A 125,081-nucleotide genomic window follows, 5' to 3' on the forward strand; every position below is an offset into this window, starting at 1 on the left:
GTGCACATGAAAACCCACATGCAACTGTCCAATCTCATCACCAAGTGTGGTTCTCCCTCAGCATGTGGGCCGGTATCATTGGTGATCGATTAGTTGCACCCCATGTACTTGTAAACAGACTTACGAAGCAGGCGTACACGAACTTCCTGGAAAACACCATACCTCATGTTTATGACGACACTCCACTGATCCGTCGTCCACACGCTCACTTCATGCTTTATGGTGCTCCTGCACAATTCAGTCATACGGCTCGCCGGTACTTGGATTAAATGACTCCTGATCGATGGATAGGTAGAAGTGGCCCGATTGCTTGGCCTCTACGCACACCTGATCTTAACCCTCTCGATTTCTACTTGTGGGGTTTTTAAAATCATTGGTGAATTCGTCTCCGGTGCCTGATGTGGAAAACTTTCGGAATCGAATTGTGGCATCGTGTGCGGACATACGCAATACTCCTCGAGTTTGGGGTCGTGTTCACAGATCAGTGAGACATCGATGTGAGGTCTGTATTCAACCAGGAGGTGGACACTTTCAACATATTCTGTAATGACAATGACCTGCGGAAGAGGAACGTTCCAGTGAAACTCAGTGTTGTGAAGGCCATAACTCGGGAATGAAGCATTTCCGGGCACATGCTGTAATGAACGTTTTTGATTGTCTACATGTAACAAATACACTGACTGACAGAGCAAATGCAACACCAAGAAGGAGTGGTCAGAACTTTATGCCAATTGCAGGGTAGACTGACGTCACTGAGGTATGCTCATGATGTGAAATGCGCCGCTGTGCTGCGCACGTAGCGAACGATAAATGAGACCCGGCGTTGGCGAATGGCCCACTTCGTACCGTGATTTCTCAGCCGACAGTCATTGTAGAACGTGTTGTCGTGTGCCACAGGACACGTGTATAGCTAAGAATGCCAGGCCGCCGTCAACGGAGGCATTTCCAGCAGACAGACGACTTTACGAGGGGTATGGTGATCGGGCTGAGAAGGGCAGGTTGGTCGCTTCGTCAAATCGCAGCCGATACCCATAGGGATGTGTCCACGGTGCAGCGCCTGTGGCGAAGATGGTTGGCGCAGGGACATGTGGCACGTGCGAGGGGTCCAGGCGCAGCCCGAGTGACGTCAGCACGCGAGGATCGGCGCATCCGCCGCCAAGCGGTGGCAGCCCCGCACGCCACGTCAACCGCCATTCTTCAGCATGTGCAAGACACCCTGGCTGTTCCAATATCGACCAGAACAATTTCCCGTCGATTGGTTGAAGGAGGCCTGCACTCCCGGCGTCCGCTCAGAAGACTACCATTGACTCCACAGCATAGACGTGCACGCCTGGCATGGTGCCGGGCTAGAGCGACTTGGATGAGGGAATGGCGGAACGTCGTGTTCTCCGATGAGTCACGCTTCTGTTCTGTCAGTGATAGTCACCGCAGACGAGTGTGGCGTCGGCGTGGAGAAAGGTCAAATCCGGCAGTAACTGTGGAGCGCCCTACCGCTAGACAACGCGGCATCATGGTTTGGGGCGCTATTGCGTATGATTCCACGTCACCTCTAGTGCGTATTCAAGGCACGTTAAATGCCCACCGCTACGTGCAGCATGTGCTGCGGCCGGTGGCACTCCCGTACTTTCAGGGGCTGCCCAATGCTCTGTTTCAGCTGGATAATGCCCGCCCACACACTGCTCGCATCTCCCAACAGGCTCTACGAGGTGTACAGATGCTTCCGTGGCCAGCGTACTCTCCGGATCTCTCACCAATCGAACACGTGTGGGATCTCATTGCACGCCGTTTGCAAACTCTGCCCCAGCCTCGTACGGACGACCAACTGTGGCAAATGGTTGACAGAGAATGGAGAACCATCCCTCAGGACACCATCCGCACTCTTATTGACTCTGTACCTCGACGTGTTTCTGCGTGCATCGCCGCTCGCGGTGGTCCTACATCCTACTGAGTCGATGCCGTGCGCATTGTGTAACCTGCATATCGGTTTGAAATAAACATCACTTGTTCATCCGTGCCGTCTCTGTTTTTTCCCCAACTTTCATCCCTTTCGAACCACTCCTCCTTGGTGTTGCATTGTCACTGTCACTCAGTGTACATACCTGAACTTATGCCCCCTATTTTTGAAACACTCTGTATAGATGCCATACAACATTATCTTTTTTTATTTTACAGCATAACCAGCGTTTGTACCCATCGTTCACTCGTTTATTACCTTCCTCGGGAGATCAGTAGTGGTGTCCGACCCATGATCACGGGTTCAAATCCAACCAACAAAAAGAACACTAAACGTGAAAGATTGCATTTCATATTAGCATATCTACCTATACCTATAAAAAGAAAACTACGTATGTTACTCCTGCTATAACATCGGCCCTGCAGTGTCTTCCTACAACGATGTAGAAGTAGATGGGAGTTAAATACCAGCCCTCTGTTATCTATGAGTATGAAGTTAGGAAGTATACACGATGAATAACGCATGTTTGTTTGTTTGTTTGTTAGCGGAGGTGATCCAACGGAACGAAGCCTAGCACACCTACTCCCTCGGTCCCCGCACCTACGGGACCTACAGCAGCAAGCCGCGCGATGTGGTTCCAGGGGAGAGGGACGCATGGCCTGGGCTGCAAGATCAGACTCCGATGCCTTGCTCTCAGAAATACCTGCGACGATTTTTCTCATTGTTTTTAATGTTTGTAAATGGAACAGTGTGTCAGATACGTACATTATAATGTGCTTTATATTTCCATCGTTCCCATCTGAGGTTTGGGCTTCACCGATAGCCTTGGTAGCCTTCAGTAGACGCCACTGCTGCGATGTATAGAATGGGAACGACAACAATTTCAGATGTTAAAAGAACAGGTCTTCAATTTGAAAGTGTGTGCCTGCCTTGAAGAATAATAATATCGTGTGACAATTTTTAGCTTTCTAAGGCAGACCATCCGGCGAGACTGGGCGGCATCTGCCATGTGTGTTATTGTAGTGGAGGATAGCGTTGTGTGTGTTGCAGGGATGTTGGGGACAGTACAAACACCCAGTTCACGAGCCAGGAAAAATAACTATTTAAGGTTACAAGTCTCCTACCCTACCGGGGATCGAATACGGGGAACTCTGAACCGAGGGCACTATGCCGACTATTCAGTCAGAGTCGGAGTGTCATTGAGAGTGAAGAAGGGAGTTGGTCGGAACGGGTTCTGACAGCGAAACAACTACCTTTGATCGATATATTCAAGTAGTGATGCAGTAATTTAATGCAATAGGGAAGTAAAGTACAATTTGTTTTTTACGTCGCAACGACACGGATAAGTATTATGGTGACGATGGGAGAGGAAGAGCCATGGCCTTAATTCAGGTACAGCCCCAGCATTTGCCTGGTGTGAAAATGGGAAACCATGGAAAACCGTCTTCAGGGCTGCCGACAGTGGGGTTCGAACCCACCATCTCCCGGATGCAAGCTCACAGCTGCGGGCCCCTAGCCGCACGGCCAACTCGCACGGTATAAGTAAAGTATAAAATATAAGGAACATGTTCCTTGTATAATACATTGTAAACAAATTTCGTTTTGTTTTTCTTTTAATAACCTTTTATTATTTTTTATTTTTTGCTATTTTGCTTAACGTCGCACCGACACAGATATGTCTTATGGCAACGATGGGATAGAAAAGGTCTAGGAAGTGGAAGGAAGCAGCCGTGGCCTTAATTAAGGTACAGCCCCGGCATTTGCCTGGTGTGAAAATGGGAAACCACGGAAAACCATCTTCAGGGCTGCCGACAGTAGGGCTCGAACCCACTATCTCCCGATTACTGGTTACTGGCCGCACTTAAGCGACTGCATCTATCGAGCTCGGTAATAACCTTTTTTACCCGTGAATTATTTGTTCGGATTAAGTCTGAATTGGTCTGGATAATTGGAGTTCTACTGTACACGAAAAAAGAAGAGCAATGCAGACTGAAGACGTACAAAGATATCGTCGGAAATTTAAAGGAGCTGCATGAATTCGCCGTACGGGTACGGCGGAACTATCCGGGTATGTTAGTCGAAAGCGGGAGTGATCAAATTAATTTGCGGCTGGGCCGAATGGCAGGCCTCTATATGAACGGCAGGCCAAATTATGCCCCTCCTCGATCCCCCTCCAGGCCGCCGTTCCGCGCTGAAAGAAAAATCATAAAATCTATTTCCGAACACGTTCTTCAATAAGTCAATCAACTTACATGAAAAGTGTGGGAACATGACCTTCTCTAATTATTGTTGTCGAAATAGTTTCCATTTTTTTTTTTAGCGATAACACATAACTATACATTGCACCCGCCCACCTCCTGAGTCCCAGACTAGCATTTATCTCAGGGGTGATCAGTTCGAAAACGAATAAAAATTTTATATCAAAAAAAAATTATATATATATTGGCGCATCAAATGAACACAGGGATGAACGGGGCATGAAAATTTAAGGTTACGGGGGACGACTCATTCATGGATACAAAATTCTGACTCCACAATAGGACTGGGAAGTGACAACTTAAATTCCATGGGCATACTGGACTAACTACAATGAAAAGATATGGAAGCTGTTTCCTATTGAAATTGCAATGAGGAGCAATTTATTCACTTATTTTGCATACTACACATGTTGACAAATTTACATTGGGACACTTTTAATCCTGAAAAATAAATGACATAATACTTGGATTTTACCTCACTACTCTGGTAGTGTAAAACATCTGGTGAATTCGTCCCAATTGGTTACTGGGGATCGAATTCACATCCGTATGATTGGACGTTTCACCGCTGGAGATATTCTTTCGGCGACGAAGGCACGACAGTAACTTTACTGTCGTCTCCTCGTTCCGTTTGGACATGAGACACTTCCGGTATGTACATTCTGGTGAGCCGGACACCCACCGTAGAAAATGTTATCGCCTTGAAAAAAACGGGAATTTATAATACGGACAAACTCTAGCCTATTATTTCCAGATTCACAAACACACCAGGTAGAGTTCATTAACTCAAAAGCTACTTTAATATTTACACTTGTCAATACGACAAGACGTACGGAAAGGTTCATTACTCTGCTCTGACCCTGCAAACAGGTGCCGTCCGTGGGTTATTTACGGATCTACCGCTATCTCCCCGTGAAAACCCAACATCTGGTTCAGAGCAATTCGACACAGGATGACTGTCCCTAGCATATCCTCCTATTATTATTAGATAATATCATTACCATTCTCTGTCTGATCATTAGCATATACTTTGACTACCATCAATTAATTTATTCTTATCATTAATTTCAATTATAATCCGGTATTTGATTATTATCATTTGTCATCCGGGATGATTATATGCCAACCCTTGCCGACGTTTCAAACGAAGGTTAGTTCTTCCTCCTAAATTATCCGCACAATATAATGATCAGCTTCCTCATAAATATTTTTATTATTATTATTATTATTATTATTATTATTATTATTATTATTATTATTATTATTAATAGTGGAAATCGTGATTATCGTAACCCGTAATCATCCTTTCTATAATACTTCAACTTCTCGCTCTTATTATTTTCATCAAAAAAAATAAAATAAAAAAGTACCTTCATTGGTTATTCTTCTTCTCCTTCTTCAAATATTTTATTTATTATTATTATTAGTTAAAAATCTCAAATCTTTCATTTCATCTCCCAACATCATTATTATGTCCAAAATATAAAAAAAAATTATTCTTAAAAAAAAGTACTTTTCTTAATATTTATTATTATTATTATTATTAAAAAAACTTAAATTCGCCTGTTACACGGTAGTCCACTCTTAATATGTTTAACGCATAACCCCTTTTACAATTCCGATTTATCTTGGCACTAAGCACTCGATTTAAGACAAGATTCACTTGGAGTATGATTATTGTTATTATTATTATTAAAAATGGAAAGATGATATTTTAATATCCACTCTTTAGAATTTAGTCACATATGTTAAATCCCGTTATGAACCACTAAGATCTGCTTTATATTAGTCGGGACAACATGGTATTCGGGACCGTACCTTCAACTTCGTACTGCCGTTAATTTTATATGGGGACACCTGTCCTCCCAAGACACATCTCACAACCTATGGCACATCGCGGCTGGGCAAATACCTCCAATGCCGGCGATTGCTAAACTATTCCTTCAAATTTGAAGTCCATTTCCTTTCATCGGAACTCTTCAAACATTTAATTCATAAAATAATCCTCGGTGCGTGGATTCTACCACTAAGAACACCGGCATATGCATTTATATCATCTTAGGCCTTGAGATTCATCTATTTCATCATTACAAACAATACGGCTCAATTTATTTCACGCCGGATATTCGTCCCTCATGACTTCCAACTCTAAATATGGGCTCAAATCATTCTGGGCTTTTAACATATCGTGACCATTCTAATTCACGTGCCTATATCGCTTTTAAACAAAATTTTAATGGTTAAATTAAAGTCCAAAAACGTAAAATCAAAAATTTACGTAAAATCAAACTGACTACGCGAATGAAAGTCTTTAACGGTACATGTCATCTCCACTTTGATTATTATATTTGCACTGGCTAACTCGCGAAGCACTGTCATTATTATTATTATACTTTAACTTGCACACGCCCAAATATTATTATTATTATTATTTTACTTTCCTTTGTCGACTCACAAACATGATTATTATTAGTATTTTAATGACCTTCCGTACGCAACACAAATCTTCCATACTCTGGCTTTTTCATAATCTGGCTGTCTAATAGAAATTATTCCTAATTAAAATACAAATGATCACCGCAGTGAATGAAATTCAAATAAATGGGTTAGCACAAAAAAAGAATTTAACACTTGAAATGAACTTAAGTCAAAGTATTACAAACAGCATGCATTAATTGAAAGAAATATATCCCATATTTACATTATATACAACAAACAAATGCTCAAATTAATTAATCTAACCCATTATTACGTTAATATAAATTAGTTCGTCCGTCTAACAAAAAAATAAAATCATGGACTCGGGAAGCGGACCATGTTAAGTAACCATAATTAATTTACACTGAACCCCGTTTAGTCGCGATAACATCCCCTAAATATCAAAATTGTGTACTCATTCCTGTGTAGAATTCCATTGTCTCGTAGCGGAGGAGATATAGGCTTTACGGCCCCATGGTGATTTACACGTCCATCATGTCGCACAATACAAATTTTACACAATAAAACACTTCTGGGTGACTACCCATGATTAATACCTTATTACACTATTTTACACAACAATACTAATAACAAAAAAAAACACTTATAGGTGCTCCTAGACCCATGACACTCGCACAATATACTCTTCATATACGCCCGAAACACACGTCGTCACACATTACGGCGAAATGTCGTTCATTTGAACCGGCGCGTATCGCGTCTTCAATCGGCACTTCCTGGTTTATTTTCAAGCCGTCTTGATCATCGCCTAGCTCCTATAATTCCCTGCTCGGATAGTTATTCACCGTCTATCTTGAGGTGTTTACTTCAGGCTCCGCACACTGCCTTCCAAAGGTACTGTCGGCGTTCCGTTAGTTATTTATTATTTAAACACATGACATTCATTAAATTCAACATACAATTGTGCTGATTATACACACTCGGTACTATGGATAATTTCACTGTTCGTATTCATTCTCCTAATAATTCACGTACTTTCAGCTCTAACTGACTTCGACTACGTCCCGAGGTACTGACTTACAGAGTCAACGTCTCAGAGTCTCAACTACTCCATTACGACGGTCACAACTGGTGACTTCCAACGACTGGGTACTGGTAAGAACTGAGTGCTGGTAAGAACTGAGTGAGTGAGGTTCGACCGGTCACAACTGGTGACTTCAAACGACTGAGTACTGGTAGGAACTGCTGTGATGTGAGGTCCGCTACTGGACTTTTATGGACGATCTGATTTCCCGCCGGGGTCATCCGCGGTCAACTTCTGGAGAGGGGGGTTGGTTATCCTAAATCGGCATATGCAGGCGGAGTTGGATCTCTTGCTTTATCCTACTTAATACACTGGTGATACACATGCATGTGTCGTATTCTGAACTCCTATCGTTCGGTGATCATGGAAATATCACTTAATTTCTGTCCTCCACCTTTCGCGCGCTAACTCGGCGTCCCTGATGGCGTGCCCATCTCGACCAATGGCGAGATAGCGTGGGTCATTTCCACGAATTCATTACTTTAATTTATTACGATTACCATTATTCAACATGGGAACGATATCACAAAAATCCCCTCTATTCAATCATGTGGTTGGAATAATTTAATTATTGTTATCGGAGAAGCTAACTGGAGTTCACTCTGAGTTTTTCTTATGTTGGTTCATCTGCGGCCTACGATAAATTTTCTCATTGGTCAACACCGCTTTGGTTAGTTTTAAATCTCTCCCTGTTAAACGTGGCCACACCAAATGCCTCGGGCGTGAAATTACCCGGTACGTCATATTCTCGGTATTGGCGATACACCTGCTCGGCCTTGGTCCGAAATATATACTCTTTCACTTCCTTGTAGTAATTATTCTGTTGTTGTGAGCTCTAGATTTTAATCCTCTTATCTTTTGACCAGGAAACCTTCTTCCCCTTAATGACAAGCTTACCGTGGCGCCGGACTGTCGCGATCATGTTGAAATTCTCCCGTCCACACAAAACTGACACTGTATTTATTTAATATTCCAATATATCTGTATTTCTCATATCAAAATCAAATCATGAAACTAGGGCCTATCTCATCCGGGTACATTTTCCTGTTGCTCGGTAAAAAAAATCTTGTGATAATCATGAGATTTTTTTATATATCCGCATCATACTTTCATCATGATTTGATTACTGCTTTCGTTCCTTTTTGATGGTGACTGATCTCGTCCCGCAGATTCTGGTTATTGAGTCTCAATTCTTCATTCTCTCGTTGAATCAGGTGGATCCTGTTAACGAAATCTTGGACATCACTGTCGATCTCTCCGCATTCTGGGCATGGTCTTGCTTCTATTTGCTTATGGATCAGCTGGACTTCTTCTTCTCTTCCGTCTCCTTCTTCATCATCCTCTCCTTCGTCCTCATCTTCTTCTTGGTCATCCTCTGTTTTATTGAAACTCTCTCGTTTTTCTCCTAGCTCCGAGTTGTCGTTCGTCCTCGAATCTAGGGGCGTTTGGATTTAGCCAGCTACTATATTGAGAATGTGACAACGGCGCGTTCCTGTCCCCGTTGCGACCACCATTTGCCTCCTTCTTCCATTTGTCTTCTAAATATTGCTTGGTCTCCTGATGTAGCTCCTCCATAGTTTGTATCGTCGCCTCTATGTATGGTTTCCCATCGTCTCGGTCCCAAACACTACATGGCTTGTCATCCTTTCGGTCATGATTTTGGATTGCCTCCTTCCATTTCCTCTTCTTCAGCTCATCGAGGTACTGCTGGGTTTCTGGGTGTCGATCGTCCCCATTTCTACGGTATTCCTCCGTGTAAGGCCTTCGGTTATTCTGATTTCTTCGGTGGTACGGCTGAGTTTCGCTCCTTCCATTCCGATGTCCACGGTATCCCCTTTCGTCATGGAATTTAACATGCTTCGTTTGCCAGTTGCCTTCCGCAAATCCTCCTCCGTGATTCCATTGTCGGGGTCTCCATCCTGGATCATACATCCTCTTGGGTTCCGGATCGGTACTCGTTCCTTGGCTTCTAGTACTGATGGTTCTAGTTTCCGTCTGCCTCTCGACGTTATTTATCTGTTGCTCTCTAGGCCTGGGTTGCCTCTGGTTAGAGTGATACGTGGTCTGATCTAATTGACGTAACAAAGCTTCCGCTTGCACTGCAGTCTGAATATTCGACGCAATCATCATCCGCTGGACCTCAAATGGTAACTGCTTCCCGATAGCGCTAATGAGTTCTGTTTCACTGACCGGATTGTCTAATTCCCGCATCTTATGAAATTGGGATACGAAATACTCTGAATATTTAGTTGGGGACGATGTTGAATAACGTCTAGAATACAACTCCAACCTAAGATCTTGCTGTTCTTGGATACTCCAGAATTTTTGTAAAAACGCCTGTCGGAATCCTATGAAATCCTCGAATGTGTATAAGAAAGCCCTGAACCACATTGCAGGTGCTCCGTCCAAAAACTTCTCTACAGTTCGTAATTGCCGCTCCGCCGGAATTTTATTTTCACTAATATAGTTAGTGATCTCGCGGATGAAGCCTTTAGGGGTTATATGTCCTCGAGCGTCGTATCTAGGTGGTTTGTCGTCTGACATTTTGATGACGTGGACCACAGATGTCGGAAGGGCATTTGATGATGATGACGATCCGTCTCCTACTTCAAACTTAAGTCCGGTCGTATCGGCTTGTGACATGCCTTCCTTTTTATGAAAGCCCTGATTGTCTGGGGTCTCGAACTCTCGGTACTGGAGATGGAAGTCCTGAAGTGACCCTGGCTGTTCTAACCTGGCCTTGACCTGTTCCAGATCCTTTCTAATTTCTTCCAGCCTTTCGGTATTACTGTCGGGCATTTGCTTGGACACTGAATTCTGCCCCGTGTGGACCTTAAATTGTTCCACTATTCTGACCTCTGTGTCAGCGATCGTCTGGCTTTGTTCCGCTAACCCATCAGTCTTTCTGAACAATGCTATATTTGCCTCCTCACACTGTGTGAGTCTACGGCTACGATCTTCCGAATTCGTCTTTATATCCTGAATTTCATTTCTGAGACCGGCTACTAGTACTAGGGTACGAACAGTTTCACCTCGTAACTCATCGATTCCCTTTTCGTGCCTGTCCAAAGTATTTGCAGTATATGCACCTTTACTTTCCACGTGGCTTCGGATGATATCGTTTTCCTTGCGACATTCACCCCTCACCTCTTCGATGTGCGCCTTTAAATCTTCGCGGTCGACCAACCTCTGAGCTGAAATCTCCTGAATACTGGCCTTTAATTTCTCCTTAATTTCGTTACGTTCTAGTAACGCCTCATCCCTGACTCGGTCAACCTTTTCATTGACACTAATAATACAAGAGTCGATATGCCCTTTCAATTCGTCCTTAGCGAAATGACACGCCTCCTGGACTTGGGTCATTCGGTCCCGTAATTCCTGTCCCAGTGAAATACTGGCGGCATGAACCTCAGCTATTTGTTCTGTGAGTTTTATTTTATTAAATTCACACGCGGCCTGTACCATATCGACTTTATTTTCTAACGAAACGTTAGCGGCATGTATTTGTTCCGTCAGTTCCTGTCTATTAGTCTCAATTTTACGCTCTAAAGAAACACTCGCAGCCTGAACCCTGTCCACTTTATTTTCTAGCGCACCACTAGCGGCATGAACTATAGATGTAAGTTCCTGTTTAGTAGAAACACTAGCGGCCTGCATCTGTTCCGTGAGTTCTTGTTTATTTAGAACCATAACTCGCATTAAGTCTTCCAAAGTGAGAGCTTTCACCTCTCCCTGTCCTTCTAACTGTTCACCTTGGGGACGCTCCCCACCTTCGTCTGACATTATATCAAATGAGAAAAGAGGGCCGATCAGCCTCTCATCCTATCGCACACGATTACGACACTTTTGGGTCTAGGCCCTATCATACGGTTATATCCTTGTTAATATTTTCTAGAATTTTTAAATTTCCAAATTCAAAACCAAACAATATTTTTCGCTTTCACATAGCGAATAATTTATATAACGTAATTCAAATTTGCATATTAATTGCCATCACGTGCTCATTATGAGTGAAATTCATATCATTAGTCACTCCAGACTATGACAACAACAACAACAATCGATAATACCATGACGAAAACCTTGAAGTCGCCTGTCTTGAAATAATTTAAATTTAACTTACACAGTTCCATTATCTTTTTATTAATACTTGAATCTGGTTCTCAGTCACATTTTTACCAAATACAGTATTCCTAATAAATTTTGCCTATATAAAATTCCTGCCCATGGATATTTACATTTATGTGGAGTCTCACTAAATCACAATAACTTTTAATTTTATAGAATAGGGAATTTTTAATTTAATGAGTCTTTATAGCAATAAACTACTCTTGTATAAATATCAAGTCTAGCCCCGTTCGAAACTAACCTTACTTTAACATGAAATACTACTTGACATATCAAAAACCACTATTCAACTTAACCGTGATGCGGTCAAAATTTAATTAAATATCCCGATTGGGTTTACATTTAAGTTAAACAACTGGGCCTATTTATAATGAAATCGGGCACTGAGCTGCTCGCTAATGATATCGTCGCTAATACAACAAAAAGTTCAGATTTTTTTTTTTTTTTGCGTAAAAAAATTATAAAGTCACCCGTTGCTCAAACATGATGCAATAGGCCCTTTTACGTTGGGCGCCATTATGCACCCGCCCACCTCCTGAGTCCCAGACTAGCATTTATCTCAGGGGTGATCAGTTCGAAAACGAATAAAAAAATTTTATATCAAAAAAAAATTATATATATATTGGCGCATCAAATGAACACAGGGATGAACGGGGCATGAAAATTTAAGGTTACGGGGGACGACTCATTCATGGATACAAAATTCTGACTCCACAATAGGACTGGGAAGTGACAACTTAAATTCCATGGGCATACTGGACTAACTACAATGAAAAGATATGGAAGCTGTTTCCTATTGAAATTGCAATGAGGAGCAATTTATTCACTTATTTTGCATACTACACATGTTGACAAATTTACATTGGGACACTTTTAATCCTGAAAAATAAATGACATAATACTTGGATTTTACCTCACTACTCTGGTAGTGTAAAACATCTGGTGAATTCGTCCCAATTGGTTACTGGGGATCGAATTCACATCCGTATGATTGGACGTTTCACCGCTGGAGATATTCTTTCGGCGACGAAGGCACGACAGTAACTTTACTGTCGTCTCCTCGTTCCGTTTGGACATGAGACACTTCCGGTATGTACATTCTGGTGAGCCGGACACCCACCGTAGAAAATGTTATCGCCTTGAAAAAAACGGGAATTTATAATACGGACAAACTCTAGCCTATTATTTCCAGATTCACAAACACACCAGGTAGAGTTCATTAACTCAAAAGCTACTTTGATATTTACACTTGTCAATACGACAAGACGTACGGAAAGGTTCATTACTCTGCTCTGACCCTGCAAACAGGTGCCGTCCGTGGGTTATTTACGGATCTACCGCTATCTCCCCGTGAAAACCCAACATCTGGTTCAGAGCAATTCGACACAGGATGACTGTCCCTAGCATATCCTCCTATTATTATTAGATAATATCATTACCATTCTCTGTCTGATCATTAGCATATACTTTGACTACCATCAATTAATTTATTCTTATCATTAATTTCAATTATAATCCGGTATTTGATTATTATCATTTGTCATCCGGGATGATTATATGCCAACCCTTGCCGACGTTTCAAACGAAGGTTAGTTCTTCCTCCTAAATTATCCGCACAATATAATGATCAGCTTCCTCATAAATATTTTTATTATTATTATTATTATTATTATTATTATTATTATTATTATTATTATTATTATTATTATTATTATTATTAATAGTGGAAATCGTGATTATCGTAACCCGTAATCATCCTTTCTATAATACTTCAACTTCTCGCTCTTATTATTTTCATCAAAAAAAATAAAATAAAAAAGTACCTTCATTGGTTATTCTTCTTCTCCTTCTTCAAATATTTTATTTATTATTATTATTAGTTAAAAATCTCAAATCTTTCATTTCATCTCCCAACATCATTATTATGTCCAAAATATAAAAAAAAATTATTCTTAAAAAAAAGTACTTTTCTTAATATTTATTATTATTATTATTATTAAAAAAACTTAAATTCGCCTGTTACACGGTAGTCCACTCTTAATATGTTTAACGCATAACCCCTTTTACAATTCCGATTTATCTTGGCACTAAGCACTCGATTTAAGACAAGATTCACTTGGAGTATGATTATTGTTATTATTATTATTAAAAATGGAAAGATGATATTTTAATATCCACTCTTTAGAATTTAGTCACATATGTTAAATCCCGTTATGAACCACTAAGATCTGCTTTATATTAGTCGGGACAACATGGTATTCGGGACCGTACCTTCAACTTCGTACTGCCGTTAATTTTATATGGGGACACCTGTCCTCCCAAGACACATCTCACAACCTATGGCACATCGCGGCTGGGCAAATACCTCCAATGCCGGCGATTGCTAAACTATTCCTTCAAATTTGAAGTCCATTTCCTTTCATCGGAACTCTTCAAACATTTAATTCATAAAATAATCCTCGGTGCGTGGATTCTACCACTAAGAACACCGGCATATGCATTTATATCATCTTAGGCCTTGAGATTCATCTATTTCATCATTACAAACAATACGGCTCAATTTATTTCACGCCGGATATTCGTCCCTCATGACTTCCAACTCTAAATATGGGCTCAAATCATTCTGGGCTTTTAACATATCGTGACCATTCTAATTCACGTGCCTATATCGCTTTTAAACAAAATTTTAATGGTTAAATTAAAGTCCAAAAACGTAAAATCAAAAATTTACGTAAAATCAAACTGACTACGCGAATGAAAGTCTTTAACGGTACATGTCATCTCCACTTTGATTATTATATTTGCACTGGCTAACTCGCGAAGCACTGTCATTATTATTATTATACTTTAACTTGCACACGCCCAAATATTATTATTATTATTATTTTACTTTCCTTTGTCGACTCACAAACATGATTATTATTAGTATTTTAATGACCTTCCGTACGCAACACAAATCTTCCATACTCTGGCTTTTTCATAATCTGGCTGTCTAATAGAAATTATTCCTAATTAAAATACAAATGATCACCGCAGTGAATGAAATTCAAATAAATGGGTTAGCACAAAAAAAGAATTTAACACTTGAAATGAACTTAAGTCAAAGTATTACAAACAGCATGCATTAATTGAAAGAAATATATCCCATATTTACATTATATACAACAAACAAATGCTCAAATTAATTAATCTAACCCATTATTACGTTAATATAAATTAGTTCGTCCGTCTAACAAAAAAATAAAATCATGGACTCGGGAAGCGGACCATGTTAAGTAACCATAATTAATTTACACTGAACCCCGTTTAGTCGCGATAACATCCCCTAAATATCAAAATTGTGTACTCATTCCTGTGTAGAATTCCATTGTCTCGTAGCGGAGGAGATATAGGCTTTACGGCCCCATGGTGATTTACACGTCCATCATGTCGCACAATACAAATTTTACACAATAAAACACTTCTGGGTGACTACCCATGATTAATACCTTATTACACTATTTTACACAACAATACTAATAACAAAAAAAAACACTTATAGGTGCTCCTAGACCCATGACACTCGCACAATATACTCTTCATATACGCCCGAAACACACGTCGTCACACATTACGGCGAAATGTCGTTCATTTGAACCGGCGCGTATCGCGTCTTCAATCGGCACTTCCTGGTTTATTTTCAAGCCGTCTTGATCATCGCCTAGCTCCTATAATTCCCTGCTCGGATAGTTATTCACCGTCTATCTTGAGGTGTTTACTTCAGGCTCCGCACACTGCCTTCCAAAGGTACTGTCGGCGTTCCGTTAGTTATTTATTATTTAAACACATGACATTCATTAAATTCAACATACAATTGTGCTGATTATACACACTCGGTACTATGGATAATTTCACTGTTCGTATTCATTCTCCTAATAATTCACGTACTTTCAGCTCTAACTGACTTCGACTACGTCCCGAGGTACTGACTTACAGAGTCAACGTCTCAGAGTCTCAACTACTCCATTACGACGGTCACAACTGGTGACTTCCAACGACTGGGTACTGGTAAGAACTGAGTGCTGGTAAGAACTGAGTGAGTGAGGTTCGACCGGTCACAACTGGTGACTTCAAACGACTGAGTACTGGTAGGAACTGCTGTGATGTGAGGTCCGCTACTGGACTTTTATGGACGATCTGATTTCCCGCCGGGGTCATCCGCGGTCAACTTCTGGAGAGGGGGGTTGGTTATCCTAAATCGGCATATGCAGGCGGAGTTGGATCTCTTGCTTTATCCTACTTAATACACTGGTGATACACATGCATGTGTCGTATTCTGAACTCCTATCGTTCGGTGATCATGGAAATATCACTTAATTTCTGTCCTCCACCTTTCGCGCGCTAACTCGGCGTCCCTGATGGCGTGCCCATCTCGACCAATGGCGAGATAGCGTGGGTCATTTCCACGAATTCATTACTTTAATTTATTACGATTACCATTATTCAACATGGGAACGATATCACAAAAATCCCCTCTATTCAATCATGTGGTTGGAATAATTTAATTATTGTTATCGGAGAAGCTAACTGGAGTTCACTCTGAGTTTTTCTTATGTTGGTTCATCTGCGGCCTACGATAAATTTTCTCATTGGTCAACACCGCTTTTGTTAGTTTTAAATCTCTCCCTGTTAAACGTGGCCACACCAAATGCCTCGGGCGTGAAATTACCCGGTACGTCATATTCTCGGTATTGGCGATACACCTGCTCGGCCTTGGTCCGAAATATATACTCTTTCACTTCCTTGTAGTAATTATTCTGTTGTTGTGAGCTCTAGATTTTAATCCTCTTATCTTTTGACCAGGAAACCTTCTTCCCCTTAATGACAAGCTTACCGTGGCGCCGGACTGTCGCGATCATGTTGAAATTCTCCCGTCCACACAAAACTGACACTGTATTTAATTAATATTCCAATATATCTGTATTTCTCATATCAAAATCAAATCATGAAACTAGGGCCTATCTCATCCGGGTACAACATTTCATTTAAAATCATGCATTTCTCTTGTACTCCCTTATTCAAAATATTTAAATGTTATAAGCATTAAGCACTTCAGGCTTTTTCAATGTGAAATTACCAGCGTTTCGCCCCAGTGTAGCAGTGGGTTCATCAGTTGTAATGCTACACCTTTCCAAGACGCCGGCAGCTAGTGCGCCGTTGAGACACTACTACAACCTTAGATGTGAAGCTTCCAGGGTGTGATGACTTGTTAGCTTCAGCCCGGAAGAAGAATGTGAAGAAAAAACTACGAATAATTCAGATATTTTTCTTGCGGTTTTATCTCCTTTCTCCGAAAATTACATCAAAGTTATGATGATGATGATGCTTGTTGTTTAGAGGGGCCTAACATCGAGGTCATAGGCCCCTAATGGTACGAAATGAGATAACAACAAAAAAATGAAAAGCATCCACTGACCAAAATTTTAAAAAATGTCATGAAGAATGAATGGATGGACATGAACATAACAAAAACAAAAAAACAGTGGATCAGACTCAAAAAAGATTGTAAATAATAGTATTAGTGACCAAGGGACCACTTATAAAGCACAATGATGCTAATGGCACTTATCGGTAGTAAAGGAGAACCATGATATTTCTCAAGCTGCGGTACTAATCAAAGGTAGCGTAAACTCACGGTGTTCCAAACATTAAGGTACTACTCACAAGTACTGTACGTCGTAAAGGTAACGCAGACCTATGGTGTTTCTCACACAATGGCGCCACTCATAGCCAACGCAAACCGATGAGGTTCCTCACCTAGGTGTACTAATCACGGGCGCCGGTATTCCCGTGGTGTTCCTACATAGTGGGTACTAATCACTGGCAACGCAGACCTACGGTGTCGCTCGTATAGTGGTACAACTCACAGGCTACGCCCAGACGCGTGGTGTCGCTCACACGGGTACAACTCACAGGCAACGCCCAGACCTGTGGTGTTGCACACACGGGTACGACTCACGAGTACTGGAAACCCCACTCGAGTGCTACGAATCACAAAACTATGGTGTACCTAACAGAGTGGTACTACCCGCAAGTAAAAGCGACCGATGGTGTTCCGCACGTGATGGTACTAATCACAAGTAGTTTCATGGTTCTAATACAATCATTCCTTGGTCGCCCCATTTAGTCGCCTCTCACGACAGGCAGGGGATACCGTGGGTGTATTATTCGTCAGCCTCCCCCACCCACAGGGGGTGTGTGTTTGGTCCACGAGAGGTATTTTATTTCCCTCAAGTCCGCCGGCAAGGCGATTAGGACCCCCCTATCCGCCACCTGGGACGCGCCACGTGGGAGTATCACCTCTCCCCCTGCTACGCAGGTTTGTGGAAAGTTATTATGAACTACGTTTTTCGGTATCTACGAAAAGCACAAACTGAAACTTAAAGCAAACTATGTAAACTCGGTCAGGGAACCACATAAAATGCCTGTGTCATCCGTGGTCTAAAGTGTCAGGGGAAAGCCGGGCAGTCGCTACATTTGAGAGAAAGCGATTTGACTGCTGGAGAATGCAGCATATGGCATTGGAGTTCTGCTGTACACGAAGAAGAAGAGGAGTGCAGATTGAAGAGGTACAAAGATGTCGTCGGAAATTTAAAGGGGCTACACCGTACGGTGATCACTTATCGGTTTAATGTATTCTGTTAATATCTGACGTTACAAGATATTAGAATCATTCCGGATTGATGGTTTTCACTTTACAAAGGTGAAAAATGTGAGGTTTCGGCTCGTTTAAGCCATGTTCAGTGAAAAATTAGGGGGGTGAAATAATTTATATAATATAAGTTGAAACAATGCTAAAAAACATAATGAAGGAGCAAATTAAAAAACCAACAAAAGAGAGCCTAGATGGAAACAAAATTAGCACAAATATACAATATTTACATCAATTGCGGAGCAAAAAACAACTTACTGCGACAAAATTCAGTGAAACAGGTGCGTTGGTTTCTCAAAAATGTTTGCTCCCGCTCCCCTCCTGTCCAATTTGATGTGATGTGTTTCTAGAAGGATGATTTTCGACAGTGATTTCAACCTGTTTTGTTATTGTTACTAAACCAATATTTTCTAAACTATGAGTCCCACAACCTCACCATGTGCTACTATTGTTCATTTCCATCTGCATCATTTGTTTTTTTTCATTCCTTTGTTTCTTAGGTTAACACAGTTTTTAGTTTCAATTATTATTTTAAATTAACACCTGTTTCACTGAATTTTGTCGCAGTAAGTTGTTTTTTGCTCCGCAATTAATGTAAATATTGTATATTTGTGCTAATTTTGTTTCCGTCTAGGCTCTCTTTTGTTTGTTTTTTTATTTGCTCCTTCATTATGTTTCTTAGCATTTTTTCAACTTATATTATGTAAATCATTTCAACCCCCCTAATTTTTCACTGAAGATGGCTCAAACGAGCCGAAACATGTTTGAATTTGTTTACTCCGTCTAATGACGGAATATATAATGTATTGAACTAGGAGGATACTCTCATTTTTCACCTTTGTAAAAAGAAAAAAATACCTGACGTGTTTTCAAGTATCTAGAGAATGTTCACTCTTTTCTAGTACACCTTCATAATCGGAAACTCTTCCTGGTCTTTCCCTTGAATGCCGGTATTGTATGGTTAGTACAACGTCTTTTTACAATTCTGAAATGTTCTTTGAAGTCCTCTTTACTTTTCATGAGAGTTGATACGGACCACGCCCACCGCTCGCCAGTCGGGTTTGTGTTATGTTACTGTCCCCACCTGGCTGCTGTCCTACATTCGTGGTGTGACCTTGACGGGCGCAGGTAACTTCCCAGCTGCTGGGTAAACATCAACATGGCATTCCCCCCTTGGTAGTCGTGGCTGCCCGGTCCAGTGCTCTGATACCGACATTTTCTCTTCATTAATCAAGTTTATTACAATGCAAACATATTTTATAAAAATATTGTTGAAATTAACAGAAAATGTAATTATGAATCTTGCTAATATACAAAATATACGATATGATTCTTGTTTAAATCCATAGTTTATTATTATTATTATTATTATTATTATTATTATTATTATTATTATTATTATTATTATTATTATTATTGAATATCCAAAGTAGTTTGGAACCCTATTTTACATGGTATACTAGGGTTATAGCTAAAATACATATTCAATTTTACAATGAAAATGAATTCATGTATCTAATCGGTGGAAAATGAAGTGGATAAAGTTAGTAAAGTATTTGTAACAATATGGCTTCTTAAACAAATGATACAGGGGTTTTGATAATGCAATGTTGCAATAATTTAAATGAGAGTTCAAGTCATGCCTTCTTCTTTCAAATGCAGCACATTCAAACAGTAGGTGGTCCACTGTTTGTGAGGATCCACAGACACACATGTACCCATCAGGACGATTGATTCCAAATCGATGAAAATAATAACCAAATTCGCCACGACCAGTCAAAAACAGAGTTATTTCAAAGCTTGGCACCAACACGTTACTTTGTAGGCGGTTGAAAACCTCAGGAAATAATATTTCTCTGTTGACTTGGCCTCTAGTGGAAGAAGTCCAAATGTTGTTCCATTGATGGATTACGTGCATCTTTATGGTGTTTTTAGCGTAGCTAGGTGACGTTTTGTCATAAGAAATTTCCAAATTAGATGTAGCTGCTGCTTTTGCCAGAAGATCAGCTTTCTCGTTTCCAGATAATCCATAGTTTAAAAACAAACATTATACGATGAAATAATGTACGCGTCTTGGAAATTTTGCCCCTAGAATAGCAAATCACGTACATCGAGTGTATATCTGTCCACACAAAACTGAATAAAATGCAAGCTATCTCCCGTTACGTATGAATATATCAACCAAAATCACTATGTTGTCATGAGTTAACTATATCACCAACCACGCACTATAAAAAACCACACTCAAACATAGCACTGAAATTAAGAGTGGCAATGAAAAATGAAAATCCACAGTCTGTCTCCAGTCATTGGACTGGGTCAGGAGTGGAATGAATGAAGCTCCCCTCCAGCGGCGAGGATGGGAAATTTGCCGGCTGCCGAAGACTGCCGCACTCCTCTGAGGCAATGATTAATGACTGACAGATGACATGAAGCAGATATAGGCTATTAGTACGATGGGGTCGCCACTCCCAAAGTGATTTATTAATGACTGATAGATGATATGAAATGAAAATGGAGAGTGTTGCTGGAATGAAAGATGACAGGGAAAACCGGAGTACCCAGAAAAAACCTGTTCCGCCTCCGCTTTGTCTAGCACAAATCTCTCATGGAGTGACCTGGGTTTAAACCACGGAACCCAGCGGTGAGAGGCCGGCGCGCTGCCGCCTAAGCCACGGGAGACTTCATAAGTGTCGCAATTTATTATTTTATTTTATGCAATGTTGCATTTCATCAGCCTCGATCTGCACAGTGACACTGCACGTCGCTTGACACGCGCACTGCTTTGTGACATGCAGTTAGTAAAGAAACTATGACACACACGAGACATCGTTGTAAAGTCTTGGCACGGCTAAGACCGCAACATCGAAAATATGGCAGTATACTTTGGAGTTCTTTTGTGAGTAGGGAGGTCCACCTCTAGCTCCGTTTACATTATTTTGGGTAGCTTTCTGAAAGATGTCCATTAACAACAGTGGCGGTGCGTAGATAAAACATCTGGAGATTCACTGCTTTCAAAAACAGCGTGTTCAAATTCATTGATAGGTACTTGATGTTTATATAAATTTAAAATATTGGAATTGCTTGATTAGCAACGCGACTTTCTTTTTTTTTTTTAAGGGAGCATGAATAAGTTACCAAAACAATGAGGAATGAAAGTGAGAATATGAGGTGTTACTACCTTACATCAACGTTACCTGCAATAAGCAACTTATCGGATGATGTCAAGGAAACCCTTACGCATCACAGAGGAAAATTCCACGTCATATTCATTGATTATAAGAAGACCTTTGACCTAGTAGACCGCCATATCATCATCAACAAGATGAAACGTGTAATCGGAGAAGACAACGATCATAGACAGACATTGCAAACTCATCATCAAAGACAACACCCAATCCTCGGACCCAATTCACAGACAAACGGGACTTTGCAGGGTGACCTAGCCAGCCCCCTTTTGTTCAACCTCGCAACACTAGACGGTACCAAGTGCTTTGGCAATCTAAAAGAGCAGGTAACATTCTACGCTTACGCAGACACATTGGCACTAGGTCCATCAAACCTAGAGGTCCTACAGGAGTGCATGTTTCGCCTAGCATCATGGGCAGGGAAGATTAAATTGGAGATAACAGAACAAAAGACAGTACGCATGACATTTAGAAAGGGGCGGGGGGGGGGATAACGAGAAAAGAACAGCTGTTTCTCTCATCTCGGAATAACACTACAGACGACTGGAACTACCTTCATCAAACACGTTGGAAATAGAATAATGGCAACTCTTGCGTACTCTCTCTGTATCTACTGCTATAAAGATTTTCAATACCAAGATAGTACCTATAGTGACATACGGTATAGAACTAATGTGGATGAACCTCGCCAAAACAAATCTTAAGGAGATCGAGCAGAGCAAAGCATCATATCTTAATAGACTACTGTGTGTTTCTAAATTCATCCCATCTAGGCTCGTCGAGGAGACTTTCTTCATAGAACTAAGGCAAAAAATGTTTCCTCCATGTACAAGGACATGTCAGACTTTATTAGAAGAGCTGCAGCGCAAGAGATATGTTTGGAATTCTATGTGACTGTTCTTCAGAACGGTAAGATGCTGACTCCATCGTCGTGTCTGCAGGACATCCCGGACGAAGCCACGTGTGAATGTGAACTGTGGGGAAGACGATACGCTATGGTGTAAACAGAGACGAGTAAATCTCACTAAATTCTGTAGTGACTAAGGCGATACAGGCTTATCATTCACGCACGATATCGTCGTTACCGGGACAAAACCTCCTATGTGATAATATTTTTGGAGACATACTGACCCGCAGCTCATATATTGTGAAGAGCAAGAATGCCTTTACAATAGTCACACAATATTGCACCTTAGATGACAGAACCTTACCGGCCAAAGTTCTATGCTAAAGTATTTCACATAGGAGGTTTTGTCCCGGCAGCGACGATATGCATTTTGTACTCATAATTAATACACTGACTGACAGAGCAAATGCAACACCAAGAAGGAGTGGTCAGAACTTTATGCCAATTGCAGGGTAGACTGACGTCACTGAGGTATGCTCATGATGTGAAATGCGCCGCTGTGCTGCGCATGTAGCGAACGATAAATGGGACATGGCGTTGGCGAATGGCCCACTTCGTACCGTGATTTCTCAGCCGACAGTCATTGTAGAACGTGTTGTCGTGTGCCACAGGACACGTGTATAGCTAAGAATGCCAGGCCGCCGTCAACGGAGGCATTTCCAGCAGACAGACGACTTTACGAGGGGTATGGTGATCGGGCTGAGAAGGGCAGGTTGGTCGCTTCGCCAAATCGCAGCCGATACCCATAGGGATGTGTCCACGGTGCAGCGCCTGTGGCGAAGATGGTTGGCGCAGGGACATGTGGCACGTGCGAGGGGTCCAGGCGCAGCCCGAGTGACGTCAGCACGCGAGGATCGGCGCATCCGCCGCCAAGCGGTGGCAGCCCCGCACGCCGCACGCCACGTCAACCGCCATTCTTCAGCATGTGCAAGACACCCTGGCTGTTCCAATATCGACCAGAACAATTTCCCGTCCCGTCGATTGGTTGAAGGAGGCCTGCACTCCCGGCGTCCGCTCAGAAGACTACCATTGACTCCACAGCATAGACGTGCACGCCTGGCATGGTGCCGGGCTAGAGCGACTTGGATGAGGGAATGGCGGAACGTCGTGTTCTCCGATGAGTCACGCTTCTGTTCTGTCAGTGATAGTCACCGCAGACGAGTGTGGCGTCGGCGTGGAGAAAGGTCAAATCCGGCAGTAACTGTGGAGCGCCCTACCGCTAGACAACGCGGCATCATGGTTTGGGGCGCTATTGCGTATGATTCCACGTCACCTCTAGTGCGTATTCAAGGCACGTTAAATGCCCACCGCTACGTGCAGCATGTGCTGCGGCCGGTGGCACTCCCGTACCTTCAGGGGCTGCCCAATGCTCTGTTTCAGCAGGATAATGCCCGCCCACACACTGCTCGCATCTCCCAACAGGCTCTACGAGGTGTACAGATGCTTCCGTGGCCAGCGTACTCTCCGGATCTCTCACCAATCGAACACGTGTGGGATCTCATTGGACGCCGTTTGCAAACTCTGCCTCAGCCTCGTACGGACGACCAACTGTGGCAAATGGTTGACAGAGAATGGAGAACCATCCCTCAGGACACCATCCGCACTCTTATTGACTCTGTACCTCGACGTGTTTCTGCGTGCATCGCCGCTCGCGGTGGTCCTACATCCTACTGAGTCGATGCCGTGCGCATTGTGTAACCTGCATATCGGTTTGAAATAAACATCAATTATTCGTCCGTGCCGTCTCTGTTTTTCCCCCAACTTTCATCCCTTTCGAACAACTCCTTCTTGGTGTTGCATTTGCTCTCTCAGTCAGTGTATGTAATTTAATTTTGGTGTATGCATTTCTTTTATGCAATAAATGTTTATTTAATTGCCTTAAGCTGATCCAGTTTCCTTCGGAATTATTGCTTCAAGAAAGCGTTTGGCACAGGACCATACAGTAAGGGCTGGTCCATTGCGGTTTGGACTGTATCGCCTCGCTGAAGCGACACGTGACGTCATGAACCAGACAGCACTGAGCAGCGCTTATGTAAGCAAGGTACATGCATGCATAGAAATGGTGTCTCGATATAAACAAAGCATGACGCATCCCCCCCCCCCCGCGAACTCGTACAGGTAGACAACCCACTACAAGACTGTTGTCATTGAAACAGGCATAGTGGAAGATGGATAGCAATACACACTGTGCCTTCAGCACTATCCGTTCACTTCCTTCCCCTACTTTTCAGTACTGTAGTGTAGCGATGAGTCGAACCAATTCATTCATACGAACTACTGCACTCATTTATACTCTTTACTGTGAAGCGTTCAAATAAAGTAGTTCGTTCATGAAGTAATGAAGCCTGACGGAGCTGCTCTCTGTGATGGTTAGTCCACGCCAAAATTAATAAACAATCGTCGCCTTAAGACCTATCTGTGTCGGTGCGACGCAAAGCAACTAGCAAGAAAAGTGTGGCAGAGAAAAATACTTGAAAGGCGAATAAAATGAAGTTTGGAAGGAACACGTTGGTCAGAACCCTTAATTCATGATGCAGCAGTCTTTCAAAATTCTCTTGAGAATGACCCCACATGACTTTCAGTTCTTGTTGAGCAATTGGGTCTGAAATTGCAAGTAATGATACAGATTATCGGATAGTCGGCTCCAATAATGACAGGCTATTTTTTTAATAGACAAGCTCCTAGCAACTGGTAGCATTTCTTTTATATACCTATTTGTCTAGAGTATCAAAACAAGTTATTTCAGTTATTGTGCCTGAGGTTTTTGTAGCTTTGTACCACAATATCAATCTTTCTTCTTTTCCTGCCGCTTTTCCCACACCTGTGGGGTCGCGGGTGCGAACTGTGTCGCACATGTGGATTAGGCCCTGTTTTACGGCCGGATGCCCTTCCTGACGCCAACCCTCTATGGAGGGATGTAAGCACTATTGCGCGTTTCTGTGGTGGTTGGTAGTGTAGTATGTTGTCTGAAGATGATGAGGAGAGTGTTGGGACGGACATATACACCCAGTCCCCGAGCCAGAAGAATTAATCAGAAGCGATTAAAATCCCCGACCCGGCCGGGAAACGAACCCGGGACCCTCTGAACCGAAGGCCAGGACGCTGACCATTCAGCCAACGAGTCGGACTTGTACCACAATATCAATACCTAGAAGAAATAAGAAACCATCGTATTCCGCGCTACAAATCTGCGTGCTCTAATTGCGTTCTTGCGCATGTGCGAACCGAAATGTTAACGAAAACAAGAAATGTTAATGAAAAGTTTCATTCACAAAAGTTAAAGAAATTGTGTTTATCAACATGCTCGAAAAGTTAATAAACACGCTATTTTCTTTATTAACGTACAAAAATATTCATGAACATTGTTCTTTAACAGCGTTTATTATATAGTTGGGCCCACGAGAGTTGAGTCTGGCGTTTAGAGACACCGGCGAGAAAAAATTGACTAACGCTGCTCGAAAATGGTCTGTTGCCATGGCAACGATAACAGAGATGCCACATTGCTATCGCCACGTGGGTTGGCTTTCTTCTCAGTCGCTTATGTGATATTATCCGAAGTAGTAGTGTGTTAGCTGTGTTAATTGTTGCTGGTTTATGTAACAATTGAAGTGTTTGTTTCCTGAATATTATTTTCGTTGTTAGTTTATTTTTTGTAAGTTAATCAGTGGCTAGTTTTACAGTTCTATTCTCTGTTTAACATGTGCATTTTTTGAGGTTATTGTCAGTTTAGTCAATATGAAATCTCATATTAATCGGCAATGACGTGTTCTGTCCTGAATGCCGGAATTATCAGCACGAGCTCAGAAACGGGTCAATGTTTATTGAATAGCATTAGGCCAACATAGTTGATTAAATATTCAGCCTGTATGAAAGGGCGATATGTTGCACACTGACGTAACTATCACCATAGAATTAGTAAATGATTTTCCTTCAGAGAAGTATATACTTCATTTTATCGGGAAACTCCAGCAGTGACAGTGCCAAACAATCCAGCTTTTGCCAAACAGCGCGCTCACTCAACTTCGCACGTGACTGCAGCATCAGTGCTACCTCTAGTGTATTATTTACTAACTCTATGACTATGACAACGCAGCGTACTTCGTAGGTACTGCTTTCGCCTCTCAAATTTCAACTTCAACTCTCGTGGGCCCAACTATAACAAAGTTAAAGAAAACACGTGGTGTGGAGGCACATTGATTCAGCAGCGACTTCGTTCACAGTGGCTCACTCACTCATTCAATAAAGCTTCATAAAACTTATTAATATTACCAACAGATGGCAGAGGTATTTAATTATGGACATCCAGTGGCTTATCCGCTTACAGCACCTAGGTGATGGTTGATAGGGACAAGGAAAGGATAAACAGATAGGCCTGCCTCATATTTAAGAAGGAAATACGTGTAAGAACACAGTTGACAAGCAGGATGGACCTGGGAGCGAAGAGGCAATGAATGACGCAGATAGTGGGAAAATTAGAGTAGGTGAAGCGTTGCCTGATCCTGTAATGATTAAGAGAAGCAAAGGTCTGCAAGACATTATTATTCGACCTCTATGTTTCCTTACACATATATACATCTATAATCTTCTTTCTTCGTTTCGGCCTGCTGTGGACCACGTTATTTCAACCGTTTGCATCCTTGAGCTTTAATTCTTCCCCAGTACTCACGCATTCTCGTTCTGTGAGCCTCCTTTCTTTCATCAGTCCACTTCTTGCCTGTTTTCAACTTTGGCCTTTCTTGGAACCTCTTGTATCCCTGGAGCTTTTTCTGGAGAGGAGCACGTTTCTGGATGTCTTCGAGTGTGATTCTTATTTCCTGAAGGTCTTTTCAACTTCGATAAACCAGGATCCCTTGGTTTTCTTGTTAAGAAAGTACGAAAAGATCCTATTGGTCTGTCTCTGTGTGCTCATGCGTGCTATATGGCCATAAAAATGAATCCTCCTTTTCCGAATCGTGTCCGTTATCCTCTCCATATGCTGGTACAGATCGCTGTTGTGTCGTCTCCTGTACTCACCACCATTTTCTTTGATTGGTCTTTCTCAGGATTTTTCTTTCTTTAGCTTCTATCTTCTCCATCAGACCTTTTCTGTTCATTGCAAGGCATTCTGCTGCGTACAGTGCTTCCGTGCGTACAACCGAACAATAATGCCTAAGCTTGGCGTTGATGGACACTGATCTTTTGTTGTAGACATTCCTAGTCAGCTGATATGCCATCTCCATCTTGTTGATTCTGTACATGATCGCTTCTTTCTCAGAGTTGTTAGGTACTATCCACTCACCTAAGTACTTAAACTTTTCCACCTGCTTGATTTTTCCCTGTTCCACAATGAGCTCTCTGGGAGCTGGCTTGATGTTGGTTATAAACTCTGTTTTTTGGAAAGAGATTTGGAGGCCAGCTTTTGCTGCTTGGATTCTCAGTTGGTTAATTTGTTTTTCAGCAGTATCCAGGGAATCAGAAAATATCGCTAGGTCATCTGCAAAAGCTAGGCTGTCTATGATAAGATCAACTTCTTATATCCTATTCTAAGGCCATTCTCAACCTCTTCCTTGCACATCTCCTTGCGCCATTCCCGAATGATTTTCTCCAGAACGCAGTTGAAGAGAAGGGGTGATAGTCCATCCCCTTGCCTAACACCAGTCTTGATTTCGAAGACGTTCGAAATTTCTCCCCTGAATTTCACCCTGGACGTAGTGCTGGTTAAGGTCTGTTGAATGATAGCTCTCGTTTTGTTGTCTAAGCCCTTTTCCTTCAGAATGCGGAGGAGAGTGTGTCGATCTATGGAGTCATAGGCTTTTTGGAAGTCAACAAAAGTAACTACAAAATTCCTATTCATGGATTTTAGATACGACAGGACAGACTCAAGGTTCATGATCTGCTCTGCACAAGATCGTCCTTTTCTCAAGCCTCCTTGGTATTCACCCAACTGTGAATCAAGTTGCTCTTCTGCCCGAGTTTGAAGGGCTTTGGAAAGAATTTTGTATGTTACTGAGAGAAGGGAGATGCCGCGGTAGTTGTTTACATCTGTTTTCTCACCTTTCTTATGTAGGGGATGAATCAGGGCTGCTGTCCAATCATTTGGGATCCTCTCTGTTTCCCAGATCTCGCGAATGATCTCAGTTAGTTTATCGATCGCCTTTTCACCTGCAGACTTGCAGAGTTCAGCAATTATCGCATCTTCTCCAGGTGCTTTGTTGTTCTTTAATGATGTAATTATGTGTTTGATTTCCTCTTTTGTGGGGGGAGAAGAGTCTGGGTTGGAATGTCTGGATTCTTCAAAGGTGAATTCTGATTCTGGTTCTTCGCAGTTAAGAAGAGATTCAAAATATTTAGCCAAGATTTGGCAGTTATCCTTGTCGTTGTAGGCAACTTTTCCATTGTGATCTCGGAAATGTAGACTTGGTGAGGTTGCGTTTGAAGGCTCTATAGAAATCCCTAGTATTATGCTTATTAAAGTCCTGCCGATCTGTGTCAGTTGGATTTTGTCAAATGCGCGCTTTACTTGGCGGATCACTTTCGCTGCATGTTTCCTAGCCTACATAATATTATAAAGAGGAAAAATTTGTATATTTGTTTGTGACGGATAAACTCTAAAACTACCGAACCGATTTTAAACATTATTTCACCTATAGAAGGCTACGACGGCCCCGTGGTGTAGGGGTAGCGTGCTTGCCTCTTACCCGGAGTCCCCGGATTCGATTCCCGGCCAGCTCAGGGATTTTTACCTGGACTGAGGGCTAGTTCGAAGTCCACTCAGCCTACGTGATTAGAATTGAGGAGCTATCTGACGGTGAGATAGCGGCCCCGGTCTAGAAAGCCAAGAATAACGGCCGAGAGGATTCGTCGTGCTGACCAAACGACACCTCGTAATCTGCAGGCCTTCGGGCTTAGCAGCGGTCGCTTGGTAGGCCAAGGCCCTCAAGGGCTGTAGTGCAATGGGGTTTGTTTGTTTTATAGAAGGCTACATTGCCAGTGAGTAACATGGACAGTATTTTATTTTCAAAACACTTCGAGGTGGCGGGCACAGGGGGGGAGGGAGATATAAAAATAATAGGCTAATGTAGGAAAAACATCGAATTTGTCTTACAAGGACGAGACAAAGTTCAATTTAACCCCCTTGACGCAAACTACAAAACTCGGTAAGACCTAGGGGCCCGAAAACCATGTTTTAAGGCCCTAAAACCAACCGTTACGGAGATATTGGCACCACACCACCCCTGCTCTAGGAATCGGATAAAGTAATGAACTGTCGTAACCATGGCAACGTCAGCTCCAGGATTCTACAGCAGCGAAATTATCTACAATATATAAAAAATATAACATGTTACAAACATTAAAATTGGTATTTGGAATCCCCTTTAAAAATAAAAGAACACAAATGTTCGTTTTCAGAAAATCCACTTAAGGGGAGGGGAGTGAAAAGAAGTGAGGAAGGAGTAGAATTAATTATTTATATGAGGATACATATATCTCAGAAAATGAAGATGTTACAGACGTTAAAATTGGTACTTGGAATCTCTTTTCAAAATGAACACACTTTTATTTTGGAAAAGCCACTTAAGGGCGGTGAAAATAAAATAGCAGGTGAATTTTTAAAATGAGTATCAGCTTCTTCTACCGCGTTACCCACATATGTGGGGTTGCGGTGCGAATTGTGTCGCACATGTGGATTTGAAACTGTTTTACGGCTGGATGCCCTTCCTAACGCCAACCGTATGTGTAGGAATGTAATAACTAATGCGTGTTCCTGTTGTGGTTGGTAATGTGGTGTGTTGAGTGAATATGCAGAGGATAATTTTGGACAAACACAAACAACTTGTCCCTGAGCAAGAAGAATTAATCACACACGATTAAAAACCAAGCTAGCCCGGAATCGAAGCTGGAACCCTGTGAACCGAAGACCTCAACGCTCACCACTCAGCCAAGGAGTGGGGCAGTTTTTATAATGAGTATATCTACATTATATCTCATAAACGTAACATGTTACAGACATGGAAATTGGTATTTCTAGTCTTCTTTAAAAATAAAGAAACACCTACCTTTTGTTTTCGGAAAATCAACTTAAGCTGGAGATCGAAAATAAGTGAAGAAGGAGTTGAATTCTATTTATGAGGATACTTATTTCTCAAAAATTAAGATGTTACAGAAGTGAAATTTGGTATTTGGAATCTCCATTAGAAATAAAGAATACTTTTTTTTCGACGTAAAAGAGGACTGTTTCTCACACATAGAGTTCCATGTCTCGTGTTCCAGATTTACTGTAGCCTGGTCATCTTAGCTCCAAAAGGCAATGCCACAAATGTGGTTTACAAAGAGATTCTGGGGTAAATGAAATTCAGTTTTTCGGTGAGTTTTTATACTTCAGGGATTTGCAGATAATGTCTTAGTGCCGTACCTAGGAACAAGTAATTTTTATCAAATTACGAAATCCTCCGAGCGAAGCCGTGGGTAACAGCTGGTATACATATATATTAATTTTGTTCATGTTGATGATTACAATAGCAGCTAATGGTTTATATTTTCTATGGTCACAAATTTTTTCTTTGTGTATACACAAAAAAGAGCTAATGCATTAAATCTTTCCTGTGCGGTCATTCCTGAAAATAACCACTTAAATATTTCAAGGATGAAAAAGAGCGTTCTGGAGTGGCAGTGATTACTAGTAAGACAGCAAACCGTTTCAGTACGCGATGTACTGTTGGGAGAAATACCACTGTCGCAAAATATTAAGTGCAGAAATGATTATTGCTTTTAGAAGAAAAAACGTACATACATTAATTAATGGAAGCTTCAGCACATTTTTTGCTAATACGTAGTTCAAATGAAAAGCAAAACAATGAGCCACCTAAAATCTTCATTTTTATGGTTCCCACAATCAATCACAAATCCTAAACTTCAAAATTTCGGGGAGAAGGGGATTTACTCCCCTATTCCCTCCCTCTGCGTACGCCCCTGTTACCTGCTACCATTAACCACCGTTGCGCCATTTATCCTTGAAATCGTCCGGCTCCATGGCTAAATGGTTAGCGTGCTGGCCTTTGGTCACAGGGGTCCCGGGTTCGATTCCCGGCAGGGTCGGGAATTTTAACCATCATTGGTTAATTTTGCTGACACGGGGGCTGTGTGTATGTGTCATCTTCATTATCATAATGACACGCAGGGCTCCTACGGGCGTCAAATAAAAAACCTGCACCTGGCGAGCCGAACATGTACTCGGACACTCCCGGCACTAAAAGTGATACGCTATTCCATTCCATGAAATCTGTAGACTCTCTCTGCCTTCCTCTTTCAAAATCAGTTATTCATATTTTTATTTCTTCGCTACCTGTCATAGTTTAGAAATTATTGAAATAAGTCTGATATTCACTTCTTCTTTCGAACCAGAGACCCACCACTACAACGAGACGATAGACGAATTCTCCTCAGTACAACAGTTTGTCTTTGCCCCAGTACACAAACAGTCAGAAACAAAACTCAGGGAATGGACAGACCCCACTGAGGCTCACCGAAGCGAGTAAATGCTTTTATCTTGGTTTAAAGCTGAGAAAACCGAATTAACAGTTACATTTGTATTCACCAACAACATTATCTCGGTTTAAACTTTTACCGGAGAAATGTTGTCCGGTAAAACACTAAATCTAAGATAATAGCCTATCAAGATGGCAGCTCGTAGACGGCTGGAATATTTAACTGAAAGAGAAAATCAGGTCCGCCTCTGGGGTGTAGTGGTTAGTGTGATTAGCTGCCACCGGCACAGGCCCGGGTTCAGTTTCCGGCTCTGCCACGAAATTTGAAAAGTGGTGGGTTCGATTCACACCTCAGCCATCCTGGAAGTGGTTTTCCGTGATTTCTTACTTCTCCTCCAGGCAAATGCCGGGATGGTACCTAACTTAAGGCCACGGCCGTTTCCTTCCCTCTTCCTTGTCTATCCCTTGCAATCTTCTCATCCTCCGCAAGGCCACTGTTCAGCATAACAGGTGAGGCCGTCTGGACGAGGTACTGGTCATCCTCCCCACTTGTATCCCCCGACCAAGAGTCTGAAGCTCCAGGACACTACCCTTGGGGCGGTAGAGGTGGGATCCCTCGCTGAGTCCGAGGGAAAAAACAACCCTGGAGAATAAGCAGATTAAGAAAGAAAGAAAGAAAAATCAGACCGATGAGGAATATAACGAAGATAATGCAATAAAACGTCCTAGGTGGATAAAAAGAACGCGCTACATACTTTGAATACAATTATACTGATGTTGAAACGCATTTTAGGTCATCTAAAGCTTCAACATTGAAAAAATGAAATGGCGTATGGCTTTTAGTGCCGGGAGTGTCCGAGGAGAAGTTCGGCTCGCCAGGAGCAGGTCTTTTGATTTGACTCCCGTAGGCGACCTGCGCGTCGTGATGAGGATGAAATGATGATGAAGACAACACATACACCAGCCCCCGTGCCAGGGAAATTAACCAAGGATGGTTAGAATTCCCGACCCTGCCGGGAATCGAACCTGGGACCCCTGTGGCCAAAGGCCAGCACGCTAACCATTTAGCCATGGAGCCGCACGCTTCAAAATTGTTAGTCGAACATAACCTGGAATTGCCAACACATAGGTAGGCCTAAGAGAATTCTCGATTATAGCTTACATCTTGTACGGTACAGGACTGGCTGATTTTTTAAAAGAAGAACTAAGGAATATTGCCTTATTTTTTGAGTGAAATATACAATGTGTAGGTTATAATTTCTTTTCTTAATTCTCAATAATGCTAATGCTTCTGCCACCAAGTCAGTAACAGTTCATTCCCTTGGAAAGTCATATTAGGCATCCTTCTTCGTATGTAGTCAACAACGGACATAATTTATGATAAATTATTTGCAAACCCCGAATGAAATCAAAACTTGTTTACATTTCGATAGTGGCGGCAGCACGTAGTCTTTTGTTTACCGAGCATCAGTATGAAAAATTTTAGGGTCAAATTCAGATTGAAACGAAAACTTAGTTTTGGTAAACCGAGATAATAAATTCTGCGGTGAATACAGAAGTGAGCGTTATCCGAGATAATGATATTATCTTAGTTTTGGAAAGATAATATAACATCTTCTTTATCTGTTTACCCTCCAGGGTTGGTTTTTTCCTCGGACTCAGCGAGGGACCCCAACATCTACCAACTCGAGGGCAGTGTCCTGGAGCTTCAGACATTGGGTCTGGGGATACAACTGGGGAGAATGACAAGTACCTCGCCCAGGCGGCCTCACCTACGCTGAACAGGAGCCTTGCGGGGGAATGGGAAGATTGGAAGGGACATACAAGGAAGAGGGAAGGAAACGGCCGTAGCCTTAAGTTAGGTATCATCCCGGCATTTGCCTGGAGGAGAAGTGGGAAACCACGGAAAACCACTTCCAGGATGGCTGAGGTGAGAATCAAACCCACTTTTATTCAGTTGACCTTCCGAGGCTGATGGGACCCCGTTCCAGCCCTCGTACCACCTTTCAAATTTCGTGGCATAGCGGGGAATCGCACCCGGCACTACGGGGGTGGCAGCTCACACACTAACCATTACACCACAGAGGTGGACATTATAAGATAACAGCAAAAGTAATGACGTTGGTGAATACGGGCCTGAGAGAGGACCTCCGTGGCGGACCACGTGCTCTGAATGGGAACAACTCTTCTCAATCTTACAAGGAGAGGCCAGACACCTCCCAACCGATTTTAACGTGCTTCGATGCACCTGTTGGGGGGACACTCAACAGTAACTCGTGTAGAAGGGTTTAGGTCAATACCCTTTTAGAAAAAACTGAGGTCAAATGTCATGACGTAGGATCCGCTTTGGACCAAGTGGAGGTGGTAGAATACTAAAAGACGAACAAATTTTATTTAAACACGTCAGGTCTTCTTCTTCTCCTTTATCTGTTTACCATCCAGGGTCGGTTTTTCCCTCGAACTCAGTGAGGGATTCCACCTCTACCACCTCAAGTCCAGGAGATTCAGACTCTGGGTCGGGGGATACAACTGGGGACGATGACCAGTACCTCGCCCAGGCGGCCTCACCTGCTGTGCTGAACAGGGGCCTTGCGAGGGGATGAAAAGATTGGAAGGGATGGACAAGGAAGAGGGAAGGAAGCGGCCATGTCCTTAAGTTAGTTACCATTCGGGCATTTGCCTGGAGGAGAAGTGGGAAACCACGGAAAATAACTTCCAGGATGGCTGAGTTGGGAATCGAACCCTCCTCTACTCAGTTGACCTCCCGAGGCTGAGTGGACCCCGTTCCAGCCCTCGTACTACTTTTCAAATTTCGTGGCAGAGCCGTGAATCGAACCCTGGCCTCCGGGTGTGGCAGCTAATCACACTAACCACTACACCGCAGAGGCGGACAACATGTCAGGTCCATAACGAAAGAATTTCCAAAAAACTGATGAATCCCCGATCCAAATGCAACGCGTATATACTTGGAGAGTTACACTGAAGCCAACCGGAGCGGTGGCTGAGTGTATACCGTACTTGTCTACGAAACTCGACAACGTGGGTTCGAGTCTTGTCGCAGGTATGATTTGTGTACAAAATAAAATACTTTTGGTACAATTTGCTTTGCATCGCAAGACAGACTGGTCTTATGGTGACGATAGGATAGGAAAGAGCTAGGAGTGGGAAGGAAGCGGCCGTAACTTTAATTAAGGTACAGTCCCAGCATTTGCTTGATGTGAAAATGGGAAACCACGGGAAATCATTTTCAGGGCTGCCCACAGTGGCGTTCGAACCCGCTATCCCATGCAAGCTCACAGCTGCGCGGCCCTAACCGCACGGCCAACTCGCCCGGTAAAAGTATATATATATAATTTGAGAGAACGCGAAGATAAAAATTAGACAAAAGTATTTCGCAAATTGCAATACACTTGTCCGCCGTTGTGGAGTAGTGGTTAGTGTCATTAGCTGCAACCCACGGACGCCCCAGATTCGATTCCCGATCCTTCCACAAAACTTGAAATGTGTTACGAGGCCTGGAACGGGGTCCACTCAGCCTCGGGAGGTCAACTGAGTAGAGTGGGGTTCAGTTCCCACCTCAGCCATCCTCGAAGTGGATTTGTGTGGTTTCCCACTTCTCCTCCAGGCAAATGCTGCGATGGTAACTAAGGCCACGGACAATTCCTTCCCTCTTCCCTTGTTCAGCATAGCAGGTGAGGCCGCCTGGGCGAGGTACTGTTCCTCCTCCCCAATTGAATCCCCCGACCTAATTTCTCCCGCTCCAGGACACTGCCCTTGAGACGGTAGAGGTGGGATCCCTCACCGAGTCGGAGGGATAAACCAACCCTGGAGGATAAGCGGATTAAGAAAGAAGGCAGCAATGCACTTTAGTTTCTACCTGAAATTTATAGGCCTAAACGTGCTCATAAGACCTATCTGTGTCAGTGCGACGTAAAGCAATTTGTACAAAAAATATAGCTGCGATGAAACTCGAAGCAGGCAAGTGCAGTGCCCAATTGTTCAGACGTATTTTTAGTGATATTTTGTTTTCTCATTCTTCCCTTGTTATTTTCGTTTAATTTTCTATTTAAGGACAACACACACACCCAGTCCTCGAGCCAGTGGAAATTGGCCAGCGCTACGATTGGCTACGATGTAACTCTCCAAGTATACACGCGTTGCATTGGAATAAGGGATTCATCAATATTTCGGCAATTATTATGTTACGGACCTGACATGTTTAAGTAGCATTTGTTCGCCTTTTAGTGTTCTATCACCTCTACTTGATCCGAAGCAGATCCTGCGTCATGACATTTACCTCTTTTTTTTCTTTTTTTTTTTTTTTTCGAAAAGCAATGCGAAAACCTTCCACAGAAGTTAACGTTGTGTGTCCCCAACAGCTCGTTGAAATCGGTTGGGCGCAGGGTCTGGCCTCTACCTATTAGCAGTGATTTAGTCTCACAAAAACATCGATGGAGTAGATGGAATTGCTTTTGTTTAATGATCCTCTTCATGTTCGAGTAGTGGCTGTCTGGCCTAGGACATGGGTTCGACTCCCCGTCAGGAGGTTGAAAAATTTAAGAAACGTGATTTCCATTTCCGGAGGTGCACATGGCCCCGGGGTTCGCTCAGCCTGTATATATATATTTTATGCTCGACGATGCCGAAATATAAATATTATATGCCAGAAAACTGAATCCTAATGAGGCTTATTATAGTTCAATTTTCATTATGATACAGGTTCCCCACCAATCAGAATTCAAATTTTCATTATGATACAACTCGTTTGACCAATTAGGTAAGGATAGCATCGGACCTGCGCTCAACGCACTAGCTTCGCACTTGTTTCCAAAATCAAACATATCGGACAAACATTCCAATATTCCACAACCACACGGCCCATTCCCGCAAATTCAATTGACCAAATGTACAATAAACAATTCGTATTTGAAATAAAGCTAGGTTATGATAACCTTCTATCAAAGCTTTGAAAACATTTGCCATTATCAAGGTCTCTGATCCACTCACGGAAAATCAAGAACCCAGCGCATGCGCTCTGTTCAGTAAACTCAACTGTCAAGCGACATCACGACAGAAATGTACGAATATTTAAAGAATAGAGTTACAGTTATCGTCGAGCATAAACACTCGTAAGCAACTCGCCTATACGGTGATTAAGACACTCGTAAGGAAATACTCGTGTCTTAATTATTGCCATAATAGGCTTGTTGCATAATGTAATTAAAAAAACCAGTGATACATTTTATAGTAATCGGGAGATAGTGGGTTCGAGCCCCACTGTCGGCAGCCCTGAAGATGGTTTTCCGTGGTTTCCCATTTTCACACCAGGCAAATGCCGGGGCTGTACCTTAATTAAGGCCACGGCCGCTTCCTTCCACTTCCTAGGCCTTTCCTATCCCGTCGTCGTCATAAGACCTATCTGTCTCCGTGCGACGTAAAGCAAATAGCAGATACATTTTCTCCGCTTCATGGAAAAGTATAGAACCATGGGTAGCCTACAGATTCTTTGGTTGTTCTCCTCTCAGGAGCATCTTTCGACATACAGGGGTTACAGATAATCCATCTTTTCACTCCATCTACAGGGGAGATAAAGAGCTCTGATAAGTAGGGAAAGAATGTATTAATGAAAGAATCGTAAGGCTCATGGATTGTTGGAAAATGAAATAAAGTCTACACCTCGTAATTTATTATTATTATTATTATTATTATTATTATTATTATTATTATTATTATTATTATTATTATTATTAGCCAGCCATGTGTTGTAGAAGTAGCTTATTTGTTCCCTTTCCGGGCAGATGAAGGATTTTAAATCTGCACCGAGCAGTAGAACGCGGTTCACTTGATACGAGATTTTCCCAAGCTCTTAGTTACAGGAAGAAAGCGCACAGTGAGAAGATGACGCTACTGGCCTTGTATACATAGACGAACAATGGTTGCCATGGTTACAAATGTGTCGAGAAATTGATGACGCTAATTCCAGAGACACCATAAACATATCCATGTTAAAATGAGTAGTAGGTTAATACCTGGGGCAAGGACGGCGGAACTAGTGCCGAGGTTACGGGCAGTGGAAGTGGAAGCCTTTATCTTGCACCCCTCTAAGGGTCTTCATGGCCTGTACGGAGATGACTTAATGTTGGATAAGACACACTTGAGGTCTGTGATCCCCACATACCCCTCCACATTTCATACCTCCGTTCTTGAACGTTCAAGTAACTACACAGAGGGCACAACCCTGAAACACGACTTGGAATTAAGGTGTTGGTAGACCACTTCCGTCACATTCTCTCCACTTCCTCTTCCTTTGTTTCAACGGTTCTTCATTAGCACTGCTTCCTAAAACAAGTGACCAACCGCTCAAGATATGCCTGAGTCTCAGTGGCTTTCATTTGCGGAGCGTGGACTTCAGTCTGGCATTCCTTCACCTTACCTGGAACGGCCTCATTACCTCCCGACGCCGACGCTATTAGGTCTGCGAGCCTTAGAGATTTGTACGCCCCCCCACATCTCTTATCTTTCTCTTTAGAATTCCATAATTTGTTTTTTAAATCATCCGACGTTCAAATTTATTTTAGTCTAAATACAACATTATTATATACAGGGTGTACCAAAAATCGACGGCCAAAATTTAGTAATAGATTCCTCACATACCGAGCTCGATAGCTGCAGTCGCTTAAGTGCGGCCAGTATCCAGTAATCGGGAGATAGTGGGTTCGAGTCCCACTGTCGGCAGCCTTGAAGATGGTTTTCCGTGGTTTCCCATTTTCACACCAGGCAAATGCCGGGGCTGTACCATAATTAAGGCCACGGCCGCTTCCTTCCAACTCCTAGGCCTTTCCTATCCCATCGTCGCCATAAGACCTATCTGTGTCAGTGCGACGTAAAGCAAATAGCAAAAAAAAAAAAAAAAAGATTCCTCACACAGAGAGAAGAAAAAAGTATACAACATGGGTCCGGAGACGTATACTTGCAGGTTTACTCAAACTTTTGTATATTTACACCGTACGTCTGTAACGGCAGCTGAAACAGTTTGAACATGTATCGGAGAAAATGTTCAAAGTGACGACCTTCAGCGTGAATACAAGCCTCCGCTCGTCGTCGCATGGAGTTACGCACGCGATCAAAATGGCTGGTATAGTGAGTACTGCCTGAGAGGTTGTCACAATGCGCTCATATAAAGTAGCTTCATCAGGAACAGGAGTCGCATACACGAGGGACTTCACGTGTCCCACAGGTAAAAGTCCAGGGAATTCAAGTCAGGAGAGCGTGGTGGTGGCCAAGCAATCGGTCGTCCTCAACCTATCCACTGCTCAGGAAAATGGGTTTGCAGGTACCTGCGGGCAGCAGACTGAAATGTGATGATGATGATGATGATGCTTGTTGTTTTAAGGGGCCCAACATCTACGTCATCGGCCCTGATGGTACGAAATGAGACGAAATGCAATGACAAAATAAAAATCCCAAATCCTCCACTGACCAAAATTCAAAGCGTGAGGACGAAAAATGAACGGATGGATATGGATTTAAAACTATCAATGGAGCCGACGCGCAATGCCTCAGTCTCATAAACTCACGAAAACAATAGTAATACTGACCAAGGGACTACTTCTATAGCTCAATACTGAATCGATGATGCTTACAAGCTAAAGGGGTCCAAAATATAGGACATCGGCCTCTCATAATGGTACTTATCGCTTGGAAAGTAGAACCATGGTTTTTGACATGGTGCGGTACTAATCAAATGTACCGTAGACTCGCGGTATTCCACACATTATAGTACTACTGACAGGTAATGAAATTCACCCATGTAATACAGACCTATGGTGTTTCACACATAGCGGCGCCATTTACAGGCAACGCAAACCTATAGTTTTCATCACATAAGTGTACTAACCACAGGGACTCGCACTATCCCGTGGTGTTCCTTATATAGTGGGTACTAATCATAGGCAAGCCAGAACCCTGGTGTCGCTCATATAGTGCTACTAATCAGAGGTACCGTAAAAGCCTGACCGCACGGTGCTCCTGATTGCTACTAATCACAAACCTATTTGGTACCTAACATAGTAGTACTACGCGCGAGTAACAGCGACCCATGGTGTTCCCCGCGTAGTGGTACTAACTACAAGTAGTTTCATGGTTCTAATTGGATCATCCCTTGGTCGCCCCTTTTAGTCGCCTCTTACGACAGGCAGGGGATACCGTGGGTGTATTCTTCGTCTGCGTCCCCCACCTACAGGGGGTTGTGTGTTTGGTCCGCGAGAGGTATTTTATTTCCCTCAAGTCCACCGGCAAGTCGGTTAGGACCCCCTTATCCGCCACCTGGGACGCGCCACGTGGGAGTATAACCTCTCCCCCTGCTACGCCTGCGTAGTAGGTTCGTGGAGACTGAAATGTGCGGGAGCACTATCTTGCATGAAGAACATTTGTCGACGGGATGCAAGTGGCATGTCTTCCAAGTAATCAGGCAGTGCAGTACGCAAGAAATTCGTGTAGTTCTGTCCAGTAAGCCTATTCAGAAGAACGTAGCGTCCCAACAAGGAATCACCAACAATGCCTGCCCAGATGTTAATGGTGAACTTCTGTTGATGAGACGATTGGATGATTGCATGAGGACATGTAAATTATTACTAAAGTTAATTTTTGGTACACTCTGTATATATAAAATTATTTTCCTCACACACTTCAATTTATATTGGACTCCCATACAGTGAGTCCTGGTAAGGTTAGGTTTCACATACAGATATTATTTTTGACTGCCTTTTTTAAAATCGGAAGTACGTACTTTGGATATATCGCCAAATTTGATAACTTAAGTGCCTTATAATAATAATAATAATAATAATAATAATAATAATAATAATAATAATAATAATAATAATAATAATAATAATAATAATAATATAATAATATTTTTACGTCCCACATCCCACTTTTACAGTTTTCAGAGACGCCGAGGTGCCAGCATTTTGTCCCAGTAAATCTACCGACACGAGGCTGGCGTATTTGAGCACCTTCATTTACCACCGAACTGAACAAGAATCGAACCTGGCACGATGGAGTCAGAACGCCGAGCTACTCAGACAGGCTAAGCGCCTTCTACTTATTGCAATAATAAGTCCAGTGTTGGTTAAATAGTTGCTGGTGGTGCTAATATACGAAGTTTTTAATAAGAAGTAAAAGGGGACAGGCCCTATGCCGAGAATTTATTTATTTATTCGTGTCAGAAGTACAAAATATGAAACATGAAAACATAAAAAAGAAGCATGAACACAAGTACACAGATATATGTTCATCAAATGACTTCAAACAGTTCCCGCCCAAAACTTGGCCACTTCGAGAGCACTTGAAGTAGTTTGAGGCAAATCACTCATTGTACATCTGGATAGGTACAACGGACAACATAAGAGATTTTTTGTTGTTCAAAATTCGCCAAAATCAGATAGAAATGTCTTGGTCGGAAAATGCGACTTATATTAGTTGTCCCTTGTTTCTACAACTTCAGTTCGCAGTCTGCTTTTTTTTATTTTTTATTTTTTGCTAGTTGCTTTACGTCGCACCGACACAGATAGGTCTTATGGCGACGATGGGACAGGGAAAGGCTAGGAGTGGGAAGGAAGCAGCCGTGGCCTTAATTAAGGTACAGCCCCAGCATTTGCCTAGTATGAAAATGGGAAACCACGGAAAACCATTTTCAGGGCTGCCGACAGTGGAGTTTGAACCTACTATCTCCTGAATACTGGATACTGGCCGCACTTAAGCGACTGCAGCTATCGAGCTCGGTTCGCAGTCTGTTAAGGGACCTCCAGATAGGCCAGATCTCTGTGCTAGGAAGCTCTTTCGTGGTTTTAATCTCGTTTCAGCAGGTTGATATCCGTTAAGTGGATGTGAGGTCATAGTAGCTTACTTTCTCCTTTCATTGTTGGCAGCCACTACCCTTCTGATATCAGATGGAGCAATCCCACTTTATTGATGGGACTTGGCCCCAAGCAACCTGAAATAAGTTTGCAACTCTCGTTTGAGGCAACAGCAACCTGTTTTGCATACCATACAGGACAGGCATATTCTCCTGCTGAATACCAGTCTGTTCTCGCTGACCTAGCGAGCGCGTCGGACGTGTTTGTCGTAGTGTGGTAAGGAAGTTACGAGTCCCGTTGTATTGGTCATGTTCAGAATTTTGCAAATAGTGACTTTGTTACCAATTCCCGGCAAGGTGCTTCTACAACTTGGCATCAATAACCAGACAAATCAATATGACAGAAATCGAGCGAAAAAATACCATTTTGATTAGTGCCATTGTACGCAATATTCCCCGACCTGCACCGTATGAAGTTCACGACTGGATATTCGACAACCTAAAACTTGAGGAAAATGAGATCGGAATGCTACAGCTCAACGGCGTATCAAGGCAAATCATTGTTAAATGCAAGAATTCTGAAGCATCGGACCGATTGCTCCAAGATTATTCAGGTGAGCAGACCTGTATTCATGGTAATGGTTTCCGATGTAAAGTGACTGTAGACTCTGCCGGCCTAGGTACCAAATTGGTTAGGACTTTCAACTTACCGATAGAAGTTCCACACAGAGTAATTTCAGATCGGATTGGTAAATACAGTACAGTGCTTTCCATTAATGATGAGACCTGGGGTTCAAGCTTTCAATATCAAGTAAATAATGGTGTCCGAGCAGTTAAAATCATGTTAAAACAGCATATCCTTCCCTATATTGATATCGGCAGTTTCCCAACTTCAATCAGCTACGAAAGCCAGCTTGATATGCAGTGAAACAGGTCATCTGAGAGGACAGTGCCCCGAAAGAAAACGCCGGTCGAGGTCGATGCCCCGACCTGGGCAACACTAGCGAGTGGCAAACTACCGACCAAACGAGTTCCCTTATCGGCTGCCCAACTCACACTAGAGGACAATATCAACAACACATACAGGTGACACAGTATTAGAGTTCACACCACAAGGGCGCACTAGCCCTAGCATCTTGGAAGGGTGTAGTGTCCATCTGATGAACCCACTGCTACACTGGGGCGAAACGCTGGTAATTTCACGATTGAGGAAGCCTAAAGAGATTAAATATTATTACAGAAAGGGTCTGAATTTACATACTTAGGAAGCAAAATCACGAGTGAAGGGAAAAGTTGTCGTGAGATATTGAGTAGGACTGCTCAAGCTAAGAATAATTTTAATAAGAAGAACCTGTTAACAGCAAACAAGCTAAGTCTTAATGTGAGGATACCCCTGTGTGGAGTTTTGCTTTATATGGAAGTGAAACTTGGACATTGGGTGAAAGAGAAGACAAAGAGACTACTTGCATTTGAAGCTTGGTCCTATTAGGAGATTACTGAAAATTAGTTAGACAGAAATGGACACGAATAAAGAAGTGCTTAGAAGAGCAGGGGAGAGAAGATGAAGTGACAAAAATAAAAAGACGGCGGGATCATCTAATGGGCCATATACTTAGGCATGATGGGTTATTGAAGAAAATAATAGAGGGTTCCATAGAGCGAAAGAATGGTATAAACGACGATCACCATTAGAGCACACGACGCCAATATTAGATGACATGAGATGCTATTCCTGCACGAAATGCAAAGGGAAGCAACAAAACATGAAGAATAGAGAGCTGTTGCCAACCAGCCTCACGGATGATGACTAGAAAGAGAGAGAGAGTTTTAATACACCTCATCAAAGAGCATGGAATCATTTGAATTCCAGTCTGGATTGTAAACTGGAAGTTTACATTTCTCTATTCTCCTTAAATAGAACTGTGACAAGTGACGAAAGGTGATTATGCGTTAATCCGTGCCGATCTGAATCATGAGTAGATGCTGATAACGACACAAAACACCTGGTAAAAAATGGTAGTATTCACTATTTCTTCTTGAAATGTGGCGAAATCATTAATAATCAAATATTACGCTTTAAGCTTAAGACTGGACAACGGAGATGGAGTTATACTGCTTCAGGAGAACATGAACGTCTTTTATAATGCATTCCAAAAAAGAACATGCAACATCCTCAAGGACAATGTAATTTTATTCACAAGCGGTGTAGTTCATCATTGCGGGAGTAAATGGTTACAAATTCAGACCAAATGAAATGCATGTCACAGTAAAGGGTGCCCGAACAGTCGCATCAGCACACAGTGTATACCCACTTCGGCGACAATGCAGGCATGTATTCGCGCATTCAAACGATCATAAAGGTGCCGAATGCCATCCTGCGATAGACTGTCCCAAGCATCTTGCACCTTTTGATGCAATTCGGCTCATGTCCCATACGTGTTCAATTGGTGAGAGATCCGGTGATCTTGCTGGCCAGGACACTTGTTGTACAGCACGTAGAATACGCTGCGTCGCTGTCCTGCTGAAAAAGCACATGACTCTCCTGTCGAAGAAACGGCAGTAACAAGAGGACAACAACCTGTGCAATGTAGCGAGCAATGGTTACGTTACGCTGCAGAAACAGCAACAGTGACAGCGAGTTGTAACTGATGCCCCGCCCCCCCCCCCTGGACCTGGGTGTCGTGGGTAGTAACTGTTTACTCCGTATTCGTGCACGTCCATCACTTGCGTACAGACAGAACCTACTCTCATCACTGAAGACAACAGAGCGCCATGTGACCGAATTTCGTTCTTGCATGATGTTGTTCTATCGACCACCGCTGCTCACACGATGAGTCGATCTTGACGTGCGTCTGTACTACTCGGACGTCCGGAGCCTGGTCTACGGATGTGAGGATGATCCACAGAACACTGCTGAAAGCAGCCACACAACGTGTGCAGCAATCCGTTGATACGTCCACCCAGCAACCCCCTGGCCCACAGTGCGACTCCGTTCAAATGGCTGCAGTTGTTCAACAGGACCACGTATTCGTCGGCGGGGTATGGTTGTTCCCTAGAATGAAAGTTGCAAATACTGTTCACCTCTAACCTCAATACAGTTACCGCCTGCAGAGTGCGCACGGACAGGCCTCCTGAGCGCCATCTGATCGCCGATGTCCGTGACCACTAACACAACAACTCCTCAGTGTCACTGAACACATTCCTTGAGGATGTAGCATGCTTTTCTTCAGCAGTGTATTTAGATGAACTTCGGTGGCGGGAAAACGTTTTGATATTGACGTAGACGTTAAAGACTGTTTCGAGGAACTCCTTGCATCCCTGTAGGTGCCCTTCTAAGAAACGGGCATGAATGCACTGGTGGTGAGTATTAGTAATTGAGAACTGGTAGCAAGTATTGTCCAGTGAAAATGAAAGACTTCCTAGGCCTCGAATGCTCTAATACCGTCTGGGTCGGAAAAGAACAAGAGTTGACCAAGGGAGGTCGGACAGGATAGACGAAAGTGAGGAGCCTGGCACAAGTAAGTGGAAGCAATGCCAGAACTCAGCTAAGGGCCCCGTGGTCGCCAATCCACACTCCAAAGTTGAGAGCCCCTTGGGCCCCTTTTAGTCGCCTCTTACGACAGGCTGGGGATACCGCGTGTGTATTCTACATGTGCGTCCCCCACCCGCAGGGGATGCACAACATCTTGCTCGATATTTATAGATTTGTTTTGTTGCAATCCACTGGAATATTTCTCACTATAATGCTTACTTTATAGACTGTTTATATGTGGTTGACACTATAATCCTTTCGAGGAAAGTTACACGATCCCTCATATCTCACATCTTTCGTGACATTTACTATGTACAGCGTCTTAAGTTACATTGCAGGAGCATACATAACAATAATTATTATTATGCTATATAAAATAATTATTGCTAAATAAAGTAAGAAAATATTAAGGCTGTGAATCATTTAAGGACTTACAGAAGGCTACTTTTATTAAGACTCCTCGCTCCCTAAACTTGTTTTAGTGAAATTGCAGTGAACAAGTACAGTAAAACGTGTGTAAGGTGTGAGCTGGTTCCGGTCAAGCAGGGAATCATGTTACACAAAAAATATTGCACATTATATTTTAAAGCAAGTGAGAACATAAAAATTACAATATTTTACTGAACTACAGCTTGTACACATATTTATACTTTAAGTCCAATACGGCCGAAATGAATATGTGAAACTGTGAGAATTCCACCAGTACTCCTCGACAGGAAAATACCATGTTTCTTCATGGCAAAGATATGCAACTTGTATCCTATATTCCTAAGAAGAGGAAGATTTTCCTAATGCATCAAGGTAAGAACATCGATGAGACAACCACGTGACTTGAGCAAACAGGAAGTCATTCCGTTTTACAACATGACAAAATGAGGAGTATTTGGAGTCTGGCGTTTAGCGCCACAGGCAAGAAGAAGTTACCCGCGGCTCGAAAAGGTCTGTTGCTATGGCAACGAAAACAACGATGCAACATGGGTTGGCTTGCCATCGGTCACTTTTGTGATATTATTCAGAGTGGTACTGTGCTAGCTGTGTTAGTTGTTGTTGCTTTATGTATTTACGTGTTTGTTTTCTGAATATTAATTTCGTTGTTAGTTCAAGTTTTCGTGAGTTAATCAGTGGTTAGTTGTACAGTTCTCTTCTATATTGAACATGTGCATTTGTCGAGGTTATTGTCAAAAACTGATGATTTTGTTGGTAATTATGAAATATATTTATCGGCAATTACTTAAATTAGTAGAATTACTAGCACGATCTTAGGAACGGGTCAACATCTATTCAATTGCATTAGGTCTACATGAAAGGGTGGCATGCCGCAGATGGAGGTAACTATGACAACGAAGCGTACTTCGTAGTTACTGCTTTCGTCGCTCAAATGTCAGACTCCAACTCCCATGGGCCCAACTAGAGATGTTGTCGATTGCTTGAAAAGCCTGTATACTGTCGTCAGAGAAACTGAAAGATGGCCACTGAGAATCTTCTATACTCTGGTTGTTAATGCCGGGTTGAACAGTTACATCATAGTGAAATTCAACACAGACAATAGAGCGCCAAGAAGGAAGAACGTTACGTGAAAACGTTACCATCCGAGCTTCGTAACTCACATATCGCCAAAAGAGCTCCTACTACCACGTGTATGCATTTTTTTTCGGTTTTTTGTGGTAAACAAAACATGTAATATTCAAGAGATATTCATTTTTTTGTTTATTTATAATATTGGTCATCTGCTTCTACACACTTTAAGTTATGAATACCATACCAGAAAACTGCTTGTCTTTTGCGGCAAGCCATTCGTCAAGCCCTTTTCCAACTTCCTCGAAATTGGTGAAGTGCTGCTCTGCGAGCGCGTGCCCCACTGAACGATACAACACAGACGCTAGTGTTTGGCGGACTCAACTTGTGTGTTAATGTCAGACGTACAAACTGACGTATGTGTCAAATTCATTCGCTGTATACTGTTCGCTGGCGCCATCTCTTAGTGAAACCAGAAAAGACGTATGCAAACACCTGGTATATTACGTCTCCAGATCCAAAGGGTATTAGAAAGCCAACAGCGGGACGGGAGAAAGGTAGAAGTGTGACTTTACTGTATCATACTGTGGAGACTGGTCAGTAGCTATTTGCAAAGAACACACCGCAGCTGTGTTGTGCTTCAAATGCAAATGCAGACTGCTTGACGAGGAAAATGACCAAGTATGAAAACCAAAGCTGGCGGGTAAAGAGAAAAAGTGCTCAATGTTTAGAAATATTGTGTATTTTCTAGTGAGCAGTGTACTATAGCAATGAAATATTATTGTGAAACTGCATTGAAGTTAGGCGTTTTATATGATTGTTGATTCCTTATGTGGTATTTTACACGAAATGCAAGCAGTCAATCAAGGTGAGGAAATATTTCACCCGCGACCCCTAATGTTACAATATTATTGCACGTATATTTACTGAATTGCAGTGCTTTTGATAAAATGTACATGTATTCTTTATTTTTCCGGCAACGGTATTTTTTCTTACACGGACATCTATATGTATAATATAAGAGTTTACCGAGCTCGATAGCTGTAGTCGCTAAATCGCGGCCAGTATCCAGTATTCGGGAGATAGTGGGTTCGAACCCCACTGTCGACAGCCCTGAAGATGGTTTTCCGTGGTTTCCCATTTTCACACCAGGCAAATGCTGGAGCTGTACCTAATTAAGGCCACGGCTGCTTCCTTCCCACTCCTAGCTCCTTCCTGTCCCATCGTCGCCGTAAGACCTGTCTGTGTCGGTGCCTCGTAAAGCAACTTGCAAATATATATATATATATAAGAGTTTTGTCTGTACATAATTCTCAGAATTAAAAAGAATAGTATTTCTGTATCGGTCGTGTTCACAGTAACAAGGAAATGCACTTTTTAATATTCCGTCCTGTCTGTCTGTCTGTCTGTCTGTCTGTCTGTCTGTCTGTCTGTCTGTCTGTCTGTCTGTCTGTCTGTCTGTCTGTCTGTCTGTCTGTCTGTACGCGCATCACGAAAAAATGGCGGAAGAGAATTTAATGAAAATCAGTATGTAAAGTCGCGAAATAAGGCGCTACAATCTAGGCTATAAATCATTTTATTTAGGATGAGTGAAATGGTAGTTTATGGGAAGGCCTACAATTCAATTATTAAAAATCTACGTTATCAGTGGTCCTATCGATAAACACTATATAACGAAAGTTATATAGAATCAAATTTCCAGTCATTTATGTCTTATAAGTTTTATCGTACCGGCTATGATAATAGAGATATTCACTAATTTCGATTTTATGTTGCTAAGTCCATTTCAGAGCCGAGCCATGAGAAAATGGGTGAACGGAATTTAATGAAAATCGGTATGTAAAGTTGGGAAATAAGGCACTACAGTCCAGGCATAAATAACTTTATTCACGTTGAATGAAATGGTAGTTTCGGGGAAGGAACCATAAATTTAGTATTTAAATACCTATGGTAAAGTTATTGTCTTATTCACAGTGTGTACAAGACTTCATCTAGGATTCTGTGTGCAATTTAGAATTCCGCAGTGAAGCACGGGCACACCATCTAGTTTAAAATATACTTCAGTACAGTTAATTAAATGATTACTGATCCTGTTGAAACAAATATTTATATAGCATAACGTACTTGAGTTAACGAAAGTGAGGGAAAAATCTCGCCGGCGACCACTGCCGGGTTAATTCTGAGATCAGAATATATTTTTCGTTATAGATGTATTTATTTATCGTAAGGCTTTTTTTACCGGGAATGTCCGGGGACATGTTCGGCTCACCTGGTCCAAGTCTTTCTACTTGACTCCCACAGGTGACCTGCGCGTCTGGATGTGGGATGATTATATTGAGGTAGAGAGAAGGTATCGCCACATAGCCTATTCCTGTGGAATAAAACCAAGGGGCCTGCTTAAAGCTTTACGTCTCCATCCGACGGAGGAATCACCATCAAGAGCGTCATATACCCTTACTCCATATGAACACTGCGGAGAGGTTTGCAATTCAATCCAGGATTTTATCACGCAATCTAGTGATAAGAAATTCTATAGGCTTACCACCACTGCTCCTACCCTGCCTGCCGGTCAACATTCTGATGGTGAACATTTTTTTCGACCAACGGGACTCGAACCGGCTAACCACGGTGCAGACCATACAGGCTTGACGCCTTAAAGATATTCACCACCGGCGGGCTATTACAGAGGTGATTTCACTTTACTCGAGGGCAAAATACCTGGAGAACGCCCTCATGGGGACCAGGAAACACATTCATGAATTAGTTCTACCGCCCTAAAAAAATATGAAGAAGTTAAAAGTTCAGCGCAAGATAGATTCATTTGGAGAAGACTCATCGTAGGGACAAACCAGTTGTAAGATTCAATACAATATTATGACTCAATTGTTATAACAGAGCTAGTTGGCCGTGCGGTTAAGGTAGCGCAACTCTGAGCTTGCAGTCGAGTGATAGAGGGTTCGAATCCGAAAGTCGGCAGCGCTTAAGGATTTCCGTGGTTTGCCATTTTTACATCAGGTAAGTGCTGGGGCTGTACCTCAATTAAGGCCATCCCATCCTTTCGTCGACGGAAAGAGACACCATCTCTTGTAAAATAATGATTTTCCTGCAGGAACATTATTATTATTATTATTATTATTATTATTATTATTATTATTATTATTATTATTATTATTATTATTATCAGATGCAAAAAAAGACCAGAAAACCGATCACGCTAAGCTCACTTAGAAGTTGTCCATTTACTTTTTTTTTTTTTTTTTGCCAGGCAGCCTTGAATTGTTCTATCATCGTAGTTCTTCATTCTTCTGTCCACTTGGCTCCTGTCTTCTTCTTGTGATTTCTCTCTGACTCGACTTCCCACTTCCTGATTTTCGTTCTGTAGCAGGTTCGGTCTGTGATATCGTCCACTTTGATTCCTGATTTTTCCAGGTCTTGGCGTATTTCCGAGGTCCACCTATTTGTTTTGATGTTTTCTGTTGCCTCCAGTAAGATTCTTTTGTCATTCTGTTTTCTGAAAGGCGTTTGATGTGTCCGTAAAATTTCAGGCGTATTTTTCTGATGTCCGCAGCTAGGTTTGAGAGCTCCTCGGTTTTTTTTTTGTACGAGATTGCAGTTGGTATCCTTCGTCAGTCAGTTTTGGGCCGAAAATTTTTCTGATGATTTTACGCTCCTTTTTCAGGATGTCATCGAGTACTGTTTTCCTGTGGAGATCCACTGTTTCACTCGCATATAGTATTTCAGGTTTGATCATGGTGTGTAATGTCGAATTTTGGTGAATATTGAGATGTATTTATTGATGTAAATGTTTTGCGTTCGGCCGAGGGCTCTCTTCATTTTCTCGAGGGCCTTCTGTTCTTTTCCTATTGGTACTACAATTTCTCCGAGATATCGGAACTCAGTTACTTTTTCGATTGTGCCAAATTTCGTGTTCAAATTCTGGAGGTTGCAGTGGTTGCACATGACCTCTGTTTTTGATAAGGGGATTTGTAGGCCGAATTTTTCTGAGCATTTCTTGGGGGTTTCGATTTGGCCCATTGCTTGTTGTTCGTTTATTGCGAGGATCGCGAGATCATCTGCGAAAGAGAGACAGGAGATTTTTACATGTTTCCTTGTCATACTAAATGGTTGCCAATTTCCTTGAGCTTTTAGAGCTTGTTCCCATTCTCTCATGATTTTGTTCAGGGCTATGTTAACGAGTAGTGGGGGAAGTCCATCTCCTTGTCGGACACCGGTTTTAATCTGAAAGGTTTCATATATATTTCCCATGAATTTTACTTAGGAGGTTGTGTTGGAGAGAGTTGGTCTGATGAATTTTTGAGTCTTGTTGTCCAGTCCGTATTCGCTAAGAGTTTAGAAAAGGGATTGTCGTTCAATGGAGTCTTATGCTTTTTGGAAGTCCACGAAAGTGCAGATTGTGGGTTGTTTTCTGGTGTGTCGTAGTTTCAAGATAGATTTCAGATTGAGTATCTGTTCTGCACAGGATCTGTGGGGCCCGAAGCCCGTTTGGTATTCGCCTACGAGTGGTTCTAACTGTCCCTGGGTTCTTTGGAGGAGGGCTGCGGAGAAGATTTTGTATGCGACTTACACCAGGTAAATTCCCTGTCCACGAACCTACTACGCTGGCGTAGCAGGGGGAGAGGTGATACTCCCACGTGGCGCGTCCCACGTCGCGGATAGGGGGCTCCTAACCGGCTTGCCGGCGGACTTGAGGGAAATAAAATACCTCTCGCGGGCCAAACACACAACCCCCTGTGGGTGGGGGACGCAGACGAAGAATACACCCACAGTATCCCTTGCCTGTCGTAAGAGGCGACTAATAGGGGCGACCAAGGAATGATTATATTAGAACCATGAAACTACTTGTGATTAGTACCACCACACGGGGAACACCATGGGTCGCTGTTACTCGCGCGTAGTACCACTATGTTAGGTACCAAATAGGTTTATGATTAGTAGCAATGAGGAGCACCGTGCGGTCAGGCTTTTACGGTACCTGTGATTAGTAGCACTATATATGTGACACCAGGGTTCTGGCTTGCCTGTGATTAGTACACACTATATAAGAAACACCACGGGATAGTACGAGTCCCTGTGGTTAGTACACTTATGTGAAGAAAACTATAGGTTTGCGTTGCCTGTAAATGGCGCCGCTATGTGTCAAACACCATAGGTCTGCATTACCTGTGCGAATTTCATAACCTGTCAGTAATACCATAATGTGTGGAATACCGCGAGTCTACGATACTGTTGATTAGTACCGCACCATGTCAAATACCATGGTTCTACTTTCGTAGCGATAAGTACCATTATGAGAGACCGATGACCTATATTTTGGACCCCTTTAGCTTGCAAGCATCATCAATTCAGTACTGAGCTCTAGAAGCAGTCCCCACGAACCTACTACGATGGCGTAGCAGGGGGAGAGGTGATACTCCCACGTGGCGCGTCCCAGGTGGCGGATAGGGGGGTCCTAACCGGCTTGCCGGCGGACTTGAGGGAAATAAAATACCTCTCGCGGACCAAACACACTACCCCCTGCGGGTGGGGGACACACATACAGAATACACCCGCGGTATCCCCTGCCTGTCGTAAGAGGCGACAAAAAGGGGCGACCTTGGCGCGGACATGGATTGCGGTTGGTATAATGTGATGGACATCCTATGGATGGGAGAGGCTGAATACATCCATAGGTAATCCCTGCCTGTCGTAGAAGGCGACTTAAAGGGTCATGTGGCCATGGTCCCCTCTTTATTTTTTATTATTTTTCTGAGGGTCAGATGTAGACCATTCAAAATTTGATGTGCGTGCTGCCCGGCGATGGAGCTCCTATGTGTGCGACTACGCTCGAAAGCCCGTGCCAGCAACCACCCAGGACGCGGCGGGTGGGAGTGTCATGTACCCGGGCAGTGGTATCCGCCTGACAACGCAGGTCCCCGCACAGCCGAATGCCAGAAGGACATATTATTATTAATTATTTTTATTTATTTTCTCTAAAGTTAGTGCTCTGTACACGCTATGGGGTACATGCTATTGCGGGTGACCGGAGGAAGGGAGTCCTAGTGCTCATTGCCTCAGTCATCCCGTATTAGGCATCGTTCAACATCGGACCCCGGGCAATACCTGCTACGACCAGGTGGGTATTGCCTTGGCTGCTTGGTTCGGCTACAGAGACCCCTGATCGGAGTGGGTGGCATTCGGGGAGGATGCTATCGGGCATGGCTTCCAAACGAAGTCGGCTCTCACAAGGTGGTCGCCCACCTAAGTCTTTAACTTTTGCTTCCCTGAGAGGTTCAACTCCCTGGGAACATGCGCAGCGTGAAGGAATGGGATCCAGCTTCCCTAGGTTTCTGGTCGCTACCAGAACCGATGGGCAGGATTTTAAGCTGGTGAAGTCGATCCTGTTTAGTAGACACATCGAAGGCTTCTATGGCGAACTGGAGGAACTTAAGAAAATGCGCAACGGTAGTTTGCTTCTAAAGACTCGTACAGCACTGCAAGCTGATCAGTTGCTTAAGTGCGAGCACTTTGGCGAAATCCCCGTCAAAGTGGAGGAGCATAAGTCCTTGAACCTGGTTCGCGGAGTCATCTTTCACCGCGACCTTATTTTGAACACTGACGACGAGTTGATGGAAGACATGAAGAACCGTGGCGTGACACACGTCCGGCGCATTACGCGCAAGGTCAACGGTGAAGACGTTGCCACTGGTGCCTTCATTGTCTCTTTCAAGTTGTCAGTGTTACCAGAGAAAGTCAAGGTAACAACTTATCGTTGCGATGTGAGGCCGTACATCCCGCCTCCTATGCGATGCTATCAATGCCAGCGATTCGGACATATGGTATCTCGCTGTTCGAATCAGGCTGTATGTGGTACATGTGGACGAGTAGCTCACGGCGCGGAGGAGTGCACAACTCCATACAAGTGCACTAACTGCTCCGGTTTTCATTCTCCTCGGGATCGGAATTGTCCGACATACCTGAGTGAGAAGAAGATCCAGGAGATCAAGACCCTGGATGGTCTTTCCTACCAGGAAGCGCGCCGTAAGTTTCATTCTATAAATACACCTGCCCGTACACTCGACTATAGCTTGATAGCTCAGAGTCTTCCAGGTTCGTCATTTACGACCAAGACACCTGTCCAGACCGCTGCGCCCAAGGCGACTGTTGCTGCTCCCAGCAACGTCGCAAATAGTCAAAGCTCGAAGGGGGGGACCACCCCACCTTCGACCAACTAGAAGTCTGTGCCGGCTGGGAACTGCCAGCCGGCACAGCAAGGGGGGAAGGCTAAGTCTCCCCCCCCCTAGGAGGTCGACGAAAGTCGTGCCCCAGCCGGCGGAGGCGGCTTCGTTGACCAGGGCTGGGAAACCATCTCCCAGCCCGTCTAAAATTGAAAAGAAAAAGGGGAAGAAAAGCGCCCGTCCTGAGCGCTCTCGGACTTCCCCTGCGAAGGAGAAGTCATGCCCTCCATCTGGGGGATATGAGTCTGCGCCGGGAGGCACTCCTGCTCCCAAACCTGCGCGCTCTCCTCGTAGGGGACCCCCTCGCGCCCGAAAAGCGTCGAAGTTCTGGGCGGCACCCCTGCCATCTTTTGATGACGGGATGGATGTCGCGCTGTCCTCTACATCTACGGATGTAGAACTAGATAGTGTTTAGGCTTACGAGCATTTTGTCGCTCATAACCTAACACTCCTTTTATAGTCCACACTATGGCACTGTTACAGTGGAATTGTAACGGTTATGACAGGCATCTTGCTGAGTTACGTCAGCTTATTAGTGAGTACGCAGCGAGTATAGTCTGTATTCAGGAGACCAATTTCCGACCTGGAAATCACACCGTCTTGAGGAATTTCAAACTATACTCGACAGAACGATACTATGCTCACCGGGCTTCCGGAGGCGTTGGAATTTTTGTACGTTCTGATAGCTACAGCGAAGAGGTTCCATTAAGAACCCCTCTTGAGGCTGTAGCTGTTCGCGTCTCGCTGCCTGTCATAGCAACAGTGTGTAATGTTTATCTTCCACCAGGCCAGCATCTGAACATCAATGATGTCGCTGATCTTATGGATCAGCTTCCACCACCCTTCCTCTTATTGGGCGATTTTAATGCCCATCACCCCATATGGGGCTCTGAGACGCCTTGCCCCCGAGGAAGAGAGCTGGAAGCACTCCTATCAGATCTGGATTTATGTATTTTGAACACAGGGGAACCAACTCACTTTAGTGTACGTTACGGCACATATTCTCGCATAGACGTTAGTCTATGCAGCCGAACGTTGGTTCCACTGTTTCGGTGGAATGCACACGATGATATCTGTGACAGTGACCATTTTCCCATCGTTCTTACTTTGTTGAATCATAAACCCGTCGAGGCTCCCCCTCGATGGATTCTTCAACATGCTGATTGGCCAAAGTACACATCACTAGCTGCCTTTAGCGAAGATGTCAGGCGGACCGTCGGCGAGGAAATAACTTACATCACCCAAGTTATTCTTGCTGCTGCTGAGGATTCCATTCCGTTTTTCTCGGGGACTCCTCGCCGAAAACTCGTTCCTTGGTGGAACGATGAAATAGCAGCAGCCATCAAAGAACGCCGTCGCGCTCATAAGCGTTACCGTAGACAGCCTACTGTGGCCAACTTGGTAATATTTAAGAAATTCCGCGCTAAGGCGCGAGTTCTTATTCGACAAAGTAAGAAGGCTTCATGGGAGAGATATGTGTCGTCCATGACGTCACATACTCCATCATCTCAAGTGTGGACGAAACTTCGACGAATTTCGGGTATTCAAGGATCATCTGCTGTACCGGGAATTTCCATTGCAGGCAGTGTCGCCACTGATCCCCTCGCGATTGCTAACCATCTCGCTAGTCATTTCGCGGATGTCTCTGGCTCCGGGAATTACAATCCTGATTTCCTCCCTCTGAAGCGGGAGGCAGAACGTCATCACCTGAGTTTTGCCACCCAAGCTTCAGAGGACTACAACGTGCCCTTTACGGACTGGGAACTCCGCAGCGCCTTAGCGCTTTGCAAGGACACGTCTCCTGGACCGGACAACATCCATAACCAGATGTTGAAACACCTTAGTGATGATAGTTTACTATATCTCCTTCGTGTGTTCAACCGAATCTGGACAGAGGGTGATTTTCCGTCTCAGTGGCGAGAGGGCATAGTCATCCCTGTCCTCAAGCCTGACAAAGATCCTAAGTATGCAGGAAGTTACAGACCGATTTGTCTTACAAATTGCCTGTGTAAGCTATTTGAGAGGATGGTAAATCGCAGACTCGTGTGGTGTCTGGAGAAACAAGGACTTTTGTCCGAGTACCAATGTGCATTTCGAGCCGCTCGATCCACCACAGACCACTTGGTACGCCTGGAGAGCTCTATCCAGGATGCGTTTCTCCGAAAACAGCACTTGGTAGCTGTCTTCTTTGACTTGGAGAAGGCCTACGACACCACCTGGCGATATGGCATCCTTTCAGTCCTGCATCAATGGAGATTCCGAGGTAACTTGCCGGTATTTATTGCGAATTTTTTGTCCCTCCGTCTATTCCGTGTCCGAGTAGGTAGGACATATTCGCAATACCACGTTCAAGAAAATGGAGTCCCACAGGGATCGGTTCTTAGTGTCACTCTGTTCGCGATTGCCATAAACGGTATTGTCGCTGCTGCTGGTCCAGCCGTAATACCGTCCCTATATGTGGATGATTTTGCTCTGCACTATAGCTCGTGCAGTATGGCAGTCGCAGAGCGACAGTTACAGCAAGCTATTAGGAGGGTGGAGAAGTGGACCTTAGAACATGGCTTTCGGTTTTCTGCCGCAAAGACCTCCGTTGTCCACTTTTGTCGTCAACGTATACTTCACCCTCATCCTGAGCTTTATCTAGGTAATGTCGTTCTTCCAGTTGTTGACACCTACCGATTTCTTGGGCTCCTTTTTGGCAGTAAATTATCATGGGAGCCACACGTGCGGGAGCTAAAAGTGCAATGCACCAAGAGGCTTAACCTCTTGAAGTTTCTTAGCAGCACTAATTGGGTAGCTGACCGCGTGGTGCTCCTGCGATTCTATCGGGCACACATTTTATCTCGGTTAGACTACGGCAGTGCAGCATATGGCTCCGCAAGGCCAAGCGTTCTTGCGAAGCTGAACAGTATCCACCACAGCGGGGTTAGGTTGGCGACGGGAGCTTTTCGTACTAGCCCCATCGCTAGCCTGCTCGCTGAGTCTGGTGTGCCGCCTTTACACCTAAGGCGCCAGCAACTACTACTTACGTATGCTGCAAATTTGCGACAGATGCCACTTCATCCGAGCTATCCCTGCGTATTCAGCAATGTCAACCGTTTGTTGTACGTTGCTCATCCTCGTGCGACGCGGCCGGTTGGGATACGCTTGGATAGCAGTTATGAATTGTTTGACGTACCTTCGATTCCTTGCCTTGTCAGACAACCAAGTGGGGTACCTCCGTGGGTTGTACGACGACCTGAAATCATCCTGGATTTGCACACTGGCCCGAAAGGAGACACGGACCCTTCGATTTATCGGAGGATCTACCTGTCCGTTCTTGGCCGCTATCCAGGTTCGGTCGTCGTTTACACGGATGGTTCAAGGACAGATACGAAGGTGGGCTGTGCGTTCGTTGTCGACAATGATCGGTTTCTTTTTGCTCTCCCGGACACCTGTAGTGTGTACACGGCAGAGCTCTATGCTATCTGTGAGGCTCTGCGGTACGCACTAGACAATGTACGCCGACACTTTCTCGTGTGTACTGACTCCTTGAGTTCGCTTCGGTCTATTGATACCTGTTTCCCTCGGCACCCTCTGGTGCAGCGGATCCAGGACCTGCTGGCCGGGTGTTCGGATGCCGGCACCAGAATTACGTTCGTGTGACTCCCCAGCCACATGGGCATAGAGGGAAACGAGTTAGTAGATCGGGCTGCCAAGGAGGCAGTTACACTGCCCCCGTTGCCTTTCAAGGTTCCAGCAAGTGATATTCGCTCTCAGCTGAGACATCTGGTTATGTCTCATTGGGAAATGGAGTGGCAGGCCATCCCACTTCCCAATAAGCTGCGAGCGATAAAAGGAACAACGAAGGTATGGAGGACTTCCCTTCGGGCTTCGCGGAGGGAAGCCGTGGTATTATGTCGCCTTCGGATCGGCCACGGTATCTTGACGCACTCCCATCTACTGAAAGGAGAACCCCCTCCGGTGTGTACCTGCGGCGACTATCTTACCGTGGTACACATCCTTACGGAGTGCGTGGACCTGGTCGATCTGCGCCGTAGTATTAACCTTCCGAGTACTATCTCCCTTATCTTGCGCGATGACGAGCAGTCAGCAGACCTCGTCATCCGCTTTATGAGGGATAGCGGTCTGTTTTATCGTGTGTGATGATGTCCTTTGTCCTAGTGTTGTTTATGTCAGTTGCGCTTTTATCTCATTGACTCCATTTTGGTTTGTGTTGCGCATTTTAATGTGTTATTTTAACGTCTAACGTACATTATGTGTTAATATCTTTATTACTGGGCGATGCCTTATTCCTTCGATTTCCTGTACTTTCTCTTATTTTAATAGAACATAAGGCATTGCGTATTAGATCCACTGACTGTTTTAATCTCACCCTCATTTTTCTTCATTACCATTCTTTTTTATCTCTAGTCAGTGGATACTTTTTAAAATTTTAACTTCATATCTCATGTCCTTCATTTCGTTCCATTAGGGGCCGATGACCTTCGATGTTAGGCCCCTTAAAACAACAAGCATCATCATCATCATCTAGAAGCAGTCCCTTGGTCAGTATTACTATTATTTTCCATCAGTTTCTGAGACTGCGGCATTGCGGGTCGTCTCCACTGATTGTTTTAACTTCATATCCATCCGTTCATTTTTCGTCCTCACGCTTTGAAGTCTGGTCAATGGAGGATTTTGGATTTTTATTTTGTCATTGCATTTCGTACCATCCGTGGCCGATGACCTAGATGTTAGACCCCTTAAAACATCAAGCATCATCATCATCATCATCATCATCATCATCAAATTTCCCTGTGATTGTTCGCATCTGTTCGGTCACCTTTTTTGTGAAGTGAAGCGAGGAGGGCGTTTGTCCAATTTTCTGGTAGTTTTTCCGTTGTACAAATTTTTGCATGATTTGTGTGAGTTCTTGGAGTAAATTCTTACCTAGATGTTTAAGAAGCTCTGCTACGATGCCGTCGTCTCCGGATGCCTTGTTGTTTTTCAGTCGTGTTATGTATCGGTGTATTTCCTCTTGTGTAGGCGGGGATGAGTTTAGGTTCGGTTTATATGGAAACCTTTCTGTTGGTTCTGGGCAGTTGAGTAGGGACTCGAAGTATCTCGCAAGTTCTGGTGTTTTCGTCATCTGTGAGTGCCAATTTTTCGTTCTGTTTTCTGAAGTAGAGGTTCTTGGGCGTGAACCCATTTAATCTGTTGCGGAAGACGCTGTAAAAATCTATGCTGTTGTAGTTGACGGAAGTCCTGTTCGGCCGACTTCAGTTGGTCTTCCAGGTATTTCCTCTTGGTTTTTCTGATGAGTTTAGAGGTCTGTCTGCGGACTTCACTGATTTTTTCTCGTTTTCAGGTTACGGTTTCTGATGAACTTCTGGCATGCGTTTGTTTTCGTTCAATATGGCTTGGTCACATTTGGTGTTCCAAAAGAGTGTCTGCTCTTGTGCTGTAGTGAGATTTGTTCTGATGCACTCTTCATGATTTTGTCGTGGAATTCGTTTCAAGTTTTGCTGGGATTTTTTCCCACGTTTCCCTGAGATTTTATTTTTTATTTGTGTTATGTCCAAATTTCTGATTGCCTTGGATTACTAGTAGAAAAGTTTTGGAGTAAATTTTACTTTGATTCTTGTTAGATGATGGTCCGATTCAACGTTGGCTCCTCTGCGGACTTGGACATTGTGTACTTCTTTTTGTGCTGGAAAGGAGATGGCGACGTGATCGATATGGTATTTGACGCAGCAGGTGTTGGGTGATTCAAATGTGAAGAGCTTATTGGGGATGTTGACATGATTTTTAGGTCGTGTTGTTGACAGAGCTCGTGGAGGCGTTGCCGTTTTTGATAGTCTTTTCGTGCGCTGAGAATGTTCCTGCGGTTTTTCTGTAGCACTTTTCTTTAACAGTTTTACCGTTGAAATCGCCGAGGGGGATGATTGTGTCTTTTTCAGGGATTTTGATGAGTGTGGTTTCAAGTTTGTTCCAGAAGTTTTCTGTTTGTTTCTGATCGTTGCAGTCGTTAGTGGGTGCGTGGGCATTTACGATGGTGTAATGGCGATTTGTACAGCGAAGTAGCAAGGTCTGTTGTTTATGGGTGTGATCTCTTCTACAGCGTTCACGATCATTTTGTATACGAAAAAGGCCATACCTGACATTGGTGTGGCTTTTCCTACTGTTCGTTTAGTTTTGCTCTTGAAAATACGATAGTTACTATATTCTGATGTCTCCGACTCAGTGAGTCTGGTCTCTTGTACGGCGAGTAGCTGGAATTTTTGCTGATCTAATTCTGATGTTAGTCTGAGAAGTTTGCTTACTTGCAAGAGTGCGTTGATTTTTAGCGTGGCGATGTAGAAGGGCGTTTTGGTGGGAAGTTTGCCAGGGAGTTCCGACTCTCCCTTTCGTGTAAGCCCGGCTCCTCCAGAATCCGAGTGGCCGGTTGCCGCCTTCGTTTTCACTCGGCGGGTTTATTGGTTACCACCTGGATTAATGTTGTTCTTACTTGCACGATTCATGGTGTGCTTGTTCTCAAGCGACTGGGTTGATCCACAGGGATCAGAGTGGGTGAATTCCGAAAGGTTTACTTAGGCAGCCGCTCCGTTTCGGAGTACAGACGCTGACCAGTTACCGCACCAAATAGGTGAACAGACGCTATTGGATTTATTATTATCTTATGCCGTTGGCCATCTAGTGGCTCTTCCGCCTTTAGGGGCAGTATCCCACCCCAAGGGCGAGGGAGTGCCCTGAACCTCTACCCCCCTCATCCGCCCTACGAAGAGGCCGTTGGCACTTGGTAGAGGAGGGCCAGTTATACCTGTGGTCACTCGGTTTGTGGATACAGTTTAACGTCATGCCCGGGACGAAACAATATCATTACTATTATTACTATTGGTTTTCCCCCCTGGACTCAGCGAGGTATTTCACATCTACCACCTCAAGGACAGTGTTCTGGTCTGTGGATACAACTGGGTAGGAGGACCAGTGCATCGGCCAGGAGGCCTCACCTACTATGCTAAACAGGAGCATTGCGGAGGATGGGAAGATTGAAAGGGATAGGTAAGATAGGTAAGCGGCGGTGGCCGTAATTAGGTACCCTAGCGCCATTTGCTGGAAAATAAATGGGGAAAACACAGAAAACGACTTCGAAGGTGGCTGAGGCGGGAATCGAACCCTCCTATACTCAATTGAGCTGCCGAGGCTGAGTGGACCCTGTTCCAGTTCTCGTACAACTGTTCGTATTTCGTGGCAGAGCCGAGAATCGAACCCGGTCCTCCGGGATGACAGCTAATCACACTAACCACCACACCACAGAGGCGGACTCCAGTAACAATAAATCTCCATAAAAATTATTTAAGTAATTCAAATGTAATTGTAAAATACACTGACTGACAGAGCAAATGCAACACCAAGAAGGAGTGGTTCGAAAGGGATGAAAGTTGGGGAAAAAACAGAGACGGCACGGACGAATAATTGATGTTTATTTCAAACCGATATGCAGGTTACACAATGCGCACGGCATCGACTCAGTAGGATGTAGGACCACCGCGAGCGGCGATGCACGCAGAAACACGTCGAGGTACAGAGTCAATAAGAGTGCGGATGGTGTCCTGAGGGATGGTTCTCCATTCTCTGTCAACCATTTGCCACAGTTGGTCGTCCGTACGAGGCTGGGGCAGAGTTTGCAAACGGCGTCCAATGAGATCCCACACGTGTTCGATTGGTGAGAGATCCGGAGAGTACGCTGGCCACGGAAGCATCTTTACACCTCGTAGAGCCTGTTGGGAGATGCGAGCAGTGTGTGGGCGGGCATTATCCTGCTGAAACAGAGCATTGGGCAGCCCCTGAAGGTACGGGAGTGCCACCGGCCGCAGCACATGCTGCACGTAGCGGTGGGCATTTAACGTGCCTTGAATACGCACTAGAGGTGACGTGGAATCATACGCAATAGCGCCCCAAACCATGATGCCGCGTTGTCTAGCGGTAGGGCGCTCCACAGTTAATGCCGGATTTGACCTTTCTCCACGCCGACGCCACACTCGTCTGCGGTGACTATCACTGACAGAACAGAAGCGTGACTCATCGGAGAACACGACGTTCCGCCATTCCCTCATCCAAGTCGCTCTAGCCCGGCACCATGCCAGGCGTGCACGTCTATGCTGTGGAGTCAATGGTAGTCTTCTGAGCGGACGCCGGGAGTGCAGGCCTCCTTCAACCAATCGACGGGAAATTGTTCTGGTCGATATTGGAACAGCCAGGGTGTCTTGCACATGCTGAAGAATGGCGGTTGACGTGGCGTGCGGGGCTGCCACCGCTTGGCGGCGGATGCGCCGATCCTCGCGTGCTGACGTCACTCGGGCTGCGCCTGGACCCCTCGCACGTGCCACATGTCCCTGCGCCAACCATCTTCGCCACAGGCGCTGCACCGTGGACACATCCCTATGGGTATCGGCTGCGATTTGACGAAGCGACCAACCTGCCCTTCTCAGCCCGATCACCATACCCCTCGTAAAGTCGTCTGTCTGCTGGAAATGCCTCCGTTGACGGCGGCCTGGCATTCTTAGCTATACACGTGTCCTGTGGCACACGACAACACGTTCTACAATGACTGTCGGCTGAGAAATCACGGTACGAAGTGGGCCATTCGCCAACGCCGTGTCCCATTTATCGTTCGCTACGTGCGCAGGACAGCGGCGCATTTCACATCATGAGCATACCTCAGTGACGTCAGTCTACCCTGCAATTGGCATAAAGTTCTGACCACTCCTTCTTGGTGTTGCATTTGCTCTGTCAGTCAGTGTATTATTTTACCATATTACGCAGATCAAATCGTACTGTGTCCGACGTGATTTCACGATTTTCTTAAAACCCATTTCTGACATTATTTCATTTTCCACGGTTCCTGCATAACACAGAACAACCACGATTTTATTGTTTCATGATTACTTGATTGGTTTGGCTATAATTAGTAAAATTATTGTTTCTCCTGTAAAATATCCTTCAGTAGACTTTGGAAACAGTTGATAATTCTAAATACATAATGCAGAATGTTGCTTAGCGTTCCCACAAAACCTAGCGAGATTGGGAGCATCCATCACGGTCCTTTTGTGCGGGAGATGACACTTCCGGTACAGCGTTCTCACCCCCCAGCGCTGCTACACCCGCATCGAGCAAGTCAACAGAAAACTCGTCGCCTGAGTTCTGCATGAAGCGACTGTGACAAAAACCGCATCTCTAGTCAGAGTATCACAACTAAGATAAATAATTAGACTCCTCGATGACCTCTCCGTAAAGAGTTTAAAACGTTTGTGGAACTGAGGGGAGGAAATTGAATTTAGGAAAAAAGTCAGCATTATTGGCACTCATATGAATTTTAGGGGAAAATCGAAGGATATGTATAGGTACTTTATGGCAGAAATAGGTTTCATGAAGGACATTTCCCGAATCATTAATGAACAATGTGAGGATTTACAGAAGGCAACAATATTCAGTCAGAAATATGCACAGATAGTTGGATATAAGAAAAAAATACAGGTAGAAGAGGTCACAAATACTGCTGAAGTACGAATGTTTATCTACGATAGTGAAAATATTTACGAAAAGATACGAAAATATAAAAGAGGCTGGGATTTATATGACTTCTGGGGATATACTAACGGAAATGAGCTGGGATATGGTGAGTGCCATATCAAAAATATTTGACAACTGTTTGCATGAAGGAAATACATCAATGAATGAAGAGTATCTATTGTAGCTCCAGTGTGCAACGGAAAGGGTTGTAAACATAAAGCTATTCCCTGCATGCCAGTCAGCTTGATATGTGTTCGGTCCATGTAAGCTCTGGGAAAACATTCTTTCTGATTATACAGTACAAGACACGTTTGGGAAATTACCACTGATCTCTATACATGGATCGATCGCTGATGGCAGCTCTCAGCTGCAGGAGAAAGTACGCCAAGTTGAGCGCGCGGTTCGCCATGTTGGTGTACCCACCCTAGAGCTCTCCTTATGAGGAAGCAATGATAATATAATCAACTTTAAATCGCAATTAATGGCGCATTGGAATAATTAAAAATATAGGGACATGTTCACTCAAAGCATAAGGACATTGGGAACACCGACACGTCATTCCGAGGTCAGTAAATCTCCGGGATAGCAATAAAAATGATTGTATAATAACGGCCGACAAATATTAACTTAAGTGCTGAATACATGCAGTTAGCGATCAGTAATACAATACGAGTGAAAAAACAGTTTCTGGAAACATTGCTGTAAATTTTATATATATATGCTACGAAATTATGCATTCTCAAGGGGAGGTATGACAGAATTTTTCGTACTTTGAGCCAAAAACTCGGTTTTTCTTTTTATTCACACAAAAATAGCCATATTCTTCCTCTTTCAGAAAATATATTTTAGTAATTCCGGCTTGTTTAAAGCTTGTAGAAGCCATTTAATATGAGCCCGCAAGACATTTAAAAGCCCAGAACCACACCTACTTCTCCTGTAACGGCATAATGATAGTTTACTGTGTGTTTTTCGCTGGATATTCAAGCATTTCGCCGCGTATTTGCCGTAGAAGTACACTTCGGCATGCTGACAGTCACATGTTCACTACGTAATCAATACAATTACGTTATGTTAGGAGATATTGTAATTTGAACTGACGGACAGAATGTTGTACCTCTTCCAAAATAGTATTCAATTTATATCTGCCACACATGAATACTTTGATAGTTTAAATATATTATGTATTTGTATTATTTACATTTAGGAATTCGTATTTGTGTTAATCGTAGTGGTACAAGCATGGCTCCCTTGTTTGTTTATATTTTACTAACATGCAGAATGTGGTTTCAATTCAGAGAGTGAAATATCTAAACTAGTGATTTTTCATTGGTGTATATCTTAATTCCTTTGTAAATGAGTGGGATATTGCAATAAAACAGCACAGAACACCCGTAGAACTACAATCAGGAGACCTGGCGTCACTGAACTAAGCATAAACAAAGGAAGCGCGCTCCTCGTGGTGTATTGCACCGTGCGCTCGCTGCCATCTTACTACGCCAGTCATCTTCTATTCGGCTTACTGCTACCCAAGCTACCAGCCATCCATGTATATAGATCAGTGGAAATTACTAACTGGTTTTGATAGATGGCAGTTCGGGTTCAGGAAAGATTATTCCAGTGAGGCTCCACTTATCCCTGATTTCAGTAAATTGGTGGAATCGAAGAAATGTCAGGTGTCGTCCTAAAAGAAGAAAAAGTGGCAGTTTTTATTTTGTTACATTAGTGTATTAAAGGTTGATTTTTGTAATTCTTGAATATCTCTGATAAAATGTGCCCCTGACACCCCTCGATCCCTTTACCACTCAGGACTGCACTAAGCGGTAGGGAGGACCACTAGACCATATGTAGCTTCAAGTAATACTGAAATGTGTGTTACTGCGAGAGACCTTATCGCCGCTGAGATCTGCCTGTAACCACACTCGCGACCACACTCAGGTCACTAGCTTATGTCCGGACCTGCACCAGCTCCGTGTTAACATGGATATGTTCTTGGTCTGTCTGGAATGGAATCATGTATTTCACAAACAACATGAATGTGAATGGTGACTTCTTAGTAGTTAAACAAAAACCTTCTTACAAGGATATCGTAAACATACTGACTACTTTGTTCTGTGGCATATCTAAGATGGCTTTGTCTATTTGTTTAATAAAAACATAATTATAAATCATTCCTTTACTTTAATTAAAAGTGATTGACTTCCGCCTCTGTGGTGTAGGGGTTAGTGTGATTAGCTGCCACCCCGGGAGGCCCGGGTTCGATTCCCCGCTCTGCCACACCATCTGAAAAGTGGTACGAGGGCTGGAACCTGGTACACTCAGCCTCAGGAGGTCCACTGAGTACAGGAGGGTTCGTTTCTCTCCTCAGCAAGCCTTGAAATGGTCTTCCGTGGTTTCCCACTTCCCCTCCAGGCAAAAGCCCGGATGGTTCCTAACTTATGGGCACGGCCGCTTCCTTCCTTCCTTCCGTCCTTCCTTCCTTCCTTCCTTCCTTGTCTATCTCTTCCAACGTTCTCATCCCTCCACTAGGCCCTTGTTCAGCATGGCAGGTGAGGCCTGCTGCGCGAGGTACTGGTCTTCTTCTCCAGTTGTATCCCCCGAACCAAAGTCTCATGCTCCAGGACACTGCCCTTGAGGCGGTAGAAGTGAGATCCCTCGCTGAGTCCGAGGGAAAGAAAACCAATCCTCGGTGGTAAACGGATTAAGAAGTAAACAAATGGCTCGACTAAAACTTAATGATTTTTGTAAAATATCTTCAATACTATTAAGAGGGGAACAGCCAAAGAATCTGTACTCGCTCTCTCGTCGTCTAAGCCCAAAATATATTTTTATTTTAATGAAAAGCATACAACAGAAAACAAGTCTCCAATTACAGTAGGCCTATACTTTCAAATTTAAAAAAAAGTATGTTTTGATTATTCAGCGCGAAGGCTGGTTTGTTCCTCCACAGTTCCACCATCAGCTGTCATAGATGGCCTAGGCCTCACTGAAGAGGCGTACTAGGGAAATGAGGAGTGAGGTAGTTTCCCGTTGCTTCTCTCACAGAGCCAGAAGTTGCTATTGCATGTCAGTCCACTAAGCCCACTGAAATGCATACACCAACCAACCCTATGAGAAACATTTTCACACCATTCAAGCAGGGACTGGCTGCATAAGGAATGGCAAAACTAGCATCGCTCATACCTCGGTCACTGTCATGTTGTCAAAGCCAAGGTTGAGACTGAGACAGGTCAATGAAAGTAACAAATTTATTCTAGCCCATACCAGAAGACATAGTACACTGTAAACACTACATCTTGCCAGTAAAAGAATATTTAAAATGTACCAGTACATATAGTCCACTAAATAATTGCATTTATGATGACGATCATGATAATGAGAATGGGTTCTGATAGTAAGAAATAACGAAATGAGCATACTGATGGCAAGGATGTTTTTTTTTTTTTGCAAGTTGCTTTACGTCGCACCGACACAGATAGGTCTTATGGCGACAATGGGAGAGGAAAGGGCTAGGACTGGGAAGGAAGCGGCCGTGCCCTTAATTAAGGTACAGCCCCAGCATTTGCCTGGTGTGAAAATGGGAAACCACGGAAAAACATTTTCAGGGCTGCCGACAGTGGGGTTCGAACCTACTATCTCCCGAATACTGGATACTGGCCTCACTTAAGCGACTGCAGCTATCGAGCTCGGTAGGCAAGGGTGGTAACAACATCGTGTAATAATCATTACTAACTTAATTAGGTCTACTACAATGTATAGTTACTATATAGTCTAATCGAATTTGAAACTTTTTTGTGCCTAAATCATGAGCCTGAGCTGGTGAGAAAGTTTTGTTTGTTGTAGCTCCATATTGTTCACGGCCATTCTGATATAGTTAGGCTATTACATATTCTGTGAAGTGGTGAGTTATTGTGACTTGGTTGTTTTCACATATTCACTGTAGAACGTAAATGAAACTCGTGTTTTCGCCTGTGGGACATTGAATTTTAATAATGAGCGAAAATACGAATTATCAAAGGTGCTATTTACAACTTCGTACATAAATATCATATAAATCCCTACGTTATTTAAGAGATTTCAAGTGGCCATTTATGAAGAGACACTCGCAGCTTACATTCAAGAAAATCCACTATATTTTCTCACGTAGACTACAGAAAAAATATGGTGAAGCAGAGAAAATGTGCGAAGTTTTTTGTTCTTCTTTCGGAAAATACAAAAGATAAACCGAATAAAATCCACCCACAGAAACACAGTTCTATTTTTACACTAGAACTAGAATTGGTAAGCATCGAACAGTCACAGTATTTTAAATATCACTTTCCCAGTATCACTGCGGGAAGAGTTAAACATGAATAACTGAATATTTAAAATAACAGAAAAGTATTATTTTCAGTTACGTGTATGGGTAGAAAAAAATATGCATTCGCGGAAAGGCACCCTGCTATTGTTTGTCTGCGATGTGACCTACACTTAGAACCAATGCTAGTGTTCGAATAGAGAACGAGCAATAACACCTCCACAGAGGATGATTATATAAACCAGGTGGTTTTCAAAACGAACCATTTCTGTCTGGAAGCAGACAGGAAGATGCATGTACGTTCCAAAAATGGAAGAAACTGTGCGAGATTCACTTACCATCACAACAGATGGTGGAAATGACCTCTGTGTTCCTGTAGACTCAGCCGTGCTGTCGCTCCATGGTTCTGGCATTCGCTGTGAAATCTCATCTATTACATTGATTTCGGTCATGACGTTGGGCTTCAAATCTTCAGTTGTTCGTAGTCAATTTCGATACACATTTTCTAGGAAATAATCTGGTGTCCTGAAGTCCGGTGATCTTGGCGGCTACAAATTCTTAGACATTACCCTGTCCTCAAACAGGCTGCTGTTCAAAGCGAGGGACTCAGTTGACGTTAGCTCAATGTCGTCTAGTTGCTCGACTAATTACAGGAACATGTCTGTGTTCATCGTATCCGAGAAGAAGAATGGACCTACTACCCCACTTGCAGAGACTGCTCGCCAAACTTCGACTTTTTGTGGGTTCAAGGGGTCTTTTATGAATACCATGTGGGTATTTGGAGAATTCACGGAACCAGTCAGACGGAACAGGTCCGATCTGTGAACCACGTGATGTTCAGAATTCCCGGCAGTCGTACGGTAAAATCTAAGAACCATGTGCAGTAACAGACACGTTTCTTCCTTATCCGACTCCTCCAGCTCGTGTTTGCCACGTCTGCTTGGCAGACTTGCTCAACAAAGACCCAGTTTTTTCCAACTTTCTCACTTCAGCCAGTATCATATCTCTCATAGGATGATGCCGCACACCATCCCCTCTCCTGAATGCCCCATGCGTAGTTACGATGGACTTTGTAATCCACTAATTGCTCACTAAAACCCCATGCCGGGGCAATGTGTACTGCATAGATAGATAGATAGATAGATAATGCCTTTATTTTCTGTGGCGAAGTTAGGTCTCTTGTCCCTTTCTTACACTTAACCACACACATATTGTTATTATTCCATACAATGACATTGATTAACTTAAAATACCAAGAACTACAAATAACACTAATTTTTAAAACAAAAATATGAATATATACACGCAAAGAAGAAAGAAAGAAAAAGTAACTGCCTACATAATACTCAACAATACACAACGAAAGAAATACGAATGTAAAAATACTTTTTTTTCTTGCTAGGGGCTTTACGTCGCACCGACACAGATAGGTCTTATGGCGACGATGGGATAGGAAAGGCCTAGGAGTTGGAAGGAAGCGGCCGTGGCCTTAATTAAGGTACAGCGCAAGCATTTGTCTGGTGTGAAAATGGGAAACCACGGAAAACCATCTTCAGGGCTGCCGATAGTGGGATTCGAACCTACTATCTCCCGGATGCAAGCTCACAGCCGCGCGCCTCTACGCGCACGGCCAACTCGCCCGGTTGTAAAAATACTAGTAAGCTTAATAAAAATATTAAATGAAATTTAACTAATTGTATCCTTGCAAGACTAGATCTATGTTAAATACTACTAGCTATTTTTAGGCTACTTCTACTTCGTAAATACAATACGGATGTTTTTCATTTAATTTAAATTATCATATTAAAACAATATTTAATTTATTGTGCAATAATCTCAAATCATTTTCACACACAATGAACGAATGTACGGTAAAACAAAAAGCAAGTCACCCACAAGCAAAATAGAGGAAACAATTGACGCCCAACGAAAAACGACTTGCGTTTTGTTGGTAAATGTTGGTAAGTCAATCTCCCAGAATTTCTTCACATTTAGAAAGAAATCGCATAATCCTATCTGCCGTCAGGCGGGAATGGGGTCGTTTTGACAAAATAAACTTTTCCCTTTGCGAAAAGGTCAAATGAAACTCAAACATTGACAACGAACTATTTACTTGCATGATAATCACCTACACATGACAAACAATCTTATATCAAGGAGAACTGCAACTCTACGTCAAAGGAACTTAACTTGTAGCCGCAGCAGCTTTGGCGACCAAGGCCTACGGTAACCACTAATGTGACGTCAGTCACGATACACTTTCTATTTCAAGACACTTTATTTGTACAAATCCACAACCGCAGCATCTTTAAGCGTCCTAGGCCTATGGTAACCACTAATGTGACGTCAGTCACGATACACTTTCTATTTCAAGACACTTTATTTGTACAAATCCACAACCGCAGCATCTTTAAGCGTCCTAGGCCTATGGTAACGACTAATGTGACATCACTTCCCTCGCAAATTTTGTCACGTTACACAAAGTTTCGAATGACCCCAGCCATAAGACACATTCATGTCAAAACAGCCGGTTTATATAAATCACTCTGTAATATCACATGGTCGTTGCACGGAGCAGGACACCGACATACGGTACAAGTAGCACGAATACAAAACAGTGCTTTTCTTGTCCGTGCCTGTCTGCCAGTGTCAGAGTTCAAACCATCTCGTGCTCTTGTAGCTCTTCTCCTAATGGGACTGACATTCCGGATAGACGTAGAGCTAGTCCCGTGTGTGGTTATCTTCTTCAGGATGCATACCAACATCGATACGTTTTTGTGCTGGGAGTTTACCTGGAATTAGCGAGTTCAATTTTGCGTGGACAGAAAACACACACCGTGGTAACCATACAAAAGTGTTCCTCATCTTCTTCCTCACATTATTACCGTGTGCCCGAACACTACCTTCTGTATACAGTAGGTAAAAATTGCGCCGTGTTTTAAACCAGTTTCTACTGTCCGGTTACGTGAATGATTGTAATCCACGAAATGTCACTGTAATATTTGTCACAAATGGAAGATAATAATTGCTTTTACTCAAATAAAGTCTCAAATCGGAGGTTGATTAAGAAATAATACAGAATATTTTATTTTAGGGAATACATACTTTACTGCCTTACAACTGCTACGTCGCAGCGCTTCCGTAAGTGTTTTGTTTGTCTAACACTGTCGTGTGTGATGTCTTTGCTCACTGAAATTCTTTGGCGTCGTTTTATTGATTTTTCTCATTCGATGTAATTTGAAGGGCTGTCACTTTATGTGCCCTAATTGATTCATTAAACGATTTATTGGTCCAGGGATCATGCTATTTTCCTTTCAAATATATATATGCATTTATTGGTCTAGGGATCATGCAATTTTCCTGTTAAAAATATATGTATGTATGTATGCATGTATGTATGTATGTATTGGTCCAGGCATCATGCTATTTTTCCTTCAACAAAATACTCGCGCTGGACATATAAATTCGATATAATTTGAAGGGCTGTCATTTCACGTGCCCTAACTGATCCATTAAACGATTTATTGGTGCAGGGATCATGCTATTTTCCTTTTTTCAATATATATGTACTGTATATTTTGGTCCAGGGATCATGCTATTTTTCTTCCAACAAAATACCCGCGCTGGACGTATGGACAAAGATAATGAGAATTCACAGACATAGCACTCCCATTCATCGGTGTCAGCCCTGGACATCAAGAAAGAAACAAAAGACGGCGCGAGCAGCGGAATGCAACATAATGGAGTCCTGTTTACAGCCCGTAAGTACGTATACATATTTCTCGCTAATAACGATGGTATTTCTTAACCAACCACCGATTTGAGACTTTATTTGAGTAAAATCAATTATTTATCTTTCATTTGTGACAAATATTACAGTGATATTTCGTGGATCAAAATCATTCACATAACCCTACTGTCTTTGACTGGCGTTTCGTCTAGGTCACAGTAAAGCCCTTTACATACAGTAACGTCAATGAAGGCAAAAATTTTCTCATAATATATTTTGCTAAAATTTTAAGGGAAAAATATTGTACTGGGTCAGCTGCCATATTGTAGGACGTAGATCAAGATGCTACATATTTCTTTTGATTTATCAGAACTCGTTTTATCTCCCCAATGGATGGAGTGCATGTCGTAAGAGGCTACTAAGAGGGGAGCAACCAAAGAATCTGCACTCGCTCTCTCGTCTTCTGTTTTTCCGTGTGGCCGTAATGGTGGTTGTGGTTATTATTATTTTTATTTTTATTACTATTATTATTATTATTATTATTATTATTATTATTATTATTATTATTATTATTATTATTATTATTATTGTTACGGAGTTTTCCGTGGTAGTTAGAGGTGAAAGAAGGTGCGGGGTGGTGAATAGGTCTCAGGCTACGAAATTAAAGTGAATTTAAAATTTAACAAGGTTATATTTTCTTTTTAAAATCAAGAAATAACAAATATGGCAGGTACAGAGTAGCAAGGCAACAAAAGTACAATTACAGTATTTACAGGATTTGGGCTTCGAGCCCCGCGATCACAATCCTTGAGCAATCAGCTCAGTTTTACCCCAAACACAAGTGTCAACAGAGAGGGGAGAACCCCATTCATACCTAGGAGCACTTGCTCCAAAATACACAGTAAGGCCTCCTTGAGGCGCGCAGAAAACAAAATTTTCGGGAAAAGAGCAACTTGCTCTCAAAATTCAGGCCTGTCAAAGGCCACACCTAATTCTACTTTCAAGCTGTCCTCTCAGGGCATATACACAGGGGTAAAATACCCAACCTACTGAGGTCTGTTAAATGACAAGAAGGTTAATTACATGACCTCTAAATCAACAATTTGAGAGGAGGCGATTTGCACTCCTAATGTATTTGTTTCAAAACCTAATTTGGCTCTAGGCCACTGATGCAAGGGCTAATCCCATACTAAAGAGGTGACTTTAGAAATTGACAAATTTACATAATGTTAAGGAAGAATAGGTTGAGAAAACAAGTTCACCTCAAAACAATATGAGTGGGAGCTCGAGAGGGTTAAGCACTCTCTATCCCAATATGTAGTTTAAAAGATAGAATAGATACAAGTTCCTTTACATTTAAGGAAGGTTACATAATGGAAAAACTTCGGACCCGCCCCGAGAGTTAAACTGCTGAGCAAGCAAGAAAAGAAGTAATTAATCGGCCATTACCTGGTTGTTGACTGCCGCCGAAGAAAGAGGCGCTTCCCGCCCCCTGCTATGTACTTTACACACGAAAAGATGGAACAGAAGTGGCCCGGAGACCCTAAAATCAGCAGTTTATATACTCTCGCGGAAAGTTCGAGGCGTTAGGGGAATGAGAACACCCTCCCACAAACTCTTTATTGGGTAGGATACAGCAACAGATTCAAGTTGGGGGAAGATACATCCGATTGGTCAGAAATTAATAAAAGAAATTCGGGATTGGCTAAATACAAAACAAGGGGAAAGAGAGGGGTATACAGCCAACTTAAACAATAACAGAAAGAAATTTAACAAGAAACAAACTTTTGAAATAAAAATTTCTCCAAAAAAATAGTTCTTTCACGTCGCACTAGGGTGCACCATTGTAGTTTTTCAGTAGTGTCCTCTAGAAGAGAAAGTTCACATTTCTTACTACAAGCAAAACAAAAATACGTCGAAAATGACACAGTTCAAAAACTCCAAAATTTCCAGGTAGTGACATCTTCTGATAAAGTAGAAAATTAATACCGTAGATAAAGTTCAGACTTCCTCCAGCAGAGGAGTTTCAAGTGGCGCACATTTTTAAACTAGCGGCGTTGTGTACCGCCCGGTACAATTATTATTATTATTATTATTATTATTATTATTATTATTATTATTATTATTATTATTATTATTATTATTATTATTATTATTTTGCTATTTGCTTTACGTCGCACCGACACAAATAGGTGTCATGGCGACGATGGGACAGGAAATGCCTAGGAATGGGAAGGAAGCGACCGTAACTTTAATTAAGGTACAGCCCCAACATTTGCCTGGTGTGAAAATGGGAAACCACGAAAAACCATCTTCAGGGCTGCCGACAGTGGGATACGAATCCACTGTCTCCCGGATGCGAGATCACAGCTGCGCGCCCCTAACCGCACGGCCAACTCGCCCGGCGTTTATTGTTTTAAGAGGAAGTACAACTGAGCATCCATCCTCTATTAACACTAATCAGAACAGAAAGACGGAAGAAGGTGTCGGCCAAAGAAGGACAAGGGTTACGAAGGGCGTGAACACGAAAGACTCCCTAGGGCTCGCAAACCTCATAACGTCGGCGGTGGAAGAGAACAAGAGTTGACCAATGGAGGTCAGATAGGAAGGATGATAGAAAGTGGAAGCTCGGCCATCGTGGTCACCAACCCACTCTCCACAACTGAGAACCCAGAGGTCCCCTCTTTGTCATCTCTTAAGAAAGGCAGCGGCTACCGTAGGTGTATTCTACCGCCCTCACTCACAGGGGTGCGCTCAACACAGGCGGACGATGAACTCTTGGATGGCCAGGAAGCGGTGGAAGGGCTGCGAGTGGTAGGTGTCCGTCATATGGAGCGCGGTAATTAGAACAGAGACGGTAGGTGTCACGCGCAGCCGGCCAGGAGCATGTGACGTCAGCGGACCGTGGACCGTCTGCCAGACGCTGTAACTTACTGCAAATCAGTGTGCCGAGCGCCCCGCTTATTTTCCGTATCTCAAATACGTTTTCACATGAAAAACCACTAAGATATTGCATAAAATTATTTGTTTTATTGCTTTGTTTGTGTGCATTCGTAAATATTGCAGACCTACTTTGAAAAGCACAATAGTGAGACCTCTTGCTACACGATATAGCCTTAGCCACAGTGCCAAAGAGAAGTTCACCAGCTTTTCTTGCGTTTTGTCGTTCACTATCAGTTACTAGCAAATGATATTCGGTTATTTTGTGTGTGAATTTTAAGTCTCAAATTTTCGGGTACTGTACTAAGTCTACAACGATGTCCTTTGTAACAGTTTTTCCAGATCCAAGCGTGTATCCTTGGCCTAACAGATGGTTTCTTATTAAATTAAAGATGTGAGGAACGTCACAAAACGCCTAAATCACACGATCATTAGTACATGGATTTATTTTTAATGAAAGACTTCTCTGGACTTATTCCCAGGTCGATGCTTAACTTTAGATTGGAACCACCAATATCGCTCACAAACGCTTTAGGCGAAATCTCGTTTCCTCAACAATTTTTTTCAGTTTCAAAAAATAAATCAGTAGTGATGGTCTGGTCGAACTGATAGTGAACAGGCTGTTTCCATTTACCAGTTATACTTCTTATTATAATAACCTGCACATTTACCTGTGTGATTTTTTTCTCCTATCACCTTAAATATGCACGAAATATAATACTAAATCGTCGCACTATGTGGTCTCACTTAGTGCTCACCCTCAGGTGCCCACATAAAGTGGGCCTTATAATTACCTAATTAATTACACATACAGTATCCAGAAATACTAATATCTTAAATGATGATGGGCGCCAGCTACAAATAAATGTAACAATAATAGTATGATGATCTTGAATATGTCTAGATTACTTTGACAGCATAACCTAGCCCTTTCGTTCACCATGTTCACTAATGAGGACATCGATTTAAACTCTTTGTATTTTGCAACAGTGCAGTCAAATATAGCTTTATGGAGTGCACCATCTGTCTCTTAATATCTCTGAATTCAGGTAATATGAAAACTGGTGACCTCTAGTGTATAGTTTGTGAACACAGCCATAAACAAGGAAGCCATGGCAGCATCAATACAACGAGGGAATGGTGAGTCGTATTTTATAATTGTTTACAATACATTGAAACATTACATAGATTCATATATTCATATTTACATTAGCTTATTAGGCTCAATTTTATATTTAGGTCCTAGTCATATATTTTGCTGAAGAAATTGCCATGTCCTCAATTGTGGACATCGTGTCTCTATGGTTGTCATTATTAATCAAAATATAATCTAGCATTGTTTCAGAAATTCAAGTCTCCTGGAACTTTAATACTTGCAATAAGAGCATAATAATGTTATGATAAGTCTCAGAGGAGAAATACTATTGTTGTATCTAGATGTAATGATTGGTAAATGGGGATCATACTTATTGAAAGTAAACTAAATACTGATGTTTTATATTCAGCTCTCCATCCCTGTGACATTCTTGATCTGGTAGAGAATGGGAATCTGTCTGACCATGAGAGCTTGGAGAGTGAAGAAGAGTATGAAAAGGAGGACGATGCATTTGAAAAGAATAAAGGTAGGTGAAGAACTCACTCAAATTTTAACAAAATGTTTAACAAATTTTTAACAAAATACTTACTAAACAACTGTACATAGACCTATGTTTAAATACATATTAATTATATTTTTTCTTTCGGTAATACGATATGGTGATGATGATGATCCTGGAGGTTTGGAAGAAAGTACTGGAGAGGATGCAGTGAGTGAATTATTGCCGGAAGATGATTATTCGTGGATGATCCTCAAGCTAAAATCAACATTCAGTGGCGCCGCAGTGTATTATTTCAAAACAATTTTCCTCAGCTGGATGAAAGTATTCAGAACAGTGACGAGTTATATGATCTTCCGTTTCCCATTACATATTTCTTTGAATACATTCCTATCTCTCTGTTTGATATCATGGTGGAAAACACGAATACTTATGCCGTACAGAATCACGATTCCAACCTACAAATTTTGATGAAATAACGACAGTTTTTGGACTCCATATAATATCTGGCTCTTTGGGTTATCCAAGATTGAGAATGTACTGGGAAAATACTGTAGGCATACCCATATTTAACAATATGAGAGTTAATAGGTTTTTCAAACTAAGGAACTTATTGCACTGTGTCAATAATTTAGGGAAGCCAGAGGGTTGTAAAGAAAGATTATGGAAAGTGCGACCTATTTATGATTCGTTGTTGACAAGGTGCCAACAGCTGAACATGGAACGACGTAATATGTGTGTAGATGAACAAATCATCCCTTTCAAAGGCCATGTATCTGTTAAGCAGTATGTGAAAGGCAAACCCAATCCATGGGGTGTAAAAATGTTTTTATTATGTGGACAAAGTGGAACTGCCTATGATCTATTAATTTACCAAGGATCTACCACAGAAATCAAACAGTCCCTTTAAAAGGAATTTTGATTAGCACCGTTTATGTAATAGACCTTCAGAGAGTAATTGTCATCAATTATTTTTTGACAACCATTTCTCGACGTACAACTTGTTGGAGGTTCTCAAAGTGAAGGGCATAACTGCTGCCGGAACTGTCCGAGTAAATAGGATGGCAAATCCTCCTCTTTTGCCAGACAAAGAAATGAAACAAAAGAAGAGAGGCTTTTGTGACCAAGTGAGCAGTCGTGACGGGAACGTAGTCATCATAAAGTGACCTGTAACAATGGCATCTTATTTTGTCGGTGTTGGAGATTCGGATTTTGTTCGACGGTGGGACAGGAACTTAAAGGAGTATATTGAGATACCAAGGCCACAAGTCAATGGGTGGTGTTGATAAGTTAGATTTTCTAATAAGTCTGTACCGGATTGCCATGAAGACTCGAAAATGGACACGTTGTCCCCATATAGCCACCAAAATCTGGTGATGCCCCAACTATCCAGCCACTCAGGCGTGTCCGGTCCTAATCCTCTATGAAAAATTCGAACTTTCACCGCTATTTCAGATTTTGGGAACATATACTTCGATAAACAGACATTGTATAATGGGTGAAGCTATCTACTGAATAATGGGCAACATTTGATTTAAACCAGATCCTAATTTATTCAAAATAAGCACATAAATAGTAAGGCAAATTAAACAAAAACAAATTAAACATCCCTGGATTCAATAACTGTAAAATCCATTGCGTATATGAACGTCCAAAGTCCTTTATATAATTAACACGAATATACCATTTACACTCGTGGATTTAAATTCTTTAACGTTGAAGCAAAACCAAAACTGTGCTTGTATTTTATTTCTCGTTGAATGGCGTGAGTAGCTAAATTTCATGCTCACAACCCATTGTGGTGAAATCCTATCCGACCTCTACGTAAATATTTAAGGGATGACTAACTTCTTCTTCTTCTTTTCCTACCGCTTTTCCCACACCTGTGGGGTCGCGGGTGCGATCTGTGTCGCACAAGTGGATTTGGCCCTGTTTTACGGCCGGATGCCCTTCCTGACGCCAACCCTATATGGAGGGATGTAATCACTATTGCGTGTTTCTGTGGTGGTTGGTAGTGTAGTGTGTTGTGTGAATATGAGGAGGAGAGTGTTGGGACGGACACAAACACCCAGTCCCCAAGCCAGAAGAATTAATCAGAAGCGATTAAAATCCCCGACCCGGCCGGGAATCGAACCCGGGACCCTCTGAACCGAAGGTCAGTACGCTGACCATTCAGCCAACGAGTCGGACTTAAGGGATGACTAACACTAACTCTAAAGCTTGGTAAAATGAATCGCACTAATCAATTACTTATGCACAAACAATATTATCAAATCACTTATATCATCCCTCACGTGGATTTTAATTTACCACGGACGCACATTATTTACAACATAAATTAAACACATGTCGCACTCACATCTGTACACATAATGTGAGTCTCACATACAAACCAAAATACATAATATTACCATTCAGCCATGAACACTGTTCGCACGTCATTCATACCAACGATGACTATCCCTGAAATGAACCTAGCATATGCCCTTTCCAGGTCACTTACCGAAAGCACTGTCTAACTCATTAATTAAAACTGTGGGAGATGAATGCACATGAGCCTTAGTTTATGACAATCCTTGGGATATTAACTATTCGCTTCGCCCGACCACACTGGGCCTGGCGGAATTTACACTCTGGGAGATCACACACGCTCCCTATTCTCTATAACTTGAGGAGTTACACTTCTCAATCTCACTATTACCTTCCCAAGGCCTGGCCTGGCTGTACACTATAATCTGATTCCACATGACTATCGTATCATTACAATGAAGACTCTATCCACGTTTAGTTAGACCATTTTATGAGTATGAGGACCTGTAACTCTGAACTCTTCCCACGACAACAGGAATTATTACCTGAAATTTACATCTGACTACTTGGTTCATTCCTAGATGCTGAATATTCAAAAATCCTCCCTTACCGAGCACCTACATTGTAATATAAATGTAGGCCTATCCTGAAAATTTCATTTCTTTATGTCGAATAGTGTTGGCTCGGCGATGATGAATCAGTCAGTCAGTCAGTCAGTCAGTCAGTCAGTCAGTCAGTCAGTCAGTCAGTCAGTCAGTCAGTCAGGACAAGTAATTTTATATATATAGATTTCATTTAAGCCTCCGTGGCTCAGGCGGAAGCGCGCCGGCCTCTCAGCGCTGGGTTCCATGGTTCAAATCCCGGTGATTTCATATGAGATTTGTGCTGGACATACCGGGGGCGGGAGGGGTATTTCTCCACATACTCCGGTTTTCTCTGTCATCTTTCATTACAGCAACACTCTGCAATATAATTTCATTTCATCTGTCAGTCATTAATCATTGCCCCAGGGGAGTGCGACAGGCTTCGACAGCCGGAACAATTCCTATTCTCGCCGGTAGATGGGAGCTTCATTCATTGGCCATGCGGTTACGGGCTTGGTGGTGGTGGTGGTGATTATTGTTTAATAGGAAGTACAACTAGGCAATCATCCTCTATATAACATTAATCAGAGAAAAAATGGAAGGGATACTACACTTTGAAAAATGAACGTATCGGCCAAAGAAAGACAAGGGCCACGAAGGGCGTGAAAATGAAAGACTCTCTAGTTCTCGAGTGCTCTAATACCGTCGGGGTCGGAAAAGAACAAGAGTTGACCAAGGGAGTCGGATAGGATAGATGAAAGTGAGGAGCATGCCACAAGTAACTGGAAGGAATGCCAGGACTCAGCTAAGGGCCCCGTGATCGCCAAGTCACGCTCCCAACTTAAGAGCCCCTGGGGCCCCTTTTAGTCACCTCTTACGACAGGCAGAGGATACCGTGGGTGTATTCTACCGCCCCCACCCACAGGAGGATTAGGGGCGCACAGCTGTCAGCTTGCATCCGGGAGATAGTGGGTTTGAACCCCACTGTCGGCAGTTCTGAAGATGGTTTTCCATGATTTCCCATTTTCACACCAGGCAAATGCTGGGGCTGTATCTTAAGGCCACGGCCGCTTCCTTCCTACTCCTAAGCCTTTCTCTTCCCATCGCCACCATAAGACCTATCTGTGTCGATGCGAAGTAAAACAAATTGTAGAAAAAGTACATAAAACTTTCCATTCCGACCTGGTCGAATGAATGGAAACAGACTGTGGATTTTAATTTTAATTTACTTCTTAATTAATTTTTTTTATTTATTACTACTTCTTTTAAGGCCGATTGTTAAACAGTGAAACCTCTTCTCCGGGTTTAGCACCAAAGCTTATTGTTCTAGCAGGTATTAACGCTGCTATTAATGAAAGAAAGAACAGCTGTTAAAGGTAAATGCTACCTGGTCTATTTAATTTATTTCAATTAGTCCACATATTTGGTGTACAAACTTCAGTCTAGCGGTACTTAAAATCAAGTGAAATCTTTACTGAGTAGATCGTGGCTTAGCAGCTCCCAGGAAACGAATATTAGTAGTATCTGTATATGATTTTAAAAGTATATTTGGGAGAAATATATATTATACACGTAGGCTACATGTTTTTTTTTGTCACCGATGCCTAGTAAAACACTAAAAACGTCGCGTGTAAGGATTGTAGACCAACTGTAGAAAACCATCACGGTATTTCCAGCGCGAAGGAGACAACGGCTGCTGTTCAGATTGAAGTAACATCAGTACAGCTAATCGGAATCAGAGAATGCGATATCTAGCTGGTTGGAGTTGTACTTATGCTACGTGCGGAAATCAAGCAGTATGATAAGATCTCGGCATATTTCCAGGAAATGAACGGACGGCAAGAAAGCTTTAACATATAATATTTTCAAAACAAGGAACTGATTCGTGGAAATAAACCCAGTAGAGATTTCCTCAAACTGCTACACCCTAGTTGCTGGGAGACATAAAATTAAGAGTTAACATAGTGAAATTGGATAGGAATCATGAAACTGGGAAGTATATTACAACCAGAAGCTATGCCACGCTCACCTAGGTTCCCAGGAATAATGTCTCAAACTTGTGCGCGCCTGAGAAGCAGGCCTTCGGTTCAGAGGGTCCCGGGTTCGATTCCCGGCCGGGTCGGGGATTTTAACATTCGTTGGTAAGTTCCAAGGGCTCGGGGGCTGGGTATTTGTGATGTCCCCAACATTCCTGCAACTCAGACACCACACATAGAACTACCCTCCACCACAATAACACGCAGTTACCTACACATGGCAGATGCCGCCCACTCTCATCGGAGGATCTGCCTTACAAGGACTGCACCCGGGTAGAAATAGCCACACGAAATTATTATTATTATTATTATTATTATTATTATTATTATTATTATTATTATTATTATTATTATTATTATTATTATTATTATTATTGTTTATGTAGAACAGTTGGGGGGGGGGCGTAGAGGGAATCAAAGAATAATTTAGAAAGGAAATCACTATCCAAGGAGATGAAATCAAAACTCTGAAATTTACGATGACATTGTTATTCTAGCGGAGTCTGTAGAAGATCCGGAGAAATTACTGAATGGTATGGGCAGTCTTGGGGAAGCGGTGCAAGATGAAAATATATCATTGTAAAGCAAAGTAATGAAGGGCAGTCAAACGAAATGTAGATAATAATAATAATAATAATAATAATAATAATAATAATAATAATAATAATAATAATAATAATAATAATAATAATAATAATAATAGACTAATAATAATAATAATAATAATAGACTAATAATAATAATAATAATAATAATAATAATAATAATAATAATGGCCCATGTTCAGCATAGTAGGTGAGGCCGCCTGGGCTAGGTACTGGTCATTCTCCCCAGTTGTATCCCCCGACCAAGAGTCTGAAGTTCCAGGACACTGCCCTCGAGGCGGTAGAGGCGGGATCCCTCGCTGAGTCCGAGGGAGAAACCGAACCTGGAGGGTAAACAGACGATGATGATGATGATGATGATAATAATAATAATAATAATAATAATAATAATAATAATAATAATAATAATAATAATAATAATAATAATAATAGGGTCTAATAATAATAATAATAATAATAATAATAATAATAATAATAATAATAATAATAATAATAATAATTTCGGTAAAATCCCAAAACACAAATTCAATGATTTATCGAAGTTACATAGGATGTGGCTAAGCTGACTATCACAAGAAAGAAGGTGTTAGAAGACCCATTTTCAGAAAAAGGATGAATCAATTTAGGGGGGTCCAGGAGAAAGAGAAGAAGCAGAAGAAATCTGTCTGGACGAAGGATAGGAGGGAACTTAGCGCAAGGCTGAAGAAATATTGGAAAGGCAGGAAGGCAAGGAGAGGAAGGATATCATGAAGTTAATTTCATGTGGTGCACAGCTGGCCAAGATCGAAGAAATAATAATAACAATAATAATGTTCTAATCATCGTTAAGCACATTTTCTGTTGTGCATGAGGTTGTAACAAAAGTAAATGTTAACATCTCTGTGTTATTAAATTATTATTATTATTATTATTATTATTATTATTATTATTATTATTATTATTATTATTATTATTATTATTATTATTATTATTATTATGTAATTTGGTCAATTATAGACCGCATGGAACCTAGGACTATGATACAGTACTTATTTTTTCTTCTTTTTCTTTCCAGCCTCTGTTCCTCCGATGACATTCTCGGAGGTTGACGTCGAATTTGAAAAACAGGACAATGCACAGAAGTGATCTGTCGCCGAAATGCCACCCTAGTCTATTATTTATGATGGCACCTGTTATTATTATTATTATTATTATTATTATTATTATTATTATTATTATTATTATTATTATTATTATTATTATTATTATAAAAAGAAAATCATATTCTCTTTAGTTCATGAAACCGAACCGGCAGCCATTATTCAAACACTGTTGACCTCCACTTCTTACAACTGGCATGGCGAGAGCACTGACCTACGAACTCAGGGTACGAGAAATAATGGTCGCAGTCTCGTGGCAAAACGGGGAACATGACACCCGTGCCCTTTTTTCTCAATGGTAATAATTAAAGTGCCGACACGAGGCCGTCGTATTTGACCACCTTGAAGTAGTAGCCTACTGCACCGCGCCTGGATCGAACCAGCCAACTGTAGCTCAGAAGGCCAAGGCTGTACTCGGCCCGCAACAGCTGCTACGAGTCGCGTCCAGCGCCGCCGTGAGTGTATGCGCGCGCGCTGGCCTAGTAAGAGAAATGTTGGGACCCTGAGGTAACTTGGTCAGCTGTTGTGGCCAATACATGAAGTGAGGTGAGCTCACAAGCCAGCCTACCGTCCTTCGCAGCGCCCAGCTTGCAGCCTTGAGTGCAGTCGGTTTTTTGTGCTCTGTTATAATTGTATTCATTGGAGATTATGATAGGCATTACTTACTTATCCACAATAAAACACGACACGCTAGAATGAGCGCAGTAGAGGGGCGGCCTATCAGCTGGGCGCCCGCCACCCCCAGTCTCTAACCCCATATAGTTCGAGGGAGGGCGTGGTTTGTGGGTACACAGTGCGAGCACTAATAGGTCGAGATCCCGGAAGGCGGAGCGTGGCAAATGGCAGGGGGATCCCCGACGACTGTAAGACTCATCAGTCTGGTGACGTGCGTGCTCCCGAACGGAGTGTGTGCTTAGCTGCGTCCTCCAACGTGTGTGTGAGTGTGTGTGCTCAGCGTCGACATGGTCATTCTGTGAGTACCCTATACCGTCTGGCGTCTGTCTTAGTAGAGTAATATGTGCATGAGTGGCTAGGCTCAAAGACGGACATGGTTTGTTTTGTTTTTAACGAAGATAGACATCAGAAACTCAGAATAAATGTGAGCATTAGTTTCAATTTTGGTTAAATGGAATCCCAATGTTTGAATTTCTTCACGAGAACGAGAATGGCAAACCATTTACATTTGTTTAATCTGCCACACAGTGTTGTTGAACTTGATCAATAAAATCTTTCTTCTCATAAATAGTATATACAGAAATGTAAATTGGTTAGTTTAAAACAAAAATCAGATAATTTATTCTTTAGATTAAAAAGTGAAATTAGAATACGACTTATTGCACTTCTAAATTAATGCATTAGTATAGGAAATTATGAAGTGGCTTTTCTTACAAGTCATGAAAGTTGCCCATGTCTGTCTTTGAAACTGCACTACCTGGTTTAGATCTGTAGCATGTCACCGGCCGTGTAGCCAAGTGTAGGGCCTATCTGATTAGAACTCGTTCCAAGGCAGCAGGCTTCGAATTCCAAGTAGGTGAACGTGACATATTCGGAATTAAAAATTGTGTCCCAGTGGTTCGCATAAAACAGTAGATCTAAAGGCGTTGGATTATTACGATAATACTCACGTAATATCTCGCTCAGTATTACAGAATCGTATTGGATGCAGTTCTTGAAAAGTGCTTGATAGCTCGATAATCAACTGCGTGTTTTTAGTTACTTCGTTTTGGCTCATAACCTGTATCAGTGTGGTGTTCGTCCATGTATTTATTTATTTATTTATTTATTTATTATCTACCAACCCAGCATTCACCTGGAGATGACGTTTCTGGCAGGGGAACCATGCCTAGAATGGTCACGAGAAAGATTTTTACTCTCCTTTTTGCTCAACTCTGCTGAATGGCCAGCATCCTGGCCTTCCGTTCAGAGGGTCCCGGGTTCGATTCCCGTCCGGGTCGGGGATTTTAACCTCCATTGGTTAATTCCAGTGGCCCGGGGCTGGGTGTTTGTGATATCCCCAACATCCCTGCAACTCACACACCACACATAACACTAACCTCCACCACATTAACACGCAGTTACCTACGCATGGCAGATGCCGCCCACCCTCATTAGAGGGTCTGTCTTACAAGGGCTACACTCGGCTAGAAATAGTCGTACGAAATTAAAAAAAAAAACTTTTGGATGAGCTTTCTTCCTTGTTTCCTTCCTTTATTCTTTGGCGGTGTTGTTGTTTAGAATATTTGCGGTTCAAGTAGACCTACTATCTGACTAAGCAGGAATCGAACTCAACACCTTCGACTCAGTAGGTCAACGCACTGCTGTCAGAGGAACTCAGACCAGTACGCCATGTCAGTGCGTTCGACAGCTTTTTTAAAAGTACTTCCCTATTAAATAGGTAACGGCAAGTTTAATAATAATAATAATAATAATAATAATAATAATAATAATAATAATAATAATAATAATAATAATAATAATAATAATGCCGTTGTGTTGTTGAAGAGTGCCCGCCAAGCGGTTCTACCAGGTTGCCTAATGACGAGCACATACCAAACAGGATTTAAAGAGACGGTGCAGCAAGACGAAAAAGTTGACGCTGTGATGCTGCAGTCAGTTAAGTGGGTTACTGTCACTTTTCTACCTCCATCTCTTGACCGCAGAGTCCGTAGCTCTTCCCAAGATACCAGACTCGAACCCCGCTGAGGGTAGACCTATTAAAATGCTGTAACTCCATGTTCCGTGGCTTCCAGCTCATTCAATAATTCCTAGCGTCTCTTAAACAAATTAATTTAAGATTTTAACTCGTATTTCTCCCGGCAGCCATCCTCGTGGTATAGGGGGTTGCTTCGGGTTTGACTCCTGGCCAGTCAGAGATTTTTACCTTGATCTGATGGCTGGTTCGAAGTCCACTCAGTCTAGGTGATTACAATTGAGGAGTTATCTGACGGTGAGATGGCGACTCCGGTCTAGAAAACCAAGAATGACGGCCGAGATGATTCGTGGAGCCGACCGCACGTAATATTGAGGCATTCGGTCTGGCAGCGGTCGTTTAGTAGGCCAAGGACCATCAGGACTGTTACCCTCCGTCAGATAGCAGGTTTGGGGGCTTAGAGAGGAGTCTTTCTACACTTGGTGTTTGGGTCATCAGTTCATATAATTGTTTGATGCAGCGCTCCATGCTACCCTATCCTATGCTAACCTTCATTTCTTCCTTACCATTACATCTAACTGTTTGCCATATTTATGGCTTGGTGCACCTCTACTGTTCTTACCACCTACACTTCCCTCAAAACTAACTGAAGAAGACTAATCTGTTTGTCATATTCATGCCTTGGTATAGCCCACCTCGACTGTTCTTACCACCTACACTTCCCTCAAAACTAACTGAACAAGTCCCGCGTGTCAAGATGTGTTTTATCATTCTACCTCTTCTTTAGATCAAATTCCCCCAATCCTCTCACCAATTCAAGCCAGATTCGCTTACTTATTGTTTTCTATCTACCCATTTCACTTTCAGCATTCTCCTGTAACACCGCTTTTCAAAACCTTCGTCTTTGTTCCTTTCTGCACTGGTTAACCCATGGTTCACTTCTAAACAACGCAACGCGCAACACAAATGTCTTTTACAAGATGTTTCTAATATGCAAAGGCCTATCTATATTCGTAGTGAGCAAATTTATTCCTTGCTTGACTTAGTCTGAATTGTGTGTCCTCCTTACTCTTGCCATTCTCAGTAAATCTACTACCAGTAACACTATTTGTCTACTCCCTTTTAATACGTCATTTCCTAACTAATATTACCTACTTCTCCTTCCTCCACTCTACTATACTCCCTTACATTTGTTGTCGGTTTGTTTATTTTCATCTTGAAGACCTATTCATCCTTTTACACATATTGTTGAAATTCTGCCAGAAGGATACATTGATAGGTATACTGGGTGGAAGTCAACATTTTGTAGCATTCAGCTCAAGGAAAACCCCTATTCACATTCGCTGCTGTCTGTTTCTGAATGCGTACCTAGGATATCTACTTCTCAGCCCTATCATGATGGGTATTTATCTACTGTGTTAAAAGTCTCCCCTACCGGGCGAGTTGGCCGTGCGCGTAGAGGCGCGCGGCTGTGAGCTTGCATCCGGGAGATAGTAGGTTCGAATCCCACTATCGGCAGCCCTGAAGATGGTTTTCCGTGGTTTCCCATTTTCACACCAGGCAAATGCTGGGGCTGTACCTTAATTAAGGCCACGGCCGCTTCCTTCCAACTCCTAGGCCTTTCCTATCCCATCGTCGCCATAAGACCTATCTGTGTCGGTGCGACGTAAAGCCCCTAGCAAAAAAAAAAAAAAAAAAAAGTCTCCCCTATCCCTTATCGAGACATTCAAACTCTTCAATAGAAGGGTCTATGTGAAAATGGAAGATTCTCTAAAATGCAGACCGTTGCGTGCTCACATCTGCACAGGAAGCCACATGCTGAGTTACGAGATCAATAACTGAGAAGAGCCATAAACTTGCAACTTTCTTGTAGACGATAGAAGTGATTCTAACTTTTATCACCTGATCAATGAATGTTTATATCCTAAATTGTCTCGGAAATGGCCAGGGATTGGTAATGAGAAATCTTAATAATAAGTGATGCAAATGTCTTTGAAATGTGGTGTTACACAAGAATGTTGAATATCAATTGGGTATATCGGATCATAAATTATGACACATTGAGTCCGGATGGTAGGGGAACAACGATATGGGCGAAATTTCACCGGGAGAAGAGATGGATTGACAGAATACATCTTGAGACACCCAGGACTTGTTGATCCGTTAGGGGGGCCAAAACTTGAATATGACAAATGGATCAGACTTGATGTAGAAATGAGGGATTAGCACAGGATACGGTGACATGGAGAGCGGAATCAAATCAGCCGGTGGATTTATGAAACATTAGGCCCGAAAATATCACTAACCTAGAGTCCAAATAGGACTTGCTGGGTATTAGAAGATCACCCATTCATTCACTCCCGTGACCAGGATAATGATAACCTAAGCCTTCCGTAGCAATATTCCAGTCTAAGTCTTGATTTCTAAAACGTATCGTGGTCATCGGCACTTCCTCTCACTGCTGTGTTCTGCATTATCATGAGAAATTTGATTCCGATGAGAAATTAAAAGAAAGAACATAAGGCAACCAGTTTTTTACGTAGGCCTACTTAAAAGTTTAACAATTTGTTTTTTCAACCTGAAAACATGAGCTATTCCTATCATCCGATAGAATTCCGATGATCTCATTTTATCCATAATATTCCATGATTAGTCGTAAGTAGCTGCCAGGGAGGGTGTTATTATTATTATTATTATTATTATTATTATTATTATTATTATTATTATTATTATTATTAGACTACGGTAACTGTCTGATGTAGAGTAAAATGTAGTGATCATTTCATGAATGAAATCTCGTATAAATTGAATACAGTGGGGAAAGTCGGTAGTGGTTATGGTTTTCGTAATGTGTTTTCTTTTCTTTACGTGATTATGATTCTGGTCTATCTGAAATTAGCGTTATGAATTTTGTGACACCATTGTAACCATGGCAACCACGTCAGTAGCGTCATATTCTCACTGTGCGTTGTCTTCCTCTAACGAAGAGCTTGAGATCAGGTCAACCACCTTCTACTCCACAGTCCAGAATTTAAATCCTTGAACTGGCCGGAAAATAAACCCAGGGCCTTGGAATAAGAGACATGCACTTTACTTCCATACCACAGGATTGGATAATAATAATAATAATTCACAAGCCATACCATTCTTTTGTGAATACACTCATTTTTATTTCGACATATTGGAACTCTCTACCTCCCCCGTAGTTGGAGCAAAAGGATGCGTTATCTGAACCCCCTGCATGTTGTAAGAGGCTACTAAGAGAGGAACAATCTGCGGGCCCTACTCGCTCTTTCGTCTTCTAAGCCTCAAAGACATGACTATGATTCTATTCTAGAAGAAAATATACGAGTGCGATAAAGGCTACATCGTAGTTGCGCCTAGAAAAAACGGTATGTAATTAGAACTCTGACCAGAAAGGTTCTGTCATCTATGAACAATATCAGCGAATTTTCCCTTGTAAGTGATACTTGTGCTGCGGGTCAGTATTTCTCCCCTCAACATTGTCACATAGCGGTATTTTGTAGTTTACCATCGCACGAACTAAGGTTTTGACGACGATAGGATAGGGAAGGACTACGATTGGGAAGGAAGAGACCGTGGTCTTAATTAAGGTCAGCCTTATGATTTGCCTGGGCTGAAGATGGGAAACCATGTTCTGGGCTGCCAATTGCATGGAACCCAACCAACTCACTTGGGTATAATTGTTTTAAGGGGAAATAAAACTAGGTAACCATCCTCTCTTAAGAGGAAGAGGTTTTCGATTTTTCGATGAATTAAGGTGCGGTACCATTAAAGAAAGACGAAGGGCGATAAAGGGCGTGTTTAATGAAGACGTCCTAGGTGTCGTAAAACCTAATAGGGTCTACAGTTGGTGTTGGAACAGAGCCAAACTTCACTAATGGAGGGTCAGATAAAAGAAAAAACAAGAGGTGAAAGTGAGGAGCCTTAGAAGAGTAAGTGGAATCAGTATCACACTCAGCTAGGGACCCCGTGGTGACCAACTCAGGCCATCTTTCTTGGATCAGTGGTAGAATACGGTATTGTCTCCAGGAAAAAAAAAGTCCATTCGACACTCCAAGTCGTGCGATGTCGGCATATAAAAGATCTCTGGCGACCCACTTGGTGTTCACCCGACAAAATTAGGCCTAATTAAAACTAAGGCCAAGAGTGATCTGTTTTTCTCAGCCTATTATTATTATTAGGCTATTATTATCATTATTGTTGTTGTTGTTGTTGTACGAAAGTTCAGGCATTTATTCTGGCCAGAATAAGCAGGCAAGAAACATTCAAACCTTAGGAAATACTGTAGGGAGTAAAATCATGAAAATAAACACTTAAGTAATAAAAAAAAATGCCTTAACACTTAACACATCTGCATCATATTTTAGTACTGTACTTGGGAGCCCGCAGCTGCCTTGTGGAGTGAGATTTGTGTAATACGAAATTATCGTTTGTGCGAATGTTATTGTTTATCTATTAAATTTTAATCAGATTAGTCTCTTTATTATTATTATTATTATTATTATTATTATTATTATTATTATTATTATTATTATTATTATTGCAGTACGTTGGAATAATATATTTTTTATTTCCACTGATTAAATTTTAATATGTAAATAACAGCATAAATCTATCCATAACAACTCAAATAAGACAAAAAAGGGGCATCAAATTGTAAATACACGACGCGAGCTAAAGTAAGCAAGAAACGCAGTTTGATAAGTGGTCCTTTCTCTCTGTCTGTCTGTCTGTCTGTCTGTCTGTCTGTCTGTCTGTCTGTCTGTCTGTCTGTCTGTCTGTCTGTCTGTCTGTCTGTCTGTCTGTCTGCCTATTAGGTCATCAGCCCAGACGCTGGTTGGTTCCTCAAATAACACCACCAAAGGTTATAAGGTTATAGGGAAACTGCAAAATCCGATCGCGGCACTAATATGAGGCATACTAAGCAAAATGAGCAGTAAGGTAATTTACCATTGCTTTTCCCCTACCGTTCCGAAATGTACGGTACTATGTACCCGCCCAGATAGAAAAAGCATATTGCTTAACTTCTGGACTCTAATTATCACCCACAAGAAGGGAAATATTGGGAATGTGCCGTGACGGAGGACCTAAAGCCTCCATAATCTCTGGGATACAATTTTCAAGAGTGGTGAGAAAATCCAGCCTCCTGTCTGAATCATGAGGCGGCCACTTGTTACTCGTTTAACGGTAATCCAATTTAGCATGTGTTCTGTATCCTTCTCCCTCTCTCCCCCCCCCCCCAACTCCCACCAGCCTAGAGACAGCTGCATCCTGATTGGCCTCCCCATCCACCCCGTGGCACAACCCTCAGGCCCACATCCTATTGGCTGGACCTAGATTTCACCCAGTCCGCCTGCGCATACACGGAGGCAGGGAGAAGTGCGACTTGAGGAAATGACAGCAATTAATAAAACTTTTCAGATGCTTTGTGAACTTTTAAATGCAGTATTCCACAGCTTTTGCATCGCGACGCTACGTAGGAATATGTGTGTGACTAAAGAACTGAAGTGGCAGTGATTGTTTTACTATCAGATCTCTTCTCATTTCCTGATTTAGTGTGAATTGAAATGATAGTTCTTTTGAAGTGGAGATGCGGAATGAACGGTGCCCACTTGAAACGTGCTGGATGTGATCTTTCGCAGGCGGTTGCTACGGAAGTGAAATTAGATACTAACCTGACGCAGTTATACAGTCTTCGTATGTGTAAGTTTGCCCCTTATATTTCACCACTCACGTTTGGTAGAAACAGACATTTCTTTCTGTGTGCTATGCTCGTCTGGCTGGGAGAACTACTCGGGTGGAACGCTGTGGCCAACAAGCGATCCCACTTATCCCCCAGGAGAGTTTAACTGGCTCCAATATGACATTTTAATACAAGAATTGAGGTTCTTTAATATGTTTGACGTAAGCATCCTTCTCTCGTCGTACTGCACGTGACGCTGATTTAGATTATGAACTGTGGAAGTACAAGGTTAATTTCAGCGAAGCATCTTTTATACTCAGACGGTTTTCATTGTACCACAGCTCAATAAACTCACAAGTCAAACATTACTTAGAGCATACAGTAATACAGGCATAAAAATCATTACCTCACAGTTCAATAAACACAATTATGCGTTATTTAGAAAATAACACAGGCATCAAATAATTAGCTCACAGTTTAATAAACTCAACAGTGTATTGTTTAGAACATAACAAAGATAACAAGTAATTAGCCAGAGCTCAATTGATAGGCCTAATGCATTATTTAGAACATAATATAGGCATAAACGCATGTGAACTAAACCACATCATTGTCAGATAACAACATATGAATTCAAAACATTACAGACATAACATCCTGTGACATTCGAAGCTCTAAATACGCTGATGAACTGAAATAAATATTCAGATTATGATCAAGAAAATGAGAAGATAAGATTATAGCTTTTAAAATCAAAATCTAGATACAAAGTTGTGTAATATTTCTAACCTGCTATGATCTCAAATAAATTGATCAAATTACAACAGATTAAATTTATGATATTTTACATGTCTACATCTCAGATATAGGCCTACCATCATATTGATACACTTTGTAAGTGACTGTTTAGTGGAGGTTTGTTTTCTGAGAGAATAAATGACCTTGTCCATCAGTCTTGTTTTGTTTGGGTGGCCTAATATTCGAGATGTGCATGGACAACCCTGGAGGAAAACAATTCCAGTCAAGCTGTGTGCGATCCGGGAACTAGCTAGGTCTATTCGAATACTTCTGCGACCCATTGGCCTATTCCACTCACATCAGTCGACTTCCCATGGGCAATACTTGAGACGTATAATTGCTATAGATTTGTTCAGGCTTTTTGTTCATATTATTTAGCTTTAAAACAAACATACTACAATAGTTTGCATAAAAGTACAATACTTCTTCAATTATTTCAATTTCGAATTGCTACGTCATTATCCGTCAGTAATGACCTTGTTTTCACTATGTCACTTCTCATAGTTGAAGAAGAAGACAGTTCCAAAAAAAGAGAATCTTACAGGAAACTCATAGATTAAATGAATAAAATTATTACATTTCTGAAATGTAAGATAATCAAGACAACACTAGCAAAGCGTAGCAACTGAAATGGAGAATAACATATTTCCGTGTTTTAGTTGAATCCTCTCATTTATTTACGTTTACATCTGATCTGCATTTAGGTGGCAGATTCCCTATCTACTGTCTACCTAGTCTTTTTTAAATAAAGCGTTGTAGCTATCGTGTTTCTTTCCTCGACAAATATGTTTACGACGAAAAAATAACATATCAAACACTGTTTACCACACGTATCTGTGTAACTTATTTGATTGTATAGAAGACTTATCGTGAGACATAACAAGGTAGCCCTCTAATAAGTTTATGTTTATTCACCATCTGTCGGCTACGGCATCCCTCCCAGTTGAAACTATCTCTAGAACCAGTCTGGTGGAACGTAATTTGACACTATATCTTAAACATCTTTAACCGTATTTGCATTGAGTTTTGACACACAGTGATGCAAAGGACTGAATGCATCTGGTAAGGAAAGCGTGCCTTCTATTTTTTTTCTATAACGAAAGAATCCCTCACCATGGCACTCGCACGACACTCCATTGCTATTCTAAATAAACCCGGACTGCTCTGGAGCAGTCTGGTTCTTGCATCGACGAATAGAGCATTTCTTCATGATAGCTTAGAGTAGTTATTCCGCTGGTCTCTTCATTTACAATAATCTCTATCTTCCTTCAGACACCAAGAGTAGCCTACTTCTCAAAGAACATTTCTTTAAGCAACTTTTCTTTAAATGTCACGTCAAATATTTATGAAATTCCAAAAAGTGCCAGGACACACAAGGCACTCCACTTCCGATCCATTTCTTCTCTTCTTACTGGAAAGATAAACATATTGTACCGTTTTGACCAGTCGCATATTGGGTGCAATATATGCAAAGTAAAGCACTAAACACAAAACGTAGGTAAGCTTGCTGGACTGATGTGGAATGTAAACCACTGAAACACACAGCTGTCTTCAAAAAGGAACAGGAAGTGGTTACACCAGGACAAAGGGCAGTGACCAAAGAACACGGTAACATGTATAACCGTGACTAAATGCTGCTTGCTTGTTGATATATCGATGGTGGGAGGTAACGAGCGCAATTTGAGGATGAACATACATTTCAGAAAATATATGATTTCTCTGAAACCACGTGTACGCTACGTGATTGAGCGTTTGGAACAGTGTTGAAAATAATGACTTATTTGATACGATTGGCTCTTTTTATGACTCCTCAGCACTTCGTTTCAATATTTTAAAACATCACAATATTCCAAAAAGTAAAGCAAACACTCCCATTAGTCTTTTTCTCACTCCTGTTGAAACCAGAGTTCTTTTTCTAATGGATGAACTACCACGTGACTGACACAGATTTTAGAAAAACTCAAATTTTAATTTTTAAACTTAGTCTATATACACCGTTTGTCGTTTACCGCCTGTAACCCCTAAGGTTTTCATTAAATATGTCCATTTAGGTTCACCCTCATCCTCTGTGGAATTCAGCAAAATTCTGAGTGAATCATCCAATTAAATTATGAAACAGGAGGTTAAGGAGCAGCTTCATTCTTAGTTTATTCGCTAAGAGATTAAGTAATGCTACTCAAAGAACACACGTCATGTGAGGTGCAGTGCTGTCTCAACTACGCTGACTGGTGTGTATCCTACATCTCTTCACTAAAATGGAAATACCATTAGGTTTTAAGTGAACTACTGGAAATTTTTGCACGAAAATTGATACAAATGCGGAGGATCTGATCTATCAGGTGAATCTAAAAATTGAAATTTATACATTTTCTCCCAATCCCGCCCCCCCCCCCGAAAAAGTTATTTTGTTGAAATTTCCTAAAATCCACCCGGGTGGTTTTTATACCCAATAGTGTCCCAGAAATAAACACGTCTGCTCACTATACTCATTACCATTCAAGTACGAAACAAATTCAGCCGCAATAAGCAATAGTTTTCTTTGATCATTTTCGGCTTACGGGTTCCCCGCCTCTTGGTTGGAACAAAGTATGCATTGGATGAATGACAGTGGGCGCACATTTCACATTTAAATTTGGTACGGGATAAACGTTGCGTATAGTCCAATTGAACGGTAATATTTTTTACATATATCTTATGGCTACGGGTCATCTGAAATTAGTGATACAAAATGTGTGACGCAATGTTACCTAGCAACCGTGCAGGCTGTGATGTGAAGTATTGATGGATGGCCATGACTGAGGCATATAGAGGGCTCTTTTATCAAAGAAGCCTCATCTCATGACACTCTAGAGAACTGATTATTTTACGAGTCATGATAGTTTCATAGGCCCTGGATCAGCTTCCCAGTTTCTATGCACTGAATCCTACAGTTACAGACTCCAGATTCCATACATGTGTGTCTCGAAAACGATTTGTTAGATGCAAAGAAATTAATATTTATCAATTTGAGTTTCATGTTTAACAAAGTTTTTGTTTTAACGTCCCACTAACTACTCATGATTTTGGAGGGAGTTTCATTTATTGAAAGACATATTCCCAAAGGGAAATCTGACAGCATTTTTCTGTGACAGTCTCTTACCCATGCACACATATGTGGGATACACAATAATGAGAAGTAAGCCCAGCTTTACGTTCGGATGTCCTTCCTTACGCCAACGCTATGTGGAGGAATGTCTTCATCGTTACGTATTTCTTATAATATATTTCTGGTGACTTTATTTCCCTGAACTAAAGCAATTCTTCCGTACCAGAAGATGTCGTTCGAATTCCTGTTTAAAATTCCTTGGAATGTTCTTCAGCTGGGGTTGAGGATTGGAAACGAAGCACTGGTTTAACTATTGGTGTGGTATGAAATATATGAACGTGTCAGGAATGCTGTTTGTAATGTGGCGTCCTCTGCCATGAATCGTAAACAGTGAGCTGAGAATGTCTCAAGATAAATACCGCCTACTCATAACGTGTTTCTATTACCATAAACCATGCCATTAGTATGTTCCCAATTCCGAGAAGCGGTCGCGCTGCTGCCAGAGTTGTTTCTTGTGGCCTTTAGCAGCCCAAGGCCTTCCACTCGAGACAAGCAAGGCCTACTGATGACTTACCATCGCCAAGCCGTACTATAAACACAGCCTCTCCATTCATAGCCCCGTGCGCGGGACCAAACCGGTTCCTCTTCGTCACTGCCGGCTTGCCCGTCAATGAAACCACAGCAAACGCCTACTAAACCGACAACCTTTCTAACAGACCTGTGTAACGGGTCAGTATAGGCTGCAGGCGCTCAGCTGATTAACTGTATGTTAGAGAACACCGAAGGAAACGATGGTAAAACAGTGAAGACAGAAGACGTTTACACAATGATCTGAGAAATTTAAGCGCTAAATATTTGCTCTCTAAGGCAAAGATATGATCATTAGATCGTGCATTTGGTCTCTGTACCGATTTCAAAGTAGGCTGCATGTTTCAAGCAAGCGAGCTATTAGTTTTACATGATCATAGCTACGGGAGTCCGGCTCCATGACTAAATGGCTAGCGTGCTAGCCTTTGGTCACAGAGGTCCCGGGTTCGATTTCCACCAGGGGCGGAAATTTTAACCATAATTGGGTAATTCCACTGGCACGGGGGGCTGAGTGTATGTGTCGTCTTCATCACTCTTTCATCCCCATCACGACGCGCAGGTCGCCTGCGAGCGTCCAATCAAAAGACCTCATCTGGCGAGCCGAACTTGTCCTCGGACACTCCCGAAACTAAAAGCCATACGCCATTTCATTTCATAGGTATGGGAGTTGATGTTCTAAATGATTATCTTCGCACATGGTGGCAACAATCTTCCACTTCGGTCCGTAGCTGTTCATGACGAGATTGCGCTGCTGATTTTCACTACGGTGTGGTGCAGGGCTGCAAATCCATTCCCCTTCTGCCACATATTTCTCTACATGTCTTGATTTGATATAATACCAATGTCCGCCTCCCTAGCTATTAACTGCTGTTCTTAGAGCCTCGGGTTCGATTTCCGGTATTGACAGAGATTTAAGAATGTTTGGAATAATGGAAAATGGTTAAAACGGTACATACAGCTCAACTTCATTCGAGGTGTACCAGAGAAGAGCATATCACTGAATCCTAACGAAGTTCACTGCTTCTTTAAACCAGGAAATCTCCTGCAATTCCAGTAAATAACATAAAGTTATAACCCTGGTATCCATACTCTTTATTTTGCTACGGATTAAAGGTGAAGTGATCATTTCAGAAGTCTGCGGTGGTATGTGAAGTGAAGAGGCGTGTGAAACCCATAAATAAGTTGCCTACGTTATGAAAAACCTAACTTTCGAAACTTTTCGATACAGGTAGAGGGAGGAAAGTCCAGTTGTCCGAACAGTAGTAGTGGTTATGACCAGGAAGAATGGGGTCTAGAGAAAGAAACTTATGTGCAATACCGCTCAGAAGTTTAAGAGTATCATAGTCTATAAATTGGCTTCTAGCGGATTAGGTCCCGCTGAGGGCTGGTAAGTGAGGAAAGTTGTATGCATTCGCTCCTGTGAGGAGTGGGAAAACTATACAGAAAGCTCCTTCTGGATTACAAATAACTGCGAGGCGTTTCATTCTAACCTGAACGGTTTGTTCTATTCCACCCACACATAATTGAATTGATTAAAGTTTTAAAAATATTCAATCGTTTTTTATTTCCTCTAGAATCTTCCTGCAGCATTTTCAGATTGCCATGATAGACTAATAAGATATACAAAGTATCGAATAAAAGAAAAATTAATTATATTAAAGTAAATATTATGATATATCACTAAGTATGTTAATGTGCCATTATGGTTGCTAAATATGTCAATAAAACCACTAGGAGAAATCAGCGAAGAATTCAGGGATAGTCCCCCTCGCTCTTATTAAACTAAGACAGTAATGGACTGGAGTAGTTTTCTAATATTTAGAAAATATGATGCCTACAATACCAGACCAAACTCAATGAAATAAAGGTGACACTTCATGGCATTCGAATGTGATCTTAAACTATTTATCACTACGGAACACTCAAAGGAGAGAACTAGGGATGCAGAGAGGTACAATACGACCAACAAAGAGAAGGAAATGGAATATATCGTAGTTGCACCCAGGAAATGTGATAACATTTCAGCTTAGAACTCTGACCAGAAAGGTTCAGTATTGCATGAACTGCATCGACGAATTCTGGTTCTAAGTGATACGTGTGCTGCGGGTCAGCATTGCATGCACTGTAGAGACGAATCATGGTTCTAAGGGATGTGTGTGCTGCGGGTCAGTATTTCTCCGCTCAACATTGTCACATAACGGTATTCCGAGACACAACGACGATATCCTCCACTTCATAATATGTTATGGATTTCAGTATCTCCAAGTTATTGTTTCACACTGGTGACATGTGAGGAAAGCTACGCAGTTTACAGTAAAGTGTAGGAAATTACTGGCACTCGTGTGCGGTTACATCCCGTGGATTGTGATGCAAGAGGATATCCGTGAATGTGGCTATGTGCCGATTTTTTTTGTAGGTCTCACAACTTGCGACCAGGGCTCCTAGCTGAGTCTAGATTTATTTCCAATTATGATAGGCTACTTTCTACCGTCTGACCCAATTCACCCCTGTGAGTGGGGGCACACAATATATGCACGACCTATTGGTCACCCAGTAGGGGTTCAGGTTCTCAGTCATCTGATAGATTCTTATTCTTCTTCCTCCGCTTTCCCAACATCTGTGGGGTCTCGGGTGCGAACTGTGTCGCACATGTGGATCTGGCCCTGTTTTATGGCCGGATTCCCTTCCTGATGCCAACCTAATATGGAGGGATGTAATTAGGCTATTATTGCGTGTTTCTGTGGTGGTTGGTAGTGTAGTGTGTTGTCTGAATATGGAGAGGAACGTATTGGGACAAACACCCAGTCACAGACCATAAGAATTAATCAGACGCGATTAAAATCCCCGTCCCGGCCGGGAATCGAACCCGGGACCCTCTGAACCGAACTCCTCAACGCTAACAAGCCAATGGGTCGGACAGTCACCTTATAAATTAATTTATTAATATAATATACAAGAGAGAAAGAGTCCCGTTACAGCAGACTCTACAAATAAATACATAAAATCACTAACCAATACAAACAAAATATAATAGGCTTTACAAACAGACAATACAATACAGGAACATTACAATGATACATTTACAACATTGTCTATTAATAAATTGTGGACAAACTGTGGTTTCACATTGTCGAAAATAATAATGTCAACGACGATTATAGTAATGAGATACTGAACCCATGACCTTTGACCCAAGGGTTCAGTACAGAGATAAAGTGTCCGACATCATAATATATTGCAGAGGTAACACTGACTTACAAGGGGTGGGTATCTGATATGATGTTTACTGTTTCTAGTGCAGTTTTTAATGTTGATTTTAAATATGGAAACCGCTTTGTTCTATCACGTCAGGTTTTTAAGATGTTGCCGAAGATTTATTTTTCAGGGAATAGCGTTCATCTAAAATTGTGTGGTGCATTTTCACTAATCTTAGCTAAAGTCATGTCCATTAGCACTCCATTTAACAATCAGTGTTCTAGAGAACATTCTGCCTGTGAGTTGTTTTTATATATTTTATTGCTAAATATACGTAAACGGTTGATGTCGTATATCTCATGCACGGTGGGAGATACATACAAATGGTTTGAATATTTTGAATCACCATGTTTCAGTTGTCTTACAACGCGTTTTGGATACCAAGATATCCGCCGAAAGTCATTTTTCTTGATCAGTGTAATATATATTTGCATTCACTTACTAAATATCTCTTTAATTAAACACGAAAATTTGGAAAATTCAAGTCAAAATCAATGTATATTCCATGTAATATTAAATTATTAAATGTTTTACACATCCTCATTAGTGGTGAATTCTTGTGATATCAATGAAATGTGTACCGTAGCCATAAATTGGATCTTCTGTCATTAAAGCTTAATTGCTCCAAAATAGTGCTGTTGTTTGTTATGCCATTTATAGTTTTATATAGAAACATATTTCTCTACGGTTATTTGAGGACACATAATTTCATTCATTTATCAGATTTCTGTTTGATATTGTTTCCTTATACGATGAGCGATTGCAATGCTTGAAGTATAGATATCTTAAACAAATAATCCGTGGACTCAATAATTTAATGATATAAGATTTACAGAACGCTATTCGAACCTACGTTGTATTAAGGAATCAAATAGCGCTGATATGGAGCAAATATGATTATAGGCCTTATCATTGCAACATCTTATAATAAATCCCAGTAGTTTACATATCTCATTACAAATGTTTACGAATTACACGATATAGATGGAATGTATAAATTGATATGCATGCAGCCTAAATGAAATCAAATACAGTGGCGTAAATTCAGACTTGCACACTCCTGGCAAATTTTTAGTTTCTCTACCTGACATCCATTATTATTTATTTGATAATATGTACGAATTATTTGTATACCCGGACAAGGTTTTCTGCTGTTGACCTTGGTCTTTCGCTCCATCTCAAAAGCCTAAGATGTAGTGGAGCGTTATCCGGAAACGTGCCCATAACGCTGCCAGCATTTCCTCGCTGGATATCAATTCCTATCCGCTGCCTCAGGAATTTCGTTCAGGAAGAGTCTCCAGTAATATACCCTGTATATTTGAAATATACAGCACTAATTAAAAGTTATATGAAAATTGAATTTATTTGCACCTTAATCTTTTTCAATTGTGTAAATTAAAGTCTACAAAAACATGGTACATTTTCCTGAGAGTAATAGATTGAAAGTTAGTGAAATGTTTTCTTGAATATGTTTACTACAATTGTGTGTGTAACTACAGTTGCACCCACATTTGTACGAACTAAACATTGTGTTTACCTGACAAAATTAATTAAAATTCAGTCGTCGATCGCTCAGCAGACATCTGGTAGAATAAAATGGGAACGCATAGGCAGCCAGAATGACGTCAAATTAAAGTGCCTGCGCACTGTGGCATTATCATTATTATTATTATTATTATTATTATTATTATTATTATTATTATTATTATTATTATTATTATTATTATTATTATTATTATTATAGCAGAAAATGTCTACATTGGATCACGATGGTTCCTTTCAAATTTTCTCTCGTAATAGTTTTCCTTCTCATGGAGAGTTGACTTTTTCTTTCTCTTCAATGAAAGAGTTTTATAGATTTCAAATGCATGTCTACGAAACGATACATACTTTAAAAAAACGATATTATATCTTAGCTGCAAAGCGTATTTCAATTAGTGCAAGTGACACGACAATTTCTAATCCAAAAACCAATTTTTGAACAAATCCAAGCTCCCGCTTGTCAATGACACAAACTTTTAATGTATTGTCACATTAAACGATAAACTACTACAATTTGCTTTATGTCACACCGACACAGAGAGGTCTTATGGCGACGATGGGATAGGAAAGCGATAGCAAGCGACTGTGGCCTTAATTAAGGCATAGCCCCAGCATTTGACTGGTGTGAAAATGAGAAATCATGGAAAACCAACTTTCAGGGATGCCGACGATGGGGTTTGAACCCACTACCTCCCGAATGCAAGTGACTCACTTGCTCAGTAGGATAAATCACGTGGCTTTATTTACAACCTGACAACGTCATCAATTAGAAGGCAATAATAGACAACAATGTGTTAAATGTATTATCACAAAGCACAGCACTAAACTGTAATAAAATTGTACCTACCTGAGGAGAAAATCAATGAATACCAGAATACACAGCGTATGTTTTGTTTCCGCGTGTTTGGTTTAGACTAGGTTCTACTATAATTCGCAATAAAATGCAGTGGGCATCGGCTTAAAAGTAGATTTCCGTCATCCTAAAAAAAATTCTGGTTCTTCAAAACCGGCTTATAAAGGTATTTTTTTACACATAAATCACTCCGTTCTGATTTTAAGATATCCGAATGTACAGGTTTTCTTATTATATAAGGTAGTCTACATGATTTACGGATTTTACTCTAGTACACTACTATTCGTCTAAAACATTTAGCTTCATGCTTTCGACTTTTTATTTTTTTATTTTAAAGAACTAGCAGTGAATGAGTCATGGACATAACCTTTACAGTTGCACACCTGACAGGAAAAAATACCGACAGGTGCACATTTCTCGTTTGAGATCGCTGTTCGATAATGTTTTCCATGGGTGAGTCGGAGCCTTTCATATGACTTGGGCACCAATAAATATTATCGATTGAAAAGGTCGGCCAGACCAAAATTCTTCTTGTTAGATAGGCCTACTTGGGGTCGGCAATATAGCACAATTTTATGGCCGCATGCCTTCCCTGATGTGCTTGCTACTGCGCGTTTTTGCAGTATGGTGTGTTGCCTACCTTATGTTAGCGGCCGTGAAGTGAGCTAGACCGAACGTGGGCCGTTAGTATTAACCGGTCAGAGGCGCTTTTTTCAATTTAAGTGAACGGGAAGTAACTAGCGAAGCTTACAATTTTGAGTGTGGAAAGGAGTCTAATTTCTCATACTATGGAATAAACGAATTCATATCTTTTCCATGACGTTTACCTCCCGCCAACTACTTGTACGGTTTCCGGAGACGCCGAGGTGCAGTAATTTTGTCCTGCAGGAGTTGTTTCAACTGCCAGTAAATCTATCACTGGACGGAGCCGGGATCCAACCCGTGTCAACATCAAAAGACCTTCTAGAATCGTATTGAATTTGTAATCCTCGAAGGTTAGAGATGTAAAGGCACAGCCATTTTCAGATTGAATTACCTCATACGAGAACAAAACTTCATTGACAGACTGATCACTGCAAATTTCATTGTACAAGGTCAAGTGTTGACGTATCCTCAGAAAATGTTCAAGATCTTGCAATTTTTTTAAATATTCCAGAAAATACGAAATTAGGTGGAAATCTTTCGACTCTTTTCGTCCCGACCAAAACGCCTTTTTTGTACAAGAACTGAATGATGCCATGTTGTATTCGCTTGGACATAAGCATTGCTTCAAGATTTTCCTCTGATTACCGGACGCTGTTTTAATTAATTAATTAATTTTTATTTATTTATTTATTTATTTATTTATTTATTTATTTATTTATTTATTTATTTATTTATTTATTTATTTATTTATTTATTTATTTACTTGGCTTCTTTCAAGTGGCGAAGTTAGGGTGTTTGTCCATCTCTGACAGTTAACGACATTTACCACACATTAACCTATAATCTAGCAGAGTTGCATTAAACCAACACTTACAGTGATTAAGAGGATTAAAATGGAATACTATACATTAACTAATATGAAACGGTATTGCTCAGACCCACAGCCAGAAAATAAAATAACACAACTATCAAATATGTAGGTCTACATTTACGAGAGAAACACAAACCTTCGCCACTCACACGATCAGCTGTGCAGTGCAAACGTCAGTCGGTAGCTTTCAGCAGGTAATCTCGGCGACATCTTTTCAATTTACCTAATGTCCCTGAGTGGTAGGGAATTCCAATGTCTGCAAACGGTGACAGTAAAAGAATTGTTATACGTAGATGAATGGTGAAGAGGAATAGCACGAGGGTTACAATCAAAGTGAAAATTAGAGGAAATGTATTGAGATAAGTTGTTATGTAGGAGTTCGTGTATCAATTTACGTCTTTCGTCATGTTAGGCTATAGGCAGTCACGGTGTGTTATGCTCCAAGGTCTTCAGTCACATGAATTCCTAGTGAATAAATCTTCTGCGTTAGAAAGTTAAAACACAAGACATCAGTAATTTTATGACATATTCCACACAAGCATCAACACTTCCATGATAAAATATTTAACTCGCATGCTGATGAAAGCTAAGAAGGACCAAATGAGGAATAAATAAGATTAATAATTGTTAACTTGAGTAGCGTCATGTAATTTAAAAATCATTTATACTTTCAAGTCTATGAATTTGTTCTGTTTATCCATGACAGAGATAAAATACAAGTTATATTGTATGCAGCTTTCACATGTATGCTAAAAGATTCTCGGTCGAGAAATTTTAAATTGATATACAGTAGGAGCCTCAGTCGAGTTGTCCGTTATTCCCTGCGCCGTTTCTGGTAGAGTGATGATGTCATGGTCTCGACCAGTCTACGATAAGCTTTCGTATAGCGTACAGCGTGATTGCTTCCTATACAGCAGTAATTGATAAGTTTGGTGCGTTTCCGGTTTCTGAAATAAGTATTGAACAACAATGTAATTCGCACCAAAATTTTGAATATTAATGAGTCTGAATATCTTTTTTTTTTTTTAGATGTTTTACGTCGCACCGACACAGATAGGTCTTACGGCGACGAAGTCTGAATATCAGAGAGTGAACCGCAGTATCGTCATACACTATAACACTTGTCTACAGGATAACGGGGTAGGTTTTATTGTTTTTCAATCTGATTATCAATGCTTCGACGTCGATGTGTTTTCTACGGGCGTACGGGAACTATGTGACGGGGATCGGGCTGTCGTTTACCGACAAGCAGCACGCGGGAAGGACGGCAACTCTTTGTGGACTTATCCTGTATCATGTAGGACCAGGAACAGTTTTATTTAGTTTTCTAAGGGTAGAGTGTACTGAAGTACGCTATGTGTTATGTTTCAGAAGCAGGAGAGACGCCGGTTCCCCGGCTATGAGCAACTCGCACTGTAGGCTGACAGCTGCAGTTCCTCGCCACCACGCAGATTGGGACATCAACGATACGAGCATTCCTCGGGTAAGATTAGCCACTGATTTTCACATCGCAAGCGGGAGTACGACTCCAACTTAGAAAAATACGTAGTTCATACAGTAATTTCCGTATTTGAGAATTGTCTGCCTACAAACAACCCGTTGAGAGCTTGGTTGATTTGATTATATGAGTGGTGGCGTGTTATCCCGCTTATTTGCCAATATTCTTTCTCATATTTAAGGACAGATACCGTAATATTCTGAATGTGCAGAGAGGACTCATGGTAATAACTGACATGTTTATTGTAAACTCACTGTGGAAAACACGCTAGGTCCTCCGTATTGTTATGAGTACATCCCGCATAGGCTAGAATACAAACTCATTTGGCAGTAGGAACTGCCGTCTAGTCCGATCTTCCGTAAAGCAGCGAGAATAACAATATAATTGTTAGGGGTTGTCAAAGGCGTTACCCCTAGAGTTTATGCAAATCTCATAGCAGAATCGTTCAGCGGGCTAGAGTATACTTATTACTCGCTTTGGTAATTTTACATTCTATCCCATTACAGCTTAAACATCCGGACACCATTCGAATTTTATGTATTTTTTCTGTTCTGTATTTAATATCTCTTCGGCATATAGCCTACTCTATGCACTGAACACGATCAAGTAAGCTCAAAGCATATTTCAAGTACGGTAAGTTACAATACGGTCGTGAAAATGAAATATTCACATAAAAATGCACGTTGTTTTATATATTTCGCTCATTCCTATTCTTTTGCTTGTTACCGTCTAATATCATGTTTTTAAATATTTTCTATCGAAAAAACATAATCATAAAATACTGCTCAGTATAATGTGTTTTTAAATTCAAATTTTCATGTGAAATCGATTCAAGCACCCAGGAAGGAATGCCCCTGCACTGTGAGATACCTACTCAAACAATAGTAATTTTACAGTGCTTTTGCCTTTCCTGAAAACAACAGTGAAATGTACAGTAACTTAGTCATTCATTTCTCTATCCTTTTAAAATATTATCTGTCCTTAAATACAAGAACGAATTGGCAAATAAGCGTGTTAAGACGCCACCGGCAGTCAACGCATGTAATCAAATGAGTTTTCGCCATAGAAATAAACTCACACGGACATGGTTACTCTCTTCAATGAGCTAAATAATTCCCTAAGTTATCAACAGATAGCAACGCAGTCGAACACTGTCATTAAGAAGTGTTGTTTATTTTTTGTGTCCAGGTGAGCGAATTCAATCGATGGCAAGAGTGGGCGGATGGTCACTGTAGATTGGTTTATCCTGCGTCCAGTGAGGAAGCGAAGCGTCACGCTTCCGGCTGGGCCATGCGCAACACCAACAACCACAACGTGCACATCCTCAAGAAGTCGTGTCTGGGTGTCCTGGTGTGTTCATTACGCTGTACGCTGCCCAATGAGGAGAAGGTGCACTTGCGTCCTGCCATCTGCGACAAGGCGCGCAAGAAGCAACAAGGTACAACACGGTGTTCTCAAGAAAAGTTCCCATATTAACATGGGCTGGGGGTCTATCTGATTTTCCCGACACCATTGTAACCATGGCAACAACAGATTTTCAGCAGCTGGTAGGCGAGAAGCAATGCCAAATTATTTTTCCTAAAAAGAAACCATTTTTCCTTTTGCGAAAATCAAATTGTTATAAATATGTCTCCCAGACATGGCCAGCCATCAAGGGCTGCTAATTTCAGACCATGACATAATAGCCTGCACAGTTGCTAGGCAACATTGCCTGACCATTGGTTGCTATGGTTACACTTCTGTCACACATTTTGGCGCTTTACGTTATACAAATTTTCGGGTTACCCCCAGCCATGCTACATGTCAATACCAATGTAAAATGTTTAAACTGCATGCTTATGTAGGGTATTTTAGCAATTTGTTCATTTATTGTATTATTTTTGTACCTCATTCAGTTAAATAAGATTCTAACACAGCAACATTTAGATACATAATAACTAGGCCTCGGATGTTTATGCAGTAATAGGTTAGAATGCAAACTTCCTGAAGGGAGTAACAAGTAGAGTCTACCCGGACAACGGTTATGCTATGAGGTTTGCAAAACATTAGGGGTTATTTAGTAACAAAATTAATTATTAGGAAATGTCGACTAACCCGCTCTAACGTAGTGTAGTGGTAACATAAATTCTAGGGGGTTCTAATGGGCCAAACCGGTAATATTTATGCAAACCTCATAGCATTACTGTCGTGGACTCTACTTATTACCCGCTTCAGTAAGTTTGCATTCCAACCTATCACTGCATAAACATCCGGGCCCTACTAATAACAATTTCAATAAAATACAGCATACCTAAGTATATACCGTACTAGACCTATATCCTTAGCTCGATCTGTGGCCTGCTCTGATATCTGCACACCAGTTTGAGTCTGACATTCGTGGTGTAAAGATCTTTGTTTTCTGAATTGTTCTGTGAATTATAAATATTTGATCTGTGTGTGTTGTAGGTAAGCCGTGCCCTAACAGACAGTGTTCCGGAAGACTGGAGATTTTACCATGCAGAGGTCACTGCGGGTATCCTGTCACCCATTTCTGGAGGCACACGGAACATGCTATATTTTTTCAGGTAAAAAAAGTCATTTTTGATGCCCTATGAATTCTTTACGTCATGGAATAGTATTTCAGTCCATTGTTTCACTAAGCACAGTTAGCTCCTTGGACAGCATAGCTGTCTTCGGTTGAGAGGGCCCAGAGTTCGATTCGCGGTGACTTTACCCGCGGCTAGTTTATTCTACCTTGCAATCATTTTATAAATGATGCTTTATAGTATAATAGGCATCCAGTTCACACAAAGTCCTTTTTCACTTTGTAATTTGATTTCGGGATGATGATAATAATAAATCCTTATCCTATGATTTTTATTGATTATATTGTACTCATGGTGGACTTGTGGTGTGTTCCTCAGGCTAAAGGAGTCCACGATCATCCTCGGCCAGAAGCTAAGTCAACCTCGGAGGCTCGTCGTAGTTTAGGGGCGGGTCGGCGTGTGCGAGGTCTGGCCGTACTTCTGGCGAGGGAGGCGGCGCTCGGAACAAAGGTAAATATTATTATTTGTTACATATATATCGCAATTGGGAAATATCCCGGTGGTAATGATCACTTAGAGTAGTGTAATAATAAAGTAAAGTTAAAACATAATTACACAGCAACAAGAGTACAATAAGCAATCCCATTGAAATAAAATATTACAAGAAATACTCCTAGTTTAATAGTCTTTTTTTTTTTTTTTTTTTTTTTTTTTTTGCAAGTTGCTTTACGTCGCACCGACACAGATAGGTCTTATGGCGACGATGGGACGGGAAAGGGCTAGGAGTGGTTAGGAAGCGGCCGTGGTCTTAATTAAGGTACAGCCCCAGCATTTGCCTGGTATGAAAATGGGAAACCACGGAAAACCATTTTCAGGGCTCCCGATAGTGGGGTTTGAACCCACTATCTCCCGAATACTGGATACTGGCCGCACTTAAGCGACTACAGCTATCGAGCTCGGTAGTTTAACATTCTAAATCCAGCATCATCATATACAAATGCACACACAACTTAGTGCTTAACACTACACCTTACAGTACTATAGGTTGTGTATCTGCTACTTCACTCCGATGTCTCCCTGTTCACGCTCTACGCGGCCACTATTGCTGTAAGGGAGGTTTTATCGCAGTTGTCGCATCCTGGGATGAGTGCAACATATAATAATTCTTCATTCGTTCACCACTGATCTGCATTTAGGGTTGTCGCCCTGGTGGCAGATTCTTTATCAGTTGTTTACATAATATTTTCTTAAATGATTTCTTTTTGCTAGGGGCTTTACGTCGCACCGACACAGATAGGTCTTATGGCGACGATGGGACAGGAAAGGCCTAGGAGTTGGAAGGAAGCGGCCGTGGCCTTAATTAAGGTACAGCCCCAGCATTTGCCTGGTGTGAAAATGGGAAACCACGGAAAACCATTTTCAGGGCTGCCGATAGTGGGATTCGAACCTACTATCTCCCGGATGCAAGCTCACAGCCTTAAATGATTTCAAGCAACTTAGAAACTTACTGAACATCTCCCTTTGTTAACTGTTCCAGTATCTAACTCCTCTTCCTATAAAGGAATATTGGCCTCAATTCTCCCCCTTGCATTCAAACTTTTCCACTCAACCTTATTCGTCATGCCATCTCTGCACTGATAGCTTGGAAGATACCCTTTATTCAGGCAGCTCGTCTCCTTACTCGCAAGTCTTCCCAGTCCAAGTTTGCAAGACTCTACTCTTTTGTAGCAAATCGCGCTGCCATCCCTTGAATCTTTCCCAGTTCTCGTACCAAGTAGTCCTGGTGAGGATCCCATACACAGACACAATACTCTCTTGTGACTTACACGCCAACCCCTAAATACCCTAAAAATCATGTAAGAGATCTGTGACCTTTATTTACAACCTTCTTAATTTGGTTAACCCAACGAAGATCTTCTCTTATATCAACGCCTATGTACTTACAGCAAGAAGTGGGACGGCCACATTAAGCCGTACCACTGGGACAGTGGCTGGATATCTGGCTTCATGGCAAACAGGTTCGACTTTGGTTCAAGGGCTCCCGGATCCAATTTGAAATGTTTAGTTCCATTTTACTCCATTGTGAGAAAACATCTTCGTTATTTTCTTATCAAGAGCAAACACAGAAATTGCCTACAATTTTTGAAGGAACTGTTCGAAACAAAAGGAGGTGTGATTTCTCCCATGGTGTTTATATGGCGAAGTTACGAGCTTATACTTTTTAATTTAATTTGGTATAATTAATGGTTTGTTTAAATTTACTTTTTTTCAAAATATGACTATTCAAAAGTGTGGGGTCCTTGGCAGGAAGAGGTCCACAGCTCTTAGTTAACTGGAAACAATTGTCCTAGAATGTTCCAAAGAGCATCAGCATTTTCCGCAGCTTAGCGTTTCGCAGTCCTACATAAACTGTATACACCGTTCTTTTGGAGATAGTTGAATACGCGGACCAATACAAAGCTATGATTGGTCGAATGAGCAGAGCAACATGGAGAATGCTATTATTTGTATTCAAGACATAAATGACCGTTCTTCTTCCCACTATGATTATTGTCTGACTTGTCAAAGACGTTTAACTGCACCGCTTATAAACGTGCATACAGTGCCTGGTGATTGGATAATTATTGGTTGTGCATTCAATAACCTCTTGAACACCGCAATATATTGAGGCGGCGGGTCCGCAGGCCACACAAGAAGGGTGACCGGTCTTCCTTGGTGGTCTCCCCAGTGAGGGCTAATAAACTATGGCACTTCGATAGAAATATAACAATCAATAAGTCCTTATAAACTGTATGCTTCAGGGAAATATGCATAATGTGTAGCTTGCTTGGACGGAGCCGAATATGGCGAACGAGAAATACTGCTAGTTTAATGATAAGCATAGTCCGGCTCCATGGCTAAGTGTTTAGCATGCTGGCCTTTGGTCATAGGGTCCCGGGTTCGATTCCTGGCAGAGTCGGGAATTTTAACCTTAATTGGTTAATTTCGCTGGCATGGGGGCTGGGTGTATGTGTCGTCTTCATCATCATTTCATCCTCATCACGACGCGCAGGTCGCCTACGGGAGTCAATTCAAAAGACCTGCACCTGGCGAGCCGAACTTGCCCTCGGACACTACCGGCACTAAAAGTCATACGCCATTTCACTTCATTTCATGATAAGCATACAAACACAGAATAAGTCTCCAATTACAGTACAGTTTACAAACTTAGTAGGGGCTGCCTGGCCGAGGCGGTAAAGGCGTGCTCGGTTCGCCCGGAAGGACGTGGGTTCGAATCCCCGTCAGGAAGTCGTAAAATTTAAGAAACGAGATTTCCACTTCCGGAGGTGCATATGGCCCTGAGGTTCACTCAGCCTACACCAAAAATGAGTACCAGGTTAATTCCTGGGGGCAAAGGCGGCCGGGCGTAAAGCTAACCACTCTACCCCATCACGTGCCGAGGTTAACAATGGTGGAAGCCTTTACCTTCCACTCCTCCAAGGGCCTTCATGGCCTGTACGGAGGTGACTTTGCTTTGCTTTACAAACTTAGTACGTTACAGTATTGTGTAGGAGTGCGTAGGCCTAAATACCTCACACAAACATACAATCCTACAGTACGGTACAGTAAGGTTCATTTTCGTGTACAGGTTAGCATAGGAATATGAACACAACGAAAATTGTTCTGTGGCTGGGAGGCGTGACCAGTCTTCAGTACAATAATGCATAGGAAGAGCATTGTCAGATACGCGGATCTACTCACGCACCGACGAATTACTTATTATATTAAAGATGATCATCATGATAATGAAATATGGGTAAACAAGTAGACATGAAAATTATGATGGCAAGGACATTAACAAATTTATTTTTTAGGCCTAATAAGTACTAATATTTACTCCATTGTGAGAAAACATTTTCGTTATTTTCTTAACAAGAGTAAACATAGAAATTGCCTACAATTTTTGAAGGAATTGTTCGAAACGAAAGGAGGCGTGATTTCTCCCATGGTGTTTATATGGCGAAGTTACGCGCTGCCATCCCTTGAATCTTTTCCAGTTCTCGTACCAAGTAGTCCTGGTGAGGGTCCCATACACAGACACAATACTCTCTTGTGACTTACACGCCAACCCCTAAATACCCTAAAAATCATGTAAGAGATCTGTGACCTTACCTTATGGTAATGTCCAAATCATAATCCTGTGTTGATGGACAACATTTTGCTTGCAACAGCTAAAATCTAGTTTCATATTGTTCATGATCATGCTGTTGTACTTGTCACACATTCCGTGAAATGCTGAGTTATTATATCTGGCTGTTTTCACATGTTCATTGTAGAACGCACGTGAAATTCGTGTGTTTTCCCTGCGGGACATTGACTTTTAATAACGAAAGAAGATACGAATTATGAAGGACGTTATTTACATCTTTGTACATATATATCATATCGTACAAATCTTTACGTGGTCAGATATAAGGGAAATTCACTAGATTTCCTCATGAATAGAAATTTCAGAAAACGTTTCTGGACTATGTCTATTATTTCGATGCCTTTGTTGTTATATGGATTCCATATAACAGTAGCAAATTCAAATCTAGAGCGTATCGACATATTGTAGAGTGTAATAATTGTTGGACCGGGCGAGTTGGCCGTGCGTGTAGAGGCGCGCGGCTGTGAGCTTGCATCCGGGAGATAGTAGGTTCGAATCCCACTATCGGCAGCCCTGAAAATGGTTTTCCGTGGTTTCCCATTTTCACACCAGGCAAATGCTGGGGCTGTACCTTAATTAAGGCCACGGCCGCTTCCTTCCAACTCCTAGGCCTTTCCTATCCCATCGTCGCCATAAGACCTATCTGTGTCGGTTGCGAATTAAAGCCCCTAGCAAAAAAAAAAAATGTTGGTATTCCATTAAATGGAATGCTGGATCAGCCGTCCTCTAAGTCTGTACCGCGAAAAATATAATATTATATTGCTAAATGTGAGCACATCCGCATGTGTGTTAAGTATTTTAGTTATGCTATTTACATGAGAGGAGTGCAAATATGTCATGAAAAACGAAAAAGTAAGAATGTCATGTCATTATTCATGTCAATTCAGTGAGAAATGTGAGGTAGGTTACTTTTGGGCACTTGCTCAATAAGGGAAAAATCACAGAAAAACACAGCCGTAATTTTTAATCTACAGGATGAAATCTCTTCCGTTTCTTATAACTCACTGTTGGTTGGTGCCGAAAATCGCTTTTTACTCAGGTACATTGTTGAACATTCAAGTAACAGATAGGGCAAAAGTGAAACAATGTGAGATAATAAATGAATATCTTCTACTGTCCCATTCCACATTTTGAAGAAAAGGATTCACATATAATGAAATGTTGATGTGGTACAGTTCCTGAACATTCTCACGTTGACAGACCACCTGTTGTCAGAAACGGTATGATAAAAGCCGAACCAAAGTCGTTGATGCGGCAGTCAGTCATAGAGTTATAAAACAGAGATCAAGATACTTTTTGTGAAATATTACACAAATCCTTTTTCAGTGGGTTTCCAATAATATAATCCAGCTATACCCTGTCTAGTGGCCGGGGTCGTTAAAGAGTCACGTCTATACGATCTGACACCGTGGTTAGCTGGTTCGTGTCCAGTTGGTGGCAAACATGTTCACCATCAAAATGTTGGCCGGCAGGAGATGAGAGGCGATGTATATACTACAATTTCTAATCACGAGAGTGGGTACGACTACGTGTCTAGACCGGATTTCAACCTCTCCCGACCTCATTACCATCACACATCCAGACGCGCTGGTGGGCGTCAGATGGAAAGACCTGCTCCAGTGGCACTGTTCATTATTACTATTTCTACGTATGTACTCCAATATTAACTGTCTTTCTGTGACAATGGATTTCTGTCGTATACCAATGAAGTGTTATGTTCTGTTGCAGCTGCTCTCCTTACGAGACAACAAGCGAGCTGGGGAGACTGAGCCGGATCCAGCGTCGCGTTCTTTACTCTGTCCTCTGGATCCTCCACCGCCACTTATATCTGATACAGAAAAAGGTAAGAGAATAATAATGTTATTGGTTTTCCTTCCCACTAACTACTTTTATGGTTTTTTGAGACACTGAGATGTGCTAATTTCGTCCCGCACGAGTTCTTAAGGTTTTATCCAGAAACTGCCAGTAGATTTCTTCCAGATATTTCCATTTTGGTGAAGAGGTGTTGCTCCAGTCCCAATAGTGCTCTGCACCCCGCGTGACGTTACTTGTTTGAATTACGTTATTTTTATTCTCTTGGTCAATGAATAAACAAAGAAGCTTAGCTTTGATTTCGTATTTCATTATTTAATTAAAACATCCCGGATTCTTGAGATGTAACTATTATCAAGGGTGAGGAATTATAAGCGAGAAAGCACTAAAATATATCGTACTTTTAAAAATGTTAATTTTTCTAAAACTGAAATAAATGTATCAGTGAGTCTCACCGTCGTTGATCCTACTATAACATAGCCTCTACTTTCAGGAGGGGAGAGGAATTTGCCGTTATTTGCTTTACTTTCAGGGATATCATGCTTTCTTTTAAATATCGGAGCAATATTTAAAAAGCATCTAATAATAAATCGCTTTAGGCTACGCAAAAGCATTCTTTATTACACCGTTATGAAAGGGTCAATAATGATGTATGTGTGAGATAAAATTCAATTCCTCAAACAGTTGCAGAGTAATTCCAATACTTTCCGAACTGTACATTTGCTCGTCTATGAAATTCCTAAGAGGAAGCAGGTTATCTTCTACCTTTATCTTTAAACGAAGGAATAAGCGTTCTACACCAGTGGAAAACCGTCCTCGCTTGCTCCTTTGCGTTTTCAACTTCACAAGTATTGTCCGCCAGGTGGCCATGATGGTTAAGGCCTGACCTCGTCGCCAGCCGGTTGGAGTCACCTTGGTGTAGCATCAGAATGTTGGCCAGTAGGGGAGGAGATGCATTGAAATTTGCGAACGTTTCTGTCATACGATTTTTTCTTTAGGAGAAATGTTTCAACTGAAACTATCCATTGTGCAATACTGTACGTCACCATACTGGCAGCTAACAAAAGTAACGTTAAACAACAAGTGCAGGACTACAAGAACTCTACTCGTAAACATCCATTCCGTACTCTTTTTTTTTTTGCTAGGGGCTTTACGTCGCACCGACACAGGTAGGTCTTATGGCGACGATGGGATAGGAAAGGCCTAGGAGTTGGAAGGAAGCGGCCGTGGCCTTAATTAAGGTACAGCCCCAGCATTTACCTGGTGTGAAAATGGGAAACCACCATTCCGTACTCTTACCGCTAACCATGCTCGCTGCTAGGCCTGGCCGCGTACTCTATTCCCGCCACTCGGGAAAAAGGCAAGTATTGCCGCATTCCACCTGCACGACAGCACCGGCTAAAGTGTCGTTAAAACTCCCTGTATTTCAAATATTCAAGCGCTACAAGTAGTAGTAAGAAAATTAAAATACTGTTTGCGAAGTAGACTTTTTTTAAAGAAAAATAGAAGATTCCGCTTGTCTCATATCCGCGCAGTCACTGCAGTAGCGAGCTCTGGGCACAGACTTGTAGCGAAACCCGAGCGAAAGCACCCTTATGTCTGGAGAAGATCCGTGTCGAACGGTGCGACTACTCGTCCAGCCGTCCCCTCCCTCCCCAACAGCTTCATAGACTCCACTCGCCCTTCGTTCCCGCGCTGACCCTTGACAACTGTGTACAGTACTTGTTCAACCGTTATGCTCCACGCTGGAGTGGTGTCCCGCTTACCCCCCGCCAGTCTCAAACGGCTTTATTCCGTACTGTGTCACACTTCATATGCGTTCTTCAAAACATGGTAAAGTGTCAAGTTATAAGTTTCACCGAGTTTTCCTCTCAGTTTTAATTACGGTGTTGAGTGTTGATGTAAGTACTTAAGTATTAATACAGGGAAAGATCTTCATTGGGGTAATCACATTAACGATCTTGAAAATATTTTTTCTTTGTTTTTACGATTAGGTTTACGTCGCACCGACACAGATAAATCTCATGGGAACGATGGGATAGGAAAGGGCTAGGAATGGGAAGGAAGCGGCCGTGGCCTGGTGCAAAAATCGGAAACCACGGAAAACACTCTTCATGGCTGCCAACGGTGGGGTACGAAGTCACTATTTCCCGAATGCAAGCCCACAGCTGCGCGCCGTAACCGCACGGCCAACTCGCTTACTTTTTAAAGAAAGGTTACAGCTCTCTTCACATGGTTATCAGGATGTTCATGGGTTGTAGTAAGGAAAGGGCATGTAAGTCTCTGGTAAGACACCAATTAGAGTATGGTTCCAATATACAGGTGGTGGTGGTGGTTAGTGTTTTAAGAGAAAGTACAGCTAGGCAACCATCCTCTATATAACACTAATCAGAGAGAAAAAATGGAAGGGGTCCGACACTTCGAAAAATGAAGATATCGGTCAGGCCTCGAATGTTCTAATACCGTCGGGGTCGGAAAAGAACAACAGTTGACCAAGGGAGGTCGGATATTATAGATGGAAGTGAGGAGCCTGGCACAAGTAAATGGAACTAATACCAGGACTCAGCTAAGGGCCCCCCAATATACCGAACATACACCAGGACTACTTGATATGAGAAATGAAAACTAAATTCAAAGGAAAGCAGCACGAATTGTTCTGGGTGATTTCCGACAAAAGAGTAGTGTTACGAAAATTTTGCAAATTGTGGGCTGGGTAGACTTGGTAGAGAGGGGACGAGCATGTTCCGAGCTGTCGGTAGAGAAATGGACTGGAATTATATTAGCTTGAGTGGAACTTTTAAAAGTAGGAATGATAAAACTAGAATTCAAGAGGACAAATTGCAACAAATATTCATTTACAGGACGAGGAGTAAGCGATTAGAATTGAGGAGCTATCTGACGGTGACATAGCGGCCCCGGTCTCGAAAGCCAAGAATAACAGCCCAGAGGATTCGTCGTGCTGACCACACGACACCTCGTAATCTTCAGGCCTTCGGTCGGTCGGTCGGTCGGTCGGTCGGTCGGTCGGTCGGTCGGTCGGTCGGTCGGTCGGTCGGTCGGTCGGTCGGTCGGTCGGTCGGTCGGTCGGTCGGTCGGTCGGTCGGTCGGTCGGTCGGTCGGTCGGTCGGTCGGTCGGTCGGTCGGTCGGTCGGTCGGTCAACATGCTCACTATGTGTGAGACAACGCCGTCCTCACCTAATGACATATCTTGATGTTGGGAGCATGTATGTAGTTACAGTACAACAGTCTACCCGTTTCGAGGAAACACCAGTCGATGTATTTAGTTTCAACATTATTCTGTTACCAGAGTTGAACCGCCTCTAGACTTCATTTAGCAGGGCGAGTGCCTAACATTCAAACGAAGGTTAAGTTAGCCAGAATCACATTTACACGATGCGGAAAAATCAAAATATTGTTTTTGACCTCGGCGGTACCTCCTTCTTAACCCGGTATGAACCCGTTGTGCAGCAAAAATGTGACTTAAGGTTCTAAAACCAAACCTCATGGCGCAACAGTCCCGAAAGACCATGGCCTACCAAGCGACCGCTGCTCAGCCCGAAGGCCTGCAGATTACGAGGTGTCGTATGGTCAGCACGATGAATCCTAGCGGCCGTTATTGTTGGCTTTCTAGACCGCGGCTGCTATCTCACCATCAGAAAGCTCCTCAATTGTAATAACGTAGGTTGAGTGGACCTCGAACCAGCCCTCAGATCCAGGTGAAAATCTCTCACCTGGCCGCGAATCGAATCGTGGGCCTCTGGATAAGAGGTGAGGACACTAACCCTACACAGCAAGGCCGGAGTCTTTAGGTCCTAGTATACACTACATATGGGGAATATGGCAAAATGTATGTATGAAAATGTATGTTATGGTTGTTGTGGTTAACACAGGGCTTTTATTTACCTTGCTAATAATCAAAATTAAGTCTGATAGAATATCAAATGTGAGAAACATACTATATTATGCACTCATTCCTTATGAGCGACTATCTTGTTTGGTTATTGACGATTCTAGACTGGAAATGATTGCTTATGAGTGATTTATCTCAAATGTGAAATCCTACATATTTTTCTAATTTCAAAAATAAACAACTCGACAATTTTTACGATAAATTGAAAATTCGTTTTTAAAAAGAATGCCGAAAGATTACTGCGTTAGGTCTGCTGGCAGTAATATGTTACAATTTTCTTTGTTACAAGCTCCCCTAAAACTTCAGTTTATCTAGACCAGGGCCTCTCAGGGTGCATGCGCGTGGTGCATGCACTGTGCACGGTGCAAAAGACGACTTGGCTTGGTTGACCAGAGTGCAGACCCCCCCCCCCCCCCACTCCTCGATTTGGAGCAATAGCGCTTACTCTCTCTTTCCTCACGCCTCTCTCGCTCGCTCCGCCTGTCTCCCTCTGCCCCACTTGCGCCGTAGCGCTCCAAATCCGGGCTGAGTTGAGCCGAGTATAGCCGAGTAGAGCCGAGCTTAGCCGAGTAGCCAAGAGACGAAGCGTTGATCCGAGCTATACCGAGCGGCACCGATGCACAGTGCACGGAGCTCTTGCGCCTCGCTCTGCACGCGTGAGATTTTGGGCGTTTGAGAGACCCTGATCTAGATAAATGCTAAACAATTAATTTCGACGTTTGCATCGTTCTGTCATTTCTTGTTGTATTAGAAATAACAGACACGAAAATAGCGAGAATGATCGCTGGTACAAACAGGTGGGAACAATGAAACGAGGGTTCTGGGAAGGAGGAGATAAAGGCTATGTTAAGAATGAATTCGACGGATAAAGCTGTACGCATAGACCAGCTTTGGTGATGGGGACATGTGAGGCGAATGGAGGAAGATAGGTTACCTACGAGAAAATGGACTCGGTCATAGAGGGTAAGGGAAGTAGAGGTAGAGGGAGACCACAAAGACGAGAGAGAGGTTGGGTTTCTAACGATTTAAAGATACGAACTAAATGAAGCCACAGAGCTAGTTAAAAACAGAGGATTTTGGTGGAGTTAAGTAAAATCACAGAGGCTTGCAGACTAAATGCTGAAAGGCATAACAATTCATAATGAAGACGTGTGTAGGTTATGTGTAAATAATATAAAATATTTACTACCTCGTGTAGTCACATAAAAGAAGGTCCCAAAGAAAATGGTAATTTATGTGGAAGTTAGGATTAATTAAATTAAACAGTGTAAATAAGAATTAATAAATAAATCAGTCATCAATAGTTCGAGCTACATGTTTTGCTAAAAGAAGAATCTACTTAATGAATAATCAAAAATGTTTCTAGTCACAATTTCACAATGTTCTACTCCAAAACGCATTTCGGTGTCTAGACTCTTATTTGTCTCAAATTTGAAATCCTACATATTTTTCTCATTTCAAAAATGAATGACTATTTCAGAAGGTCTACTAGTAGTAAAAAGTTACGATCTGGAGTCTGAAACGCTTTATGGAGTACAACAATTAGTAAAAAAAAAAAAAATCCCTTTGCGAAAACCTAATGATCATGAATATTCTATGCCTTTAAATTCCAATATTAAATTAAGGAGAACTGCAACTCTTCGTCAAAGGAACGTAACTTGTAGGCGCAGCATATTTTGGCGACCAAGGCCTACTGTAACGACTAATGTGACGTCACTTCCGTCATTCATTTTGTCGCGTTAGACAAATTTTCGGATGAACCCCAGCCATAAGACATATTCATGTCAAAATTGTATTTGGTAACATAAAGGATTTACTTTTTCCATCCACCTCTAAAATACTAAATATGCCTGACAGAAACTTAAGTTTGTTTTCTTTTATTTTGCAGGATTTTCCTGTTCCTGCCCGCCATTCGAATGTATATGTGGCAGAATGGCAGCTAGTCAAAGCCAGTTCCATCACAATCCGCAGTATCAGCATTCCCACATGGACTCCACCTACTGGCTACAGGAGCACCTGCAGCAGTTCAACTCCTTCAGCCATCAGGAGGAGCCAGCGGTGACGTCCTACTACACCAACATCCCGAACGAAGACGCGAACAGCAGCGGTATGAATCAACAGCACTACGACCTCGTGCCGTTAGGGAGTGAGCTGTTCCAGCCAGAGGAGATCTTCCAGCTGGACCAGCCGTTAAGGACTCCAGACTATATCAACATGGTTCAACAGCAGCAGAACCATAACAACAGCGTCGACATTGCAAGGTCTCCGCCAATGCTGCTCGACTTGGGAAGTGGTACGATCCATCGCGGCGCTATCAAGTCAGAGCCTGAATCCTACTGGATGCTTCCCCAGCAGCACCTTTCATCATCTGTAGCTACAGATGAAAGCAACAGTAGTTCCAGTAGATTCCCACCATGCTCCCCAGACAACAGCGTGATACCAGTGAACAACAACAATAACAACAATACTATTGGCACTGTTGAGGGTCCAAATGATCTTCAGTTCCGCAACGACTCAATGAGAATGCACTGTGATACTATGTCAGCTCACTGCAGCACACCTGAAGAAAATATCAAATTAGCAAACGAAGTTCCTTCAAAAGACATTCTGTGTAATATGGGAATGTTCCAGTATGGCCTGGAGAGTGATAGGGTGAAGTTACAGCTTCCTAACGTGGAAAGTTCGGGCTTAAGTGACTGTCAGTTGTTGTATTACGGACTGCATGAATCACGAATAGACTTAAACCAGCAGCAGATGGAAACCAACACGGCCGCCGGTTACAACTACACCGCACATGACGAAGAGCGAGTTCCCAACAAAAACATCTGTGATATCGAAGATAAGACTTCGAAGAATTATAGGTTTCACTGTGCGACAGATGATGCTCTTAGTGACACAAGACTGCAACCCAAGGAACCAATGAGTACCCCTTTCAGTGGACAGTGTGCAGCACAGAATACCATTAATGAGATGGACGTTATGGAATACCCCCTGAACAATATGGTAGGAATGTACTGTGGCTCCCTGGAGAATGCTGCCCCTAGCAGAATACAGTGCAGTAATTCCCCAGAGGATGCTATGGAGGACTTTGATCTGCACTGTGCGCCAGTAGGGAACGATGGTTTCCATTCTCCAACACAGTTTCACAGTAATCCACAGTTCCACCAGATTTCCCACCATTGACACAATAAACATGTACATACATAAATCCTGTTGTTTATTTATTTAATTCATAAGGATCCCTTAATTCTCCAGAAAGTTCTGGTGACTTTGTGATTGAAATTTGAGACTGTGTATGTTATCACTATGAAATGTTGCTATAATTCCTATCAATTTTATCATCAATCAGCTAGGGCTGTCGCACAGGTGGCAGATTACCTATCGGTTGTTTACCTAGTCTCTTCGTAAATGATTTCAAAGCAGTTGAAAATTTATTGAAGTTATCTATTAGTAAATTATTCCAATATCTAATTCCTCTTCCCACAAAAGAATATTTACTCCAATTTGTCCTCTTGAATTCCAACGTTACCTTCATATTATCCTCATTGTTACCGTGTTTTAGTGGTAGGTAGAGGTGAAAGAAGGTGCGGGCGTGAACGGGTCTCAAACTACGGAATCAAAGTTAATGTAAAATTTAACAAGGTTATATTTTCTTTTCAAAAACAAAGAAATAACAAGCATGGCAGGTACAAAGTAGCAAGTCCAAAGGGTAGTTACAATATTTACAGGATTTGGGCTTCGCGCCCTGACTTCACAATGCTTGGGCAATCAGCTCAGTTTTACCCCAAACACAAGTTTCAACAGAGGGGCAGAAAACCCCATTCATGCCTAGGAGTCCTTGCTCCAAATTACACTGAAAAGCCTCCACGAGGCATACAACACTCAATTTTCAAAAGAGCCACACGCTCTCAACTTTAAGCCTCTCAAAGGCCACACCAAACTCCACCTTCGAGTTGTCCTCACTGGACATAGACACAGGGGTAAAATACCCAACCTACTGAGGTCTATTAAATGAAAAGGGGCAATTACATGACCTCTAAAATAACAATTTGAGAGGAGGCGATCTGCACTCCTAATACACTTGTTTTTAAAACCTAATCTGGCTCTAGGCCACTAATGCAAGGGCTAATCCCATACTACAGAGGTGACTTTAGAAAAGAGCAATTTGTTTTACGTTAACGAAGAATAGGTTGAGAAAATAAGTTCACCTCAAAACAATGTGAGTGGGAGCTCGAGAGGGTTAGCACTCTCTATCCCAATATGCAGCTTTAAAAGAGAATAGATGAAAAGATTGGTTACATTTTAGGAAAAGGTTACATGGTGGAAACGCTTCGAACCCGCTCCGAGAGTTAAACTGCCAACCTAGCAAGAAAAGAAGTTATTAAGAGGCCATTACCTGGTGTTGAACAGCTGGAGAAGAAAGAGGCGCTTCCCGCCCCCTGCTATGTACTTTACACACTGAAAGATGGAACAGAAGTGGCCCGGAGACCCAAAAATCAGCAGTTTAAATACTCTCGCGGAAGGTTCTAGGCGTTTTAGGGAAGAGAACACCCGCCCACAATCACTTTATTGGCTAGGGTACAGAAACATATCCAAGTTGGGGGAAGATACATCGGATTGGTCGGAAATTACTAAAAGAAATTCGGGATTGGATAAATCTAAAACAAGGGGAAAAAGAGGGGTATACAGCCAACTTAAACAATAACAGAAAGAAATTTAACAAGAAACAAACTTTTGAAATAAGAACTTCTCCAAAAAAAAAAAAAAATAGTTCTTTCACTTCCCACTAGGGTGCACTATTGTTGATCTTCAGTAGTGTCCTCTAGAAGAGAAGGTTCACACTTCTTACTACAAGCAAAACAAAAATACGTCGAAAATGACACAGTTCAAAAACTCCAAAATTTCCAGGTAGAGACATCTTCTGAGAAACTTGAAAATTAATACTGTCCATAAAGTTCAGACTTCCTCCAGCAGAAGAGTTTCAACAGGCGCACATTTTAAATTAGCGGTGTGGAGGTGTACCGCCCGGTGCACTCATAATTTTAAAAACTCAGTGTCAAGTTTATTCTTCTGTTAATGCCACCTGGTGGCCTAGACCGTTTAAGACGCCAAGTCTATGTGGTTTGACACCGCGGTTCGAGTCTGGGTGGTGGAAAACAAATTCACTATCAGAATGTCGGCCGGCAGGGTAGGAGAGGTGGTGCTATACAATTTCTAATCACTAGATTGTGTACCAAAAGCCTGGCTTTAATTCGTAACCCTCCCCACAGTGTTCATCTGGAGAGAGGGCATGTAACGCTGTTGATGGTGACTCGTCCGTCGGATGGGGACGTAAAGCCTTGACCAGACACCTTGGTGTTATTCAACAGGAGTAATCTATGTGGCTTTCCTCTCCTTACCAACATTCAAAAGCGCAGGGCGTCCATGCGCGTGAAATAGAAAGACCTGCACCAGGCGAGCTGAATATGTCCTCGGACCATACGATAAATACATATATAAATAACTCTATTAATAACATTTAAGCTCTTTAAGTCTTTAGGCTTTTACAATCATGAAATTACCAGCGTCAAATAGCTTAATATGATAATAGTGGAAACTCTCCTCAGCACGCAGAGCAGCTGCGACAGCGCGTATTGCTGCCATCTAGCGGCTCGAAGAGAAGACTAACACAACGCGCTATTAAAACACTTCACTTTTCGACTTCGAATACAACGAAATACAGATTTTAAGACTTTTGCGTCGTTCTTGTAACACAATATAGGGAAGTCAAACGGTGGATGTTGATCTGAAAGAACCAGTGCTAAGAATAAAACAAATGGTTTTTTTTTTGCTAGTTGCTTTACGTCGCACCGACACAGATAGGTCTTATGGCGAGGATGGGACAGGGAAGGGCTAGGAGCGGGAGAGAAGCGGCCGTGGCCTTAATTAAGGTACAGCCCCAGCATTTGCCTGGTGTGAAAATGGGAAACATCGGAAAACTGTTCCCAAACGTACGAAAATATGTTTGTCTCTATGTTACACTTCCGGGCTCTAGTCATAACGTAACATAAAATGGATAGAAAATACTTATCAGGTTCTCAAAAGAAAAAATATAAGGAGTTGAAGAAAGAAACATCACGGCAGGAATGTGCGTTAAACAAATTTGTAAAGAGAACGCTAGATGGTAATGTGGCTGTGAATGAGCAATGTCATACGAGTACAGGAAATACAGTGAACTATAGTCGTAATATTGAAATGTGCGTTATGACAGCTCTTAGAGGGAGGTCCGTTTACTGCCTGCCTGGATGGGGGAAAAGGGAGCATGGTTGCCGTGGAAACGTGGATGGACCCGCTGGAGATAGCCCTGCTAGCCGGCTCGTGTTGCTTGGAGTTGCCAAACATCCCAGTTCTGAGTTATGTACGAGGCGTGTTTTTTAAGTAAGGTCCGTTTGAAAATAAGTACACAACGAAAGGTTATTTCAAAAAAGTAAATTTATTTTCAGAAAGTACATCTTTCACTCTATTTTTCGACATAGTTGCCAAGTTTGTTCAAACACTTAGCATACCTCGTAACCAATTTTATAATACCCTCTTCATAGAAACTTGCCGCCTGCTCCGATAACCAAGAGTTCACTGCCGTTTCCACGTCGTCGTCATCATTGTAATGGTTGCCTCTGAGGTGATATTTGAGGTGGAGGAACAGATGGTAATCGCTCGGCCCAAGATCAGAACTGTAGGGTGGTGGTCTAAAACTTCCCAGCCAAAAACTGTCCAATAAATCGCAAGTCTGACCTGCAGTGTGAGGTCTTGCGTTGTCATGGAGAAGAACAATTCCCTTTGTCAACATGCCGCTTCTTTTGTTTTGAATCGCTCTGCGTAGCTTTCTCAGGGTTTGGCAGTATGCTTCTGCATTGATAGTGGTTCCTGTTGCATGAAGTCGACCAACAAAACACCATGCCTATCCCAAAACACCGACGCCATGTGGCAACACTGTGCAATGCTCCTCCTCCAGCCCTATCTGTCAAAACGGTTCTTTAAATATTACGGACATAGTGTAGAGTAATACGACCCCTAACTTACTGAGAGGAGCGAAAATCCGTTAGTTGTAGTCTTAAATAAGAACAGTCCACGATCCTACTACGATGGCGTAGCAGGGGGAGAGGTGATACTCCCACGTGGCGTGTCCCAGGTGGCGGATAGGGGGGTCCTAACCGGCTTGCCGGCGGACTTGAGGGAAATAAAATACCTCTCGCGGACCAAACACACTACCCTCTGCAGGTGGGGGACGCACATGTAGAATACATCCGCGGTATCCCCTGCCTGTCGTAAGAGGCGACTCAAAGGGGCGACCAAGGGCTGGTTGAATTAGAACCATGAAACTAATTTTGAATCATACCATCACGCGGGGGACACCATAGGTTGCCTGTACTTGCGAGTAGTACCACGAAATTAGGTACGAAATAGGTTTGTGATTAGTAGCAGTAAAAGCCTGGCCTGGTGGATTCCAGTACCCGTGCGTCGTACCCATGTGAGCAACACCGCGGGTCTGGGCGTAGCCTGTGAGTTGTACCACTATATGAGCAGCACCGTGGGTCTGCGTTGCCTGTGATTAGTACCCACTATGTGAGGAACACCACGGGAATACCGGCGCCCGTGTTTAGTACACCTAGGTGGGGAACCTTCTCGGTTTACGTTGGCTATGAGTTGCGCCATTGTGTGAGACACACCATAGGTCTGCGTTACTTGTACGTATTGCAATACTTGTGAGTAGTACCATCTTTTGTGGAACACCGTGAGTCTTCGCTACTTCTGATTAATACCCCAACATGACACATACCATGGTTCTATTTTACTCGCGACATGTACCATTCTGTGGGGCCTTAGACGTGGATTTTGCATCCCATTTAGACTCCAAGCATCATTGTGCTTTATAAGTGGTTCCTTGGTCGGTAATAATATTATTTTCGATCTGTTTTGAGTCTGGTCCACTGTTGTTTGTTTTTTGTTTTTTTTTGTTTTTTGTTTTTGTTGGGTTCATGTCCATTCATTCATTCTTCATGACATATTTTATTTTTATTTTGGTCAGTGGATGCCTTTGAAATTTTTGTTATTTCATTTCGTACCATTAGGGG

The 125,081-nt window shown here is 42.2% G+C and overlaps 1 protein-coding gene across 1 annotated transcript; it reads left to right on the top strand.

Moving 5' to 3' along the window:
* Positions 1 to 39,280: 39,280 nt before the first annotated feature.
* On the top strand, positions 39,281 to 120,153 carry gcm (glial cells missing). The gene is made up of 8 exons (XM_068227381.1): positions 39,281 to 39,446; positions 76,279 to 76,395; positions 104,338 to 104,519; positions 105,723 to 105,972; positions 106,980 to 107,098; positions 107,438 to 107,569; positions 112,977 to 113,091; positions 118,859 to 120,153. Exons 1-8 carry the CDS (start codon positions 39,281 to 39,283, stop codon positions 120,151 to 120,153), a joined length of 2,376 nt encoding a protein of 791 aa, XP_068083482.1.
* Positions 120,154 to 125,081: the final 4,928 nt, after the last annotated feature.

The sequence above is a fragment of the Anabrus simplex genome, chromosome 4 (assembly GCF_040414725.1).
Source record: "Anabrus simplex isolate iqAnaSimp1 chromosome 4, ASM4041472v1, whole genome shotgun sequence".
Classification (NCBI taxonomy): Eukaryota; Metazoa; Arthropoda; class Insecta; order Orthoptera; family Tettigoniidae; genus Anabrus; species Anabrus simplex.

What these genes read in the sequence shown, in the direction of transcription:
- gcm (XM_068227381.1), top strand. Translation starts at nt 39,281, where the DNA reads ATGCGCTCATATAAAGTAGCTTCATCAGGAACAGGAGTCGCATACACG. An exon ending in TCAGGAAAATGGGTTTGCAG is followed by an intron (nt 39,447 to 76,278) that starts GTACCTGCGGGC and finishes TTTTATATTCAG; the next exon opens with CTCTCCATCCCTGTGACATT. An exon ending in GGCGCGCAAGAAGCAACAAG is followed by an intron (nt 105,973 to 106,979) that starts GTACAACACGGT and finishes TGTGTGTTGTAG; the next exon opens with GTAAGCCGTGCCCTAACAGA.